General features: G+C 39.0%; 6 protein-coding genes across 7 annotated transcripts in view; 4 read left to right on the top strand and 2 right to left on the bottom strand.

The window, feature by feature from the left end:
* Positions 1–4, top strand: part of stx6 (syntaxin 6) — a 12562-nt gene extending 12558 nt beyond the window's left edge. Inside the window, exon 8 of the mRNA XM_061978295.2 lies at positions 1–4. This exon is cut by the window's left edge and continues 457 nt beyond it. The gene's annotated coding sequence lies outside the window, so the exon portion shown is untranslated.
* A 47-nt stretch (positions 5–51) lies between these two features.
* kiaa1614 (KIAA1614 ortholog) lies at positions 52–9262 on the bottom strand. Its single transcript, XM_061978294.2, has 4 exons — positions 8819–9262; positions 5125–5702; positions 4934–5012; positions 52–184 (listed from the first exon to the last, which is right to left on the bottom strand). Exons 1-4 carry the CDS (start codon positions 8881–8883, stop codon positions 61–63), a joined length of 846 nt encoding a protein of 281 aa, XP_061834278.2. The 5' UTR covers positions 8884–9262; the 3' UTR covers positions 52–60.
* Positions 9263–13631: 4369 nt separating this feature from the next.
* wdr18 (WD repeat domain 18) lies at positions 13632–46664 on the top strand. The gene is made up of 10 exons (XM_061978297.2): positions 13632–13883; positions 14090–14200; positions 35221–35354; positions 35422–35563; positions 39923–40066; positions 40129–40193; positions 40268–40392; positions 44311–44489; positions 44577–44645; positions 46456–46664. The coding sequence occupies exons 1-10, from the start codon at positions 13674–13676 to the stop codon at positions 46582–46584; spliced, it is 1308 nt and encodes a 435-aa protein (XP_061834281.2). The 5' UTR covers positions 13632–13673; the 3' UTR covers positions 46585–46664.
* med16 (mediator complex subunit 16) lies at positions 46608–80490 on the bottom strand. Its single transcript, XM_061978296.2, has 16 exons — positions 80312–80490; positions 77173–77359; positions 76971–77078; positions 72553–72722; positions 72203–72484; positions 71981–72130; positions 70268–70373; positions 65521–65661; positions 65222–65445; positions 62469–62675; positions 62189–62399; positions 61979–62112; positions 53500–53692; positions 50538–50733; positions 50392–50475; positions 46608–46834 (listed from the first exon to the last, which is right to left on the bottom strand). The coding sequence occupies exons 2-16, from the start codon at positions 77312–77314 to the stop codon at positions 46708–46710; spliced, it is 2475 nt and encodes an 824-aa protein (XP_061834280.2). The 5' UTR covers positions 77315–77359; positions 80312–80490; the 3' UTR covers positions 46608–46707.
* Positions 80491–82885: 2395 nt separating this feature from the next.
* Positions 82886–103042, top strand: tmem259 (transmembrane protein 259). Of its 2 annotated transcripts, XM_061978300.2 has the most exons (12): positions 82886–83207; positions 83502–83811; positions 83907–84191; positions 89875–89998; positions 90068–90178; positions 90252–90374; positions 90449–90549; positions 90638–90695; positions 93410–93493; positions 98112–98244; positions 98351–98450; positions 101776–103042. In XM_061978300.2, exons 2-12 carry the CDS (start codon positions 83599–83601, stop codon positions 102454–102456), a joined length of 2013 nt encoding a protein of 670 aa, XP_061834284.2. In that variant the 5' UTR covers positions 82886–83207; positions 83502–83598; the 3' UTR covers positions 102457–103042. The 2 variants fall into 2 exon arrangements, with proteins under 2 accessions (XP_061834284.2, XP_061834283.2); XM_061978299.2 differs by having other exon boundaries at positions 89875–90178.
* A 47-nt stretch (positions 103043–103089) lies between these two features.
* On the top strand, positions 103090–117571 carry plppr3b (phospholipid phosphatase related 3b). Its single transcript, XM_061978298.2, has 8 exons — positions 103090–103411; positions 103682–103769; positions 108700–108885; positions 108966–109092; positions 111860–112049; positions 112116–112173; positions 112266–112439; positions 114241–117571. Exons 1-8 carry the CDS (start codon positions 103221–103223, stop codon positions 115522–115524), a joined length of 2298 nt encoding a protein of 765 aa, XP_061834282.2. The 5' UTR covers positions 103090–103220; the 3' UTR covers positions 115525–117571.
* Positions 117572–144179: the final 26608 nt, after the last annotated feature.

Below are 144179 nucleotides of genomic sequence, written 5' to 3' on the forward strand. Positions count from 1 at the left end.
ACGATGGCGGACTCGCGTCAATGAGTTAGCAGCATTAGAATGAGAAGTCCGGGGACCGGCTCAGGAGCGGGGCGGGGACCGGGCGGTGACGCGGTCCAGGCTGCCGGTTCGGGTGCCGCGTGAAACTACGCTGGAGACGAGGCGACGCAGGGAGAGACGAGACGCTTGACGTCTGCAGCCGAATCTGCAGGAAACACAATGTACAAGCCTGGGGTCAGAGGTCATTCATTAATTGACACACAGCAGAGGTGTCCAAATTGTCGGGGGGGGGGGAAGCTGACATTTTTAAACTAATAATTAGTAATAACATACAGTACAGGACAAAAGTTTGGACACACCTTCTCATTCAATGCAATGTTTTCTTTATTTTCATGACTATTTACATTGTAGATTGTCACATCAAAACTATGAATGAACACATGTGGAGTTATGTACTTAACAAAAAAAAGGTGAAATAACTGAAAACCTGGTTTGTATTCTAGTTTCTTCAAAATAGCCACCCTTTGCTCTGATTACTGCTTTGCACACTCTTGGCATTCTCTCCATGAGCTTCAAGAGGTAGTCACCTGAAATGGTTGTCACTTGTGCTTGACCACTTTAAATAGATTTAACTGGCCAAATAAATGATGTGGCGGACCACATTAAAATGACGTATCGGACCACAATAAATGACGTGGCAGACCTTGTTAAAATTATTTGGAGGGCCACATAAATTACATGAAGGACCACATTAAATGATGTGGCGGACCGGATTTGGAGGGCCATTTTAAAACGATTTGGCTGGCCATATAAATGACGTGGTGGAACAGACCACATGAAAAACAATTTTTGGAGGGCCAATTTAAAAAGATTTGGCTGGCCAAACAAATGATGTGGCGTACCAAATTAAGATGATTGATAGGGCCACTTTAAAAATATTTGGGTGCGCAAATAAATTATGTGGTCGACCACATTAAAATTATATAGCAGACCACATTAAAATGATTTGGAGTTCCACATTAAAAAGATTTGGCTGGCCAAACAAATGATGTGGCGGACCACATTAAAATAATATGGCAGACAACATTAAAATGATTTGGAGGGCCACTTTAAAAAGATTTGGCTAGCCATATAAATGATGTGGTGGACCACATTAAAATGATATGGCAGATCGCATAAAAAGTAAAAAAAATGATTTGGAGGGCCACACTTAAAAAAGATTTGGCCGGCCACATAATTCTGTGGCGTGCCAATTTAAATTGTGGGACGGGCCACATTAAAATGAAGTGGTGATCCGCTGTAAAATAATGTGGCGGACATTAAATGACATGGCGGGCTTAAAATGACATGGCGGACCACATTTAAATGATTTGGAGGGCCACATTAACATGACCTGGCAGACAACATTAAAATTATTTGGCTGGCCAAATAAATGATGTGGCGGACCACATTAAAATGACGTATCGGACCACAATAAATGACGTGGCGGACCTTGTTAAAATGATTTGGAGGGCCACATAAATTACGTGAAGGACCACATTAAATTATGTGGCGGACCGGATTTGGAGGGCCATTTTAAAAAGATTTGGCTGGCCATATAAATGACGTGGTGGACCAGACCACGTTAAAATGATTTGGGGGGCCACATTAAAAAAAGCTGACATTTTTAAACTAACAATTAGTAATAATACACAGTACAGGCCAAAGGTTTGGACACACCTTCTCCTCATTCAATGCAATGTTGTCTTTATTTTCATGACTATTTACATTGTAGATTGTCACATCAAAACTATGAATGAACACATGTGGAGTTATGTACTTAACAAAAAAAGGTGAAATAACTGAAAACAGGTTTTATATTCTAGTTTCTTCAAAATAGCCACCCTTTGCTCTGATTACTTTTTTGCACACTCTTGGCATTCTCTCCATGAGCTTCAAGAGGTAGTCACCTGAAATGGTTTTCACTTCACAGGTGTGCTTGACCACTTTAAATGATTTGGCTGGCCAAACAAATGATGTGGTGGACCATTTTAAAATGATTTTGAGGGCTATTAAAATTATTTGGCTGGCCAAATAAATGATGTGGCATTAAAATGTTTTAGAGGGTGACATTGATGTTGCAGACCACATTAAAATGATTTGGCGGGCCAGATGAATTATGTGGCAGACTACATTTACATGAAATGGCAGATCACATTAATATGATTTGGAGAGCTGGCCAAATAAATGATGTGGCTGACCACATTAAAATGACGTATCGGACCACAATGAATGACGTGGCAGACCTTGTTAAAATGATTTGGAGGGCCACATAAATTGCGTGAAGGACCACATTAAATTATGTAGCGTACCGGATTTGGAGGACCATTTTAAAAAGATTTGGTTGGCCATATAAATGACGTGGTGGACCAGACCACGTTAAAATGATTTGGCTGGCCAAACAAATGATGTGGCGGACCAAATTAAAATGATTGATAGGGCCACTTTGAAAATATTTGGGTGCTCAAATAAATTATGTGGTCGACCACGTTAAAATGATTTGGAGGGCCACACTTAAAAGATTTAGCTGGCAACATAAATGACGTGGCGGACCACATTGAAATTATATGGCAGACAACATTAAAATTACATAGCAGACCACATTATAATGATTTGGAGGGCCACACTTAAAAGATTTGGCTGGCAACATAAATGATGTGGTGGACCACATTGAAATTATATGGCAGACAACATTAAAATTACATAGCAAACCACATTATAATGAATTGGAGGGCCACACTTAAAAGATTTGGCTGGCAACATAAATGATGTGGCGGACCACATTGAAATTATATGGCAGACAACATTAAAATTACATAGCAGACCACATTATAATGAATTGGAGGGCCACACTTAAAAGATTTGGCTGGCAACAGAATTCTGTGGCGTGCCAATTTAAAATTATGGGACGGGCCACATTAAAATGAAGTGTGTAAAATAATGTGGTGGACATTAAATGATATGGTGGGCTTAAAATGAGATGTCGGACAACATTAAAATGATTTGGAGGGCCATATAAATGACTTGGCGGACCACATTAAAATGATTTGGAGGGCGACTTTAAAAAGATTTGGCTGGCCATATAAATGATGTGGTGGACCAAATTAAAATGATTGATAGGGCCACTTTGAAAATATTTCGGTGCTCAAATAAATTATGTGGTCGACCACATTAAAATTACATAGCAGACCACATTAAAATGATTTGGAGGGCCACACTTAAAATATTTGGCTAGCAACATAAATGATGTGGCGGGCTTAAAATGATATGGCGGTTAATAAAAATAATATGGCAGACACCATTAAAATTATTTGGAGGGCCAGTTTAAAAAGATTTGGCTAGCCATATAAATGATGTGGTGGACCACATTAAAAACATGGCAGATCACATTAAAATTATTCAGAGGGCCACACTAAAAAGATTTGGCTGGCAACAGAATTCTGTGGTGTGCCAATTTAAAATCATGGGACGGGTCACATTAAAATGAAGTGGTGATCCGCTGTAAAATAATGTGGCGGACATTAAATGACATGGTGGGCTTAAAATTACATGGCGGACCACTTTAAAATGATTTGGAGGGTCACATTAACATGATATGGCAGACAACATTAAAATGATTTAGAGTGCCATTATAAAAAGACTTGGCTGGCCATATAAATGACTTGGCGGACCACATTAAAATTATTTGGAGGGCCACTTTAAAAATATTTGGGTGCTCAAATAAATTATGTGGTCGACCACATTAAAATTACATAGCAGACCACGTTAAAATTATTTGGAGGGTCACACTTAAAAGATTTGGCTGGCAACATAAATGATGTGGCGGACCACGTTAAAATAATATGGCAGAGAATATTTAAATGATTTGGAGGGCCACTTTAAAAAAAATTGGCTAGCCATATAAAGGATGTGGTGAACCACATTAAAATGATATGGCAGATCACATAAAAATTATTCAGAGGGCCACACTTAAAAAAGATTTGGCTGGCGACAGAATTCTGTGGCGTGCCAATTTAAAATTAATGGACGGGCCACATTAAAATGAAGTGGTGATCCGCTGTATAATATCGTGGCGGACATTAAATGACATGGTGGACCACATTAAAATAATTTGGAGGGCCACATTAACATGATATGGCAGACAACATTAAAATGATTTGGAGGGCCACTTTCCAAAAATTTGGCTGGCCATATAAATGACTTGGTGGACCACATTTAAAATGACTTGGAGGGCCAGTTTAAAAAAGATTTGGCTGGCCAAACAAATGATGTGGCGGACCAAAATAAAATGACTGATAGGGACACTTTGAAAATATTTAGGTGCTCAAATAAATTATGTGGTCGACCACATAAAATAATATGGCAGACAACATTAAAATGATTTGGAGGGTCACATTAAAAAGATTTGGCTAGCCATATAAATGATGTGGTGGACCACATTAAAATAATATGGCAGATCACATTAAAATTATTCAGAGAAAAGATTTGGCTGGTAACAGAATTCTGTGGCGTGCCAATTTAAAATTATGGGACGGGCCACATTAAATGAAGTGGCGGACATTAAATTACATGATGGGCTTAAAATGATTTGGAGGGCCACATTAACATTATATGGCAGACAACATTAAAATGATTTGGAGGGCCACATTCAAAAGATTTGGCTGGCCATATAAATGACTTGGCGGACCACATTAAAATTATTTGGAGGGCCACTTTAAAAAGATTTGGCTGGCCATATAAATGATGTAGCGGACTACATTAGAATTCTGTGGCGTGGCAAAATTATGGGACGGGCCACATTAAAATGAAGTGGTGATCTGCTGTAAAATAATGTGGCGGGTCACGTTATAATGATGTGGCGGGCCAGATTTGGCCCCCAGGTTTGAGTGTGAAGCCCATGTCATACAGTACTCACGGCTGAGAAGATTGGAGGTCTTCTCCTATTGGCTCTCTGACATTGTTATTCCCCGAGGGAGGCGGGCTTTGTTTGTTGACTGTAAGAAAAAGGCAGGAGAATATAAGACAAATTAAACCTTGTTAAGAAATAAAATACTGTTTTGGAAAAACCTTCAGAATGATTGAATGAACCATAGCAAAGATTTTGACCTGCTAGTTGAGATGACTTGTGGCGTTTAGGATCAAAAGAAGGATTCTTCTCCCTACGCTCCTCGTGGTCCTGGTTCTGACTTTGTTCTGAAGGGGAATAAGGATTTACAGGCAGTCCTTTGATGGGCGGGGGCTTAAAAAGGACTCGGTTTCCACTCGCAATTTCTCTCCTGCAGGTGTCAGGAGGCGTGACCTGACCAATGTGAGTTTCTTTGATGGGTTCGGTCCACAGGTCCAGTCTATACTGGCTCTGAACCTGCTTCTTAGTGACCACGGGACTCGGCGGTTTCACCGCCCTCGCACCCGTGGCTCCGTCTGCCTGGTGTCCCGCCTCCGGCCTCACGCCGCTGACGTACAGGCTGAGTTTGGGCTTGCAGACCAGGACGCGCGCCACTCGATGGCTCGTCCGCCGTCTCTGCCGGTCCAGGTAGCGGGAGTCCACCTCGGCCTCGGTCTCGTCCTCAAAACGTAGACGCCGACTTGTCGGACTCGATCTTGTCGACACGGACGGCTCACCTGACGCCACGGCCACGCCCCCTGACCTCCGCTGGAGGACTGGACAGAGCTTGGCACTGGACCTGTGGAAACAAGAAGGAATAGGAGGAGGAGCCCCTATCAACTGGATTGATCCAAATATCGATGTCAGTATCATCTTAAAACTCATTTGTATACACTAGCCTTTAAATAGACCCCCTTTTAAACCAGTTGATCTGCCGTCTCTTTTCTGCTCTGCCTCCCTCTCCTGCGTGGAGAGGTTATCAGGTGACCACAGATGACGTGCTAGCTGTTCAAAGTCCAGACCCAGGGTGGACCACTCATCTGTGCATCAGTTGGGGACGTCTCTGACTTGTCTCCACTCAAGATAATCTCCTGCTGGCCCCACTATGGACTGGACTCACACTATTAACTAGATCCACTATGGACTGGACTCTCACACTATTAACTAGATCCACTATGGACTGGACTCTCCCACTATTAACTAGATCCACTATGGACTGGACTCTCACACTATTAACTAGATCCACTATGGACTGGAGTCTCACACTATTAACTAGATCCACTATGGACTGGACTCTCACACTATTAACCAGATCCACTATGGACTGGACTCTCACACTATTAACCAGATCCACTATGGACTGGACTCACACTATTGACTAGATCCACTATGGACTGCACTCACACACTATTAACTAGATCCACTATGGACTGGACTCTCACACTATTATGTTAGATCCACTATGGACTGGACTCTCACACTATTATGTTAGATCCACTATGGACTGGACTCACACTATTAACTAGATCCACTATGGACTGGACTCTCACACTATTATGTTAGATCCACTATGGACTGGACTCTCACACTATAATGTTAGATCCACTATGGACTGGACTCTCACACTATTATGTTAGATCCACTATGGACTGGACTCTCACACTATTATGTTAGATCCACTATGGACTGGACTCTCACAGTATTATGTTAGATCCACTATGGACTGGACTCTCACACTATTATGTTAGATCCACTATGGACTGGACTCTCACACTATTATGTTAGATCCACTATGGACTGGACTCTCACTATTATGTTAGATCCACTATGGACTGGACTCGCACACTATTAACTAGATCCACTATGGACTGGACTCTCACTATTAACTAGATCCACTATGGACTGGACTCTCACACTATTATGCTAGATCCACTATGGACTGGACTCTCACACTATTATGTTAGATCCACTATGGACTAGACTCTCACACTATTAACTAGATCCACTATGGACTGGACTCTCACACTATTAACTAGATCCACTATGGACTGGACTCTCACACTATTAACTAGATCCACTATGGACTGGACTCGCACACTATTATGTTAGATCCACTATGGACTGGACTCTCACACTATAATGTTAGATCCACTATGGACTGGACTCTCACACTATTATGTTAGATCCACTATGGACTGGACTCTCACACTATTAACTAGATCCACTATGGACTGGACTCTCACACTATTATGTTAGATCCACTATGGACTGGACTCTCACACTATTAACTAGATCCACTATGGACTGGACCCTCACACTATTAACCAGATCCACTATGGACTGGACTCACACTATTAACTAGATCCACTATGGACTGGACTCACACACTATTAACTAGATCCACTATGGACTGGACTCTCACACTATTAACTAGATCCACTATGGACTGGACTCTCACACTATTAACCAGATCCACTATGGACTGGACTCTCACACTATTAACTAGATCCACTATGGACTGGACTCACACTATTAACTAGATCCACTATGGACTGGACTTACTATTAACTAGATCCACTATGGACTGGACTCTCACACTATTAACTAGATCCACTATGGACTGGACTCTCACACTATTAACTAGATCCACTATGGACTGGACTCTCACACTATTAACTAGATCCACTATGGACTGGACTCTCACACTACTAACTAGATCCACTATGGACTGGACTCTCACACTATTAACTAGATCCACTATGGACTGGACTCTCACACTATTAACTAGATCCACTTCAGACTGGAGTCTCACACTATTAACTAGATCCACTATGGACTGGACTCTCACACTATTAACTGGATCCACTATGGACTGGACTCTCACACTATTAACTAGATCCACTATGGACTGGACTCTCACAATATTAACTAGATCCACTATGGACTGGACTCACACTATTAACTAGATCCACTATGGACTGGACTCACACTATTAACTAGATCCACTATGGACTGGACTCACACTATTAACTAGATCCACTATGGACTGGACTCACTATTAACTAGATCCACTATGGACTGGACTCTCACACTATGAACTGGATCCACTATGGACTGGACTCTCACACTATTAACTAGATCCACTCAACGTCCATTGCACCGGTGGCCCAGGGGGGGTTCCCCACATCTGTGGTCCCCTCCAAGGTTTCTCATTGTCATCCCATTGGGTTTGAGTTTTTCCTTGCCCTGATGTGGGATCTGTACCGAGGATGTCGTTGTGGCTTGTGCAGCCCTTTGAGACACTCATGATTTAGGGCTATATAAATACACTTTGATTGGTTTCTCATGCTCGGTTGGTAGAGTGGGCGTGCCAGCAACTTGAGGGTTCCAGGTTCGATCCCCGCTTCCGCCATCCTAGTCACTGCCGTTGTGTCCTTGGGCAAGACACTTTACCCACCTTCTCCCAGTGCCACCCACACTGGTTTAAATGTAACTTAGATATTGGGTCACTAGAGAAAAGCGCTATATAAATATAATTCACTTCACTTTTGTTGTGTTGTTCATATTGTTGCTGTTTATGCATTATTATATTGTTTACAATTTTAGGAAAGAGGTTTTTGGATACAAAGTAAAATTTGAATCGTTCACAAATAGTTTTGTGGATAACAAATATTGATATTTTTCAATATAATATAATATTTGATAGTTGTTGTTTGCCTAATTGTGACAATAATCATGATCAATAAATGAGAAGGAATGTGGCCCTGCATATAGGCCTCCACGGTAGAAAATGGATGGATGGATGGATATCGGATCTCTGCGGTATTGAGCTCATTGTGGGGGGGTTACCTTAAAACTGACGACCTGTCAATCAAAACACTGACATATTTTTTTTGTGTGTGTGTGTGCACTTACCATGCGCGTGCGTCCGGGGTCAGCAGGTCATGGTCGGCTCTCAGCGGGACGCGGCCTTGCTTCATCTGAGCGTCGTCCTCGCACTGCCAACCAGCCTTCACACACTCAGGACACACACACCGACCTGGGGGAAGGGAGGCAGTGGCATCATCCTAAAAAGTGATTGGTTGACAAAAAGAAGGATTAAAAGCGAGCGGCTTAATCACGCGACCACGTGACTGATTTGTTATGGCTTGCCAAAAAAACAATGAAAATTAAATAATGTGTATTTTATTTTATTTAATTAAAAAATAATTAATTAAACAACAATTAATTAAACAAGACAGTTAAATCAAGAAGCGCTTGAGCCCAACCCCCGGACCGGAAGTGACTTCACAAATCCTCGGTAGTTTCCGCTAAGGTTGGACGATACTGCCAATTTTAGCAAACCGATATCAAATGAATACAGGGTCGGTATTGACGATACAGACTACTGTCTTGGACACTTTTCAACACCCTTGAATGACTTTTGCTTTCGATTTGTTGATCATGATTAAGAGCTTAGTAAAAACCCAGGGTTGTTAAGATTTTAGGCATCAAGAAATTGTATCAACAAATTTATTTGTGAACAATTTCACAGTATGATACAATGTAGCAATATCAACAAAATAATACAATTAGGTTCGCACAAAATAAGGTCAATAGCATGGAGGGTAATTTATGTCTGTGTTACGAAACTTTTTTTTTTTTTTTACACTGACATGATGTCATTGAAATTTTTGCGTCGGACTATGTCATTGAACAAAATGTGTTTAAAAAAATGTTTTAAAACTAATTGTGTAAAAAATCAGAGTAGTTAAATCACTGTATAAAAAATATATGTAAAAAAAATTCTGTGCTGAAACATTCGTTGCTTCAAAGCTCCAAGAATCACTTCCGGTAAAGGTGATTTAGGCTTAAAAAACCGGAAATACTTCTACCCTGAATTTATATACACTGAATTTTTTTTACACTAAATTTCTATATGCTGGTTTTTATTCAATGAATTCATAAGCATAGTTCGATGTAAAAAAAAAATGACTTCACAAAATTCAAACGTAAAAATTCAGTTTCCGAAAAAAGCTTTCGTAAAGAAGACACAAATTGACCTCGCACCATAGTGCATAATAAGTGAACAACAGACAAATATACGGTCAATGTTATAAACTACGAAACGATTCCCTTGGTCTTGTAACCGAGGGTTTATACATGTCGCCTATACTGTATAAAACTACAAAATAACAAACACGGAGGCTCCAGTTTTACACGAGGACCACTTTATTTCCTTTCTTTCAAAAACCTCCGCTCCACTACAACGTGTCACCACTTCCGCTCTTAGCGCCTTCAAAGTAAGAGCTCAAGGCATAGTTTCCACCAAAATATGTCAAAGTAGTTTATTGAATGTGAGGTAGTTGGAGTCTTGAGTAGGTCAATAAGTCATAACATTATTTTTTGATAAAGGTCTTGTGGTTCCAAAAGGACCCACTGATAGAAATGTTAAAAATAAGTCATATAATGAAATTTTTTTTAAATTTTCGACACTTAAATTTCTGAATTAACTTCAGGTCTATCCGTCGATTTGAAGTTAATATTTTTAAATGTTATTTTTTGTTTGTTTTATGTCCTTTCTGTTGAAGAAAATGTTTTTATATGGCAAAAAGACAAAATATCTAATATTTTCCACCAAAATATGTCAAAGTAGAATATTGAATGTGAGGTAGTTGGAGTCTTGAGTAGATCAATAAGTCATAACATTATTTTTTTGATAAATGTCTTGGGGTTCCAAAAGGACCCAGTGATAGAAATGTTAAAAATAAGTCATATAATGAAATGTTTTTTTTAACTTTCGACACTTAAATCTCGGAATAAACTTCAGGTCTATCCGTTGATTTGAAGTTAATATATATTTAAATGTTATTTTTTGTTTGTTTTATGCCCTTTTTGTCCAAAAAAATGTTTTTATATGGCAAAAACACAAAATATCTAATATTTTCCACCAAAATATGTCAAAGTAGAATATTGAATGTGAGGTAGTTGGAGTCTTGAGTAGGTCAATAAGTCATAACATTATTTTTTGATAAAGGTCTTGTGGATCCAAAAGGACCCACTGATAGAAATGTTAAAAATAAGTCATATAATGAATTTATTTTTACTTTCGACTCTTAAATCTTGGAATAAACTTCAGGTCTATCCGTCGATTTGAAGTTAACATTTTTAAATGTTATTTATTTTTGTTTTATGCCCTTTTTGTCGAAGAAAATGTTTTTATATGGCAAAAACACAAAATATCGAATATTTTCCAACAAAATGTCAAAATAGAATATTGAATGTGAGGTAGTTGGAGTCTTGAGTAGGTCAATAAGTCATAACATTATTTTTTGATAAATGTCTTGTGGATCCAAAAGGACCCACTGATAGAAATAAGTCATATAATGAAATGTGGGTTTTTTTTTTTTTACTTTCGACGCTTAAATCTCGGAATAAACTTCAGTTTTATCAGTCGATTTGAAGTTAACATTTTTAAATGTTATTTATTTTTGTTTTATGCTTTTTTTTGTCAAAGAAAATGTTTTATATGGCAAAAACACAAAATATCTAATTACTTTTCCACCAAAATGTCAAAATAGAATATTTAATGTGAGGTAGAATAACATTATTAACATTATTTTTTTATCAAGGTCTTTTTTTTACTTTCAACGCTTAAATCTCTGAATAAACTTCAGTTTTTTCCGTCGATTTGAAGTTGATGTATATTTAAATGTTATTTTTTGTTTGTTTTATGTCCTTTCCGTCAAAGAAAATGTTTTTATATGGCAAAAAGACAAAATATCTAATATTTTCCACCAAAATATGTTAAAGTAGAATATTGAATGTGAGGTAGTTGGAGTCTTGAGTAGGTCAATAAGTCATAACATTATTTGTTTGATAAATGTCTTGTGGTTCCAAAAGGACCCACTGATAGAAATGTTAAAAATAAGTCATATAATGAAATGTTTTTTTTACTTTCGACACTTTAATCTCTGAATAAACTTCAGGTCTATCCGTCGATTTGAAGTTAATATTTTTAAAAGTTATTTTTTGTTTGTTTTATGTCCTTTCTGTTGAAGAAAAAATGTTTTTATATGGCAAAAACACAAAGTATCTAATATTTTCCACCAAAATATGTCAAAATAGAATATTGAATGTGAGGTAGTTGGAGTCTTGAGTAGGTCAATAAGTCATAACATTATTTTTTTGATAAATGTCTTGTGGATCCAAAAGGACCCACTGATAGAAATAAGTCATATAATGAAATGTGTGTTTTTTTTTTTTTTACTTTCGACGCTTAAATCTCGGAATAAACTTCAGTTTTATCCGTCAATTTGAAGTTAATATTTTTAAATGTTATTTATTTTAGTTTTATGCTTTTTTTTGTCAAAGAAAATGTTTTATATGGCAAAAACACAAAATATCTAATTACTTTTCCACCAAAATGTCAAAATAGAATATTTAATGTGAGGTAGAATAACATTATTAACATTATTTTTTGATAAAGGTCTTGTGGATCCAAAAGGACCCACTGATAGAAATGTTAAAAATAAGTCATATAATGAAATGTGTTTTTTTTTTTTTTACTTTCAACGCTTAAATCTCTGAATAAACTTCAGTTTTATCCGTCGATTTGAAGTTGATATATATTTAAATTCTATTTTTTGTTTGTTTTATGTCCTTTCTGTCGAAGAAAATGTTTTTATATGGCAAAAACACAAAATATCTCATATTTTCCACCAAAATATGTCAAAATAGAATATTGAATGTGAGGTAGTTGGAGTCTTGAGTAGGTCAATAAGTCATAACATTATTTTTTTTATAAATGTCTTGGGGTTCCAAAAGGACCCACTGATAGAAATGTTAAAAATAAGTCATTTAATGAAATGTATTTTTTACTTTCGACACTTAAATCTATTTATTTATTTTTTATGCCCTGTTTGTCGAAGAAAATGTTTTTATATGGCAAAAACACAAAGTATCTAATATTTTCCACCAAAATATGTCAAAAGAGAATATTTAATGTGAGGTAGTTGGAGTCTTGAGTAGGTCAATAAGTCATAACATTATTTTTTGATAAATGTCTTGTGGATCCAAAAGGACCCACTGATAGAAATGTTAAAATAAGTCATATAATGAAATGTGTTTTTTTTTTTTTACTTTCGACGCTTAAATCTCGCAATAAACTTCAGTTTTATCAGTCGATTTGAAGTTAACATTTTTAAATGTTATTCATTTTTATTTTATGCTTTTTTTTGTCAAAAAATATGTTTTTATATGGCAAAAACACAAAATATCTAATTACTTTTCCACCAAAATGTCAAAATAGAATATTTAATGTGAGGTAGGATAACATTATTAACATTATTTTTTTTATAAAGGTCTTGTGGATCCAAAAGGACCCACTGATAGAAATGTTAAAAATAAGTCATATAATGAAATGTGTGTTGTTGTTTTTTTACTTTCAACGCTTAAATCTCTGAATAAACTTCAGTTTTATCCGTCGATTTGAAGTTGATATATATTTAAATTCTATTTTTTGTTTGTTTTATGTCCTTTCTGTCGAAGAAAATGTTTTTATATGGCAAAAACAAAAAAATATCTGGAACTTAACATCATAAAGAGGCAAGCCCATAAAAATAGGTTAGTCTTTTCGCCTGAAAATGACTTTGTAAGCATTATAACCATATATAAATATAACAGTATGAACCATACAACAACTTCCGGTGAAAAACAAATATCGACCTCCACCTCGCTACATCGACATTATGTATCCGCCCACCCCTGCTTGTTGTGAAGCAAGGCAAAGATGGCGGCGCCGCTGGAAGTGGTCGTGAGTAGCGACTCCAACTCGCAGCTGTGGAACAGCACCGTGTTCGACGTCCACAGCGGCTCCAGCCTGCTGTCCTACCGCGGGGGGAACAGCTCGGCCCGGACGTTGTGCGTGTTGAACGGGGAGTACTTGCTGTCCGCCCAGCTGGGCAAGAACTTCATCAACGTGTGGGAGATCCAGAGGAAGGTATCGGTCAACACGACACAATCGAACTGTATCCTAATTCCTCAGTGAGGTTTACTGCGCATGACCAAATATTTGTTTACCTCGTGTTCATTTACAGTTTTTTGTATTATTTGAACTAACAACGTAAAGCAGTGTGAAATGCACGACTTCCGGTCTGCTGCGTGTGACTTCCGGTCTGGTGTTTTTTTTTTTTTTTTCGCGCGCAGGACCAGATGCAACAGAAGATCGTGTGTCCAGGTGTGGTCACGTGTGTCAGCGCCTCCGCGGATGGACTCTTTTTGGCCGCCGGCGTCGCCGAAGCGGTCTACTTGTGGGAGGTGAGGACGCCGTCTTGGCGGAGAGTTGAGTCATGTGACCTAACTTTTTTTTCCATTGAGGGCCGCACACTAAAAACATCAATATTATATACATATGTTTCAAAAGAGAAAAAAATAACAGCAAAAAAATAGCTCCCCCTGACCACCTGAGGGCACCACAGACTGTGAATGCTTTTAAAAAAGGGTTAAAAACCCTTCTTTTTTTTATAAAAACAAACTTTTTTTATATATATATGCGTGATAGTTCTAGCTATTAGGCTGTTCTAGTTTTTATTTTTATTATCTTTTTATTTTTTTAATACACTGTAGCACTTTGAGGTTGTTTGCTCAATGTAAAGTGCTTTCACAAATAAAATCCATTATTATTATTATTATTGTTATTAGCTTTAATGAGGCGAGATGACCTGTGTTTTTAAAGCCAATATTATATACATATGTTTTAAAAGATAAAAATAACAGCAAAAAAATAGCTCCGCCGCTCCCAGTCTGTGGAACGCTCCCCCTGACCACCTTAGGGCACCACAGACTGTGAATGCTTTTAAAAAAAGAGTTAAAAACCCTTCTTTTAAAAAAAAAAAAAAAAAAAAGCCTTTTTTTTTTTTTATATATATATATGCGTGCTAGTTCTAGCTATTAGGCTGTTCTAGTTTTTATTTTTATTATCTTTTTATTTATTTAATACACTGTAGCACTTTGAGGTTGTTTGCTCAATGTAAAGTGCTTTTACAAATAAAATCCATTATTATTATTTTTATTAGCTTTAATGAGGCGAGATTACCCGTGTTTTTAAAGCCAATATTATATACATATATTTTAAAAGATAAAAATAACAGCAAAAAATAGCTCCGCCGCTCCCAGACTGTGGTACGCTCTCCCTGACCACCTGAGGGCAGCACAGACTGTGAATGCTTTTAAAAAAGGGTTAAAAACCCTTCTTTTAAAAAAAGAAAAAAAAAAAGGCTTTTTTTTTTTTTTATATGTATGCGTGCTAGTTCTAGCTATTAGGCTGTTTTATTTTTTATTTTTATTATCTTTTTATTTTTTAATACACTGTAGCACTTTGAGGTTGTTTGCGCAATGTAAAGTGCTTTCACAAATAAAATCCATTATTATTAGCTTTAATGAGGCGAGATTACCCGTGTTTTTAAAGCCAATATTATATACGGGTACATATGTTTTAAAAGATGAAAATAACAGCAAAAAAATAGCTCCGCCGCTCCCAGTCTGTGGAACGCTCTCCCTGACCACCTGAGGGCACCACAGACTGTGAATGTTTTTAAAAAAAAAGGGTTAAAAACCCTTCTTTTTTAAAAAAGCCTTTTTTTTAGATGTATGCCTGCTAGTGCTAGCTATTAGGCTAGGTTTTTATTTTTATTTATTTTTATTATCTTTTTATTTTTTATATACACTGTAGCACTTTGAGGTTGTTTGCTCAATGTAAAGTGCTTTTACAAATAAAATCCATTATTATTATTATTATTAGCTTTAATGAGGCGAGATGACCCGTGTTTTTAAAGCCAATATTATAGACATATGTTTTAAAAGATAAAAAAATAACAGCAAAAAAATAGCTCCGCCGCTCCCAGTCTGTGGAACGCTCCCCCTGACCACCTTAGGGCACCACAGACTGTGAATGCTTTTAAAAAAGGGTTAAAAACCCTTCTTTAAAAAAAAAAAGAGAAAAAAAAGCCTTTTTTTATATATATATGCGTGCTAGTTCTAGCTATTAGGCTGTTCTAATTTTTATTTTTATTATCTTTTTATTTTTCTAATACACGGTAGTACTTTGAGGTTGTTTGCTCAATGTAAAGTGCTTCAACAAATAAAATCCATTATTATTATTATTATTATTATTATTATTAGCTTTAATGAGGCGAGATTACCCGCGTTTTAAAGCCAATATTTTACACACATGTTTTAAAAGATAAAAATAACAGCAAAAAAATAGCTCCGCCGCTTCCAGTCTGTGGAACGCTCTCCCTGACCACCTGAGGGCACCGCAGACTGTGAATGTTTTTAAAAAAAAGGGTTAAAAACCCTTCTTTTTTTAAAAAGCCTTTTTTTTTAGATGTATGCCTGCTAGTGCTAGCTATTAGGCTAGGTTTTTATTTTTATTTATTTTTATTATCTTTTTATTTTTTATATACACTGTAGCACTTTGAGGTTGTTTGCTCAATGTAAAGTGCTTTTACAAATAAAATCCATTATTATTATTATTATTAGCTTTAATGAGGCGAGATGACCCGTGTTTTTAAAGCCAATATTATAGACATATGTTTTAAAAGATAAAAAAATAACAGCAAAAAAATAGCTCCGCCGCTCCCAGTCTGTGGAACGCTCCCCCTGACCACCTTAGGGCACCACAGACTGTGAATGCTTTTAAAAAAGGGTTAAAAACCCTTCTTTTTTTTAAAAAAAAGCCTTTTTTTTAAATATATGCATGCTAGTTCTAGCTATTAGGCTGTTCTAGTTTTTATTTTTATTATCTTTTTATTTCTTTAATACACTGTAGCACTTTGAGGTTGTTTGCTCAATGTAAAGTGCTTTCACAAATAACATCCATTATTATTAGCTTTAATGAGGCGAGATTACCCGTGTTTTTAAAGCCAATATTATATACATATGTTTTAAAAGATGAAAATAACAGCAAAAAAATAGCTCCGCCGCTCCCAGTCTGTGGAACGCTCCCCCTGACCACCTGAGGGCACCACAGACTGTGAATGCTTTTAAAAAAGGGTTAAAAACCCTTCTTTTTTTAAAAAAAGAGCCTTTTTTTAGATATATGCGTGCTAGTTCTCGCTATTAGGCTGTTCTAGTTTTTATTTTTATTATCTTTTTATTTTTTTAATACACTGTAGCACTTTGAGATTGTTTGCTCAATGTAAAGTGCTTCAACAAATAAAATCCATTATTATTAGCTTTAATGAGGCGAGATGACCCGTGTTTTTAAAGCCAATATTATAGACATATGTTTTAAAAGATGAAAATAACAGCAAAAAAATAGCTCCGCCGCTCCCAGTCTGTGGAACGCTCTCCCTGACCACCTGAGGGCACCACAGACTGTGAATGCTTTTAAAAAAGGGTTAAAAACCCTTCTTTAAAAAAAAAGAAAAAAAAAAAAGCCTTTTTTTATATATATATATATATGCGTGCTAGTTCTAGCTATTAGGCTGTTCTAATTTTTATTTTTATTCTCTTTTTATTTTTTTAATACACTGTAGCACTTTGAGGTTGTTTGCTCAATGTAAAGTGCTTCAACAAATAAAATCCATTATTATTATTATTATTATTAGCTTTAATGAGGCGAGATTACCCGCGTTTTAAAGCCAATATTTTACACACATGTTTTAAAAGATAAAAATAACAGCAAAAAAATAGCTCCGCCGCTCCCAGTCTGTGGAACGCTCTCCCCGACCACCTGAGGGCACCACAGACTGTGAATGTTTTTTAAAAAAGGGTTAAAAACTCTTCTTTTTTGAAAAAGCCTTTTTTTTTAGATGTATGCCTGCTAGTGCTAGCTACTAGGCTAGGTTTTTATTTTTATTTATTTTTATTATCTTTTTATTTTTTTAATACACTGTAGCACTTTGAGGTTGTTTGCTCAATGTAAAGTGCTTTTACAAATAAAATCCATTATTATTATTATTATTATTAGCTTTAATGAGGCGAGATTAGCCGCGTTTTAAAGCCAATATTTTACACACATGTTTTAAAAGATAAAAATAACAGCAAAAAAATAGCTCCACCGCTCCCAGTCTGTGGAACGCTCTCCCTGACCACCTGAGGGCACCACAGACTGTGAATGCTTTTAAAAAAGGGTTAAAAACCCTTCTTTAAAAAAAAAAAAAAAAAGTATTTTTTATATATATATATGCGTGCTAGTTCTAGCTATTAGGCTGTTCTAGTTTTTATTTTTATTATCTTTTTATTTTTGTAATACACTGTAGCACTTTGAGGTTGTTTGCTTAACGTAAAGTGCTTTCACAAATAAAATCCATTATTATTATTATTATTATTATTAGCTTCAATGAGGCGAGATCACCCGTGTTATAAAGCCAATATTATACACACATGTTTTAAAAGATAAAAATAACAGCAAAAAAATAGCTCCGCCGCTCCCAGTCTGTGGAACGCTCCCCCTGACCACCTGAGGGCACCACAGACTGTGAATGCTTTTTAAAAAAGGGTTAAAAACCCTTCTTTTTAAAAAGAGCCTTTTTTTTTTTTAGATATATCCGTGCTAGTTCTAGCTATTAGGCTGTTCTAGTTTTTATTTTTATTATCTTTGTATTTTTTTAATACACTGTAGCACTTTGAGGTTGTTTGCTCAATGTAAAGTGCTTTCACAAATAAAATCCATTATTATTAGCTTTAATGAGGCGAGATTACCCGTGTTTTAAAGCCAATATTATACACACATGTTTTAAAAGATACAAATAACAGCAAAAAAATAGCTCCGCCGCTCCCAGTCTGTGGAACGCTCTCCCTGACCACCTGAGGGCACCGCAGACTGTGAATGCTTTTTACAAAAGGGTTAAAAACCCTTCTTTTTTTAAAAAGAGCCTTTTTTTTAATAAATATGCGTGCTAGTTCTAGCTATTAGGCTGTTCTAGTTTTTATTTTTATTATCTTTGTATTTTTTTAATACACTGTAGCACTTTGAGGTTGTTTGCTCAATGTAAAGTGCTTTCACAAATAAAATCCATTATTATTAGCTTTAATGAGGCGTGATTACCCGTGTTTTTAAAGCCAATATTATATACATATGTTTTAAAAGATAAAAATAACAGCAAAAAATAGCTCCGCCGCTCCCAGTCTGTGGAACGCTCTCCCTGACCACCTGAGGGCACCACAGACTGTGAATGCTTTTAAAAAAGGGTTAAAAACCCTTCTTTTTTTTTTTAAAGAGCCTTTTTTTTTAGATATATGCGTGCTAGTTCTCGCTATTAGGCTGTTCTAGTTTTTATTTTTATTATCTTTTTATTTTTTTAATACACTGTAGCACTTTGAGGTTGTTTGCTCAATGTAAAGTGCTTTCACAAATAAAATCCATTATTATTATTATTATTAGCTTTAATGAGGCGAGATTACCCGTGTTTTTAAAGCCAATATTATATACATATGTTTTAAAAGATAAAAAATAACAGCAAAAAAATAGCTCCGCCGCTCCCAGTCTGTGGAACGCTCTCCCTGACCACCTGAGGGCACCACAGACTGTGAATGCTTTTAAAAAAGGGTTAAAAACCCTTTAAAAAAAAAAAAAAAAAAAAGCCTTTTTTTTATATATATGCGTGCTAGTTCTAGCTGTTAGGCTGTTCTAGTTTTTATTTTTATTATCTTTTTATTTTTTTAGTACACTGTAGCACTTTGAGGTTGTTTGCGCAATGTAAAGTGCTTTCACAAATAAAATCCATTATTATTAGCTTTAATGAGGCGAGATTACCCGTGTTTTTAAAGCCAATATTATATACATATGTTTTAAAAGATGAAAATAACAGCAAAAAAATAGCTCCGCCGCTCCCAGTCTGTGGAACGCTCTCCCTGACCACCTGAGGGCACCGCAGACTGTGAATGCTTTTAAAAAAAGGGTTAAAAACCCTTCTTCTTAAAAAAAAAGAGCCTTTTTCTTATATATATGCGTGCTAGTTCTAGCTATTAGGCTGTTCTAGTTTTTATTTTTATTATCTTTTTATTTTTTTAATACACTGTAGCACTTTGAGGTTGTTTGCTCAATGTAAAGTGCTTTTACAATTAAAATCCATTATTATTATTATTATTATTATTAGCTTTAATGAGGCGAGGTTACCCGTGTTTTTAAAGCCAATATTATATACACATGTTTTAAAAGATAAAAATAACAGCAAAAAAATAGCTCCGCCGCTCCCAGTCTGTGGAACGCTCTCCCTGACCACCTGAGGGCACCACAGACTGTAAATGATTTTAAAAAAGGGTTTAAAAAGCCTTTTTTTATATATATGCGTGCTAGTTCTAGCTATTAGGCTGTTCTAGTTTTTATTTTTATTATCTTTTTATTTTTTTAATACACTGTAGTACTTTGAGGTTGTTTGCTCAATGTAAAGTGCTTTCACAAACAAAATCCATTATCATTATTATTATTAGCTTTAATGAGGCGAGATTACCCGTGTTTTTAAAGCCAATACTATATACATATGTTTTAAAAGATAAAAATAACAGCAAAAAAATAGCTCCGCCGCTCCCAGTCTGTGGAACGCTCTCCCTGACCACCTGAGGGCACCACAGACTGTGAATGCTTTTAAAAAAGGGTTAAAAACCCTTCTTTAAAAAAAAAAAAAAAAAAAGCCTTTTTTTATATATATATATATATGCGTGCTAGTTCTAGCTATTAGGCTGTTCTAGTTTTTATTTTTATTATCTTTTTATTTTTTTAATACACTGTAGCACTGTTTGCTCAATGTAAAGTGCTTCAACAAATAAAATCCATTATTATTATTATTATTATTAGCTTTAATGAGGCGAGATTACCCGCGTTTTAAAGCCAATATTATACACACATGTTTTAAAAGATAAAAATAACAGCAAAAAAATAGCTCCGCCGCTCCCAGTCTGTGGAACGCTCTCCCTGACCACCTGAGGGCACCACAGACTGTGAATGTTTTAAAAAAAAGGGTTAAAAACCCTTCTTTTTAAAAAAAAGCCTTTTTTTTAGATGTATGCCTGCTAGTGCTAGCTAGCTATTAAACTAGGTTTTTATTTTTATTTATTTTTATTATCTTTTTATTTTTTTAATACACTGTAGCACTGTTTGCTCAATGTAAAGTGCTTTCACAAATAAAATCCATTATTATTATTATTATTAGCTTTAATGAGGCGAGATTACCCGTGTTTTTAAAGCCAATATTATATACATATGTTTTATAAGATAAAAATGACAGCAAAAAAATAGCTTCGCCGCTCCCAGTCTGTGAAATGCTCTCCCTGACCACCTGAGGGCACCACAGACTGTGAATGCTTTTAAAAAAAGGGTTAAAAACCCTTCTTTTTAAAAAAAAAGCATTTTTTTTTTTTAGATGTATGCCTGCTAGTGCTAGGGGCTATTAGGCTAGGTTTTTATTTTTATTTATTTTTATTATCTTTTTATTTTTTTAATACACTGTAGCACTTTGACGTTCTTTGCTCAATGTAAAGTGCTTTTACAAATAAAATCCATTATTATTATTATTATTATTAGCTTTAATGAGGCGAGATTACCTGTGTTTTTAAAGCCAATATTATATACATATGTTTTAAAAGATAAAAAATAACAGCAAAAAAATAGCTCCGCCGCTCCCAGTCTGTGGAACGCTCTCCCTGACCACCTGAGGGCACCACAGACTGTGAATGCTTTTAAAAAAGGGTTAAAAACCCTTCTTTAAAAAAAAAGAAAAAAAAAAAAGCCTTTTTTTATATATATATATATATATATGCGTGCTAGTTCTAGCTATTAGGCTGTTCTAATTTTTATTTTTATTCTCTTTTTATTTTTTTAATACACTGTAGCACTTTGAGGTTGTTTGCTCAATGTAAAGTGCTTCAACAAATAAAATCCATTATTATTATTATTATTATTAGCTTTAATGAGGCGAGATTACCCGCGTTTTAAAGCCAATATTTTACACACATGTTTTAAAAGATAAAAATAACAGCAAAAAAATAGCTCCGCCGCTCCCAGTCTGTGGAACGCTCTCCCCGACCACCTGAGGGCACCACAGACTGTGAATGTTTTTTAAAAAAGGGTTAAAAACTCTTCTTTTTTGAAAAAGCCTTTTTTTTTAGATGTATGCCTGCTAGTGCTAGCTATTAGGCTAGGTTTTTATTTTTATTTATTTTTATTATCTTTTTATTTTTTTAATACACTGTAGCACTTTGAGGTTGTTTGCTCAATGTAAAGTGCTTTTACAAATAAAATCCATTATTATTATTATTATTATTAGCTTTAATGAGGCGAGATTAGCCGCGTTTTAAAGCCAATATTTTACACACATGTTTTAAAAGATAAAAATAACAGCAAAAAAATAGCTCCACCGCTCCCAGTCTGTGGAACGCTCTCCCTGACCACCTGAGGGCACCACAGACTGTGAATGCTTTTAAAAAAGGGTTAAAAACCCTTCTTTAAAAAAAAAAAAAAAAGTATTTTTTATATATATATATGCGTGCTAGTTCTAGCTATTAGGCTGTTCTAGTTTTTATTTTTATTATCTTTTTATTTTTGTAATACACTGTAGCACTTTGAGGTTGTTTGCTTAATGTAAAGTGCTTTCACAAATAAAATCCATTATTATTATTATTATTATTATTAGCTTCAATGAGGCGAGATCACCCGTGTTATAAAGCCAATATTATACACACATGTTTTAAAAGATAAAAATAACAGCAAAAAAATAGCTCCGCCGCTCCCAGTCTGTGGAACGCTCCCCCTGACCACCTGAGGGCACCACAGACTGTGAATGCTTTTTAAAAAAGGGTTAAAAACCCTTCTTTTTAAAAAGAGCCTTTTTTTTTTTTAGATATATCCGTGCTAGTTCTAGCTATTAGGCTGTTCTAGTTTTTATTTTTATTATCTTTGTATTTTTTTAATACACTGTAGCACTTTGAGGTTGTTTGCTCAATGTAAAGTGCTTTCACAAATAAAATCCATTATTATTAGCTTTAATGAGGCGAGATTACCCGTGTTTTAAAGCCAATATTATACACACATGTTTTAAAAGATACAAATAACAGCAAAAAAATAGCTCCGCCGCTCCCAGTCTGTGGAACGCTCTCCCTGACCACCTGAGGGCACCGCAGACTGTGAATGCTTTTTACAAAAGGGTTAAAAACCCTTCTTTTTTAAAAAAGAGCCTTTTTTTTAATAAATATGCGTGCTAGTTCTAGCTATTAGGCTGTTCTAGTTTTTATTTTTATTATCTTTGTATTTTTTTAATACACTGTAGCACTTTGAGGTTGTTTGCTCAATGTAAAGTGCTTTCACAAATAAAATCCATTATTATTAGCTTTAATGAGGCGTGATTACCCGTGTTTTTAAAGCCAATATTATATACATATGTTTTAAAAGATAAAAATAACAGCAAAAAATAGCTCCGCCGCTCCCAGTCTGTGGAACGCTCTCCCTGACCACCTGAGGGCACCACAGACTGTGAATGCTTTTAAAAAAGGGTTAAAAACCCTTCTTTTTTTTTTAAAAGAGCCTTTTTTTTTAGATATATGCGTGCTAGTTCTCGCTATTAGGCTGTTCTAGTTTTTATTTTTATTATCTTTTTATTTTTTTAATACACTGTAGCACTTTGAGGTTGTTTGCTCAATGTAAAGTGCTTTCACAAATAAAATCCATTATTATTATTATTATTAGCTTTAATGAGGCGAGATTACCCGTGTTTTTAAAGCCAATATTATATACATATGTTTTAAAAGATAAAAAATAACAGCAAAAAAATAGCTCCGCCGCTCCCAGTCTGTGGAACGCTCTCCCTGACCACCTGAGGGCACCACAGACTGTGAATGCTTTTAAAAAAGGGTTAAAAACCCTTTAAAAAAAAAAAAAAAAAAAAGCCTTTTTTTTATATATATGCGTGCTAGTTCTAGCTGTTAGGCTGTTCTAGTTTTTATTTTTATTATCTTTTTATTTTTTTAGTACACTGTAGCACTTTGAGGTTGTTTGCGCAATGTAAAGTGCTTTCACAAATAAAATCCATTATTATTAGCTTTAATGAGGCGAGATTACCCGTGTTTTTAAAGCCAATATTATATACATATGTTTTAAAAGATGAAAATAACAGCAAAAAAATAGCTCCGCCGCTCCCAGTCTGTGGAACGCTCTCCCTGACCACCTGAGGGCACCGCAGACTGTGAATGCTTTTAAAAAAAGGGTTAAAAACCCTTCTTCTTAAAAAAAAAGAGCCTTTTTCTTATATATATGCGTGCTAGTTCTAGCTATTAGGCTGTTCTAGTTTTTATTTTTATTATCTTTTTATTTTTTTAATACACTGTAGCACTTTGAGGTTGTTTGCTCAATGTAAAGTGCTTTTACAATTAAAATCCATTATTATTATTATTATTATTATTAGCTTTAATGAGGCGAGGTTACCCGTGTTTTTAAAGCCAATATTATATACACATGTTTTAAAAGATAAAAATAACAGCAAAAAAATAGCTCCGCCGCTCCCAGTCTGTGGAACGCTCTCCCTGACCACCTGAGGGCACCACAGACTGTAAATGATTTTAAAAAAGGGTTTAAAAAGCCTTTTTTTATATATATGCGTGCTAGTTCTAGCTATTAGGCTGTTCTAGTTTTTATTTTTATTATCTTTTTATTTTTTTAATACACTGTAGTACTTTGAGGTTGTTTGCTCAATGTAAAGTGCTTTCACAAACAAAATCCATTATCATTATTATTATTAGCTTTAATGAGGCGAGATTACCCGTGTTTTTAAAGCCAATACTATATACATATGTTTTAAAAGATAAAAATAACAGCAAAAAAATAGCTCCGCCGCTCCCAGTCTGTGGAACGCTCTCCCTGACCACCTGAGGGCACCACAGACTGTGAATGCTTTTAAAAAAGGGTTAAAAACCCTTCTTTAAAAAAAAAAAAAAAAGCCTTTTTTTATATATATATATATATGCGTGCTAGTTCTAGCTATTAGGCTGTTCTAGTTTTTATTTTTATTATCTTTTTATTTTTTTAATACACTGTAGCACTGTTTGCTCAATGTAAAGTGCTTCAACAAATAAAATCCATTATTATTATTATTATTATTAGCTTTAATGAGGCGAGATTACCCGCGTTTTAAAGCCAATATTATACACACATGTTTTAAAAGATAAAAATAACAGCAAAAAAATAGCTCCGCCGCTCCCAGTCTGTGGAACGCTCTCCCTGACCACCTGAGGGCACCACAGACTGTGAATGTTTTAAAAAAAAGGGTTAAAAACCCTTCTTTTTAAAAAAAGCCTTTTTTTTAGATGTATGCCTGCTAGTGCTAGCTAGCTATTAAACTAGGTTTTTATTTTTATTTATTTTTATTATCTTTTTATTTTTTTAATACACTGTAGCACTGTTTGCTCAATGTAAAGTGCTTTCACAAATAAAATCCATTATTATTATTATTATTAGCTTTAATGAGGCGAGATTACCCGTGTTTTTAAAGCCAATATTATATACATATGTTTTATAAGATAAAAATGACAGCAAAAAAATAGCTTCGCCGCTCCCAGTCTGTGAAATGCTCTCCCTGACCACCTGAGGGCACCACAGACTGTGAATGCTTTTAAAAAAAGGGTTAAAAACCCTTCTTTTTAAAAAAAAAAGCATTTTTTTTTTTTAGATGTATGCCTGCTAGTGCTAGGGGCTATTAGGCTAGGTTTTTATTTTTATTTATTTTTATTATCTTTTTATTTTTTTAATACACTGTAGCACTTTGACGTTCTTTGCTCAATGTAAAGTGCTTTTACAAATAAAATCCATTATTATTATTATTATTATTAGCTTTAATGAGGCGAGATTACCTGTGTTTTTAAAGCCAATATTATATACATATGTTTTAAAAGATAAAAAATAACAGCAAAAAAATAGCTCCGCCGCTCCCAGTCTGTGGAACGCTCTCCCTGACCACCTGAGGGCACCACAGACTGTGAATGCTTTTAAAAAAGGGTTAAAAACCCTTCTTTAAAAAAAAGAGGAAAAAAAAGCCTTTTTTATATATATATATATGCGTGCTAGTTCTAGCTATTAGGCTGTTCTAATTTTTATTTTTATTATTTTTTTATTTTTTTAATACACTGTAGCACTTTGAGGTTGTTTGCTCAATGTAAAGTGCTTTTACAATTAAAATCTATTAATATTATTATTAGCTTTAATGAGGCGAGATTACCCGTGTTTTTAAAGCCAATATTATATACATATGTTTTAAAAGATAAAATAACAGCAAAAAAATAGTTCCCCCGCTCCCAGTCTGTGGAACGCTCTCCCTGACCACCTGAGGACACCACAGACTGTGAATGCTTTTAAAAAAGGGTTAAAAACCCTTCTTTTTAGGGATGTTCGATATTGGCTTTTTTGCCGATATACGATATTCCGATATTGTCCATATGTTAATTACCGATACCGATATCAACCGATACCGATATATACAGTCGTGGAATTAACACATTATTATGCCTAATTTGGACAACCAGGTATGGTGAAGATAAGGTACTTTAAAAAAAATAAAAATAATAATAAGATGAATAAATAAAAATCATATTCTTGAATAAAAAAGAAAGTAAAACAATATAAAAACAGTTACATAGAAACTAGTAATGAATGAAAATGAGTAAAATTAAGTGTTAAAGGTTAGTACTATTAGTGGACCAGCAATCATGTGTGCTTACGGACTGTATCCCTTGCAGACTGTATTGATATATATTGATATATAATGTAGGAACCAGAATATTAATAACAGAAAGAAACAACCCTTTTGTGTGAATGAGTGTAAATGGGGGAGGGATGTTTTTTGGGTTGGTGCACTAACTGTAAGTGTATCTTGTGTTTTTTATGTTGATTTAATTAAAAAAACAAAAAAAACGATATCGATAATAAAAAAAACGATACCGATAATTTCTGATATTACATTTTAAAGCATTTATCGGCATCTCTACTTTTTTTTTTAAAAAAGCCTCTTTTTTTTTTTTTTTTAGATATGTGTGCTAGTTCTAGCTATTAGGCTGTTCTAGTTTTTATTTTTATTATCTTTTTATTTTTTTAATACACTGTAGCACTTTGAGGTTGTTTGCTTAATGTAAAGTGCTTTTACAAATAAAATCCATTATTATTATTATTATTATTATTAGCTTTAATGAGGCGAGATTACCCGTGTTTTAAAGCCAATATTATATACATATGTTTTAAAAGATAAAAATAACAGCAAAAAATTTGCTCCGCCGCTCCCAGTCTGTGGAACGCTCTCCCTGACCACATGAGGGCACCACAGATTGTGAATGCTTTTAAAAAAGGGTTAAAAACCCTTCTTTTTTTTTTTTAAATATATGCGTGCTAGTTCTAGCTATTAGGCTGTTCTAGTTTTTATTTTTATTATCTTTTTATTTTTTTAATACACTATAGCACTCGAGATTACCCGTGTTTTAAAGCCAATATTATACACACATGTTTTAAAAGATAAAAAATAACAGCAAAAAAATAGCTCCGCCGCTCCCAGTCTGTGGAACGCTCTCCCTGACCACCTGAGGGCACCACAAACTTTTAATGCTTTTTAAAAAGGGTTAAAAACCCCCCTTTTTAAAAAAGCCTTTTTTAGATATATGCGTGCTAGTTCTAGCTATTAGGCTGTTCTAGTTTTTATTTTTATTTTTATTATCTTTTTATTTTTTTAATACACTGTAGCACTTTGAGGTTGTTTGCTCAATGTAAAGTGCTTTTACAAATACAATACATTATTATTATTATTATAATTATTATTATTAGCTTTAATGAGGCGAGATTACCCGCACTGTGCTGGAGGTGGGTCAAGGTGAGCAAATCTAGCGCTCCTTTACACTGACTCATGTTGTAAACGTTACTTGGCTCAATGTAAACAAACATGGTGACAGTCGTTTGGGACTTTCTCATTGGTTCAGAGGAAGACATTTGGCGTGCTATTTGCGTCGAACATTTCGCGAGAAAAAAAAAAGACATCACGCTTCAACACATCGAACCTTATCAGCCACCTGAACTGTTAGCGTCGCTGTGTGCGGTGTTTTGAAAGCCCATGTGGCCCTATGCTAAAGGAGCTGCAAAAACTACATTCAAATCTACATCTAAAAAGTTTTTAGTGTCAACATTTCAAACTTTTTCTCGTTACTTTAACCACGGGGGTCCACACTTTTTTCACTGAGGGCCGCACACTGAAAAAACCCAAAACATCCAATATACCAATTTTTTTTGGTGTATTTTATGCCCTTTTTGTAAAAGAAAACTTACATTTTTCTTAATGGCAAACACACAAAATATGCAATCTTTTCCCCACAAAATACTTTAAAGTGGAATATTTGACGTTAAGTCATTGGAGTGTAAAATAGGTCAATAATTCATAAGCATATCGATTTTGATTCATTATTATTTTTTGAGCAATGACAGTTTAAAAAAAAAAAATTCCGCTAAAACTCTTAGGGACCCAAAATGGCCCCAATCATAAAAGTATTTTAAATAAGTTATACTTTTTTTACACTTAAGTCTTTAGATCAACTTCAGATCTATCCGTTGATTATAAGTTTGTATCATTTTTATATTATTTTTTGGTCTATTTTTTGCCCTTTTTGTCAAAGAAAACTTTACATTTTTCTTAATGGCAAACACACAAAATATGCAATCTTTTCCCCCCAAAATACTTTAAAGTGGAACATTTGATGTTAAGTAATTGGAGCCATGAATAGGTCAATAATTCATAAGCATATCGATTTTGATTCATTATTATTTTTTGAGCAATGACAGTTTAAAAAAAAAATTCCGCTAAAACTCTTGGGACCCAAAATGGCCCCAATCATAAAAGTCTTTTAAATAAGTTATACTTTTTTACACTTAAGTCTTTAGATCAACTTCAGATCCATGTGTCGATTTTAAGTTTGGATCATTTTTATATAATTTTTTTGTGTATTTTATGCCCTTTTTGTCAAAGAAAACTTAAATTTTTCTTAATGGCAAACACACAAAATATGCAATTTCCCCCCTCCAAAATACTTTAAAGTGGAATATTTGATGTTAAGTAATTGGAGCCATGAATAGGTCAATAATTCATAACCATATAGATTTTGATTCATTATTATTTTTTGCGCTATGACAGTTTTAAAGAAAAAAAAAATCCCGCCAAAACTCTTGGGACCCAAAATGACCCAACTTCAGATCTGTCGATTATAAGTTTGTATCATTTTTATATTATTTTTTTGTTTTTTTTATGCCTTTTTTGTCATTTTTCTTAATGGCAAACACACAAAATATGCAATCTTTTCCCCTCAAAATATTTTAAAGTGGAACATTTGATGTTAAGTAATTGGAGTGTAAAATAGGTCAATAATTCATAACCATATCGATTTTGATTCATTATTATTTTTTGAGCAATGACAGTTTAAAAAAAAATCTTGCTAAAACTCTTAGGGACCCAAAATGGCCCCAATCATAAAAGTCTTTTAAATAAGTTATACTTTTTTACACTTAAGTCTTTAGATCAACTTCAGATCTATGTGTTGATTATAAGTTTGTATCATTTTTATATAATTTTTTTGTTTATTTTATGCCCTTTTTGTCATTTTTCTTAATGGCAAACACACAAAATATGCGACATTTTCCCCAAAATATATTTTAAAGTGGAACATTTGACATTAAGTAATTGGAGCCATGAATAAGTCAATAATTCATAACCATATCAATTTTGATTCATTATTATTAATTGAGCAATGACAGTTTAAAAAAAAAAATTCCGCTAAAACTCTTAGGGACCCGAAATGGCCCAAATCATAAAAGTCTTTTAAATTAGTTATACTTTTTTACACTTAAGTCTTTCGATCAACTTCCAATCTATCCGTCGATTTTAAGTTTGTATCATTTTTATATTATTTTTTTGTCTATTTTATGCCCTTTTTGTCAAAGAAAACTTGCCTTTTTCTTAATGGCAAAAACACAAAATATGCAATCTTTCCCCCCCAAAATACTTTAAAGTGGAACATTTGATGTTAAGTAATTGGAGCCATGAATAAGTCAATAATTCATAAGCATATCGATTTTGATTCATTATTATTTTTTGAGCAATGACAGTTTAAAAAAAAATCTTGCTACAACTCTTAGGGACCCAAAATGGCCCCAATCATAAAAGTCTTTTAAGAAAGTTTTTTTTTTTTTTACACTTAAGTCTTTAGATCAACTTCAGATCTATCCGTCGATTATAAGTTTGTATCATTTTTATATAATCTTTTTGTTTATTTTATGCCCTTTTTGTAATTTTTCTTAATGGCAAACACACAAAATATGCAATCTTTTCCCCTCAAAATACTTTAAAGTGGAACATTTGATGTTAAGTAATGGGAGCCACGAATAAGTCAATAATTCATAACCATATCGATTTTGATTCATTATTATTTTTTGAGCAATGACAGTTTAAAAAAAAATCTTGCTACAACTCTTAGTGACCCAAAATGGCCCCAATCATAAAAGTATTTTAAATAAGTTATACTTTTTTACACTTAAGTCTTTAGATCAACTTCAGATCTATCTGTCGATTATAAGTTTTTATCATTTTTATATTATTTTTTGTTTATTTTATGCCCTTTTTGTCATTTTTTTTAATGGCAAACACACAAAATATGCAATCTTTTCTCCCCAAAATACTTTAAAGTGGAATATATGATGTTAAGTAATTGGAGCCATGAACAGGTCAATAATTCGTAAGCATATCGATTTTGATTCATTATTATTTTTTGAGCAATGACAGTTTAAAACAATTTTTTTTCGCTAAAACTCACAGGGACCCAAAATGGCCCCAATCATAAAAGTATTTTAAATAAGTTATACTTTTTTTACACTTAAGTCTTTAGATCAACTTCAGATCTATCCGTCGATTTTAAGTTTGTATCATTTTTATATAATTTTTTTGTGTATTTTATGCCCTTTTTGTCAAAGAAAACTTAAATTTTTATTAATGGCAAACACACAAAATATGCAATTTCCCCCCACCAAATTATTTTAAAGTGGAACATTTGATGTTAAGTAATTGGAGCCATGAATAGGTCAATAATTCATAAGCATATTGATTTTGATTCATTATTATTTTTTGAGCTATGACAGTTTTAAAGAAAAAGAAAAATCTCGCTAAAACTCTTGGGACCCAAAATGGCCCAACTTCAGATCTGTCGATTATAAGTTTGTATCATTTTTATATTATTTTTTTGTTTTTTTTATGCCTTTTTTGTCATTTTTCTTAATGGCAAACACACAAAATATGCAATCTTTTCCCCTCAAAATACTTTAAAGTGGAACATTTGATGTTAAGTAATTGGAGTGTAAAATAGGTCAATAATTCATAAGCATATCGATTTTGATTCATTATTATTTTTTGAGCAATGACAGTTTAAAAAAAAAAAACTCCGCTAAAACTCTTAGGGACCCAAAATGGCCCCAATCATAAAAGTATTTTAAATAAGTTATACTTTTTTACACTTAAGTCTTTAGATCAACTTCAGATCTATCCGTCGATTATAAGTTTGTATCATTTTTATATAATCTTTTTGTTTATTTTATGCCCTTTTTGTCATTTTTTTAATGGCAAACACAGAAAATATGCAATCTTTCCCCCCCAAAATACTTTAAAGTGGAATATTTGACATTAAGTAATTGGAGCCATGAATAGGTCAATAATTCATAAGCATATCGATTTTGATTCATTATTATTTTTTGAGCAATGACAGTTTAAAAAAAAATCTTGCTACAACTCTTAGTGACCCAAAATGGCCCCAATCATGAAAGTATTTTAAATAAGTTATACTTTTTTTACACTTAAGTCTTTAGATCAACTTCAGATCTATCCGTAGATTTTAAGTTTGTATTATTTTTATATTATTTTTTTGTCTATTTTATGCCCTTTTTGTCAAAGAAAACTTGCCTTTTTCTTAATGGCAAAAACACAAAATATGCAATCTTTCCCCCCCAAAATACTTTAAAGTGGAACATTTGATGTTAAGTAATTGGAGCTATGAATAAGTCAATAATTCATAAGCATATCGATTTTCCATCCATTTTCTACCGCTTATTCCCTTTTGGGGTCGCGGGGGGCGCTGGAGCCTATCTCAGCTACAATCGGGCGGAAGGCGGGGTACACCCTGGACAAGTCGCCACCTCATCGCAGGGCCACCTCATCGCAGGGTCATCGATTTTGATTCATTATTATTTTTGAGCAATGACAGTTTAAAAAAAATCACGCTAAAACTCTTAGGGACCCAAAATGGCCCCAATCATAAAAGTATTTAAATAAGTTATACTTTTTTACACTTAAGTCTTTAGATCAACTTCAGATCTATGTGTTCATTATAAGTTTGTATCATTTGTATATATTTTTTTGTTTATTTTATGCCCTTTTTGTCATTTTTTTTAATGGCAAACACACAAAATATGCAACATTTTCCCAAAAATATATTTTAAAGTGGAACATTTGACATTAAGTAATTGTAGCCATGAATAGGTCAATAATTCATAACCATATCGATTTTGATTCATTATTATTTTTTGAGCAATGACAGTTTAAAAAAAAATCCCGCTACAACTCTTAGGGACCCAAAATGGCCCCAATCATGAAAGTATTTTAAATAAGTTATACTTTTTTTACACTTAAGTCTTTAGATCAACTTCAGATCTATCTGTCGATTTTAAGTTTGTATCATTTTTATATAATTTTTTTGTGTAATTTATGTCCTTTTTGTCAAAGAAAACTTAAAATTTTTCTTAATGGCAAACACACAAAATATGCAATCTTTTCCCCCCAAAATACTTTACAGTGGAATATATGATGTTAAGTAATTGGAGCCATGAATAGGTCAATAATTCATAAGCATATCGATTTTGATTCATTATTATTTTTTGAGCAATGACTGTTTAAAGAAAAATCTTGCTACAACTCTTAGGGACCCAAAATGGCCCCAATCATAAAAGTATTTTAAATAAGTTATACTTTTTTACACTTAAGTCTTTAGATCAACTTCAGATCTATCCGTCGATTTTAAGTTTGTATCATTTTTATATATTTTTTTGTTTATTTTATGCCCTTTTTGTCATTTTTTTTAATGGCAAACACACAAAATATGCAATCTTTTCCCCTCAAAATACTTTAAAGTGGAACATTTGACATTAAGTAATTGGAGCCATGAATAAGTCAATAATTCATAACCATATCGATTTTGATTCATTATTATTTTTTGAGCAATGACAGTTTAAAGAAAAATCTTGCTACAACTCTTAGGGACCCAAAATGGCCCCAATCATGAAAGTATTTTAAATAAGTTATACTTTTTTTACACTTAAGTCTTTAGATCAACTTCAGATCTGTGTTGATTATAAGTTTGTATCATTTTTATATTATTTTTTTGTTTATTTTATGCCTTTTTTGTCATTTTTCTTAATGGCAAACACACAAAATATGCAATCTTTTCCCCTCAAAATACTTTAAAGTGGAACATTTGATGTTACGTAATTGGAGCCACGAATAGGTCAATAATTCATAAGCATATCGATTTTGATTCATTATTATTTTTTGAGCTATGACAGTTTAAAAAAAAAAATCTTGCTACAACTCTTAGGGACCCAAAATGATCCCAATCATGAAAGTATTTTAAATAAGTTATACTTTTTTTTACACTTAAGTCTTTAGATCAACTTCAGATCTATGTGTCGATTTTAAGTTTGTATCATTTTTATATAATCTTTTTGTTTATTTTATGCCCTTTTTGTCATTTTTCTTAATGGCAAACGCACAAAATATGCAATCTTTCCCCCCCAAAATACTTTAAAGTGGAACATTTGATGTTAAGTAATTGGAGCCATGAATAGGTCAATAATTCATAAGCATATCGATTTTGATTCATTATTATTTTTGAGCAATGACAGTTTAAAAAAAATCACGCTAAAACTCTTAGGGACCCAAAATGGCCCCAATCATAAAAGTATTTAAATAAGTTATACTTTTTTACACTTAAGTCTTTAGATCAACTTCAGATCTATGTGTTGATTATAAGTTTGTACAATTTTTATATTATTATTTTGTTCATTTTATGCCCTTTTTGTAATTTTTCTTAATTCAAAATACTTTAAAGTGGAACATTTGATGTTAAGTAATTTGAGTGTAAAATAGGTCAATAATTCATAACCATATCGATTTTGATTCATTATTATTTTTTGAGTAATGACAGTTTAAAAAAAAAATCATGCTACAACTCTTAGGGACCAAAATGGTCCCAATCATAAAAGTCTTTTAAATAAGTTATACTTTTTCATACTTAAGTCTTTAGATCAACTTCAGATCTATCCGTCGATTTTAAGTTTGTATCATTTTTATATAATTTTTTTGTGTATTTTATGCCCTTTTTGTCAAAGAAAACTTAAATTTTTCTTAATGGCAAACACACAAAATATGCAATTTCCCCCCACCAAAATACTTTAAAGTGGAATATATGATGTTAAGTAATTGGAGCCATGAATAGGTCAATAATTCATAAGCATATCGATTTTGATTCATTATTATTTTTTGAGCTATGACAGTTTTAAAGAAAAAAAAAATCCCGCTAAAACTCTCGGGACCCAAAATGGCCCAACTTCAGATCTGTCGATTATAAGTTTGTATCATTTTTATATTATTTTTTTGTTTGTTTTATGCTCTTTTGTCATTTTTCTTAATGGCAAACACACAAAATATGCAATCTTTTCCCCTCAAAATACTTTAAAGTGGAACATTTGATGTTACGTAATTGGAGCCACGAATAAGTCAATAATTCATGAGCATATCGATTTTGATTCATCATTATTTTTGAGCAATGACAGTTTAAAAAAAATCACGCTAAAACTCTTAGGGACCCAAAATGGCCCCAATCATAAAAGTATTTTAAATAAGTTATACTTTTTTACACTTAAGTCTTTAGATCAACTTCAGATCTATGTGTCGATTATAAGTTTGTATCATTTTTATATTATTTATTTGTTTATTTTATGCCCTTTTTGTCATTTTTTTAAATGGCAAACACACAAAATATGCAATCTTTTCCCCCCAAAATACTTTAAAGTGGAACAATTGATGTTAAGTAATTGGAGCCATGAATAGATCAATAATTCATAACCATATCGATTTTGATTCATTATTATTTTTTGAGCTATGACAGTTTTAAAGAAAAAAAACAGCGTGTGTGTTCTTAGTCAACCTGTTTGCTCTTTTATGTCACTTTTGTAGGTGTTTTAAAAAAAATAGCTTTTGGCCGCACTAAGTTGACATGCCACTGCTCAGGTGTCCACAGGCAAGCTGCTGTCCGTCGTCAACCGCCACTATCAGGACGTCACCTGTGTCAAGTTCACGGACGAGAGCAGCCATTTTGTGTCTGGAGGAAAGGACAGTGTTGTTCTGGTGTGGAGTCTGAGCAGGTATTTTATTATTATTATTTTTTTTAATGTCTTACTACCAGAATCTACATTTTTGCATGCGTTGCAGCGTGGTCCAGGTGGACTTGAGCCACTCCCCCGAGCCTCGCCACGTCCTGTCTCGACACTCTCTGCCAATCACAGACCTCCACTGTGGCATGATGGGAGCTCAGGCCCGAGTCGCCACGGCGTCTTTGGACCAGACCGTCAAGGTACGACTTAGCAGTGTTGGCGCTGGGAATTCTCAAAAGGGACCCCATGAAGTCATAAAAATGGGGTCCCACGGTAACTTTTTGGGGTGCCACTTTTTTGTAAGCGTTTTGAAAACAAATGATAAATGTATGTGTAGTTTCCTAATGAAGCCTTAGCTTGACGCTCCTTTACTTTCTCCTGCTGCGACAACAACAAACACAACTTATATCGTTTACTTGTCAACTTAATCATTCAAAAACATAAAACAATAACGATTTGGGAACAAATGAATGGCAAAATAAAGCGAGTTTGTTACAGTAAGTGTCGGGTTCCAACACTGATGACATCTATTAAACAAGACAAGAAGCAAGGAATCAAACAGCGACAGAATTAAATTTGGCTCAATGAGGAGAAACGCGTGCACCTGTACCCTTGTACGGTGTCACCACGCTCTGACGAAAGATTGTACGCCTCTTTTATTTGGACTTTCTCTGATCACATGGCAACAGCTGTTTTTAAAGGGACGGGGGTCATAAACAGCCATCGCCTTTGATTACAAAACAGTTCAAATAAAAGGTCGGTTCAAAGAAAAGGTCGTAAAAGAGTTCAAAGAAGAGGTGCCTGGAGCTGCTTCCTCTCCGCTTTGTATATCTCGGGTCAAGACAGAGTCTTTCTGTGGATTACAATAGAAGAAAGAAACCGACGCCTTCATGTCGCTTCCCGTCATACACAGTGGAGTTCTACAAGCCTTTTGCTTGGTAGGATCAAAGACAGTTTTTTTGTCCTCTTGCAGGGCGAGCTGAACTCAATGTAACACAACGTTTTGTGATAACTTGGATATAATTATTCTAACAATAAGAAAGAGTTAGAAAAAGTAAGAGTAAGGTCAAAAAACTGTGTGGCTCGATTCCACCATACCTGACTGCATTTACCCATAATACCTTGTGTCCAAACCTTATTACCACACAGATCCTTCCGCCATATATGCAATTAAACAGTTACATAATCTTCACTGTATTAAAGCAGTATAACATAGTACGTCATCAAATTATTCAGACAAATGTAATAACTACAAATAAAGTGTGTGATGCCCCGCTGGATGCATGAAACAATGTAACAAGGTTTTCCAAAATAAATCAACTCAAGTTATGGGAAAAAAATGCCAACATGGCACTGCCATATTTATTATTGAAGTCACAAAGTGCATTATTTTTTTTTAACATGCCTCAAAACAGCAGCTTGGAATTTGGGACATGCTCTCCCTGAGAGAGCATGTGGAGGTTGAGGTTTGGGGGGGTGTATATTGTAGCGTCCCGGAATAGTTAGTGCTGCAAGGGATTCTGGGTATTTGTTCCGTTGTGTTTATGTTGTGTTACGGTGCGGATGTTCTCCCGGAATGTGTTTGTCATTCTTGTTTGGTGTGGGTTCACAGTGTGGCGCATATTTGTAACAGTGTTAAAGTTGTTTACACGGCCACCCTCAGTGTGACCTGTATGGCTGTTCATCAAGTATGTCTTGCATTCAATTGTGCGTGTGAAAAGCCGTAGATATTATGTGATTGGGCCGGCACGCAATTGCAGTGCCTTTTAAGGCACGCCCCCAATATTGTTGTCTGGGTGGAAATCGGGAGAAATTCGGGAGAATGGTTGCCCTGGGAGATTTTCGGGAGAGGCACTGAAATTCGAGATTCTCCCGGGAAAATGGGGAGGGTTGGCAAGTATGCTCTGTACTTCTCCCTACGTCCGTGTACCAAACGGTACAGCGGCGCGTTTTAAAAAGTCATACATTTTACTTTTTGAAACCGATAATTTCCGATATTACATTTTAAAGCATTTATCGGCCGATAATATCGGCCATCTCTAGTAATTATGTAAAGAATATTAACAATTGACTTCAGGACAACACATAAACAAAACAAAACGTTGGCGGAAAGCATACTTGCCAACCTTGAGACCTCCGAGTTCGGGAGATGGGGGGCAGGGTTTGTTGGTAGCAGGGGGGTGTATATTGTAGTGTCCCGGAAGAGTTAGTGCTGCAAGGGTTTCTGGGTATTTGTTCTGTCGTGTTTATGTTGTGTTACGGTGCGGATGTTCTCCCGAAATGTTCTTGTTTGGTGTGGGTTCACAGTGTGGCGCATATTTGTGACAGTGTTAAAGTTGTTTATACGGCCACCCTCAGTGTGACCTGTATGGCTGTTGACCAAGTATGGCCTTGCATTCACTTGTGTGTGTGAAAAGTCGTAGATATGTGATTGGGCCGGCACCTTTAAGGTTTATTGGCGCTCTGTACTTCTCCCTACGTCCGTGTACACAGCGGCCTTTGAAAAAGTCATACATTTTACTTTTTGAAACCGATACCGATCATTTCCGATATTACATTTTAAAGCATTTATCGGCCGATAATATCAGCAGTCCGATATTATCGGACATCTCTAATATTAACAGTTGACTTCAGGACAACTCCTAAACCAGGGGTCGGCAACCCAAAATGTTGAAAGAGCCATATTGGACCAAAAATACAAAAACAAATCTGTCTGGAGCCGCAAAAAATTAAAAGCCATATTACATACAGATAGTGTGTCATGAGATATAAATTGAATTAAGAGGACTTAAAGGAAACTAAATGACCTCAAATATAGCTACAAGTGAGGCATTATGATGCAATATGTACATATAGCTAGCCTAAATAGCATGTTAGCATCGATTAGCTTGCAGTCATGCAGTGACCAAATATGTCTGATTAGCACTCCACACAAGTCAATAACATCAACAAAACTCACCTTTCATGCACAACCTTAAAAGTTTGGTGGACAAAATGAGACAGAAAAAGAAGTGGCATAAAACACGTCCTAGAAAGTTATACATGTAAACCAGGGGTGCTCATTACGTCGATCGCGAGCTACCGGTCGATCTCGGAGGGTGTGTCAGTCGATCACCAGCCAGGCATTAAAAAAATAGTCCTAAAAATGAGCGATTATAAATCTTCACTATGACGTCACTTTTGTCACTTGATTGACATTCACGGCACCCGAGGGTCTTCTGAGATGACGCTGGCTGCCGCCAGCTCATTAAAATTACCGACTGGAAGGCGAGAAACACTTTATTTCAACAGACTCTGGCGCCGTACCTGTCGTCAAAACTCCAAAGACCGACTGCACAGTTGCACAATAAAAGCTCTGCTTCATCCTGCCTGCGCTACCAAAATAAGAGTCTCAGAAAGCTGGTGTGCACAAGCTAGCAAGCTACGGAGTTTGCCGACAATGTATTTCTTGTAAAGTGTATACAAAGGAGTACGGAAGCTGGACAAATAAGATGCCAAAAACCAACCACTTTCATGTGGTATTGGACAGAAAGGAGGACTTTTTTTCTCCTCCATTCGAAAATGCGGACATTATCAGCACCACTGTCTGATTACAATCAATGCAAGTCATCAGAATCAGGTAATACACCAACTTATATTCTTGTCTTCATGAAAGAAAGGAATCTATATGTCTTAAACATGCTTGTATTATCTTTAAACACCTTTAACTTGTTAACAATATTAACTATGTGTTAAACATGCTTGTATTATCTTTAACCACCTTTAAGTTGTTAACAATATTAACTATATGTGTTAAACATGCTTGTATTATCTTTAAACACCTTTAACTTATTAACAATATTAACTATATGTGTTAAACATGCTTGTATTATCATTAAACACCTTTAATTTTTTAACAATATTAACTATATGTGTTAAACATGCTTGTATTATCATTAAACACCTTTAATTTTTTAACAATATTAACTATATGTGTTAAACATGCTTGCATTATCATTAAACACCTTTAACTCGTTAACAAAAACATATATTTCATAAATAAGTAAATATAAATCATATATATGAATGAGGTAGATCCCCACCACTTGATCAATTGAAAAGTAGCTCGCCTGCAGAAAAAGTGTGAGCACCCCTGAGCTAAACAAACTACGGTGAGTTCAAGGACCGCCAAAATTAGTAGGACAAAACGGCGCTCGCCAAATACTCGAATCAGTGAAGCATGTTTAATATAAACAGTGTGCTTTATAACAATTAGGGAGGTTTGTGTCATGTTTGTCCTACAGAAACCATAATAAAACAAAAAATAGATTGTTTTCCCCTCATCTTTTTCCATTTTTCATACATTTCTGAAAAAGCTCCAGAGAGCCACTAGGGCGGCGCTAAACAAAACAAAACACCGGCGGAAAACGATAATCGATAAAAAAGAACCCAAGCAAACAGGAGTTTTCACCCGAAGAAGGCAGTGTGTTAACGCCAACATTGACTTAAGTGGGTTGGTCTACATGAGCTGTGTGTGTGTGTGTGTGTGTGTGTGTGTGTGTGTGTGTGTGTGTGTGCAGCTGTGGGAGGTGTCTTCAGGCGAGCTGCTCCTCTCCGTCCTCTTTGACGTGGAAGTCATGTCCGTGACCCTTGACCCGTGCGAGTACTTCCTGTTCTGTGGCGGCAGCGACGGCAACATCTTCCAGGTGTCCCTGTGCACGCAGGTGAGTTGTTTCCATGGCGAGCGCGTGGGGAATGACGGCCAACACCTGCCGCTGTTTGGCAGGGCGTGACGCGCGACAAGATGTTCCAGGGCGACGCCGACGGGAACCGGACGTTCAAAGGACACAGGTGAAGTCTTCACCATTGGTTGAGAGTCACACGGTGGACGTGGAGCTTGGTTCTGATTGGTGGTTTCACTCCAGGGGCGTGGTCACCTGCCTGTCCGTGTCCATGGACGGAACCCTCCTGGTGTCGGGGTCACATGACGAGTCGGTGCGACTGTGGGACGTTCAAAGTAAACAATGCGTGCGCTGCTTCGCCCACAAAGGTAAGTGGCGCTCTGACTCACCATGATAGAAGGAGTGGGTACCAAATACCACTCTGACTCACCGTGATAGAAGGAGTGGGTACCAAATACCACTCTGACTCACCGTGATAGAAGGAGCGGGTACCAAATACCACTCTGACTCACCGTGATAGAAGGAGCGGGTACTAAATACCACTCTGACTCACCGTGATAGAAGGAGTGGGTACCAAATGCCACTCTGACTCACCGTGATAGAAGGAGTGGGTACCAAATACCACTCTGACTCACCGTGATAGAAGGAGTGGGTACCAAATACCACTCTGACTCACCGTGATAGAAGGAGTGGGTACCAAATACCACTCTGACTCACCGTGATAGAAGGAGTGGGTACCAAATGCCACTCTGACTCACCGTGATAGAAGGAGTGGGTACCAAATACCACTCTGACTCACCGTGATAGAAGGAGTGGGTACCAAATACCACTCTGACTCACCGTGATAGAAGGAGTGGGTACCAAATACCACTCTGACTCACCGTGATAGAAGGAGTGAGTCCCAAATACCACTCTGACTCACCGTGATAGAAGGAGTGGGTACTAAATACCACTCTGACTCACCGTGATAGAAGGAGTGGGTACTAAATACCACTCTGACTCACCGTGATAGAAGGAGTGGGTACCCAATACCACTCTGACTCACCGTGATAGAAAGAGTGGGTACCAAATACCACTCTGACTCACCGTGATAGAAGGAGTGGGTACCCAATATCACTCCGACTCACCGTGATAGAAGGAGTGAGTCCCAAATACCACTCTGACTCACCGTGATAGAAGGAGTGGGTACCAAATACCACTCTGACTCACCGTGATAGAAGGAGTGGGTACCAAATACCACTCTGACTCACCGTGATAGAAGGAGTGGGTACCAAATAATAATAATAATAATAATAACTGGGATTTATATAGCGCTTTTCTAAGTACCCAAAGTCGCTTTACATGTAGAACCCATCAATCATACCACTCTGACTCACCGTGATAGAAGGAGTGGGTACCAAATATCGCTCCGACTCACTGTGATAGGAGTGGGTACAAAATACCACTCTGACTCACCATGATAGAAGGAGTGCGTACCAAATACCACTCTGACTTAGTGTGATAGAAGGAGTGGGTACCCAATACCACTCTGACTCACCGTGATAGAAGGAGTGGGTACCAAATACCACTCTGACTCACCGTGATAGAAGGAGTGGGTACCAAATATCGCTCCGACTCACTGTGATAGGAGTGGGTACAAAATACCACTCTGACTCACCATGATAGAAGGAGTGTGTACCAAATACCACTCTGACTTAGTGTGATAGAAGGAGTGGGTACCCAATACCACTCTGACTCACCGTGATAAAAGGAGTGGGTACCAAATACCACTCCGACTCACCGTGATAGAAGGAGTGGGTACCAAATACCACTCTGACTCATCGTAAATAGAAGGAGTGGGTACCAAATACCACTCTGACTCACCGTGATAGGAGTGGGTACCAAATACCACTCTGACTCACCGTGATAGAAGGAGTGGGTACCAAATACCACTCTGACTCACCGTGATAGGAGTGGGTACCAAATACCACTCTGACTCACCGTGATAGAAGGAGTGGGTACCAAATACCACTCTGACTCACCGTGATAGAAGGAGTGGGTACCAAATACCACTCTGACTCACCGTGATAGAAGGAGTGGGTACCCAATACCACTCTGACTCACCGTGATAGAAGGAGTGGGTACCAAATACCACTCTGACTCACCGTGATAGAAGGAGTGGGTACCAAATACCACTCTGACTCACCGTGATAGAAGGAGTGGGTACCAAATGCCACTCTGATAGAAGGAGTGGGTACCAAATACCACTCCGACTCACCGTGATAGAAGGAGTGGGTCCCAAATACCACTCTGACTCACCGTGATAGAAGGAGTGGGTACCAAATACCACTCTGACTCACCGTGATAGAAGGAGTGGGTACCCAATACCGCTCTGACTCACCGTGATAGAAGGAGTGCGTACCAAATACCACTCTGACTCATCGTGATAGAAGGAGTGGGTACCAAATACCACTCTGACTCACCGTGATAGAAGGAGTGCGTACCAAATACCACTCTGACTCATCGTGATAGAAGGAGTGGGTACCAAATACCACTCTGACTCACCGTGATAGAAGGAGTGCGTACCAAATACCACTCTGACTCATCGTGATAGAAGGAGTGGGTACCCAATACCGCTCTGACTCACCGTGATAGAAGGAGTGGGTACTAAATACCACTCTGACTCACCGTGATAGAAGGAGTGCGTACCAAATACCACTCTGACTCATCGTGATAGAAGGAGTGGGTACCCAATACCGCTCTGACTCACCGTGATAGAAGGAGTGGGTACCCAATACCACTCTGACTCACCGTGATAGAAGGAGTGAGTACCAAATACCACTCTGACTCACCGTGATAGAAGGAGTGGGTACCCAAATACCACTCTGACTCACCGTGATAGAAGGAGTGGGTACCAAATACCACTCTGACTCACCGTGATAGAAGGAGTGGGTACTAAATACCACTCTGACTCACCGTGATAGAAGGAGTGGGTACCAAATGCCACTCTGATAGAAGGAGTGGGTACCAAATACCACTCCGACTCACCGTGATAGAAGGAGTGGGTCCCAAATACCACTCTGACTCACCGTGATAGAAGGAGTGGGTACCAAATACCACTCTGACTCACCGTGATAGAAGGAGTGGGTACTAAATACCACTCTGACTCACCGTGATAGACGGAGTGGGTACCAAATACCACTCTGACTCACCGTGATAGAAGGAGTGGGTACCAAATACCACTCTGACTCACCGTGATAGAAGGAGTGGGTACTAAATACCACTCTGACTCACCGTGATAGAAGGAGTGGGTACCAAATACCACTCTGACTCACCGTGATAGAAGGAGTGGGTACTAAATACCACTCTGACTCACCGTGATAGAAGGAGTGGGTACTAAATACCACTCTGACTCACCGTGATAGAAGGAGTGGGTACCAAATACCACTCTGACTCACCGTGATAGGAGTGGGTACCAAATACCAATTTTTTTTTTATTACCTTTTTTTTTTAATACACTGTAGCACTTTGAGATTGTTTACTCAATATAAAGTGTTTTTTAAAATTAAATCTATTATTATTATTACAGAAAATGAGTATCGGTATCTGAACCGTATCAGATCAAATATGAACGGTATCCAACCTCAGCCCGGACACTTGTCGACTGTTTAGTAGCTTGTTAGCATCCATCCATTTTCTACCGCTTGTCCCTTTTGGGGTCGCGGGGGTGGTGCTGGAGCCTATCTCAGCTGCATTCGGGCGGAAGGCGGGGTACACCCTGAACAAGTCGCCACCTTTGTTGGCAAATAAAGAGAGAAGTGGAGTGTTGTTGCGGCTGGAACCGACTAAATGGGTCTGCAAATTGAAACGTGGCCACAGTTTACAGAACACGAAGGCGGGGTACACCTTGGACAAGTCGCCACCTTTGTTGGCAAATAAAGAGAGAAGTGGAGTGTTGTTGCGGCTGGAACTGACTAAATGGGTCTGCAAATTGAAACGTGGCCACAGTTTACAGAACACGAAGGCTGCGTACACCCTGGACAAGTCGCCACCTTTGTTGGCAAATAAAGAGAGAAGTGGAGTGTTGTTGCGGCTGGAACCGACTAAATGGGTCTGCAAATTGAAACGTAGCCACAGTTTACAGAACACAAAGGCTGGGTACACCTTGGACAAGTCGCCACCTTTGTTGGCAAATAAAGAGAGAAGTGGAGTGTTGTTGCGGCTGGAACCGACTAAATGGGTCTGCAAATTGAAACGTGGCCACAGTTTACAGAACAAAAAGCGATGTAAAACAAATTGGTGTTCAGGTCCGGTGACAAACGCCGACATCATGGTGGCGCCGGCCAACATGTTCCTGCCGGACTCAAGACCCTCCGTGCCCTTGCCGCGCTTCAGCCGCCACCTGCTGGAGAGCGACGGCAGTGGCGGCGGCGGCGGCGACGACAAGTCCGGGGACGTGTGCGTCCGCCTCGGACTCCACACTCAGGTAAGGTTGCTTGTAAACAAGGCGTGTTGCCATAGCAACAGGAGCACTTTAGCAGCCGGTTGGTTAAAAGGGAACTTTTACTTCCAGGAGGAGGAGGAGACGTACGTGCAAAAGGCGGAAAGGCTCAAGTTATTAATGAACGCCGTGACCGACAAGGTGAGATGGGGGGGCGGGGCTAGAGGGTCTGTCAGAACCATACTTGCCAACCTTGAGACCTCCGAATTCGGGAGATGGGGCGGGGGCGGCGGGCAGAATTGGTGGGGGTGGGGGTGTATATTGTAGCGTCCCGGAAGAGTTAGTGCTGCAAGGGGTTCTGGGTATTTGTTCTGTTGTGTTTATGTTGTGTTACGGTGCGGATGTTCTCCCGAAATGTGTTGTCATTCTTGTTTGGTGTGGGTTCACAGCGTGGCGCATATTTGTAACAGTGTTAAAGTTGTTTATACGGCCACCCTCAGTGTGACCTGTATGGCTGTTGACCAAGTATGCATGGCATTCACTTGTGTATAGGGATGATGTTTGATAAGAAATTATCGAGTTCGAGACCATTATCGAATCCTCTTATCGAATCCAGATAGTTTGTTGTATATGGAAAAAAAACACAATATTTGGTTTAACAAAAGCTCACTTTTATTTTATAAGAACAAACTAAAATAAATAAAATAAAAATCCATGGATGGATGGATGGATGGAAACTAAAATAAAATTAAATAAATAGACTGTTACCCACCTAAAAAAATAAAATAAATAAATATTGACTGTTGTTACCCAAAGTATATTAAGTGGGATTTTTCAGAAAAACAAATATATACAGTAACACAAAAACAACCTGTCTCTGTGATCACTATAGGTGTATAAATAATAATATAGTGTTAAATAAAATCAGTCCCTTGGGCACAAAACTGAAAAAAATACCGCTCTCCAAAAAGTGCACTTCTGCTGCTATTGGAACATACTAACTACACACACAGGCAGACAGCTAACAAACAATCCAAGACGTTTAATAAAGTTCCAAAGCAGATGAATCCATTTAGGCTCTTTATTGTTGTTGATCTTGCTTTGTCTTTTCCTATCTTTACTTTTGTCTTGCACTGGACTGTTATTTTTTTAAATACACACAATGACAAATGTATAAACTATGTGATTCAAATAACATACTGAAATGTAATACACAATATGTAAATATTAGCTTTACACAAATAAACCGTACAAATACTTCTGAGTGTTGAAACTAATTTGATGGTAGAAATATACGACTGGCAGCCATTTTAAGTCCTCAAAAACATCCATTAAAACAGTGTACAGAAATCGTTTTTCAATAAACATCTTAGTATCAAATTGAACCACTTTCCACCTTAATATTGAGTTATATAAACAAGTTAAACAGTTTACTTGGACTTATCTTTACCAAGGCTTGTAAGAGCTAACACAACTTGTCTACTTCTCAATTGTCTCATTAACTGAACTGACATCGTCAACCCGGAAGTGCCCAAACAAATGAAGCGTAGTATTTTCATATCGCCACAAGGTGTCAGTAAGAGTCTACAATCAAATGGGCATAAAATTGCCCATTTGGGATTCGAATAAAGAACCAACTCTTTTTCTTTACTATAGTGGCCTCGATAACGGGAACCGGTTCTCAAAAAGGGATTCGAGTCCATGGAATCGGTTCATTTCTTATCGAAGAACCGGGAGAATCGGTTTCGAACATCATCCCTACTTGTTATTAAGTGATTGGGCTGGCATGCTGTTTGTATGGAGGGAAAGCGGACGTTAGGACAGGTTGTAGAGGACGCTAAAGGCAGTGCCTTTAAAGGCACGCCCCCAATATTGTTGTCCGGGTGGAAATCGGGAGAATGGTTGCCCCGGGAGATTTTGGGGAGGGGCACTGAAATTCGGGAGGGTTGGCAAGTATGGCCGGAACAGGAAGTGGAATCTTGTGTCTGACGTGTCCGTTTCACGTCCCAAGTCGCTGTTTGGAGACGGCGAGAACACGAAAGTGCGAGTGGCCGAGCTGGAGGAGGAAGTTCAAACTCTGAAGAAAATCAACAAAGATTTGTACGACTTTTCCAGTCAGCTGCTGACAAAATCCACGTAAACACACAAGATTGTTTTTTTTTGTTTGTTTTTTTATTGAAAAAGTCTTTCAGCAACTGACAGTAAAACACAGATGGAAAAAAAAAAGGCATTTGTGTTTCCTACATAAGCGGGGACAGGAATTTCAGGTGTGCGTGGGCGGGATGCGCCGCCACAGACCGCCACACAAACAGTTTTTGATCCAGCGCTGCTCCCACTGCTTCATGGCGTTGCTCTTGTTGGGCGAGCGAAGCATCGTCACACAGCCGCACCTCCAAACACACAATTAGCACACTCCTGACACCCTTTTATATACACACTGCGGGGGCTATTTGGTACTTTTCACCTTTAAAACCGGTAATATATTCAGTTTTTTCCCCCCCAAAAAACTAGGAAATGCTATTTCGGTTGAAATTTCGTGTGAATGCTAACAGTTAGCATGCTGGCCAGATAGCATCAAGTAACAAAAATATGAGACAAATGAGCTAAGAAAGCTAGCATGCTAACATATATAGTGAACAATGACATACCAAAATATGACACTGAGGTGTATACCAGTAAAATTAAAAAAGCTAACATGCTAATGTCAGCATGCTCAAATGCTAAATTTACCAAAATATATTACTCTGGAGTGTGCACCTCAATTTTTTAATGCTAACATGCATCAAGTACCAAAATATGGTATACCGGAGGTGTATGCTTACAAATAGTTAAAGAAAAACAGCTAGCATGCTAACTTGGTCAAGTAAAAATATTTGACACAAAAGCTACCATTCTAGTAGTACTATCCTAACTATATAGTTAACAATGGAATACCAAAATATGACACTGAGGTGTATACCAGTAAAATTAAAAAAGCTAACATGCTAATGTAAGCATGCTGAAATGCTAAATGTACCAAAATATATTACTCTGGAGTGTTCATTTGAATTTTTTAAAAATGCTAACATGCTATTGGTAGCATGCATCAAGTACCAAAATATGACAGAGGTGTATACTTACAAATAGTTAAAAAAAACAGCTAGCATGCTAACATTAGCATGCTAACTTCGTCGGGTAAAAATATTTGACACAAAAGCGACCATTCTTGTAGTACTATGCTAACAATATAGTGAACAATGGAATACCAAAATATGACACTGAGGTGTATACCAGTAAAATTAAAAAAGCTAACATGCTAATGTTAGCATGCTGAAATGCTAAATGTACTAAAATATATTACTCTGGAGTGTTCATTTGAATTTTTTTTAAATGCTCGCATGCTAATGGTAGCATGCATCAAGTACCAAAATATGACAGAGGTGTATACTTATAGTTTAAAAAAAACAGCTACATGCTAACATTAGCATGCTAACTTAGTAGAGTAAAAATATTTGACACAAAAGCGACCATTCTTGTAGTACTATGCTAACAATATAGTTAACAATGGAATACCAAAATATGACACTGAGGTGTATACCAGTAAAATTAAAAAAGCTAACATGCTAATGTTAGCATGCTGAAATGCTAAATGTACTAAAATATATTACTCTGGAGTGTTCATTTGAATTTTTTTTAAATGCTCGCATGCTAATGGTAGCATGCATCAAGTACCAAAATATGACAGAGGTGTATACTTATAGTTTAAAAAAAACAGCTACATGCTAACATTAGCATGCTAACTTAGTAGAGTAAAAATATTTGACACAAAAGCGACCATTCTTGTAGTACTATGCTAACAATATAGTTAACAATGGAATACCAAAATATGACACTGAGGTGTATACCAGTTAAATTAAAAAATATAACATGCTAATGTTAGTGTGGTCAAATTCTAAATGTACCAAAATATATTACTGCACCTGAAATATTTATTTTTTTAATGCTGGCATGCTAATGTTAGCATGCACCAAGTACCAAAATATGACAGAGGTGTATACTTAAATAGTTAAAAAAAACAGCTAGCATGCTAACAGGTATCATTCGTCGAGTAAACATTTGACACAAAAAAGCTACCATTCTAGTAGTACTATGCTAACAATATAGTGAACAATGACATACCAAAATATGACACTGAGGTGCATACCAGTAAAATTAAAAAAGCTAACATGCTAATGTTAGCCTGGTCAAATGCTAAATGTACCAAAATATATTACTTTGGAGTGTGCACTTAAATTATTTTTTTAATGTTAGCATGCATCAAGTACCAAAATATGGCATACTTGAGGTGTATACTTACAAATAGTTTTTTAAAAACAGCTAGCATGCTAACAGGTATCATTCGTCGAGTAAAAATATTTGACACAAAAAAGCTACCATTCTAATAGTACTATGCTAACAATATAGTGAACAATGACATACCAAAATATGACACTGAGGTGTATACCAGTAAAATTAAAAAAGCTAACATGCTAAAGTTAGCGTGGTCAAATGCTAAATGTACCACAATATATTACTTTGGAGTGTGCACTTAAATTATTTTTTTAATGCTAGCATGCTAATGTTAGCATGCATCAAGTACCAAAACATGACAGAGGTGTATACTTACAAATAGTTTTTAAAAAACAGTTAGCATGCTAACAGGTATCATTCATCGAGTAAAAATATTTGACACAAAAAAGCTACCATTCTAATAGTACTATGCTAACAATATAGTGAACAATGACATACCAAAATATGACACTGAGGTGTATACCAGTAAAATTAAAAAAGCTAACATGCTAATGTCAGTATCAAAATATATTACTCTGCAGTGTGCACCTGAATTTTTTTTTTTTTTTTTTAATGCTAGCATGCTAACTGGTATCATTCGTCGAGTAAAAATATTTGACACAAAAATACCATTCTTGTAGTACTATGCTAACTATATAGTTAACAATGAAATACCAAAATATGACACTGAGGTGTATACCAGTTAAATTAAAAAAGCTAACATGCTAATGTTAGCATGCTGAAATGCTAAATGTACCAAAATATATTACTCTGGAGTGTGCATTTGAATTTTTTTTTTAATGCCAGCATGCTAATGGTAGCATGCATCAAGTACCAAAATATGGTATACTGGAGGTGTATACTTACAAATTGTTAAAAAAAACAGTTAGCATGCTAACTGGTATCATTCGACACACAAAAAAGCTACCGTTCTAGTAGTACTATACTAACAGTATAGTTAACAATGGAATACCAAAATATGACACAGAGGTGTATACCAGTAAAACTAAAAAAGCTAACATGCTAATGTTAGCATGCTGAAATGCTAAATGTACCAAAATAGATTACTCTGGAGTGTGCACTTGAATTTTTTTTTCAATGCTAGCATGCTAATGTTAGCATGCATCAAGTACCAAAATATGGCATACTGGAGGTGTATACTTAAAATAGTTTTAAAAAACAGCTATCATGCTAACAGGTATCATTCGTCGAGTAAAAATATTTGACACAAAAAAGCTACCATTCTAGTAGTACTATGCTAACAATATAGTGAACAATGACATACCAAAATATGACACTGAGGTGTATACCAGTAAAATTAAAAAAGCTAACATGCGGAAATGCTAAATGTACCAAAATATATTACTGCACGTGAATTAAAAAAAAAAAAATGCTAGCATGCTAATGTTAGCATGCAACAAGTACCAAAATATGACCGAGGTGTATACTTACAAATAGTTAAAACATGCTAACAGGTATCATTCGTCGAGTAAAAAGATTTGACACAAAAAAAAGCTACCATTTTAATATTAAAAATGCTAAGAAAATTAGGCTGCTGGCCGCAAATGTCCCCCCGGGCCGCACTTTGGACACCCCTGCCCGGTCTAAACCACAACAACGTCACTTCCTGTGGACTCACCTGGTGCAGGCCTTGCTCTCCTCAGTGGGACACACGCCCATGTGGACACATCGCAGGTTGTCTGTCCTCTGACTGCTCACACTCCTACACACGGATGTCAATTCAGGCATAATGTAAAACTTTGGCCCAAGGTGGGCGTGTCTTACCTGCTGGCGTCAATGGATGCAAACGCGGAGTTTTTCCCAAACTGCAACCTGATTGGCTGCTTGCCCTGCAGCAGAACTATGATGCCATCATTAACAGGCAGCCAGTCCATGCTGGGAACCAGCAGCTGACTGGGCAGCAGGCAGCACTCGTCTATCAGGCTCTCATCGGGGTCCTGGGGGGGGGCGTCGTCCAGGGCTGTCACACACACACACACACACACACACACACACACACACTTTTCACAATCCAATCTCTATTCTTTTGGAATTCATCCTTGTGGAATAAAAGAGAAAACTCATGAAACGTAACGCAAAAAAGTTGCAATGTCGACTGACACAAATCTGCCATGCAGGCTGTTTTTGTTGTTGTTGTTTTTTTAAAGCTATCACTGCTCAAAAAATAATAATCAATGTCAAGGCTCCAATTACTTCACTTCAAATATTCTTATATTTTGTGTGTGTCATATGAAAAACAAACTTTTCTTTGACAAAAAAAGGCCATAAAAACATCCATAAAAAAATGATAGACACTTGGAATCGACGGATGGATCAGAAGTTGATCTAGAGACTTTAATGTTCAAATATATGACTTATATTTTGGGGGACTTTTTTCTTTTTCTAAGCGGTCATTGCTAAAAAAATATAATGAATGTAAGTTGTAGATTCCTAATGAAGCCTTTAGCTTGACGCTCCTCTACTTTCTCCTGCTCCGCTTGCTGCGGCAACAACAAACAAACTCCAGACGCTCCTCTTCGTTTTGTATCGTTTACTTGTCACTTAATTATTCAAAAACGCAAAACAATAACGATGTTGGAGCAAATGAATGGCAAAATAAAAGGAGTTTGTTACAGTAGGTGTCAGAAAAAGCAAGACTAAGAAAAAGTAAGAGTGAGGTCAAAAAACTGTGTGGCTCAATTCCCCCGCACCTGGCTGCCATTACCCATAATGCACTCTGTCCAAAAACCAACCAACCACACAGATCCTTCCGCCATACATGCAATCAAACAGTTACGTCATCAAATTATTTAGACAAATGTAATAATTATTCTAAGCATGCAAATAAAGTAAATAGTCCCATTTTGGCTGAATAAACAAAGCACCTTCCATAAAAATGTAAACTAACTTAAACAGCATTTAGGCTCCTACATAAGTAATTATTAACCTATTCAAGGCTCCGGTAACTTCACATAAACTTTTCCACTTTGAAATATTTTTAGGGAAAATATTTTGCATATTTTGTATTTGCCAAATTTTAAAAAAAAATCGACAAAAAGGGCAGAAAAACAAATTATAAACATTTATAATTGATGGATAGATCTGAAGTTGATCTTGAGACTTAAGTGAGAAAGTAAAAAAACTAAATGTATGACTTATTTTTAACACTTATGAGTAGGGGTCCTTTTTTTTTCTTTTCTTTTTTAAACAGTCATTGCTGAAAAAAATATTGAATTAAAATCAGCGGTGTTATGAATAACTGAACTGTTATAGGCTCAAATGACTTTGCATCAAACATGTTATTTGACAAAAGGCATAAAACAAACTAAAAATTAAAAAAAACATAATCGATGGATGGATCTGAAGTTAATCTAAAGATTTGAGTGTTGAAAGTAAAAAAAAATAAAAATGGATGAATTATTTTTACCACTTATGAGTTTTTGTATCCCCAAGAATTTTAGTGGGATTTTTTTTACAGTCTTTGCTAAAAAAAAAAAAAAAAGACTTAAAATCAATGGTGTTGTGAATTATTGACCTATTTAGGCTCCAATTACTTTAATGATCAAATATTCCACTTTGAAATATTTTTTGGGGAAAATATTTTGCATATATATAAATCCAAACAGTTTACTTTGACAAAAAAATTGTATACATACGCACATGCATACATATATTCATACACACACACACATATATACACATAAATATATATATATGTCTTAATAAGGTTATCCAAAAAATAGTGCTCGATACCGTAGTAGAGCGCAATATATGTATGTGTGGGAAAAAAATCACAAGACTATTTCATCTCTACAGGCCTGTTTCATGAGGGGGGGTACCCTCAATCATCAGGAGATTTCTGAATCTCCTGATGATTGAGGGTACCCCCCCTCATGAAACAGGCCTGTAGAGATGAAATAGTCTTGTGATTTTTTTCCCACACATACATATATATATATATATATATATATACACACATACATATATATACACATATACATACATATATATACACATATACATACATTGATATATATATACACACACATATATATATATATATACACATACATATATATACACATATACATACATATATATATATATGTATATACAGTATATATGTGTATATATATATATATATATATATATGACCAGATTTGATGACCTACATTGAGTAAAACATGCTTGAAACTAGAATATCAACTGATGCAAAGCTGTGTCATCAACACTCACAAGTATAAAACTACTTTTTTAAAGTAATCATTTCTTACTTCAAGCATGAAAAAAAAAAATCATGATGCCGAGTGTCAAGATAATGGCACTAGCATTTACTTACGGTAATTTAAGAATATTTTTCAACATATTGATTAAAAAGGTCTCTTTTTTTTCTACCAAGAAAAGTGCATTTGTTATTAGTGAGAATATACTTGTTTTAAGGTATATTTGGGGTTCATTTAGGTTAGCTCATTTTACTTGTTTTGGAAAGTCTTGACAAGCCAAATTTTCTTGTTCTATTGGCAGATAATTTTGCTTAGTTCAAATAAAATACCCCTCATTTTTGTATTTATTTTTCTTGTTTTTGAATACTGACTTTTCGCAGTGCAATTTCTCTGGTGGGAGGAGCTACAACACACATTTATGCTGTGATGGATCATCTACCACACAAAGTTAGCTTACTGCATGTTTTTTTTATCTGCAGCTACGTTAGCCGTCCTGTAAACACGCTTACAAACACAAAACTTACAGCACAGCCAGAGCTTGGTGAGCAGGCGGAAGAGCAGCTGCAAGCTGTCCTGGCTGTCCGACGTGGCCGTGAAGGTGGGAAGGCAGCCGGACTTCAGCAGACCCCATATCCGGATCATCACCAGCATCTCCCGTAACATTCCCAAAGACGCTCCGTCACGCATGAAGCCGAACCCGGGCCTTGCCATAGAGCCCTGTGGAACACAACACGTTTGAACTTGCACTTATCACTAGGGATGTCCGATTAATGGCTTTTTGATGATATCCGATATTGTCCAACTCTTTAATTACCGATACCGATATCAACCGATATATGCAGTCGTGGAATTAACACATTATTATGCCTAATTTGGACAACCAGGTATGGTGAAGATAAGGTACTTTTTAAAAAATTTTTAATAAAATAAGATAAATAAATAAATAAAAAATTCTTGAATAAAAAAGAAAGTAAAACAATATAAAAACAGTTACATAGAAACTAGTAATGAATGAAAATGAGTCAAATTAAGTGTTAAAGGTTAGTACTATTAGTGGACCAGCAGCATGTGTGCTTACGGACTGTATCCCTTGCAGACTGTATTGATATATATTGATATATAATGTAGGAACCAGAATATTAATAACAGAAAGAAGTGTGTATATTGTGTTTTTTATGTTGATTTAATTAAAAAAACAACAACAACAAAAAAAAAAACGATACCGATAATAAAAAAAACTATACCGATAATTTCCAATATTACATTTTAACGCATTTATCGGCCGATAACATCTCTACTTATCACCTGTTCAACTGTTTGTGGCCCCATTCTGGTCTTTAATATTATCCATTGTTATTATCAGGCCCCCCTCACCTTACTCTAAAGCAGTGGTTCTTAACCTGGGTTGGATGGAACCCTAGGGGTTCGGTGAGTCGGCCTCAGGGGTTCGGCGGAGGTCAAGGCACACCCGACTCATCGTGTAAATACAAACTTCTCCGTATCGGCGTATTACGGATACAGCAACAGCTGACTGGTTTGCAGGTGTGTAATTTGTTGTGAGTTTATGCACTGTGTTGGTTGTGTTCTTTGAACAAGGTGATGTTCATGCACGGTTCATTTTGTGCACCAGTAATAAAACATGGTAACACTTTAGTATGGGGAACATATTCACCATTAATTAGTTGCTTATTAACATGCAAATTAGTAATATATTGGCTCTTAACTACACTGCAAAAAGTCAGTGTTCAAGAACAAGAAAAAGAAAATACAAAAATGAGGGTTATTTTATTTGAACTAAGCCAGGGGTCGGCAACCTTTACCAGTCAAAGAGCCATTTTGACCAGTTTCGCAAATTATAGAAAACAACGGGAGCCGTAAAATCTTTCTGAAATTTTAAATGAAATAACACTGCATACAATGTTTTCTTTTTGAGCGCCATGCGCGCCGCGATGGTACAGCATATAGCACCCACTACAGCCAGCGTGCCTGATCAGCCACACGTCGTATGGTGTTTCCGCTTGCTCACGTAAGTTACAGCAAGGCATACTTTGTCAACAACCACACAGGTTACACTGACGGTGGCGGTATAAAAAAAACTATAACACTCTTACTAATAATGCGCCACACTGTGAACCCACACCAAACAAGAATGACAAACACATTTCAGGAGAACATCTGCACAGTAACACAACATAAACACAACAGGACAAATACCCAGAATCCCATGCAGCCCTAACTCTTCCGGGATACATTATACACCCCCGCTACCAAACCCCGCCCACCTCAACCGACGCACAGAGGGGGTGGGGGGAATGACAAAATGTGTTTGTCATTCTTGTTTGGTTTTGGTTCAAAGTGTGGCGCATTATTAGTAAGAGTGTTAAAGTTGTTTTATATGGTCACCGTCAGTGTAACCTGTGTGGCTGTTGACAAAGTATGCCTTGCTGTCACGTACGTGTGCAAGCAGAAGATGTATATTGTATAACAAGTGTTAGGCTGGCACGCTGTTAATACAGATTGTAGAGGGCGCCAAATGTTGTACCATCATGGCACGCCCTTTTTATAGCTGAAAGGGTGAAAATCGGTGAATATTAATCCCGGGAGTTTTCTGCGAGAGGCACTGAAATCCGGAAGTCTCGCGGGAAAATTGGGGGGTTCAGCAAGTAAGCTGCTGAGCCGCATCAGAGTGATCAAAGAGCCGCATGCGGCTCCGAAGCCGCGGGTTGTCGACCCCAGCACTAAGCAAAATTATCTACCAATAGAACAAGAAAATTTGGCTTGTCAAGACTTTCCAAAACAAATAAAATTAGCTAACCTCAATGAACCCAAAAATACCTTAAAATAAGTATATTCTCACTAATAACAAGTGTACTACTATATGAGTACGTATTTTCTATTGTTTCATTGAAAATAAAACAGCAAAAGTCCATTTGGCTGTCGTCTGTTTTAATTATGAGACACAATTGTGTCAAAAGTCATTATTTATTTTTTTGCATGCTTAACATAAGAAATTATTACTTTAAAAAAGTAGTTTTATACTTGTTAGTGTTGATGACACAGCTTTGCAACACTTGATATTGTAGTTTCAAGCATGTTTTACTCAATATAGGTCATCAAATCTCAGCAACAAGCTGTAATATCTTACTGAGATCATTTAGGACCAAAACCCTTAAAACAAGTAAAACACTCTAACATAAAATCTGCTTAGTGAGAAGAATGATCTTATCAGACAGAAAATAAGCAAATATCACCCTTATTTGAGATATTTAATCTTACTTAGATTTCACTTTTTGCAGTGTAGTCATTATTAAGTACTTATTAATGCCTTATTCGGCATGGCCTTATTATAACCCTAACCCTCTAACCCTGGCCCTAACCCTCTAACCCAGGGGTGCTCATTACGTCGATCGCGATCTACCGGTCGATCTCGGAGGGTGTGTCAGTCGATCACCAGCCAGGCATTAAAAAAATAGTCCTAAAAATGAGCGATCATAAATCTTCACTATGACGTCACTTTCGTCACTTGATTGACATTCACGGCACCCGAGGGTCTTCTGAGATGACGCTGGCTGCTGCCAGCTCATTAAAATTACCAACTGGAAGGCGAGAAACACTTTATTTCAACAGACTCTGGCGCCGTACCTGTCGTCAAAACTCCAAAGACCGACTGCACAGTTGCACAATAAAAACTGCTTCATCCTGCCTGCGCTACCAAAATAAGAGTCTCAGAAAGCTGGCGTGCACAAGCTAGCAAGCTACGGAGTTTGCCGACAATGTATTTCTTGTAAAGTGTATACAAAGGAGTACGCAAGCTGGACAAATAAGATGCCAAAAACCAACCACTTTCATGTGGTATTGGACAGAAAGGAGGACTTTTTTTCTCCTCCATTCGAAAATGCGGATGTTATCATCACCACTGTCTGATTCCAATCAATGCAAGTCATCAGAATCAGGTAATACACCAACTTATATTATTGTCTTCATGAAAGAAAGGACTCTATATGTGTTAAAAATGCTTGTATTATCTTTAACCACCTTTAACTTATTAACAATATTAACTATATGTGTTAAACATGCTTGTATTATTTTTAACCACCTTTAAGTTGTTAACAATATTAACTATTTGTGTTAAACATGCTTGTATTATTTTTAACCACCTTTAACTTGTTAACAATATTAACTATATGTGTTAAACATGCTTGCATTATCTTTAAACACCTTTAACTTGTTAACAATATTAACTATATGTATTAAACATACTTGTGTTATCATTAAACACCTTTAATGTATTAACAATATTAACTATATGTGTTAAACATGCTTGCATTATCATTAAACACCTTTAACTTGTTAACAAAAACATATATTTCATAAATAAGTAAATATAAATTATATATATGAATGAGGTAGATCCCCACGACTTGATCAATTGAAAAGTAGCTCGCCTGCAGAAAAAGTGTGAGCACCCCTGCTCTAACCTTAACTAAATAACTCTGAATTAAGTCTTTATTACTTAGAATATGTTCCCCTAGTGTCCAAATAACTCTAAATTAAGTCTTTGTTACTTAGAATATGTTCCCCATACTAAAGTGTTACCAAAAACATATAACTTTGTCTTGAATATGAAAAAAAAAAACATTTTATTTTTCACTAAAGAAGGGTTGGGTGAATGCGCATATGAAACTGGTGGGGTTTGTTAACTCCAACAAGGTTAAGAACCATACTTGCCAACCTTGAGACCTCCGATTTCAGGAGGTGGGGGGTGGGGGGCGTGGTCGGGGTGGGGCGAGGGCGTGGTTGGGGGCGGGGCTAAGAGGGGAGGAGTATATTTACAGCTAGAATTCACCAAGTCAAGTATTTCTTATATATACATATATATATATATATACATATACATATATATATATATATATATATATATATATAAGAAATACTTGAATTTCAGTGAATTCTAGCTGTATATATATATATATATACATACACAATATATACCGGTATATATATATAAATAAAAGAAATACTTGAATTTCAGTGTTCATTTATTTACACATATACACACACATAACACTCATCTACTCATTGTTGAGTTAAGGGTTGAATTGTCCATCCTTGTTCTATTCTCTGTCACTATTTTTCTAACCATGCTGAACACCCTTTCGCAGGTACCCAGAAAGGTTTCGAGTACCACCAAAAAAAATGAATCTCTGAAGACAGTATAAAAATCTGTGTTAAAGGTGTACAAATACTGTTTGTATAATAAGCATGTTATTTTTTTTACAAATGAGGGTTAAGAGTTCAGTACTAAAAAAAAAAAAAAAAAGAATGTGGCTTAAGTACAGTTTTTTAATTGAGCTGCTGCATTTTTTGGTTGGGTTGTTTATTTATTTTGAGTAACTTCTATACATTTCTAAAAGGGGAATAATGTAATAGAGTTATCTATGTTTGTCTGTTGCCATCTCCTGGTGAATGTTGGCTATAGCGTACTGGGGTTACTTTTTGGTTGGCCAACGATTTACGTGGTGTTGCGCACCTGACGTCACTCAGGTCCGCATGGAGCTGGAGGGGGCGTGGCTTCCAGCTCCGCCTGAATTTCGGGAGATTTTCGGGAGAAAATGTGTCCCGGGAGGTTTTCGGGAGAGGCGCTGAATTTCGGGAGTCTCCCGGAAAATCCGGGAGTGTTGGCAAGTATGTTAAGAACCACTGCTCTAAACCTACAAGTCACCAATTTGCCGCCAGTGCTACTGATTTTCAAGACGTGAATGTCCATTTGTAGTCGGAGAAAAGTTGCATGTTTTCCTGCAACCACAGTCATTTCCATTATTCAGGTGAAACTCGTAAAATGTTCGTGTGAAAGTCCATTCATGGCAGCAGTAACTTCAAATGTGAAACTTATATGCGATATAACCTCATTCATTACATGCATCATTCCATATGTCAAGCTTGTATTTATTATAAGTTTGATGATCATGGCTTATAACAAATACAAGCTTGACATATCTAATAATTAAGGGTGTAACGGTACGTGTATTTGTATTGAACCGTTTCGGTACGGGGGTTCCGGAGGTGTACCGAACGAGTTTCCACACGGACATATTAAGTAGCGTAAAGCACGTTGTGTAAACGACAACAAAGCGAAAGCGGTTTGCCGACATTGTTCAGCAGCGGTAAGGTATGCTTCTGGCAACAGGTCTAACATGCTAACCCGTTTGAAGCAGCACCACCCCCAAGTGAACATCGCTTCAACGACGAGAAAGACGAGCGTGGTGCAAACACCGCATTCAAGCAGCCTCTCCTCGGCGAGTCAGGCAGGGCTAAAGCAATAACAAATGTTTTTATAGCAGTAGATTTAAGACCATATTGCATTAAAAGCTAGATTTTGACCCACTTCTTCTTTCTGCAGACAATGTGGATAAACTGATTTTTCTGGCAAAAAACATGAAGATTGAGTGAAAGTCACCAGGGTTAAAGGCTGGGGGGGGGGGAATTAAAGTTAATCTGAGGCTGAGTTGACATGAAACTGTTTATGTGTAGAAGAAAAGTTTTGTCATTTTATTTAATCTGAGCAACAACTTGAGGCAGTTTAATGTTGATTAACGTGGACCCCGACTTAAACAAGTTGAAAAACTTATTGGGGTGTTACCATTTAGTGGTCAATTGTACGGAATATGTACTGTACTGTGCAATCTACTAATAAAAGTCTCAATCTATCAATCACAAAAAGCACTTTATATGTAGAAAGGTTTTGTTAAGAAACCATTCTGAGCCTTATCTTATTTATACACACAAGGCGAATCAGTAAAGAATCTGGGTATTATCTTCGACCGAACTCTCTCGTTTGAATCACACATTAAGAGTGTTACTAAAACGGCCTTCTTTCATCTCCGTAATATCGCTAAAATTAATTCTATTTTATCCACTAGCGACGCTGAGATCATTATTCATGCGTTCGTTACGTCTCGTCTCGACTACTGTAACGTATTATTTTCGGATCTCCCTATGTCTAGCATTAAAAGATTACAATTGGTACAAAATGCAGCTGCTAGACTTTTGACAAGAACAAGAAAGTTTGATCATATTACGCCTATATTGGCTCACCTGCACTGGCTTCCTGTGCACTTTAAGGTTTTACTACTTACGTATAAAATACTACACGGTCTAGCTCCGTCCTATCTTGTCGATTGTATTGTACCATATGTCCCGGCAAGAAATCTGCGTTCAAAGAACTCCGGCTTATTAGTGATTCCCAGAGCCCAAAAAAAGTCTGCGGGCTATAGAGCGTTTTCTATTCGGGCTCCAGTACTATGGAATGCCCTCCCGGTAACGGTAACAGTTAGAGATGCTACCTCAGTAGAAGCATTTAAGTCCCATCTTAAAACTCATTTGTATACTCTAGCCTTTAAATAGACCCCCTTTTAGACCAGTTGATCTGCCGTCTCTTTTCTTTTCTCCTCTGCTCCCCTCTTCCTTGTGGAGGGGGGGGGGTGGGGGGGGGGTTACCCACATATGCGGTCCTCTCCAAGGTTTCTCATAGTCATTCACATCGACGTCCCACTGGGGTGAGTTTTTCCTTGCCCTTATGTGGGCTTTGTACCGAGGATGTCGTTGTGGCTTGTGCAGCCCTTTGAGACACTTGTGATTTAGGGCTATATAAATAAACATTGATTGATTGATTGATATATGTTATTTTATATATGTTGACCACATTAACCCTGGCAATGGACCTTGTGTGTATTTGTATGTTATTATCCTTATCATTCATGACTGCCTGCTGTTGCACTCATCAGCGTAGTGGTGGCTCACATCCATCACACACACAGCTATTTCTATTTTTGGGCAGAATCATTATAGTGTTCCCAATGTTAAAAGGATAAAGCCCTTGTTTACAAATTTGGTAAATAAATAACCAAAAAATTTATATTTTGCTGTTTTCTTACTGTACCGAAAATGAACCGAACCGTGACCTCTAAACCGAGGTACGTACCGAACCGAAATTTTTGTGTACCGTCACACCCTTACTAATAATTCATACAAGTTTGATGATCATGGCGGGCAGCACGGTGGAACAGGGGTTAATGCATGTGCCTCACAATACGAAGGTCCTGAGGTCAATCCCAGTGTCAGAATAATTGTATCTAAGTTATCACAAAACTTTGTGTTGCCATGAGTTCCCGGCGAGAGGACAAAAGCTGTCTTTGATCCTACCAAGAAGAAGGCTTGTAAAACTCCACTGTGTAGGATGGGAAGCGACATGAAGGTGTTCTGTCTCTTTGATGTATTGTAATCCACAGAAAGATTTTGTCTTGACCCGAGAACTACAAAGCGGAGAGGGAGCAGGACCAGACTCCCCTCCAGGCGAACTTTTCTTTGAACTCTTTTACGACCTTTTCTTTGAACTTTTAAATCAAAGGCGATGGCTGTTTACGACCCCCGTCCCTTAGAAACAGCTGTTGCCATGTAATCAGGGAAAGTCCAAATAAAAGAGGAGGCGTGCAATCTTTCGTCAAGAGCGTGGTGAGACTGTGCAAAGAGCACAGTCCAGACGTTTCTCCTCATTGAGCCAAATTGAATTCTGTCTGTTTAATTCCTTGCTTCTTGTCTTGTTTAATAGATGTCATCAGTGTTTGAACCTGACACCCAGGCTCGGGATCTTTCTGTGTGGAGTTTGCATGTTCTACCTGTGACTGCGTGGGTTCCCTCCGAGTACTCCGGCTTCCTCCCACCTCCAAAGACATGCACCTGGTGATAGGTTGATTGGCAACAATAAATGGTCCCTAGTGTGTGAATGTGAGCGTGAATGTTTATCTATATGTGTTGGCCCTGCGATGAGGTGGCGACTTGTCTATTTTTAAACAAAGAAAACAATCTGATGTTGTCTTTATTTTTAAGTTATTTTTACCAGTGATTTTACCAGTCCGGCCCACTTGGGAGTAGATTTTTCTCCATGTGGCCCCTTATCTAAACTTAGTTTGACACCCCTGCCCTAAAGTGTTTATGCTCGCTCACCTGGTTTGGCAGGTCGGCCAGCAGGTACAGGACAAAGTCGCCCACCCACTGGATGAGCTGCTGCAGGGACTGCAGCGGCGGACCGTCCAGCACAAACTCCTGCGTCTTCAGGTTGAGCATCACCTTGTCAATATCTGCCAACACAAGTCCCGGGTGTTGAGTCACAGTAGAGTCCGAGTCTCACCCGTGTCAACGTAGTGCGAGCCACACCTGTGTCCATGTTCTTGGCACAGATCTCACTCAGGCGGTCTCCCGGACTTTTGTCGGGTGTATTAAGGACGTGAGGTCTGAGTAAGGATTTTAGAGTGGAGCTGATGGCGATCAGCAGCAGTTTGGCGTGGAAGTCGCAGGCTCGCGCCGCAGTGGCCTTGGACAGTTTACACAGGGACGCCTTGACCGCCACGATCCGCGTCGCCAGAACCTGCAGCACAACGTTTTTTATGTGACAAGATAAAAGCACGATGACGGCTTTAGAACGGGAGCGCACTACCTGCTGCAGGGCCTGGTTCTGCCTCATGTACTCCTCGTGAAGTTTGTCCACCAAGTTGGGGACCATAGTGGGCTGCACGTGCAGAAGGACGTCCCACCAGTCGTAGCCCGTCACCATGCAGTACTCCAGCAGGAACAGCAGGTGGCGCAGCGTGGTGTTCATCTCCAGCACTTGACCCATAGAGGGCGACACTCGCAGCATGTGGAGCTGAGGAAGAGTCACATGATTTGTTTAGAACAGAAGTCGTTTTCACCGAGGGCCACATCGCAGTTTTGTTTGGCCCCAGAGGGCCACTTTTAACAAAGAACACTATTACACAATTTTTAATGCATTTTATTAGTAGATTTAAAAAAAAACTAAAATGTAAGTTTCAATAATTTCACCTCAAAATGTAGTGTATATTACTGTAAATGGAAAACCAGTACTGCTGTTTTTATGGTTAAAAAAAGGCAGCTCAGTTGCCAGAATTTTACCAGAAAATTTACATTTGTTTTTTTTACAGTAAATTTAAAAAACTGCAATTTTACAGTACAATTTTGGCACCTGAGCTGCAAGTTTGTTAGTTTTTTTTAACAGCAAATCAACAACTGTGGATTTTTTCTGTATATTACTGTAAATGCCAAAAAGGCAGCACAGTTTATTACCGTTGGCAGAATAATTGTATCTAAGTTATCGCAAAACGTTGTGTTTCAATGAGTTCCCGGCGAGCAGACAAAAGCTGTCTTTGATCTTACCAATCAAAAGGCTCGTAAAACTCCACTGTGTAGGATGGGAAGCGACATGAAGGTGTCGGTTTCTTTGATGTATTGTAATCCACAGGAAGATTTTGTCTTGGCTCGAGATCTACAAAGTGGAGAGGAAGCAGGACCTGACCCCCCTCCAGGCACCTTTTCTTTGAACTGTTTTGTAACCAAAGGCTACAGCTGTTTACGACCCCCTTCCTTTAGAAAACAGCTGTTGCCATGTAATCAGGGAAAGTCCAAATAAAAGAGGAGGCGTACAATCTTTCGTCAGAGCGTGGTGGGACACTGTACAAAGAGTACAGCCCAGACGTTTCTCCTCAATTGAGCTAAATTGAATTCTGTCTCTGTTTAATTCCTTGCTCTTGTCTGTTTAATAGATGTCATCAGTGTTTGAACCTGACACAGTAAAAAAAGTACTGTTTTTTTCATTTATAGAAAAATGCTGTAAAAATACACAGTAAATGTCACAATTTGCTACTTTTACATTGCACAATTTGATGGATAACTTGCTTTGAAATCCTTAATATTAGTATTTATTTCTATTTAAAAAATGGTTTGAATGTTTGATCATATATTTTTGCATAATTAGACAATATTTAAGTTAACATAATTTGCGATTACATTGAGTAAATTTTTTTTCTCCCAAAATAGAAAGAAAGAATACATTTAGTAAGAAAAGTTACAGTACTTTGATACATATTATTTCCAGGCTTTCGAGGGCCAAATAAAATAAAGTGGCGGGCCACATCTGGCCCCCCCGGACCTCGAGTTTGACACCTATGGTTTATAAGGCGCAGAAATGATGACAAAATTAGGGAAATCTCCACACAGTGGGATATAAATCCAATTTGCATTTTTTTTGTCAACATTTTGTTACTGAAGCATTTCGCACAGAAGACTGAGAAAGCAGGGGCCAAACATTTTGGCTCCAGCAGTTTGTGGGGCATTTGCTTCAAGAAGAGCGCGTGAGCAAGCAGTCTGAGCTACGAGTGCTGCGACAGCTTTAAAGCCGTGTTTCTTAACCCATTGATATATTCTCGGCTGTGGTCCGTACTCAGTTGTAATGCACTTTTCCACCACTTGTGGCAGTAATGACAATCTCAAACCGAAGAAGTCTGCAGCTAAAGTAATAGAGTTTCTTAAACTCAAAAATTATGACTAATGTGTTGAAGCTGTCAGAATTATTCTATCTAAATTATCACAATACTTTGTGTTGAAATGAGTTCCTAGCAAGAAGACAAAAGCTGTATTTGAAACCTACCAAAAAGAAGGCTCGTAAAACTCCACTGTGTAAGGGGGAAAGCCACATGAAGGGTTTTCTGTTTTCTCTCATGTATGGTAATCAACAGAAAGATATTGTTCTAACCCAAGGACTTCAAAGCAGACAGATGGCAGGATCTGCCCAATTTCCAGACGAACTCTTTTTGAACTATTTAATGGACCTCTTTTTGAAGTATTTTACGAACTCTTTTTCAACTATTTTATGGAACTCTTTTTGAACTGACCTTTTCTGTGAATTGTTTACGAGCTTTTCTGTGAACTTTTTGCGACCTTTGTCCTTTGGAAACAGCGGTGGCCAGGTGGTCGGGGAGGGTCCAAAATAAAAGAAGGAGGCGTGCAATCTTTTGGCAGAGCGTGCTGAGATACTGTACAAGGGTACAGTGTAAAGGCGACTCTCCTCAATATTGAGTCCAAATTGAATTCTGTCTCTGTTTGATTCTTTGCTTCTTATCTCGTTTAATAGATGTCATCAGTGTTTGAACCTGACAGAAGCTGTATTTTCAATTTCACTTGAATTTTTTTATTTATTTTTATTTATTTATTTTTATATAGACATTTTTATATTGTTATATCCCTAATGCCGCCTTATACTAGCACTTTTTAGTAACTAGAATGCAAAGAGAAGGGAAAGACGTGTGTTCTTGTCTCATGTAAGGATTGTGGATGATGGGCAAGATAAAAAAGCACAGATTTCCTAGAATGAAATTAAATGGGTGTGTGTGTTGTTACCTTGCCCTGATTGTCGACACCAGCCAGGGCCAGCGACGTCCAGGAGAACTGCAACGCCTTGAAATGGAGGGTGGAGGCTCCCGCTCTTTGTCGCTTGATGGCAGACTCGTCCCCGGAGCGCTGGCCCGGTCCGGTGGATCCAGAGCCGTAGAAAACGCCCAAAGTGTGGAGGGTCAGACGGTGGAGGATTTGGATGGTGCCGTCATTGAAGGCCAGAGCCAGTCCTGAAGACGCAGACCACAAATGAGTCCTGGCCGCAACATGTTTGGACCTGATGACGCCGTGTTGGCAGTTCTCACCCAATCCGGGGCAGAATTTGGTATCTGACGTGTTGGAGGTGGAAATCGGCAATTTGGGAAGAGCGATGGCAGAAACTCGCTCCAGGTCGATGGCGGTGGTCAGGATACGCCACTTCAAGATGGTGGGCTGCTTTTCGCCGACTAGATCAGAGATTAGTTCGGGTCAGCTGTGGTCAACAGTACTAAAAAAGTCTTGATCTCATGATTGGAATATTTGTCTTTATTAAAGGGGAACATTATCACCAGACCTATGTAAGCGTCAATATATACCTTGATGTTGCAGAAAAAAAGACCATATATTTTTTTAACCGATTTCCGAACTCTAAATGGGTGAATTTTGGCAAATTAAACGCCTTTCTAATATTCGCTCTCGGAGCGATGACGTCACAACGTGACGTCACATCGGGAAGCAATCTGCCATTTTCTCAAACACCGAGTCAAAACAGCTCTGTTATTTTCCGTTTTTTCGACTGTTTTCCATACCTTGGAGACATCATGCCTCGTCGGTGTGTTGTCGGAGGGTGTAACAACACGAACAGGGACGGATTCAAGTTGCACCAGTGGCCCAAAGATGCGAAAGTGGCAAGAAATTGGACGTTTGTTCCGCACACTTTACCGACGAAAGCTATGCTACGACAGAGATGGCAAGAATGTGTGGATATCCTGCGACACTCAAAGCAGATGCATTTCCAACGATAAAGTCAAAGAAATCTGCCGCCAGACCCCCATTGAATCTGCCGGAGTGTGTGAGCAATTCAGGGACAAAGGACCTTGGTAGCACGGCAAGCAATGGCGGCAGTTTGTTCCCGCAGACGAGCGAGCTAAACCCCCTGGATGTCTTGGCTCACACCGTCCCTTATGCCACCGAAGATGATCAAGAAAAGAATATCGACCCTGGCTTCCCTGGCCTGCTGACATCAACTCCAAAACTGGACAGATCAGCTTTCAGGAAAAGAGCGCGGATGAGGGTATGTCTACAGAATATATTAATTGATGAAAATTGGGCTGTCTGCACTCTCAAAGTGCATGTTGTTGCCAAATGTATTTCATATGCTGTAAACCTAGTTCATAGTTGTTAGTTTCCTTTAATGCCAAACAAACACATACCAATCGTTGGTTAGAAGGCGATCGCCGAATTCGTCCTCGCTTTCTCCCGTGTCGCTGGCTGTCGTGTCGTTTTCGTCGGTTTCGCTTGCATACGGTTCAAACCGATATGGCTCAATAGCTTCAGTTTCTTCTTCAATTTCGTTTTCGCTACCTGCCTCCACACTACAACCATCCGTTTCAATACATGCGTAATCTGTTGAATAGCTTAAGCCGCTGAAATCCGAGTCTGAATCCGAGCTAATGTCGCTATAGCTTGCTTTTCTATGCGCCATGTTTGTTTGAGTTGGCTTCACTATGTGACGTCACAGGAAAATGGACGGGTGTTTATAACGATGGTTAAAATCAGGCACTTTGAAGCTTTTTTTTAGGGATATTGCGTAATGGGTAAAATTTGGAAAAAAACTTCGAAAAATAAAATAAGCCACTGGGAACTGATTTTTAATGGTTTTAACCCTTCTGAAATTGTGATAATGTTCCCCTTTAAATGATCTTACAACAGCCGTGTCCCCGTGTTTACATGGTTAAAGACTGTGCCTACTAGAGATTGACCGACATGTTTTTTTAAGGACCGATACTGATACCGATTATTAGTAGTAAGCGCTGCAGTAAAAAAAAAAAAAAAGGCAACTCTTCACAAGCAGGGCAAACAGACTGGTGCTTCAGCAGTTTTTATAACTATCTACCTGACAATGTTTTTATTTTTTTAAATACTAAATACTGGTATAATATGTGTATATACTAGGTCTGCCGATGTAGTTCTATTAAAGTTGTAAAAAAAAAAAAAAATTTAAAGAGGCTGATACCGATATACAGTACAGGCCAAATGTTTGGACATGCCTTCTCCTCATTCAATGGGTTTTCTTAATTTTCATGACTATTTACATTGTAGATTGTCACTGAAGGCATCAAAACTATGAATGAACACATGTGGAGTTATGTACTTAACAAAAAAAGGTGAAATAACTGAAAACATGTTTTATAGTCTAGTTTCTTCAAAATAGCTCTTTTTGCTCTGATTACTGCTTTGCACACTCTTGGCATTCTCTCGAAGACGTTCAAGAGGTAGTCACCTGAAATGGCTTTCACTTCACAAGTGTGCTTGAAGCTCATCGAGAGAATGCTAAGAGTGTACATAACTCCACATGTGTTCATTCATCGTTTTGATGCCTTCAGTGACAATCTACAATGTAAATAGTCATGAAAATAAAGAAACCACATTGAATGAGGAGAAGGTGTGTTCAAACTTTTGGCCTGTACTGTATGTTAAAATGCCAAATATTACCGCAGATCTCTCGATCTCTAGTACAATTGGTACGTGAAAGATTCCTTCAAAAGTGCCACGCGACCTGATGTATGTTTGCTTGGTTCCTTTTTGAAAGAAACACTTAAGACATGAGGCGCTTTTTGTGCATTTAAGAAAAAAATCCTAAAATTCCGTTAAAACAAATTAAAGCTGATCACACAATAACAAAACTCACACAGTGACTGATGAAATGCTAAAAACATGACAGACCACGTAAAAAAACAGAATGGAATTTTTTACAGTCTTTACTGAATAAAACTCCCAGAATGTACATGAAAATAAAGAATGTGGGGTTTACAATACAGAACTTTGTTGTAGAAATGTGCTTCCCTGTCTGCCCCTGACGCTCTGAAAATAAACCCCGCCCACTCTGCTTCATGCCTTGTCTGTCTGAAGCTGCTTTGACGTAGATTACCGTAATAACCCGTATACCGCTCAAAAGCACATATTCCAACCATTGGAATACTTTCTATTAGGGTTGGGCCGATAAAACAATATAAACATATATATCGCGATAGACATGTAATTGATGTCATTAAAATAATGCATTTAATAAAACATTAAAAATATATACCGGTATCTTTTTTTGGTCGGAAGAAATCGGAAGTTACGAAGCTCTGTTAACATAGAAAACAGGAAGCAATCACTGAGCAATGGTTGCGCCATTTTGCTGTCTCGCTGTTGATTCTCTGCATGGAGTGAGAAGAGAAAGTAAAAATGAGTGCTGCAGAGAGCAAAGAATTTGGTGATAGGAACTAAAGTGCAGGACTGTATAAATAAAATAAATTACAACATATTACAAATGTGCTACTTTAAAATAATAGTAAATTTGTCTAATAATGTTTAAATAATAATTGTTGCATAACAGTAATTCCTTTCCATACTAAATAGGAATAATAAACCAAATTAAACTTCCTGGCGCTAAACTTGAAAAATAAAATCAGGTTTCTTTGTTTACATTTTCACACTTTGCACTATTTTGTTACACTTTAGTAGGCATTTCCTACACATTCCTTATTTTTGAAATGTAATTTTAAGAGGTTATTCTTAAGTGTTCTATGTGATTTTAGAATTTTGTTTACATGGTTTGAATGTTTTTCATGCTTTTGTTGACATTTCCTTTCCTTTCTGCCTTGATAGCTGAGGGGATTATAATCAGAGGAAGATTATATTTGAAACAAAAATTATAACTTTAATTATATTTTTCTCCTGGTCCTCATTTTCAATAGGTCATAAAAAATATCAATAATTATCGATATCGAAGGATATAAAGCACTGATAATTTTCAGTCATATAGCCCAGCCTTACTCTTTATAGTCCAAGATTTATAGTCATTTGAAAACGGTACCACACACCATATTGGTAGTTCCGATGTTAAAAGGTTTTAAAAAATTATTTGGAGACGTCGGCACTCAAAATTGAATTGGATCTGAGGATAATACAAAATCGGATCGAAGGCAAAGAAAATGGGATTAAAGGCGGAAAAGTTTGACTGGTACCCTAAGCATGTGATTTGAACTTAATGAAAAAGACTGAAAATAATATATATATATGTATATATATATATATATATATATATATATATATATATATATATATATATATAAATAAAAGAAATACTTGAATTTCAGTGTTCATTTATTTACACATATACACACACACATAACACTCATCTACTCATTGTTGAGTTAAGGGTTGAATTGTCCATCCTTGTTCTATTCTCTGTCACTATCTTTCTAACCATGCTGAACACCCTCTCTGACTATGCATTGCTGTGTGGCACGCACAAAAGTGCTTTCATCAAATGCACTAGATGGCAGTTTTGTCCTGTTTAAGAGTGTCACAACATTGCTGTTTACGGCAGACGGATTGCTTTACTGTAGACGTTCTTTATATTGTGGGAAAGCGGACTCAGGTCCGCATGGAGCTGGAGGGGTCGTGGCCTCCAGCTCCGCCTGAATTTCGGGAGATTTTCGGGAGAAAATTTGTCCCGGGAGGTTTTCGGGAGAGGCGCTGAATTTCGGGAGTCTCCCGGAAAATCCGGGAGGGTTGGCAAGTATGCATTACGGGAAAACTGTACCGTATTTTTCGGACTATAAGTCGCAGTTTTTTTCATAGTTTGGCCGTGCTTCAGTGCGACTTATATATGTTTTTTTCTTTCTTTATTATGCATTTTCGGCAGGTGCGACTTATACTCCGAAAAATACGGTAGTTATTGGCAGGAATGGCAAATAGACGGATCAAGATTTTAACACACATTGCAGATCGGAAAAAACGAAGAAAACGGAAGACGGAAAAATCACATGGCTGCAAGACTCAAACGTTTTCACCACTCACCGACGGGCGATCGATGCTGAAAGATGTTGTTGACCGGAAGCCCCTCCTTCCTCAGAGACCAACACTCGACAATACTGCCATTTTGATTGGACACACACAGCAGAACCTGAAAACACATGCTGTGTCAATGCCTTGCTGATGGGTCGTAGCAGGTCGAGAGACGCCTCCGCAATCCTTAAAGGGGAACATTATCACCAGACCTATGTAAGCGTCAATATATACCTTGATGTTGCAGAAAAAAGACCATATATTTTTTTTAACCGATTTCCGAACTCTAAATGGGTGAATTTTGGCGAATTAAACGCCTTTTTATTATTCGCTCTCGGAGCGAATAATCGGGAAGCAATCCTCCATTTTCTCACTTTCGTCGGTGTGTTGTCGGAGAGTGTAACAACAAGAACAGGGACGGATTCAAGTTGCACCAGTGGTCCAAAGATGCGAAAGTGGCAAGAAATTGGACGAAATGTGTTCAAAATACGAGGGTGTGGGGAAAGCCGACGAAATGGTCAGTCGTTTGTTCCGCACACTTTACTGACGAAAGCTATGCTACGACAGAGATGGCAAGAATGTGTGGATATCCTGCGACACTCAAAGCAGATGCATTTCCAACGATAAAGTCAAAGAAATCTGCCGCCAGACCCCCATTGAATCTGCCAGAGTGTGTGAGCAATTCAGGGACAAAGGGCCTCGGTAGCACGGCAAGCAATGGCGGCAGTTTGTTCCCGCAGACGAGCGAGCTAAACCGCCTGGATGTCTTGGCTCACACCGTCCCTTAAGCCACCGAAGATGATCAAGAGAAGAATATCGACCCTAGCTTCCCTGGCCTGATGACATCAACTACAAAACTGGACAGATCAGCTTTCAGGAAAAGAGAGCAGATGAGGGTATGTCTACAGAATATATTAATTGATGAAAACTTTATTCATTACTCGCGGTTTTACTTAAATTATTATACATAAACTGTGTTTACCAATAATTTAGCTTAAAAACATTAATTTTTTTCAATCATTCGAGTACATTCGGGTAGTCTTTTGTGTCTATTTAGGTATGGTTAACCTGAGTGTTGAAATCGTGGAAAAATATATGTTCTTAGCGCGCCTGAAATGGGCTGTCTACACTCTCAAAGTGCATGTTGTTGCCAAATGTATTTCATACGCTGTAAACCTAGTTCATAGTTGTTAGTTTCCTTTAATGCCAAACAAACACATACCAATCGTTGGTTAGAAGGCGATCGCCGAATTCGTCCTCGCTTTCTCCCGTGTCGCTGGCTGTCATGTCGTTTTCGTCGCTTTCGCTTGCATACGGTTCAAACCGATATGGCTCAATAGCTTCAGTTTCTTCTTCAATTTCGTTTTTGCTACCTGCCTCCACACTACAACCATCCGTTTAAATACATTCGTAATCTGTTGAATCGCTTAAGCCGCTGAAATCCGAGTCTGAATCCGAGCCAATGTCGCTATACCTTGCTGTTCTATCCGCCACGTTTGTTTGTATTGGCATCACTGTGTGACGTCACAGGAAAATGGACGGGTTGTATATAACGAATCAGGCACTTTGAAGCTTTTTTTAGGGATATTGAGTGATGGGTAAAATTTTGAAAAAATCTTCGAAAAATAAAATAAGCCACTGGGAACTGATTTTTAATGGTTTTAACCCTTCTGAAATTGTGATAATGTTCCCCTTTAAGTCAAGAAAGCTATTATTTGTCATTACCTGCTCTGAGTTCTCCCTGGTCAGGAACTTGAGATGCGTGACGGCGGGGTACTTGTCCCTCCTCTGCGGGTCAGTGGTGCAGCGCAGGAACAAGGAGGGTAAAAGTTCCGTGTCGATACGACACTTTTCGCTCACGACACTCACCACCACCTGAACACAGACACACACCAGATGCAGTCAAACTCCTGTCCGATTCACCGAGGCCATCTTCTTGCTTCCGACCTTGTAGAACTGGACCGGAGAAGAGCTGCTGCCGTCCGTCGCGGCCACCACGATGTTCCCGCCGCCGGTGAAGGCGATGTCCGCCAGCGCCACGCGTCCTCGCAGTCGACAGAGACTCTCGCTGGCCGTCAGCAGAGTTCCGCCCGGCTTCAGGAGCGACACGGTGACCAGGCCGCTCACCGTCACTGCCAGCCAGCCCTCCATCGGCTTCCCGCCAAAAAGAGTCAGGGACGGGGAGAACTTGACCCGGGAGAACTTCTCACCAAAGTTTGTGGAACTGGACTAAAAGCGAAAGTAAAGGCGTGTCAGTGACCAGGTAAGAAGAAGTGGAAGGCGTATGCGGCAGATACCATCTCCACATGCAGAGCCAGTTTGACGCCGTTATGCAGCCAACTCAGCGCCACGATCGGATCTCCTTCCAGAGAACTGGACAGAAGACTTTCCCAACTGTTGACCAAGTGCTCAGACATTGACCAACACTTGATGTGACCGTCACCGTCTGCGGACAGTAACCTGGACCCTACACACACAAACATGTCAGGACTTACCCCGTGGGGACCAATACACACACTGTATTTGACCACTTGTTATACACACTTCACACACCTAAATCATGAAAACTGACCTTCAGGGGACCATTTTAAAAGAAAATAAAAAATGCATAGGCCCTAATAAGAGGCCATTTTCTATTGATTCCAATGCTTTGGACCCCGGGTTGAGCTGGACCCCACAGACTGAGTGAAATGTCAGGTTTTTGGTCTGACGTGTTTTAAGTTATTTTGAGGTAGGAAATTATTAAGGATTTAAACTGTGGAAATGCTGCGATTAACAGGAAAAAAGGGTACATAAACATATAAAAAAATTATTAAAAAACATCCGCTCGTTCTTGTTTTTCCAATATAGTCTGGGCATCTGCAGTACCTATTTATTTTTACTCTAGCTTTTTGTCTAAATATATAATATATATATTTTATTCATCGGTCAGAATGTTTTTAGGGACATTCGAATGGTCAGGACTTACTTCGATGCTGGCTCAATGGCTCCCTGTCGTTTTTGCCGGAATCGAAACACATCAGTTTCATCAGAAACATAAAAAACTTGTCATGCTTAAAGTTGGCGGTATGAAAACATGACAATAATGTTTAAAAAAAATAACATTTGACGCTCATTTAGACACGAGAGTACTCGAATCAGGACCCCAAGATATACCGGTGCCCTTTAATGTGCCTGACTATTTTTTGTTAATACCTATTTTTTGGTCAATTTGTCGTAAGGTCGGTGTAAAAGTCCATTTTATTTTGTGAAAACATGAAATAAATCATCCTCCAAATGGCAAACACTACAACAAAAGTTCAAGATTCAATAATCCACATACTGGTGTCCTTTAATGTGCCTGACTGTATTTTGTATTTATTTTTTTAATCTTTTGGGGTTAATTTGTTGTAAAGCTGGTGCAAAATTACATTTTATTTTGTGCAAACATGAAAAAAATAATACTGCAAATGGCAAACATTATAATAAAATATTAAAATGCAATACCTTCGTACAGCAGGTTTTCTTCACCATTCACGGAGGAGCTAAACTATTTTTTTTATTTATTGTAAACGAGAACAAATAAACCATAGACATGATTAAGTATTACAATCAAAACAATAAATATGGAGGCCCGTTTCTGGAACTGAAGAAAAATACTACAATGACAAATCCTAATTATGAAATAAAAAGTGATAATTATTAGATTAAAAAATCGAAATTATGAAATAGAATGTCAAAATTATAAGATAAAAAGTCATAACCGCACATGGGCAGTTTGTATCTCATAATTTCAACTTTCTATAATTGCAGAAATACTTTTTATGTCATAATTACGACTTTCTTGTCTCATAAATTTTGAAATTTTATCTCATGATTTCGACTTTTTTACTTTATAATTTTGATTTTTAATCTCATAATTTCGAGTTTCTTATCTCATAATTTCGATAGAAATAACAAACACACACACACACACACGATGATAACGGTCCAGAGAATCAGAATCAGAATAGTTTTTATTGCCATTGTTTGAGAACGGGCTCACAAACTAGGAATTTTTCTTGGCGCAATCGCGCAACATAAAACACATAACACAGAAAAGGTAATACAATGAGCTGTAACTGAGCTATCAGATCTTGATATTCAATGTAGGAGGGTATTCAATGTAGGACGTTCAACAAACTCTGAGTTTAAACCTGAAATCTGAGTTGATTTACTCTGAGATGGGACACTTGGCGTGTTCCAAAACATTTAGTCCAATCAATCCTGAGTATGTTGACGCAGAGTTAAAACCACATTAAAAAGTCACGATCAATGGAGCACCGATTCTGCGATTCAACATAGCAACACAGAAAAGTCGTCTTTCTTTAACCAACAGGAAATGAAAGTGTTATTGTGCGTTTGTGGTGATAAGAACACTTTTTAGAAAGAAAACTAATACAATAAAATAATGTCAATTCATAACATGTATATGTGAATACATTAGTTCAGTGGTGCTCAAACCTTTTCTTTTTTTTGAACCAAGTACAACCTAGGAAAAAACTTGGCTGTCCAAGTACCATCATAATGACTAACATTGAAATACAATAGGCCTAATTATTCATTAAAAATAAGGCAGAGGTTTTATTTAACAAGTATATTTGTTATTTTTGGCCACTGTAACATTACACACAGTTTGAACAGCAACACTGTGTTGGCATATATAGGAAAATAAAACACTGCACTTTGAGTGATTTTTTTTTTTTGGCGTACCACTAGAAGAAGCCCACATACCACAGTTTGAGAATCACTGCATTAGTTTATTGATTTAACATTTTAACAGTTTTTTTTAACACTTAACAGTTATCCTACAAGTATTTTTTATTTATTTATAAAATACCATTTTAACTGCAATCCCACCCATAAAACACGCACAGGCAACTGTAAATAATCTCTCTTTTTTACTATATTTTACATCTAAAGTCCATGCAATGCAAATTATTGAAATATCAAGTCCTTTTTTTCCTGTTAGATCAATTTACTTATCATAAACATTATTAAGTTAAAGTTAAAGTGCCAATGATTGTCACACACACACTAGGTGTGGCGAAATTATTCTCTGCATTTGACCCATCACCCTTGATATGTACTAATATCTGAGATATACTTCTTGAAATAAAAATACTCTACACTTTCAGCTGTTGTCGGAAGTTTATTTTGCTTATTGTATGTATTTTAGCTCATATATTAGTTGTATTTACAATTATGAAAAACCAAACAAATCTACTTTTTAATAAGAAAACAGCAATTTAGAATTGTATTATTACCAAGACGAAATAAATATCTGAAATTAAGCTAAAGAAAATATATTATTTCTTTATTTTTGCAAACGCTAACACGATTTAGTACATATTTTAGTTATATTTACAATAATGAAAAACTAAATAGTGCACGTTTCTCCTTATTTTTTTAATCCTGACAAATCTAATTATTATATATCTAAATTTAAATATGTTTTAATTGACTAACAATATGTTTGTTTTTCTTAACAGTCTTATAATAATAATAATAATAATAATAATAATAATAATAATAATAATAATGGATTAGATTTTATATCGCGCTTTTCTATTATTAGATACTCAAAGCGCTCACAGAGAAGTGGGAACCCATCATTCATTCACACCTGGTGGTGGTAAGCTACATTGCATTTAGTTCCCATTAAAACATTCACATGTTGCACAATGAGATGTAAGCAGGGGATCATGTGTACATTCCTGCAACTTCCTGTTTGTAAAAAATATATTTTTATTAGTATTTATTTAATATACTAACAGCATTTCATGATTAATATTTATAAATTAAGATTCCTAATAAATGACACGAGAATAAGCACACATTTGATTGTTAAATCATAGTGTAACGACCTGGAATGACACTTTATGTGTGGTGTTGGAGTTGCCCGACTTTTTGTGTGGCTGTAAACGCATCAGTGGCTAAGTGCTATATGTGCATGTATTGGCGCAAGTGAGAAAGAGTGAGCGGCTGCTGTTGATATAACAAAGTTGCTTTTGGTCTGGTTCGTACTGCAGAAAATTACCAGTTTTGCTAGATATCATTTTTTTTACTAATGTTTTGGTGATGTGTTTATGGACGACAATAAAGAGTTTTGCTCAGTAAAGTGATCGATGGAATTCATGTCCTCAAAGCGTCTCGACAGACGTTACAATATTTGAACAATGATGACGAAAACTGTTTTCTCAGTCGTGTCCGTGTGTCGAAAATTGTTATGCGCTTATTTTTTGATTTGATTTTGGGCGTGGCATAGATTTGCCGTGCGCAGAGGAACCTTTGAGCAGTGCGCAATTGCACAGACGCGCACCTTAGAGGGAACGTTGCCTGCAACCCTCGGGTTTCTGGCACGGCCTCTCTACCCACTACGCCTTATTGTTATACAACATAAGTATATTTAACTAACCATGACCTCAAAATCCTCTACCGACATAAATCTTCAGGAATTGTTTTAACGTCTACAAGTAACAAATGAGCAAACATGTCATGTCTGACAACTTGTTTCACATTTATCAGGAGGGAGGAGGCATGAAAAAAAAAAACAGGTTTTGTTCAAGAAACCCTACCAGCGAGCAGGTTAGGTTTACAAAGTAATTTACCATGGTTACTAACTCACAGTTTGACTTATCTCTCTTTTTCTGGAATGTATACCCCACCAATGAGTTAGATTTGTTTTTAAACTCACCTGATTGGTCCCACTCAAGACAGGAAATGACCTCAGAATGTCCAGAGTTGATAGAGTACACATCCCAGGGATGCTCCGTGTCCATTATGTGGATCATGTGACTGACATCTGCCAAAAGCAACATGTCAATCAAACGTTGCATTCAAACTATTAAACAACTGCGGCGTGCGGACTCCTTCTGAGTCACGATCATGATCAGCACCTCTGTCGTTGTCGTCATCATTCTTCAGGTCTGTAGTGAAGGCCACTAGGTTTCTGCAGGACCACGAGCACACAAGAGGGATGGAGGGGCAGTGGTTGCTCTTTGGGCGCTTCTCCCACTCACAAACATACGCCAGCTCCATCTTGCTAACCTCAACGCAAAAATCCAGGTGCCAGGGATCCCTACCCTGTAAAAAATAAGACAAAGTTACAGCATGTTTCCATTAAATTGGGAGGAATGCTCAAATCAGGGGTTGGCTTGTCGAGTGGTTTGTTTGGCCCTTCATAAGGTGGCTTCGCAAAGTTAATACATACGTTTACTGATCTCTTTTCAAGCTCAGTAGGGCAGTGTTTTTCAACCTTTTCGGAGACAAGGCACATTTTTTTCATTGAATAAATGCAGAAAACATTAAAAGATTAAACTCAGCAGGCGATATTGACGGTAAAAAGTCGTTGGATATGACTTTAAACCATAACCAAGCATGCATCACTATAGCTCTTGTCTCAAAGTAGGTGTACTCTCACGACCTGTCACATCACGCCATGATTTATTTTGAGTTTTTTGCTGTTTTTCTGTGTGTAGTGTTTTAGTTCTTGTCTTGCACTCCTATTTTGGTGTTGATTGTCATGGCATGTACGGATGTCATACTTGCCAACCTTGAGACCTCCGATTTCGGGAGAGGGGCGTGGTCGGGGGTGGGACGGGGGCGTGGTTGTTGGCGGGGGCGTGGTTAAGAGGGGAGGAGTATATTGACAGCTAGAATTCACCAAGTCAAGTATTTCATACATATATATATATATATATACACATACATATATATATATATATATATATATATATATATATATATATATATATATATATATATATATATATATATATATATATATATATATATATATATATATATATATATATACATCCTGAAAATATGCAAACAAAACTGTTTACATAATTGATACTTCAAACTTGCATAAATAAATCTTAAGGAATATAACATAACTTGGCTTCTGAGAGCTTCAAAATGTAATGAATAAAATGCTAAAGTTGTTGATGAACAAGCAATTATTTTAATAATTAGATATGGTCATTTTAAATGAATTATTATGATCATTTAAAATTAATTATTTCCAATATGTTTATTTTCATGTATTTCTATGGCTGGATGTAATAAGGAGTCAGAAAAAATACAAATAAAAATACAATTAATTTTGATGTTTTTAGCAAAATATAGTAAAAATGTATTTAGTTTTTTTTTTTTTAAATTAATTGATACATTTATTTTTAGGTAAGATAAACATAATACAATGTATCTCTAGTCTGGATGATTTAGTTCTTGTCACCCTGTTGTCCTCCCGTCATAAAAAAAAGGCTGTCCTCACTCAGGTCCGCATGGAGCTGGAGGGGGCGTGGCCTCCAGCCCCGGCTGAAAATCGGGAGATTTCTGGGAGAATATTTGTCCCGGGAGGTTTTCGGGAGAGGCGCTGAATTTCGGGAGTCTCCCGGAAAATTCGGGAGGGTTGGCAAGTATGACGGATGTACTTTGTGGACGCCGTCTGCTCCACACGCTGTAAGTCTTTGCTGTCGTCCAGCATTCTGTTTTTGTTTACTTTGCAGCCAGTTCAGTTTTAGCTTCGTTCTGCAAAGCCATCCCTAAGCTTCGATGAAGAGTATTACACGGTTACTCTGCCGAGCTCTAGACAGCACAGACACTCAACAACGGCACATTTGCGGATTATAATTACCGGTTTGCAAAAATTAACCCATTTAGGTGAAATTACATAATCTCCCACGGCACACCAAACAATATCTCACGATACACTAGTGTGCCGCGGCACAGTGGTTGAAAAAACACTGCATTAGGGGGTGTCCCAATCTGACATTGATATAGGATATATCAGTCCGATAACCGTAAAAAAAATATGCCCGGGATTATATTGGCTTCCATTTAAATTATCAATATAACGCCAATGCATGCAGTCTACTTGGACACCCAGTTAACATCTATAAGTCCTCCAAGAAGCACACATGGTTGGTCTTTTCTTTTATTCTATTTTAGTGAAGTCCTTACAAATGCTAATAATAATGATAAGAAAATGGCTACTAGGGGCTAACAGCTACACAACAGGTGAGCACACAAAAGCACAGAAGCTCGACACGTCTCTTTTATAAACAACGCTGCAGTTTAAAACACAATATTTGTCAATATAGACAAGTATCAAACAATTATAGTTGCACATTACTTACAGATACAAAGTCTCCAGCACAGAAACATATTAGAAAGCCTACAGTCACAAATGTGTTTGCATCATTTAAACTATTATTTGTAGACACTTGAAGTCACCAAAAAACAATTACCACTCCACTTCAACTTAAAGACAGCATGTGTCCGTTCCAGAATGCTAATAATAAACAGCATAATGTTTTTTTTTATACCTACCCTTGTTCTCTGTTTGATTCTTTTCACTTGATCGACAACATATTAAAGATACGTACGATTCCTGCTGATATTTTATCAGATTAATATCGTTATCGGCCAATACTCAAGTACATCGGTTTTGTATCAGATTCAGAACACCCATAAAAGTTCTACACAATCATTGATTGCATCGTTGCTTGCATTAATTACACTAGTTTGTTATTCAAATTTAGGCTCTTTGTAGGTGGCGACTTGTCCAGGGTGTACACCGCCTTCCGCCCGAATGCAGCTGAGATAGGCTCCAGCAAAAGGGACAAGCGGTAGGAAATGGATGGATGGATGTATTTAACACTTAAAATCACTGTTTCGGCACATTTTCACGAATAATTTCCTTAGTTCTGGTAAAGACATACAAAGCCATTGTTTGAGTTTATCTGCTTAACTTTATTACTTAGTTGTGAGAAAATAAGATTGTGTTTTAGGTTATTTTGTGGTAGGAAATTGAGGATTTAAACTGTGGAAATGCTGCGATTAACAGAAAAAAGGATTAAATAAACATATAACATTTTTTTATTGTTCTTGTTTTTCCAATATAGTTTGGACATCTGCAGTACCTATTTATGTTTACTCTAGCTATCTGTCTAAATATAATATATATATATATATATTTTATTCATCGGTCAGAATGTTTTTAGGGACATTCGAATGCTCAGGACTTACTTCGATGCTGGCTCAATGGCTCCCCGTAGTTTTTGCGAAAATCGAAACACATCAGTTTAATCAGAAACATAAAAAACTTGTCATGCTTAAAGTTGGCGGTATGAAAACATGACAATAATGTTTAAAAAAAAAAAAACATTTGACGCTCATTTAGACACCAGAGTACTCGAATCAGGACCCCAAGATATACATACCGGTGCCCTTTAATGTGCCTGACTTTTTTTTGTTAATACCTGTTTTTTGGTCAATTTGTCATAAGGTCGGTGCAAAAGTCCATTTTATTTTGTGAAAACATGAAATAAATCATCCTCCGAATGGCAAACACTACAACAAAAGTTCAAGATTCAATAATCCACATACTGGTGCCCTTTAATGTGCCTGACTTTTTTTTGTTAATACCTGTTTTTTGGTCAATTTGTCATAAGGTCTGTGCAAAAGTCCATTTTATTTTGTGAAAACATGAAATAAATCATCCTCCGAATGGCAAACACTACAACAAAAGTTCAAGATTCAATAATCCACATACTGGTGCCCTTTAATGTGCCTGACTTTTTTTTGTTAATACCTGTTTTTTGGTCAATTTGTCATAAGGTCTGTGCAAAAGTCCATTTTATTTTGTGAAAACATGAAATAAATCATCCTCCGAATGGCAAACACTACAACAAAAGTTCAAGATTCAATAATCCACATACTGGTGTCCTTTAATGTGCCTGACTGTATTTTGTATTTATTTTTTCAATCTTTTGGGGTTAATTTGTTGTAAAGCTGGTGCAAAATTACATTTTATTTTGTGCAAACGTGAAAAAATGATACTGCAAATGAGAAACATTATAATAAAATATTAAAATGCAATACCTTCGTACAGCAGGTTTTCTTCGGAGGAGCTAAACTATTTTTTTATTTATTGTAAACGAGAACAAATAAACCATAGACATGATTAAGTATTACAATCAAAACAATAAATATGGAGGCCCGTTTCTGGAACTGAAGAAAAATACTAAATCCTAATTATTAAATAAAACGTGATAATTATAAGATTTAAAAAAAAAAATCGAAATTATGAAATAGAATGTCAAAATTATAAGATAAAAAGTCATAATCGCACATGGGCAGTTTGTATCTCATAATTTCAACTTTCTATAATTGCAGAAATACTTTTTATCTCATAATTACGACTTGTCTCATAATTTTGAAATTTTATCTCATGATTTCGACTTTTTTACTTTATAATTTGGATTTTTAATCTCATAATTTCGAGTTTCTTATCTCATAATTTCGATTTTTTTAATTTCATAATTTTGAATTTATATTTTACGATTATGAATTGATCTCATTTTGACTTCTTATCTCAAAATGTTGACTTTTTATCCTCATATTTATCTCCCAATTTCTACTTTTTATATCATGATTATAATAATAGTAATAATAATGGATTCGATTTTGATACAGCGCTTTTCTATTATTAGATACTCAAATATGACTTTTAATCTCAAAATTTCGACTTTCTCATCTCATAATTTCGATTTTTTTTATTTCATAATTTTGAATTTATATCTTTAATTGTTCGCAGCTGAGTGTGAAGCGACTGGGATGAGAATTAGTACCTCCAAGTCCGAGTCCATGGTCTCGCCCGGAAAAGGGTGGCGTGCCATCTCCGGGTTGGGGAAGAGATCTTGCCCCAAGTGGAGGAGTTCAAGTACCTCGGAGTCTTGTTCACGAGTGAGGGAAGAGTGGATCGTGAGATTGACAGGCGGATCGGTGCGGCGTCTTCAGTAATGCGGACGCTGTATCGATCCGTTGTGGTGAAGAAGGAGCTGAGCCGGAAGGCAAAGCTCTCAATTTACCGGTCGATCTACGTTCCCATCCTCACCTATGGTCATGAGCTTTGGGTTATGACCGAAAGGACAAGATCACGGGTACAAGCGGCCGAAATGAGTTTCCTCCGCCGGGTGGCGGGGCTCTCCCTTAGAGATAGGGTGAGAAGCTCTGCCATCCGGGAGGAGCTCAAAGTAAAGCCGCTGCTCCTCCACATGGAGAGGAGCCAGATGAGGTGGTTCGGGCATCTGGTCAGGATGCCACCCGAACGCCTCCCTAGGGAGGTGTTTAGGGCACGTCCGACTGGTAGGAGGCCGCGGGGAAGACCCAGGACACGTTGGGAAGACTATGTCTCCCGGCTGGCCTGGGAACGCCTCGGGGTCCCACAGGAAGAGCTGGACGAAGTGGCTGGGGAGAGGGAAGTCTGGGCTTCCCTGCTTAGGCTGCTTCCCCCGCGACCCGACCTCGGATAAGCGGAAGAAGATGGATGGATGGATGGATGATTATGAATTTAGCTCATTTCGACTTTTTATCTCAAAATGTTGACTTTTTATCTCATAATTGTGACTTTCTTTTCTCACAATTTCTACTTTTTCCCTATTTACTATGAATTTTTGTCTCATGTTTCGGATTCACCATTGAGGTATTTTTTTATTGGCGCAAACGGGCTTCAATAAACAAAAGATGAGAAGCATATTTAAAAAAAATTAAACCTCTGACGCGGAACGTTTTTGAGGACCTGTGCTCGTTTCCGGTGTTTTCGTACTTCCGGTTAGTATCTGCAGCAGCCGTCGGTTCGCTTAACGGACTTTGTCGTGAAAGAATCAAACTTTGTGCCACGGATAAAATTCAAATATATTTAAAAAGTAACCACTGCTAATTGTTATGGATTCTGCGTAGCTAACTTTAGCATAGAAGTCCTTTAGTTTGCTGCGTGTGGCTAACGGGGACAGCTAATAGTGCTAACTAACGAGCTATCTCTCTTTTTTTTCCGGAATCCGATCGTCTGTTTTCGTCTTTTTGGTGAAAACAGCGAAAATAAGTCGTCAGCATGGACATAACGCCGCGGCGTCAATAACAGGTACGTAAACTAGTCTTGTTGACATTAAGGAGTTCGACTTTTAACAGCTGGAGGATGTTTTGGTCCGGAGTTTGGAGGCCGTAACATTCACTACAAGACGTCATTTGTAGCGCGGAGTGGGCTTCCGAAACGTGTCACGTGATTAATTTAGCCTACATCAGCAATATTATTCCACCAAACTCCACAGTGAAGTGTTCACATATGTGTGGACGTGTTTGAGTTGATCGTGCGAGACGAAATACTTAGTGAGAATTATAGTGACGTTACCTCAACCATCATTGCTGTGTGTTGCAGACAGAAGGTCAGGCCACCATCAACATCAAGATGCTAACCTAGAAGCAGCTTGCTGCAGTGACCTCTCAGTCCAGTTGCCAGCCGTCATTTAGAGACCATGTCGGAGAACCAGAACAACAACAACATCCCCTTCAACAACAACAACCACATGGGGCCCAACAGGATCCGCAACCCCAACATCAACCAGAACCCGCTCATCAACGTCCGGGATCGCCTCTTCCATGCGCTTTTCTTCAAGATGGCCGTCACCTACGCGCGCCTCTTTCCGCCGTCGTTCAGGAGGGTGTTTGAGTTCTTCGTCCTTCTTAAGGTCACTTCAGTATTCTTTTATCCTCATTTCTGATCTCATCATATTGACTTTGGCTGGTGTGCATGAACTACTCTTCATCCCCTCTTCGTCATCAGGCGCTCTTTGTCCTCTTCATCCTCGCCTATATCCACATCGCCTTTTCCCGCTCGCCCATCAACTGTCTGGAGGCGGTGAGGGAGCGTTGGCCCCGTGACGGCATCCTGCGCGTCGAGATCCAGAGGAACTCCAGCCGGGCCCCGGTCTTCCTGCAGTACTATGACTCAGAGGAGGGGGGCACGGGCGGAGGCATCGCTGGACTCAGTCTGGCAGCGCTGCAAGAGGAAGAGGAGGAGGAAGAGGACGAGATGATGGTGGAGATGTTTGACAACAGCTCAGTGCAGGTGAGAGAGAAAGGCGGGCTTTAAGACAGTGTAAGGCTGGGCAATATGGACGAAAAAGTCTCGATGTATTTTTGCTTAAACTTGATATTCGATATACCGTATTTTCCGCACTATAAGGCGCACCTAAAAACCACAAATTTTCTCAAAAGCTGACAGCGCGCCTTATAACCCGGTGCGCTTTATATATGGATTAATATTAAGATTCATTTTCATAAAGTTTCGGTCTCGCAACTACGGTAAACAGCCGCCATCTTTTTTCCCCGTAGAAGAGGAAGTGCTTCTTCTTCTACGCAAGCAACCGCCAAGGTAAGCACCCGCCCCCATAGAACAGGAAGCGCTTCTTCTTCTACTGTAAGCAACCACCCGCCCGCGTAGAAGAAGAAGAAGCGCGCGAATATTACGTTTCATTTCCTTTGTGTGTTTACATCTGTAAAGACCACAAAATGGCTCCTACTAAGCGACAGGGATCCGGTTCATGAAAAGACGCAATCTCTCCATCCGCACACGGATTACTATTTCACAGCAACTGCCTAAAGACTTTCAAGAAAAGCTGGCTACTTTCCGTGCATATTGTAAAAACAAGATAGCTGAAAAAAAGATCCGGCCAGAGAACATTATCAACATGGACGAGGTTCCACTGACTTTTGATATTCCTGTGAACCGCACTGTGGATACAACGGGAGCACGTACGGTGAATATTCGCACCACAGGGAATGAGAAGTCATCCTTCACTGTGGTTCTAGCTTGCCATGCTAATGGCCAGAAACTTCCACCCATGGTGATATTCAAAAGGAAGACCTTGCCAAAAGAGACCTTTCCAGCCGGCGTCATTATAAAAGCTAACTCGAAGGGATGGATGAAGAAAAGATGAGCGAGTGGTTAAGGTAAGTTTACGCGAAGAGGCCGGGTGGCTTTTTTCACGCAGCTCCGTCCATGTTGATATACGACTCCGTGCGCGCCCACATCACGCTGGTTTTTAATATATTATTAAAGTTTGACTGACCTATCTGACTGTTTTTTTGACATTCCTTTAGCGCAGTTAGATGCGGCTTATAACACGGGGCGTCTTATAGGTGGACAAAGTTTTGAAATATGCCGTTCATTGAAGGCTCGGCTTATAACCCAGGGCGCCTTATGGTGCGGAAAATACGGTATATCCATCCGTCCATTTTCTACCGCTTGTGCCTTTTGGGGTCGCGGGGGGTGCTGGAGCCTATCTCAGCTGCATTCGGGCGGAAGGCGGGGTACACCCTGGACAAGTCGCCACCTCATCACAGCATTCGATATATATGTCTCGATATATTTTTGGTAGAAGTATACATATAAAGATATTCATTTTTGAGGGAGATTCAGTGAAATTGAAGTGAATGACAACTGTACTGTAAACAGTCAGTGGCACTTTTATTAAGCCAGTTAGTCAAGATGGGTATTAACTAGAGATGTCCGATAATGGCTTTTTTGCCGATATTCCGATATTGTCCAACTCTTAACTACAGATACCGATATCCACTGATACCGATATATACAGTTGTGGAATTAACACATTATTATGCCTAATTTTGTTGTGATGCCCCGCTGGATGCATTAAACAATGTAACAAGGTTTTCCAAAATAAATCAACTCAACTTATGGAAAAAAATGCCAACATGGCACTGCCATATTTATTATTGAAGTCACAAAGTGCATTATTTTTTTTAACATGCCTCAAAACAATAACTTTTTCATAACATGGTCACTAGTGCCTAGTTTCTCTTGTTATATTCTTATTTTACTGTTATAATTTTATTCTCATTGTTTATTTTTATTTGTATTCTTATTGTAATATTTTTCTATTCTGTTTCCATTTATACCCCCATTATTTACTTTTTACTTTTTAAATTCGATCTCAATTCTGTACTCTGCTGCTGGAATTTTAATTTTCCTGAGGTAACTCTCCTGAAGGAATCAATAAAGTACTATCTATCTATCTATCTATCTATCTATCTATCTATCTATCTATCTATCTATCTATCTATCTATCCAAACAACAGCTTGGAATTTAATAATAATAATAATAATAACTGGGATTTATATAGCGCTTTTCTAAGTACCCAAAGTCGCTTTACATGTAGAACCAATCAATCATTCACACCTGGTGGTGGTAAGCTACATTCATAGCCACAGCTGCCCTGGGGTAGACTGACAGAAGCGTGGCTGCAATTTGCAAATCATTGTATTCTGTTTTTATTTACCATTTACACAAAGTGGCAACTTCTCTGGGTTTGAGTTTTGTATTTAAACGTTGAACATAAAAGGTTTGTGTGAACGTGTTAGCGATGAATGAGTGGACTACGCAACCTAACAGATTATCTGTATCCGATCCTTCAAAGGTGGCAGAGTGTTGTCAGCTGATTTTAAAGGAACTACAATGATGACAAATGACAATAAATTAAGGTGATATCATTTTTTTGGGACATGCTCTCCCTGAGAGAGACTATGAGAGGTTGAGGTGAGCGAGGTTGAGGTGGGGGGGTAGGGGTTAGCGGGGGGTTTGTATTGTAGCGTCCCGGAAGAGTTAGTACTACAGGGGATTCTGGGTATTTGTTCTGTTGTGTTTATGTTGTATTACGGTGCAGATGTCCTCCCAAAATGTGTTTTGTCATTCTTGTTTGGTGTGGGTTCACAGTGTGGCGCATATTTGTAACAGTGTTAAAGTTGTTTATACGGCCACCCTCAGTGTGACCTGTATGGCTGTTGAACAAGTATGGCTTGCATCAATTCGTAATGAGTAAAGCCGATAGATATTATGTGACTGGGATGGCATGCATGTAAAGGAAGTGCCTTAAAAGGGTTATTGTCTCTCTGTACCTCTCCCTACGTCCGTGTACACAGCGGCGTTTAAAAACGTCATACATTTTACTTCTAAAAACCGACACCGATCATTTCCGATATTACATTTTAAAGCATTTATCGGCCGATAATATCGGCAGCCCGATATTATCGGACATCCTTAGTATTAACAGCACAGAAAATAAACTGTTTAAGTAGTGCAGAGTTACATAACATAAATAACATTTAAAAATATTCTTTCTACATAAAATAAATAACGAAGCTGTGCAAATAATACGACATAGAACCTTTATTTAACCAGATAAGAAACCCATTGAGATCAAGATCTCTTTCACAAGGGTGACCTGGCCAAGAGGTCAACAGCACATGTCACAGAGCAGTTTCAAAAAAGTAATACATTAAGACACACATTTTTAAAATACTTAAAAGAGAACTGTAAAACAATAAAGATTTACACCTTTTAAAACCACAGGCACTGTGTCAAACTCAGATAAAACATACATTTGCAGGCAGGCAGGCACTTTTTAATTCCCAGTCGACGATGTAATGGACACAAGCGTACGGTTCTGTGGTCCTACTAGAAGTGGTCAGCGCCAAGTAAGTGACTTTACTTCATTGTGCGGCTATGATCCTCATCACTTTGTCGTACATTTCGCTTGAAAATTCTCTTTTCTCTTCCCTGACTCTCGTCGTCGTTTGGAATGTATGTTGTGATTTCTCTTCCTGGTTCCATGACCCGCCCTATCTTTAGACATGTCCGATAATATCGGCCGATAAATGCTTTAAAATGTAATATCGGAAATTATCGGTATCGGTTTCAAAAAGTAAAATTTCTGACTTTTTAAAACGCCGCTGTACGGAGTGGTACACGGACGTAGGGAGAAGTACAGAGCGCCAATAAACCTTAAAGCACTGCCTTTGCGTGCCGGCCCAGTCGCATAATATCTACGGCTTTTCACACACACAAGTGAATGCATAGCATACTTGGTCAACAGCCATACAGGTCACACTGAGGGTGGCCATATAAACAACTTTAACACTGTTACAAATATGCGCCACACTGTGAACCCACACCAAACAAGAATGACAAACACATTTCGGGAGAACATCCGCACCGTAACACAACATAAACACAACAGAACAAATACCCAGAACCTCTTGCAGCACTAACTCTTCCGGGACGCTACAATATACACCCCCCGCTAACCCCCAACCCCGATCGCCTCAACCTCCTCATGCTCTCTCAGGGAAAGCATGTCCCAAATTCCAAGCTGCTGTTTTGAGGCATGTTAAAAAAAATAATGCACTTTGTGACTTCAATAATAAATATGGCAGTGCCATGTTGGCATTTTTTTTCCCATAAATTGAGTTGATTTATTTTGGAAAACTTGTTACATTGTTTAATGCATCCAGCGGGGCATCACAACAAAATTAGGCATAATAATGTGTTAATTCCACGACTGTATATATTGGTATCGGTTGATATCGGAATCGGTAATTAAAAGATGGACAATATCGGATATCAGCAAAAAAGCCATTATCGGACATCTCTACCTATCTTGCCTCTGATTGGCCTGTCCCTAATGTTTTGCCCTACTCTTCACCAATCGTGAGTCGTGACTCATAGTAAACAACCAATCATGGATGTTCTTATACGTAAACCAACCAATCCTTGATCTTTCCCGTATATGTTGTCCCCTACCCGTGGAGTTGCACTAGTCCAGTTCTCTCTTTCTCTTCTCCCTCTCGTTTCTTTTGTACCATGGGTCTAAAAATAGCTAAGCAACGGAAATCGCTACTTTCCCGAGCGCGGCGCACGCTGCTGTTCACTGCTCCCCTCGAAGCTGCTGCCAATCTACTGGGAAATGTAGCTGAGCTACGTAGCTGGAGGTGTCACAGTCAGGCTCCATATTTGCTTGTGTTGTTGTTGTTGTTGTTGTGGGACAGTGCAGTGGGGGGGGGGGGGGAGACAACAAGCACCGTTTGGAAGGGGAAGAGGGGCTTAGTAGCCCAAGGAACACAACAAATAAGCGATGTTTGGTCATTTTAACGCGGAAAAAATTATATCGATACTACGATATTTTCTTAATACATATCGTGTTTAAAAATATTGTAATATTTGCTGACCGGGCTTTCTGCTCCACCGCTCCCAGTCTGTGGAACGCTCTCCCTGACCACCTGAAGGCACCACAGACTGTGGATGGTTTTTTAAAAAGCTTTTTTTATATAGATATATGCATACTAGTTTTAGCTATTTGGCTGTTCTAGTTTTTATTTTTATTTTTATTTTTTTAATACACTGTAGCACTTTGAGGTTGTTTAATAATAATAATACCTGGGATTTATATAGCGCTTTTCTAAGTACCCAACGTCGCTTTACATGTAGAACCCATCATTCATTCCCACCTGGTGGTGGTAAGCTACTTTCATAGCCACAGCTGCCCTGGGGTAGACTGACGGAAGCGTGGCTGCAATTTGCGCCAACGGCCCCTCCGACCACCACCTATCATTCATCATTCAATTCACCGGTGTGAGTGGCACCGGGGGCAAAGGGTGAAGTGTCCCGCCCAAGGACACAACGGCAGGGATATTTTGATGGTAAGAGGCAGGGAGCGAACCTGCAACCCTCAGGTTTCTGGCACGGTTGCTCTACCCACTACGCCATGCCGCCCCACTTTACTCAATGTAAAGTGCTTTTTACAAATAAAATCTATTATTATTAATACATATTACAAACTCGATATATCGCCCAGCCCTAAGAAAATGTATAAGTAATTCCCTAAATAAAAATTAATTAAATGTAAGGTCAGATGTAATCCATGTGTAAGTCCTAATCCAAGTCCAAATGGCCCAGTTTGAGCTGGACTTGGAGCCTCGTCTGAAGCCGTCCCTGAGGAGGCGAGTGGGAACAGTCGACGAAGGAGCGGCAGGAGGGGCGAACACCAGCCAGGACGTCTCCTTTAGTCATGGCACAAAAGGTACGCCGCGCCAGGATCGTGGGGCACCACCTTCCTGCTCATCCTCACAGAGCTGCTTTGTTGTTCCAGCGTGGCCTCTGGAGGAGTACATGGTGGAGTATTCCCTGGAGTACGGCTTCCTGCGTCTGTCTCAGAGCACGCGGCAGAAGCTCAACATCCCCGTCATGGTCGTCACGCTGGGTGAGACGCGGCGGTAGGGCGGTCAATTACTCGCACTGGCAGGGTTGTGACCGCAGCCCCTTCTGTGTTTTAGATCCGACGAAGGACGAGTGTTTTGGCGACGGCTTCAGTCGCTTCCTGCTGGATGAGTTTCTAGGCTACGACGACATTCTGATGTCCAGCGTGAAGGCGCTGGCGGAGAACGACGAGAACAAAGGTGATGAAGGGACCCCTGGCGCCCATCTGAGGACAAAGCTCATAAAGATGACGTAACTATATGCTTCTACGCAGGCTTCCTCAGGAACGTGGTGTCTGGAGAACATTACCGATTCGTGAGCATGTGGATGGCCAGAACCGCCTACTTGGCTGCCTTTGTAATCATGGTCATCTTTGTAAGCCATTCTAGTCCAAGTCAGCCGAGTGAACACAACCAGAAGCACAGAGAGCCAATGTTTCTTTTTTGTGTGTTACTTTTCTCAGACTCTGTCAGTGTCCATGCTGCTCAGATACTCTCATCACCAGATCTTCGTCTTCATCGGTTAGTATGCTCCTCACACACTTGTGAACCTTATTGCTTCTCAATCAGGGATATTCAACTACCGTATTTTCCGGACCACAGGGCGCACCGAATTATAAGGCGCACTGCTGATGAGCGGGTCTATTTTCATATAAAAGGCGTATTAAAGGGGTCATGTTATTTTATTTTTTTCTAAATGTAAAACACTTTCTTGTGGTCTACATCAGTGGTCCCCAACCACCGGTCCAGGGACCGGTACCAGTCCGTGACACATTTGCTTCCGGGCCGCGGAGAAATATTAAATAATTTATAAACTACTGCATTTTCTCCTACTTAACTTTCGCCTGTCCCACGAGACACACCAACAAGCTTGTTTATAGATGTACAATAAAACTCCTAATAGGAATTTTCCCTTTGTTATATTTTTTATAACTTTGTGACATGATACAATGCACATTAATGAACATCCATTTTCCATTTTCTACCGCTTAATCCCTTCGGGGTCGCGGGGGGCGCTGGAGCCTATCTCAGCTACAATCGGGCGGAAGGCAGGGTACACCCTGGACAAGTCGCCACCTCATCACAGGGCCAACACAGATAGACAGACAACATTCACACTCACATTCACACACTAGGGCCAATTTTAGTGTTGCCAATCAACCTATCCCCAGGTGCATGTCTTTGGAGGTGGGAACCCACGCAGTCACGGGGAGAACATGCAAACTCCACTCAGAAAGATCCCGAGCCCGGGATTGAACCCAGGACTATTCAGGACCTTCGTATTGTGAGGCAGACGCACTAACCCCTCTTCCACCGTGCTGCCACATTAATGAACATATAAAATATAAATGTGACAGACTGTAGCCTAAAGCTGATTTCCATCTACATCTCATTGCAAAGAAACAAGCCCAGGCCTCCCACTAATTCAGCGTTATAGTGAGTTGTATTTCTCATGCACTTATTTTTGCTGTGTTTATCTGGCACAAGTGGAAAGCCGGTCCGTGAAAGTAATTCCTACATTAAACCGGTCCGTGGTGCAAAAAAGGTTGGGGACCACTGGTCTACATAACATGTAATGGTGGTTCTTTGGTCAAAATGTTGCATAGATGATGTTTTACAGATCATCTTCAAGTTTTCTGACAGTCGCTTCAAGATGCGCCGTTTTGTGGGCGGTCTTATTTACGTGGCTCACCTTCGACAGCGTCTTCTCCCCGTCATCTTTGTTGTAGCGGTGTAGTGTGCAAGGACAGGAGTGGAAGAAGTGTCAAAATTTGGAGCTAACTGTTTTAATGACATTCAGACTTTACTTCAATGAATATCCGTGACTCACTAGTGCAACAACAATGTATCCCGTGAAAAAGCGTCCGACCGGAACTCTCTAATAACTAAAGTTTTGGTGTTGTTGTTTACTTGTGTCTAGAGATGTCCGATAATATCGGCCGATAAATGCTTTAAAATGTAATATCGGAAATAATCGGTATCAAAAAGTACAATTTATGACTTTAAAACGCCGCTGTACGGAGTGGTACACGGACGTAGGGAGAAGTGCAGAGCAGTTGCGTCTCCCAGTCATACTTGCCAACCCTCCCGATTTTCCCGGGAGACTCCCGAATTTCAGTGCCCCTCCCGAAAATCTCCCGGGGCAACCATTCTCCCGAATCTCTCCCGATTTCACCCAGACAACAATATTATAAGGAACTGTCTTTGAGTGCCGGCCCAATCACATAATATCTACGGATTTTCACACACACAATTGAATGCAATACATACTTGGTCAACAGCCATACAGGTCACACTGAGGGTGGCCGTATAAACAACTTTAACACTGTTACAAATATGCGCCACACTGTGAAGCCACACCAAACAAGAATGACAAACACATTTCGGGAGAACATCCGCACCGTAACACAACAGAACAAATACCCAGAACCCCTTGCAGCACTAACTCTTCCGGGACGATACAATTACCCCCCACCTCAACCTCCTCATGCTCTCTCAGTGAGAGCATGTCCCAAATTCCAAGCTGCTGTTTTGAGGCATGTTTTTAAAAAAAAATGCACTTTGTGACTTCAATAATAAAAATGGCAGTGCCATGTTGGCATTTTTTTCCATAACTTGAGTTGATTTATTTTGGAAAACCTTGTTACATTGTTTAATGCATCCAGCGGGGCATCACAACAAAATTAGGCATAATAATGTGTTAATGCCACGACTGTATATATCGGTATCGGTTGATATCGGAATCTGTAATTAAGAGTTGGACAATATCGGAATATCGACAAAAAAGCCATTATCGGACATCTCTACTTGTGTCATATTGCAGTCTTCACGTATCTCGTATGTGTGACTGCCATCTACCGGTCACACTTATCATTACACCATGTAAAATAGCTTCAAGGTCGGTAAGCACAACCAAAATGATTCCGTACATTAGGCGCACCGGGTTATAAGGCGCACTGCACAAAAATGCAACTGCCAAAAAGGAGAGGACTTAAGGTGGTGCCTTGAGGAACGCCTCAGTTTTGTGAATACCAGGTTTGGAGCTCAGAGTTCAATGGGCCACTCTAGTGTTTTTAGGACTTTGCTGCAAAAATGTGCCTCCCAGGTTTTGAACTGAGGTTGGGGGAAGATATTGTGTCATCACACGTTATAGAGCCCTGCTTTGAATAGTATAAAATAAATTACGAGCCGCACTTTTGACCTGGTGCTTGTTTCTTCTGCTCCATCGCCTACAGTGGACCTCTTGCAGATGTTGGAGATGAACATGACCATCGCCTTCCCAGCAGCCCCTCTGCTCACAGTCATCCTTGCCCTCGTCGGTGAGTTCCCTTCTGTTACCGTGCCTTTAATCAGGGGTGTCCAAAGTGAGTCCCGGGAGCCATTTATGGCCCACAGCTAGTTTTTTGGCCCGCAATACATTTAAAGATTCTGTTTGTAACTTGTTCTGAGAACATAATTACAAACATTGATACCTTAAATTAGTTATCCAATCGCTATCATTAGCTAAGAACACGCAAAGGTAATATGCGTGCACATGTTGCGTAGTGTACTGGTAGGTCATTACATCCTACATGCGGTAAATAGCTAGAATATCATGCTTAAAATACATTGAAAAGTCAGCACTCTTTAGGCTTCTGCTTAAGGGTTGCCAATAATTATAATATTGATGATAATACATAATAATTATGGCAAAATGTAATGAGAAAGCTACAAAAACAACAGTAACAGAGGTTGGTAAAAATGTATTATGTATTGAGAAAACATTTTAATGTTAAAAGGGTAATAGCAAGCATGATGTGCTGCATGTGTCATGATCAATACTATAGTGACTTACTGGACAGATAGTTGTCTGTTTGGTTCAGCTGGCCAGGGACGGTTTTTTTGTGTTGTTTTTGGGTAGGTGGAAAAGGGTGGAGTGCCATCTCCAGGTTGGGGAGGAGACCCTGCCCCAAGTGGAGGAGTTCAAGTACTTAGGAGTCTTGTTCACGAGTGGGGGAAGAGTGGATCGTGAGATCGACAGGCGGATCGGTGCGGCATCTTCAGTAATGCGGACGCTGTATCGATCCGTTGTGGTGAAGAAGGAGCTGAGCCAGAAGGCAAAGCTCTCAATTTACCGGTCGATCTACGTTCCCATCCTCACCTATGGTCATGAGCTTTGGGTTATGACCGAAAGGACAAGATCACGGGTACAAGCGGCCGAAATGAGTTTCCTCCGCCGGGTGGCGGGGCTCTCCCTTAGAGATAGGGTGAGAAGCTCTGTCATCCGCGGGGAGCTCAAAGTAAAGCCGCTGCTCCTCCACATTGAGAGGAGCCAGATGAGGTGGTTCGGGCATCTGGTCAGGATGCCACCCGAACGCCTCCCTAGGGAGGTGTTTAGGGCACGTCCAACCGGTAGGAGGCCACGGGGAAGACCCAGGACACGTTGGGAAGACTATGTCTCCCGGCTGGCCTGGGAACGCCTCGGGATCCCCCGGGAAGAGCTGGACGAAGTGGCTGGGGAGAGGAAAGTCTGGGCTTCCCTGCTTAGGCTGCTTCCCCCGCGACCCGACCTCGGATAAGCGGAAGAAGATGGATGGACGGATGGAATTTTTGTTTTGCGACTGCAGGGTTTGTTGGCGCAAACAGTTTGTCTTTTGTTGTGATGCAGTTTCTTTGAGCAGTGTCCTCTTCGCCAGATACAGCAAGTATTTCCATTGATGATTACATTGTCTTCCTCTCAGCACAGCAGAAGCACTCCATTTCTGTCGGCATAGCTTGGCACCAGGTTCCCCCTAGGCATGCCGGTCTTGACTCTCTCAGCTTTTGTCTGCTCCAATGTTTTACCCTTTTTGTGCTCGTTAAGCTTCTACAACCAGCAGTTCATCCTCTGTATATTCAGGTTCAGAAAGATAAGGTTGGGAATCCTCGTTTGTTCAAAAAGTCGTCTTAGTTGTCGAAACACTAATAATAACATGCTAGGGATAATTGTCTCCTCATTGTGTTGTTTTGCTTTAGAGAAACTTTCAATGTTTTTTTATTTCATGGGAGGTCCCAGAAGGACAGTTGATGGGGGGATTTTTAAATATACTTAAATAGAACGACAAAATAATTTGTCAAATTGTCAAAAACATGGCACGCTCGCTAAAGGCTAAAATATGCTTGCTCGTCACATAGCCTGTGTGGGACTGACACCGGTTGGTTCCTGCCCTTCTGAAGCCTTCGGCGTACCTTTTACATGTACCTTGCTTCAGCTGCGACGCCGACCGCTGAGCTGTGATTAGTCTGCTTTTTTAGTACATCATTTACGGGTTTCGGTTTCTGACCATCCTCTGCTTCGACCCGTTCACTCCGGTAACAATGTGAAGGTTGCTTAAGTCGCCATTGTTTACTACACGGACTACACACAGGAAGGTAAGAAGCTAAGCAAGAAGAGTTGTGGTTGCTCACTCAGAAAAACACTGCCCCCTGGCGTTGTGGAAGAGACTTACAAGTCTAAGAGACTTAAACTTACCGTAGACTTCCTTTTATTGTCATTCAAATTCGAACTTTACAGGACAGATAAGAACAACATTTTGTTGCATTAGCTCATGGTAGTGCAGGATAAAAGAGCAATAAGGTGCAGATATACCGTATTTTTCGGAGTATAAGTCGCACCTGCCGAAAATGCATAATAAAGAAGGAAAAAAACATATAAGTCGCACTGGAGCCCGGCCAAACTATGAAAAAAACTGCGACTTATAGTCCGAAAAATACGGTAAATAAATAGATTACTGTACAGATAAATATATTGCACTTTTGCATATGCATCCACGTTTATGGATGTATGTTATATTGTCTTTATATTCCAGCAAGTTTATCCATTTTGGGGGGAATTGAGGGGATTATTATGATGCGTTCAAGAGTCTTACGGCCTGAGGGAAGAAGCTGTTACATAACCTGGAGGTTCTGCTACAGAGGCTGCGGAACCTCTTTCTAGGGTCCAGCAGTGAAAACAGTCCTTGGTGGGGGTGGAAGGAGTCTCTGCAGATTTTCTGAATCCCCGGTCAGGCAGCGGCTTTTTGCCATCTCCTGAATAGGAGGAAGAGGAGTCCTGATGATCTTTTCCGCCGTTCTCACCACTCTCTGCAGAGACTTCCAGTCTGAGGCACTGCAGGCTCCAGTCAAGACAGAGATGCAGTTGGTCAGTAGGCTCTCTATAGTGCAGGGGTCGGCAACCTTTACCACTCAAAGAGCCATTTTGACCCGTTTCACAAATTAAAGAAAACAATGGGAGCCACAAAACTGTTTTGAAATTTAAAATGAAATAAACACTGCATACAAAGTTTTTTTTTGCTTTGTGCTATGTAATAAACCAGAGGTCTCAGACACGCGGCCCGCACCTTAATATGAAAATTTAATGTTAGTGCGGCCGAGTTTTATATGAATGGCGCTTGACAGCGTCATACTTGCCAACCCTCCCAATTTTTCCCGGGAGACTCCCGAATTTTGTGGCAACTATTCTCTCGAATGCCTGCTGATTTTCACCCAAACAACAATAATAAGGGCGTGCCAAGATGGCACTGCCTTTAGCGCCCTCTACAACTTGTACCAACAGCGTGCCAGCCCAGTTACATGTCATATGAGGCTTCTGCAAACACACATGAGTGACTGCAAGGCATACTTGGTCAACAGCCATACAGGTCACACTGAGGGTGGCCGTATAAACAACTTTTAACACTCTTACTAATATGCGCCACACTGTGAACCCACACCAAACAAGAATGACAAACACATTTCGGGAGAACATCCGCCCACGTCCGTGCGTCGGTTGAGGTGGGCGGGGTTTGGTGGTAAAGTTAAAAGTTAAAGTTAAAGTACCAATGATTGTCACACACACACTAGGTGTGGCGAAATTATTCTCTGCATTTAACCCATCACCCTTGATCACCCCCTGGGAGGTGAGGGGAGCAGTGGGCAGCAGCGGTGGCCGCGCCCGGGAATCATTTTTGGTGATTTAACCCCCAATTCCAACCCTTGATACTGAGTGCCAAGCAGGGAGGTAATGGGTCCCATTTTTATAGTCTTTGGTATGACTCGGCCGGGGTTTGAACCCACAACCTACCGATCTCAGGGCGGACACTCTAACCACTAGGCCACTGAGTAGGTGGGGGTGTATAATGTAGCCCGGAAGAGTTAGTGCTGCAAGGGGTTCTGGGTATTTGTTCTGTTGTGTTACGGTGCGGATGTTCTCCCGAAATGTGTTTGTCATTCTTGTTTGGTGTGGGTTCACAGTGTGGTGCATATTAGTAAGAGTGTTAAAGTTGTTTATACGGCCACCCTCAGTGTGACCTGTATGGCTGTTGACCAAGTATGCGTTGCATTCACTTGTGTGTGTGAAAAGCCGTAGATATTATGTGATTGGGCCGGCACGCAGATAGTATGGTGAAAAAGCGGACGCGACGACAGGTTGTAGAGGATGCTAAAGGCAGTGCCATCAGGGCACGCCCTCAATATTGGTGTCCGGGTGAAAATCGGAGAATGTTTGCCCCGGGAGAGGCACTGAAATCCGCAAGTCTCCCGGAAAAATCGGGACGGTCGGCAAGTATGCAGCTGAGCCGCATCAGAGTGATCAAAGAGCCGCATGCGGCTCCGGAGCCGCGGGTTGCAGACCCCTGCTATAGTGCCTCTGTAGAATGTGCTGAGAATGGGGGGAGGGAGCTGTGCTCTTTTCATCCAACGCAAAAAGTGCATGCGCTGCTGAGCTCTTTTTACAAGAGCTCAGGTGTGTAGGGACCAGGTTATATTGTCAGTTATCTGCACTGCCAGGAACTTGGTGCTCATGCGTCATCCCAACGCTGTCATTGGGATGCAAGCCTTTACTCCACAACACGTTCATGCACATCATGAAAAAGAGTCACTTCTGTCATGGCTTTTATGCGGGGGTCAAAGTTCAATCCAAAGATTCTTTGTTTCATTCAGGTATGGAGGCCATCATGTCTGAGTTCTTCAACGACACGACGACAGCCTTCTACATCATCCTCATCGTGTGGTTGGCGGATCAGTACGACGCCATCTGCTGCCACACCAACACCAGCAAACGCCACTGGCTGAGGTGGGTCACGTGACCCCCAAAGAGCTTCTCATTGGCGGCTGGCAGAAGCCGCTGCGACAGAATGTTCCTAATTCTTTATACCACTAATTTCCTGTTGGTTTTTCAGGTTCTTCTATTTGTATCACTTTGCCTTCTACGCATATCATTATCGCTTCAATGGTCAGTACAGCAGCCTGACGCTGGTCACTTCCTGGCTCTTCATCCAGGTCAGTTGCACACACACACACACACACACACACAAACACACACACACACACACACACACACACACACACACACACACACACACACACACACACACACACACACTATTGGACTCGTCTTGTCACATGGTTACACACTTGTGAACTTGATGCAGTTTACTCAATTACCGTATTTTTCGGACTATAAGTCGCAGTTTTTCCGGGTTCCGGGCTACATTATACACCCCCACCTACTCAGTGGCCTAGTGGTTAGAGTGTCCGCCCTGAGATCGGTAGGTTGTGGGTTCAAACCCCGGCCGAGTCATACCAAAGACTATAAAAATGGGACCCATTACCTCCCTGCTTGGCACTCAGTATCAAGGGTTGGAATTGGGGGTTAAATCACCAAAAATGATTCCTGGGCGCGGCCATTGCTGCTGCCCACTGCTCCCCTCACCTCCCAGGGGGTGATCAAGGGTGATGGGTTAAATGCAGAGAATAATTTCGCCACACCTAGTGTGTGTGTGACAATCATTGGTACCAGTGCGATTTATATATGTTTTTTTCCTTCTTTATTATGCATTTTCGGCAGGTGCGACTTATACTCCGAAAAATACGGTATTCAAATGTGAGCCAACTAGGGACGTGCCGATCAGTATCGGACGATTTTCTTGATAGTCATTTCTGATTAATGCCGATCACAATCACTGATCCCATGTCTGGCTGACAATATTTATTTATTTATTTATTTATTTATTTATTTTCAGCAGCTAATTTTGTCCATACAGAGTGTGGAGCCACTCTCCAAAGCTAATAATAATAATTTACATTACAGCAACTAACTGCATTTTTTAATATTTTATGTAACATTATCACTGGAGGATGAGGATAAACATGTTACACACAGAGTAAGGACGGCGTGGCGCAGTGGAAGAGTGGCCGTGCGCGACCCGAGGGTCCCTGGTTCAATCCCCACCTAGTACCAACCTCGTCATGTCCGTTGTGTCCTGAGCAAGACACTTCACCCTTGCTCCTGATGGGTGCTGGTAGCGCCTTGCATGGCAGCTCCCTCCATCAGTGTGTGAATGTGTGTGTGAATGGGTAAATGTGGAAGTAGTGTCAAAGCGCTTTGAGTACCTTGAAGGTAGAAAAGCGCTATACAAGTACAACCCATTTATCATTTATTTATTTAAGCCAGCATGCTAATAACTAAGTAAACAACACCAAGTAATAAGTGTTTAATAAAGTTTAAGAAGCGTAGATCAGTGTTTCTTAACCATACGGCCCAGCGAGCGCCCGCTATAGGGCCGCCAAAAAATATCACTCAGTTGTAATACACTTTTCCACCACTTGTGGCAGTAATGACAAGATCCAACAAACAGAAGAAGTCAGGAGGTAAAGTCATACAGAAGTTTCTTAAGCGCAAAAATGATGACTAATGTGGTAAAGTTTTATTTTCATTTGCACTTTAATTTTGTTGAAATGTTATTTAGTAAAACATGTTTTATTATTATTTATTATTAAATAGAATGTATTTATTTTAGCACTGTGTAATTGTAATGTTTTTTCGAGTCCATCTTCTGACAAATACCCATGTCAAACATTGGTTGTCCAAGAGGAACTTGGAAAGGCCGAAATCAATTATATTACTTTGAGCAACACTATGAATTTCCAGAATAACAAAAGCTTTATCTATCACTCATCTAACACCCTTGATAATCAGCATGCTTTTGTAACACTCCACTTCTGTATTAATATCCTGAAGTTTACCATATTAAAACAATTTTACTAATGAGCTGGAGCTACCGGAAGTGAACCTGGAAATGTTCTGTTCATATTCTAGTCAGTGACAGAGCCCGCCCTCGCCGAACTCGATCGGTAAGTCCAAAGAAAGCTAAGAGCCGGAGATTCAAGAATTAGATGGGTTAGTGTGGCTGACACAGGGCTTATTTAGGCAAAATAATTATTCCTTTAAGGAGTTATCCGGCTTAATGTAGACACGGTAACTGCTATTATAGTCTTGAAAATATACAAACAATATGTAAAAATAAACCCACACTGTCTAGCTTTTAATGCAATTACAAGTACATAATGGCTTGTTTTAATAAAGTTACAAGTATGTGCACCAATACATAGTTTTGTGATAATGTGATGGCAGTTCAGTTTCTTCAAATGTGACAAACTGTAAAAAAAAAAATGTATGCTGTGTTTTGGTTTGTTCAGTATTAAAAGAAATTTAAAAAGTATGCCAATTACGTCATGAAATGAACAAAGTGTTAGGGTTAGGGGGAAAAAATAGTTGATGGTAAGGTTTCGTGTTAATGGTTTTACCATTCAGAAAGAATATACCGTATTGTTCGGAGTATAAGTTGCACCGGAGTATAAGGCGCACCTGCTGAAAATGCATAATAAAGAAGGAAAAAAACATATACAGTGTAAGTCGCACTGGAGTATAAGTCGCATTTTTTGGGGAAATGTATTTGATAAAAGCCAACACCAAGAATAGACATTTGAAAGGCAATTTAAAATAAATAAAGAATAGTGAACAACAGGCTGAATAAGTGTACGTTATATGAGGCATAAATAACCAACTGGTATGTTAACGTAACATATTATGGTAAGAGTCATTCAAATAACTAAAACATATAGAACATGCTATACGTTTACCAAACAATCTGTCACTCCTAATCGCTAAATCCCATGAAATCTTATACGTCTTGTCTCTTACGTGAATGAGATAAATAATATTATTTGATACTTTACAGTAATGTGTTAATAATTTCACACATAAGTCGCTCCTGAGTATAAGTCGCACCCCCGGCCAAACTATGAAAAAAACTGCGACTTATAGTCCGAAAAATACGGTATTTACATTTGAAATAAAATAAAACGTCAGAAAAAAACAAAAATGGTTAAGTTTTAACATTTATGATCTAGATCCACTCGAAGTCCATTGCACTGGTCGCCCAGGGGGGGGCCCCACATCTGCGGTCCCCTCCAAGGTTTCTCATTGTATCCCTTTGGGTTGAGTTTTTCCTTGCCCTGATGTGGGATCTGAGCCGAGGATGTGGTTGTGGCTTGTGCAGCCCTTTGAGACACTCGTGATTTAGGGCTATATAAATAAACTTTGATTGATTGATACTAATGAGCTGGAGCTACCGGAAGTAAACCTGGGAATGTTCTGTTCATATTCTAGTCCGTGACAGAGCAGGCCGTGGCCAGCATACGTTGGGGGTCAAATGTTATATGAAGCGCCTTGTCATTAAACAGTAATTTACATTTTTAAGTTCTTGTGGGTCAGAACATGATTATATTGAGTTTGACCGGCATCTTCTTTGTCTGCGTTCAGCACTCCATGATCTACTTCTTCCACCACTACGAGCTGCCCGCCATCCTTCAGCAGATCCGCATCCAGGAGATGCTCCTGCACAACCAGCAGGCGGGTCAGGCCAACCAGACGGCGTTGCAGGACAGCCTCAACAACAACAACGCTGCCGCCGGGCCGCCGGAACCCTCTGCCGCGCCCCAAACCGGACCCGCCTCTGTCGTCCAGCCCCAGCCTGAGGCTCCGCCCTCCTCCGCAGCCTCCCCTCCAGCGCCGGGCGGCGGCGAGGTGCGCTCGGAGCTCAACTGGGTGGCGCAGACAGCCGCCATCATCACCGAGGCGCTGTCCTCCTCTCGCCAGGAGGGGGCAGCCACGTTGGACGCCATCCATCGCCAGGACCCTCCGCGTCCAACCGCCGAGATCAGTGTGGTGGCAGAGTTCTGGATGGGAAGTGCAGCAGTTGGAGGGGGAGGAGCCTGCGTGGAGGGAGGAGGAGCTACAGGAGAAGGCGAATCAAGCGCCGAAGGAAGAGCAGCGGATGCAAACGTCTCCATAGAAACAAAACCCTCGGTAGGAGCTCCTCCAGCTGGAGTGGCAGACAGTGTCGGGGCTCAGGAGGAGGGCACCCCACAGACAGACTGCCCCCCCTCGCAGGCGGCTGATACAGACTGCACAGCGCAGCAGAGCTCCTCCCACGCGTCCTGAGGTATCGTCATGGCGATGATATCCCCCTCGGAGCATCACATGATGCATGCGTGCTGAACAGGAAGTAAAAGCAAAACACTCTCCAGCTGCCATGAGCACGTGAATAATCAATAATCAATTTGTGGTGGAGGTGGTCATCTGTTCCGATAACGACACTCTTTTAATGATTAAATATTGACTGATTGCTCTAGAAATATGAGATAAAGCAAGATCACTATTGATACTTTTTCCAATAAACAGAGGAAAGAAAATATCTCGGATGAGTTTAAAAGATCTAAACATTTGGGAAAATGTTTAGAAAAGATGTATGGAAAATCCACACAGGACGTTATTGACTTTTGTCAGCTTTGTATGTGGGTCCACATGCTTTTATTTTGAATAGAACAGGAAGTTGCTATATCACTTAAAAAGAATGAATGCCTTAATATGCCTCAGTCGTGATTTAAGGGCGGCTGCGTCACACCTTAAGCCCCGCCCACCAACGTCACCAACAAGGTGGTGCGAATGGAGGGGGCGGAGTCAGTCATTGTCATGCATTCAATGTATTTCAAATATCTCAGCAGTAAAACTTGTTTTTTTTGGCTTTTGTGTGTAAATTCATACCTTTTTTTTCCCTAATATGTTTCACATGACGTCACGAGACGCCTTCCATCTCATCACGCGGGCAGTGACGTCACGTGTTTTTCTCACGGCCACACTTGTCGTGAGTCGTGGCGCCGCGTGTCCGTGACGTCACGAGACAGAACCGGACATCGGCGACCTGAATGCCGCGACGCGCACGCGCACACCTCGACGCTGCAGTGCGCGGGAGCGTGCATCATCACCGCCTGCTTACTTGCACACGCACGCCGCAGAGCCGACGCGGAGCGACCGAGCGGACGCGGGGAGGCAAGCAGCCGGTGGCCGACGGGAAGCTGCGGTTGAAGGTGACTGGGGGATCGAAGCATCTGATCAGGTGAGGCGCGTGCGTGACCACACTTGCACAAAAGACCGCCCAAACCTCACTGCAACGTGAACGCGCGTGCGTGCCACCAAAACGATGTATTAGTAATAATCGATTTTTTAGATTTTTTATTGATGAATCGCTTACGTGCCCAATTCCATGCATGGGAGTAACTCATTATTACCTTTTGTGGTAAGACACGCCCCCTCTGCGAGGTGCGCATATATGCAGGTGTATATGGCCACATGGCACGTGACGTCACACATGTGCAATTTGCTGCAGGATGATGATGAGCTCGCCGTCAGACAAGATGAAGAAAAAGTGGTCGAAGGACAGTCTCACGCTGCTGCCATGTTTTTACTTTGTGGAGGTACACACACACACACACACACACATTCTTGTATTTGTTACCTTCTTGAGACCTCCGAATAATGCCTACCTCTATAGGACCAGCCTTTCTAGATATATAAAGAAGTGTATTTACAACATGAATAATATATACATACTATGCAAATATAAAAAAAACTTGTTGTGAAAAATGAGTTGGAATTTCACAAGAAAAAGGTCACAATTTCACAAGAAAAACTTAGAATTTTGGCAGTATTGTAATTTTACTCGACGCAAGTCAAAATGTTACAGGAAAAACTGAACATTTGTGCAATATTATGAAAAAAGTTGGCATTTTACTCAATAACAGTCGCAGTTTTACAAGAAAAGCTTAACATTTTGGCGATTTTATGAAAAGGGTCGTAATTTTACTCGACAAAAGTCACAATTGTATAAGAAAACTTAAAAATGTTGACAATGTTATAATAACAATCAGAATTTTTACTTGGCAAAATTATGACAAAAGTCATAATGTTACTTAAAAAAATGTCACTATTTTACAAGAACAACAAAAAAATTGGCAATATTGTGATACAAGTCAGAATTTTATATGACAAATGTCGCCATTTTGCATTAACATTTACATAAAAAAGTAATAATTTTACGAGAAAATATTGCAATATTAAAGAAACGGAGAGATTTTGAGAAATCGTTCCCAATTTTATAAGAAAAAAGTCGACACATTGTGAGAAAGACTGCTTTTAGTTAATAATAAAAAATAAAAAAATTGGTTGTAATTGGTTTTCAATCTTTATTATTTACTTCAAGCTTTTACAGTATGTCTTTATATACATATATACTTATTTTTGTAATTAATTTTGGCCAAAGGGGGCGCATTTAAATTTTTTACACACACTTGTTATTTCATATGTTGACCAGAGGGGGAGCACTTTTAAAAGCGACACACAGTCCATTAGAAAAATCCCTCCTTTTTGGGACCACCCTAATGTTGATAGATGTCACCACACATGAGACATTCTCTATTAGATGCAATGTTATTGATTTATGTCATCACTTGTTCACACCTCCTCATATGGAAGATACTTTTCCTTCTTCATGTCTCAAGAAGGCTAGAAATACAAACACACACATACACCTACACCACGCACATGTTCTTGTATTTGTTACCTTCTTGAGATAAGTAAATAATGCCTACCTCTTTAGGACCAGCCTTTCTAGATATATAAAGAAGTGTATTTACAACATGAATAATATATACATACTATGCAAATATAAAAAAAACTTCTTGTGAAAAATGAGTTGGAATTTCACAAGAAAAAGGTCACAATTTCACAAGAAAAACTTAGAATTTTGGCAGTATTATAATAAAAGTCGTAATTTTACTCGACGCAAGTCAAAATGTTACAAGAAAAACTGAACATTTGTGCAATATTATGAAAAAAGTTGGCATTTTACTCAATAACAGTCGCAGTTTTACAAGAAAAGCTTAACATTTTGGCGATTTTATGAAAAGGGTCGAAATTTTACTCAACAAAAGTCACAATTGTATAAGAAAACTTAAAAATGTTGGCAATGTTATAATAACAATCAGAATTTTTACTTGGCAAAATTATGACAAAAGTCATAATGTTACTTTAAAAACTATTTTACAAGAACAACAAAAAAATGGCAATATTGTGATACAAGTCAAAAAATTTTATGACAAATGTCACCATTTTGCATTAACATTTACATAAAAAAGTAATAATTTTACGAGAAAATATTGCAATATTAAAGAAACAGAGAGATTTTGAGAAATCGTTCCCAATTTTATAAGAAAAAAGTCGACACATTGTGAGAAAGACTGCTTTTAGTTAATAATTGTTTTAAATTGGTTTTCAATCTTCATTATTTACTTCAAGTTATTACAGTATGTCTTTATATACATATATATTTATTTTTGTAATTTTGGCCAAAGGGGGCGCATTTAAATTTTTTTACACACACTTGTTATTTCATATGTTGACCAGAGGGGGAGCACTTTTAAAAGCGACACACAGTCCATTAGAAAAATCCCTCCTTTTTGGGAACACCCTAATGTTGATAGATGTCACCACAAATGAGACATTCTCTATTCGATGCAATGTTATTGGGACCATGATTTATGTCATCACTTGTTCACACCTCCTCATATGGAAGATGTCTCAAGAAGGCTAGAAATACAAACACACATACACATGCACACACACACACATGTTCTTGTATTTGTTACCTTCTTGAGATAAGTAAATAATGCCTACCTCTTTAGGACCAGCCTTTCTAGATATATAAAGAAGTGTATTTACAACATGAATAATATATACATACTATGCAAATATTTTAAAAAAGCTCGTTGTGAAAAATGAGACGGAATTTCACAAGAAAAAGGTCACAATTTCACAAGAAAGTATTATAATAAAAGTCGTAATTTTACTCAATAACAGTCGCAGTTTCACAAGAAAAGCTTAACATTTTGGCGATTTTATGAATAGAGTCGTAATTTTACTCGACAAAAGTCACAATTTTATAAGAAAAGTTTAAACATTTTGGCAATATTATAATAATAATCTGAATTTTTACTCCAAAAATGTCACTATTTTACAAGAACAAAAAAATGGGCAATATTGTGATAAGTCATTTTGCGTTAACATTTACATAAAGTAATACTTTTAGAAGAAAATATTGCAATATTAAAGTAACAGAAACATTTTGAGAAATCGTTCGATTTTATGAAAATAGTCGTAATTGTACTCGACAAGTCACAATTTTATAAGAAAAGTTAAAAAAAAATTGGGCAATAGTATAATAATAATCGGAATTTTTACTTGACAAAATTATGACAAAAGTCATAATGTTACTTTAAAAATGTCACTATTTTACAAGAACAACAAAAAAATTGGCAATATTGCGATACAAGTCAGAATTTTATATGACAAACGTCGTAATTTTGCATTAACATTTACATAAAAAAGTAGTCATTTTATGAGAAAATATTGCAATATTACAGAAACATTTTGAGAAATCGCTCCCACTTTTATGAGAAAAAAGTCGACACATTGTGAGAAAAAGGACTGCTTTTAGTTAATTCATTTTTTTATTTTTTGTTTGTAATTGGTTTTCAACCTTCATTATTTACTTCAAGTTATTACAGTATGTCTCTATATACATATATATTTATTTTTGTAATTCATTTTGGCCAAAGGGGGCGCATTTAAATTTTTTACACACACTTGTTATTTCATATGTTGACCAGAGGGGGAGCACTTCAAAAAAATTTTACACACACTTGTTATTTCATATATTGACCAGAGGGGGAGCACTTTTAAAAGCGACACACAGTCCATTAGAAAAATCCCTCCTTTTTGGGAACACCCTCATTTTGATAGATGTCACCAGCAGGGGTGCAAATGAGACATTCTCTATTAGATGCAATGTTATTGGGACCATGATTTATGTCATCACTTGTTCACACCTCCTCATATGGAAGATACTTTTCCTTCTTCATGTCTCAAGAAGGGTAGAAATACAAGAACACACACACACGCGCGCGCACACACACACACACACACACACACACACACACACACACACACACACACACACACATTTTCGTGTATTTGTTACCTTCTTGAGACCTCTGAAAAATGCCTCCCTCTTTAGGACCACCCTTTCTAGATATATAAGGATGTGTTTTTACAACATGAATAATATATACATACTATGCTACTTGTTGTGAAAAATGAGATGGAATTTCACAAGAAAAAGGTCACACTATCACAAGAAATTGTAATAAGTATTATAATAAAAGTCGTAATTTTACTCAACGCAAGTCAAAGAAAAACTGAAAATTTGTGCAATGTTATGATAAAAGTTGGAATTATACTCAAAAACAGTCGCAGTTTCACAAGAAAAGCTTAACATTTTGGCGATTTTATGAAAAGAGTCGTAATTTTACTCGAATAAAGTCACAATTTTATTAGAAAACTTTAAAATGTTGGCAATATTACAGTAATAATCAGAATTTTACTCCAAAAATTGATTAACTGGCTAGAATATAAAGAAAATATAACATACATCCATAAACGTGCAATATATTTATCTGTACAGTAATCTATTTATTTATATCTGCACCTCATTGCTCTTTTAACCTGCACTACCATGAGTTAATGCAACAAAATTTTGTTCTTATCTTTACTGTAAAGTTCAAATTTGATTGACAATAAAAGGAAGTCTAAGTCTAAGTCTAAAAATGTCACTATTTTTACGAGAACAAAAAAATTGGCAAGATTGTGATACAAGTCAGATTTTTATGTCGCAATTTTGCGTTAACATTTACATAAAGTAATAATTTTACAAGAAAATATTGCAATATTACAGAAAGAGAAATATTTTGAGAAATCGTTCCCAATTTTATAAGAAAAAAGTCGACACTGTGAGAAAAAGACTGCTTTTAGTTAATTTTTTGTTGTTGAATTTTTTTGTTTGTAACTGGTTTTCAATCTTTATTATTTACTTCAGGTTATTACAGCATGTCTCTCTATATATATTTTTTTTTTATTTTTTATTTTATTTATTTTATTTTAAATAAATAATGGGGGCACATTTAAATTTCTTACACACACTTGTTATTACATATGTTGGCCAGAGGGGGAGCACTTTTAAAAGCAACACACAATCAATTTGAAAAATCCCTCCTTTTTGGGACCACCCTCATTTTGATAGATTTGCAAATGAGACATTGTCTATTAGATGCAATGTTATTGAGACCATGATTTATGTCATCACTTGTTCACACCTCCTCTTATGGAAGATACTTTTCCTTCTTGATGTCTCAAGAAGGGTAGAAATACAAGAACACACACACACACACACACACACACACACACACAGTTCATATTAGTGGATGTAACATGACTGTGGCGTGCCGCTCGCAGCTGCCCATCGTGGCCTCCTCCATGGTGTCGCTGTACTTCCTGGAGTTGACGGACGTCGTGCGGCCGCCGCAAGTCGGCTTCCGTTGCCACGACCGCGAGCTCAGCAAGCCGTACGTGGACGGCGGGGACGAGATGATCCCGCTGCTCATGCTGCTGAGCCTCGCCTTCGCCGGCCCGGCCGCCTCGGTAATTGTCGGGGCCGGCGTCTGGGGGCGGGGGGGTCACGGCGGGGGTTGTGTTTCCTGACTGATTGGTTGTGGCGGCAGATCATGCTGGTGGAGGCTTTCGTTTACTTCCTGCAGACCCGGACCAAAGTGCGGCGGGCGGAAGGGAGCATTAACGCCGGAGGCTGCAACTTCAACTCCTTCCTGAGGAGGACCGTGCGCTTTGTGGGTACGGCGCCCTCCACACACTTGCCGGACGCGTCCTAAACTTTTTTTGTACCACCGGAATAACCAGCAATAAAATACAGTAGCACAGTAGGCCTAAGTATTCATTAAAAACAAGGCTGATGTCTTTTTTATACTAAAACCCAAAAGCGGTGAAGTTGTCACGTTGTGTAAATGGTAAATAAAAAGAATACAATGATTTGCATATAATTGAATAGATTGCAAAGACAAGATATTTAACGTTCGAACTGGTAAACTTTGTTATTTTTTGCAAATATCAGCTCATTTGAAATTTGATTGATTGATTGATTGAGACTTTTATTAGTAGATTGCACAGTACAGTACATATTCCCTACAATTGACCACTAAATGGTAACACCCGAATGCGTTTTTCAACTTGTTTAAGTCGGGGTCCACTTAAATTGATTCATGGTAGAACCATGCCTGCAACATGGCTCAAAAAAACTGGCACAAGTGGCAAAAAAGAGTGAGAAAGTTGAAGGAATGCTCATCAAACACTTATTTGGAACATCCCACAGGTGAACAGGCTAATTGGGAACAGGTGGGTGCCATGATTGGGTATAAAAGCAGCCCACGTGAAATGCTCAGTCATTCACAAACAAGGACGGGGCGAGGGTCACCACTTTGTGAACAAATGCGTGAGCAAATTGTTTAAGAACAACATTTCTCAACCAGCTATTGCAAGGAATTTGGGGATTTCACCATCTACGGTCTGTAATATCATCAAAAGGTTCAGAGAATCTGGAGAAATCACCGCACGTAAGCGATGTTATTACGGACCTTGGATCCCTCAGGCGGTACTGCATCAAAAAGCGACGTTAGTGTGTAAAGGATATCATCACATGGGCTCAGGAACTCTTCAGAAAACCACTGTGAGTAACTACAGTTGGTCGCTACATCTATAAGTGCGAGTTAAAACTCTACTACGCAAAGCCAAAGCCATTTATCAACAACACCCAGAAACACCGTCTGCTTCCGCTGGGCCCGAGCTCATCTAAGATGGACTGATGCAAAGTAGAAAAAATGTTCTGTGGTCTGATTAGTCCACATTTCTATTTTTTTTGGAAACTGTGGACCAAAGAGGAAAAGAATCATCCGGATTGTTCTAGGCGCAGAGTTGAAAAGCCAGCATCTGTGATGGTATGGGGGTGTATTAGTGGCCAAGGCATGGGTAACTTACACATCTCTGAAGGCACCATTAATGCTGAAAGGTACATACCAGGGCTGCCCTTTGTCACCGATTCTGTTCATAACTTTTATGGACAGAATTTCTAGGCGCAGTCAAGGCGTTGAGGGGATCCGGTTTGGTGGCTGCAGGATTAGGTCTCTGCTTTTTGCAGATGATGTGGTCCTGATGGCTTCATCTGGCCAGGATCTTCAGCTCTCACTGGATTGGTTCGCAGCCGAGTGTGAAGCGACTGGGATGAGAATCAGCACCTCCAAATCCGAGTCCATGGTTCTCGCCCGGAAAAGGGTGGAGTGCCATCTCCGGGTTGGGGAGGAGACCCTGCTCCAAGTGGAGGAGTTCAAGTACCTCGGAGTCTTGTTCACGAGTGAGGGAAAAGTGGATCGTGAGATCGCCAGGCGGATCGGTGCGGCATCTTCAGTAATGCGGACGCTGTATCGATCCGTTGTGGTGAAGAAGGAGCTGAGCCGGAAGGCAAAGCTCTCAATTTACCGGTCGATCTACGTTCCCATCCTTACCTATGGTCATGAGCTTTGGGTTATGACCGAAAGGACAAGATCACGGGTACAAGCGGCCGAAATGAGTTTCCTCCGCCGGGTGGGGGGGCTCTCCCTTAGAGATAGGGTGAGAAGCTCTGTCATTCGGGGGGAGCTCAAAGTAAAGCCACTGCTCCTCCACATCGAGAGGAGCCAGATGAGGTGGTTCGGGCATCTGGTCAGGATGCCACCCGAACGCCTCCCTCGGGAGGTGTTTAGTGCACGTCCAACCGGTAGGAGGCCACGGGGAAGACCCAGGACACGTTGGGAAGACTATGTCTCCCGGCTGGCCTGGGAACGCCTCGGGATCCCCCGGGAGGAGCTGGACAAAGTGGCTGGGGAGAGGAAAGTCTGGGCTTCCCTGCTTAGGCTGCTGCCCCCGCGACCCGACCTCGGATAAGCGGAAGAAGATGGATGGATGGATGGATGGTACATACAGGTTTTGGAGCAACATATGTTGCCATCCAAACAACATTATCATGGACGCCCCTGCTTATTTCAACAAGAAAATGCCAAGCCACGTGTTACAACAGCGTGGCTTCATAGTAAAAGAGTGCGGGTACTAGACTGGCCTGCCTGTAGTCCAGACCTGTCTCCCATTGAAAATAGCAGAAGGGAGACTGTTGAACAACTTGAGCTGTACATCAAGCAAGAATGGTAAAGAATTCCACTTCAAAAATGTGTCTCCTCAGTTCCCAAACCTTTACTGAGTGTTGTTAAAAGGAAAGACCATGTAACACAGTGGTAAAAATGCCTTTTTTGCAATGTGTTGCTGCCATTAAATTCTAAGTTCATGATTATTTGCAAAAAAAAGAACTTTCTCAGTGTGAACATGAAATATCTTGTCTTTGCAGTCTATTCAATTGAATATAAGTTGAAAAGGATTCATTGTATTCTCTTTTTATTTACCATTTACACAACGTGACAACTTCACTGCTTTTGGCGTTTGTAATTAAGGGATTTTTTTGGGGGAGTACCCACTAGATGAAGTTTGAGAATCCCTGGTCCAGAGTGATGTGTGTGCGCAGGTGTGCACGTGTTTGGTCTTTGCGCCACGGCGCTGGTCACCGACGTCATCCAGCTGTCCACGGGCTACCACGCTCCGTTCTTCCTCACCGTGTGCAAACCCAACTACACGCACGTCGCCTGCGACACCAACGCTTACATCACCAAAGACATCTGCTCCGGACACGACCACCACGCCATCACGGCCGCCAGGTGAGCCGTTTTCCGTCATCCCACCGTTTTTTTTTTTTGTTTCCTAACACTCTTCCGCCTCCACAGGAAGACGTTCCCATCCCAGCATGCGACTCTGTCGGCTTTTGCCGCCGTGTACGTCTCTGTAAGTTGGACCGCAACCCCGATCGGAGAGTAGTCGGGTCCCCGAGAACCGCACCGGTCCTGTGGAACACTTCTCTTTCCGCCCCTTTGCAGATGTATTTCAACTCCACCATCTCGAACAGCACCAAGCTGCTGAAGCCCGTGCTGGTGTTCTTCTTCGCCATCGCCGCCGCGCTGACGGGCCTCACCCAGATCACGCAGCACCGCAGCCACCCGGTCGACATCTACGTGGGCTTCCTGATCGGAGCTTTCATCGCCGCCTACCTGGTGAGCTCACCTTTTGTTGCCAATAGGGAGAACAAGTTAAAGTTAAAGTACCACTGATAGTCACACACACACTAGGTGTGGTGAAATTATCCTCTGCATTTGACCCAACCCCTTGTCACACCCCCTGGGAGGTGAGGGGAGCAATGAGCAGCAGCGGTGGCCGCGCTCTGGAACCATTTTTGGTGATTTAACCCCCAATTCCAACCCTTGATGCTGAGTGCCAAGCAGGGGGGTAATGGGTCCCATTTTTATAGTCTTTGGTATGACTAGGGAGAACAAGTTAAAGTACCACTAGGTGTGGTGAAATTATCCTCTGCATTTGAACCGTCCCCTTGTTCACCCCCTGGGAGGTGAGAGGAGCAGTGGGCAGCAGCGGTGGCCGCGCTCGGGAATCATTTTTGGTGATTTAACCCCCAATTCCAACCCTTGATGCTGAGTGCCAAGCAGGGAGGTAATGGGTCCCATTTTTATAGTCTTTGGTATGACTAGGGAGAACAAGTTAAAGTACCACTAGGTGTGGTGAAATTATCTTCTGCATTTGACCCATCCCCTTGTTACACCCCCTGGGAGGTGAGGGGAGCAGTGGGCAGCAGCGGTGGCTGCGCTCGGGAATCATTTTTGGTGATTTAACCCCCAATTCCAACCCTTGATGCTGAGTGCCAAGCAGGGGGGTAATGCGTCCCATTTTTATAGTCTTTGGTATGACTAGAGAGAACAAGTTAAAGTACCACTAGGTGTGGTGAAATTATCTTCTGCATTTGACCCATCCCCTTGTCACACCCCCTGGGAGGTGAGGGGAGCAGTGAGCAGCAGCGGTGGCCGCGCTCTGGAACCATTTTTGGTGGTTTAACCCCCCAATTCCAACCCTTGATGCTGAGTCCCAAGCAGGGAGGTAACAGGTCCCATTTTTATAGGCTTTGGTATGACTCGGCCGGGGTTCGAACTCACGACCTTCCAGTCTCAGGGCGGACACTCTAACCACTGAGCTGAACAAGCGAGAGTCGGTTTGAATTGAGAATGGATTCTGGATCTTGTCGCCCAGACAACCTTTAAAGCTCTTATGCCCAAGCTGTTTGTTTACATGCTTTTGTTAATTTATATTTGCTATTTGGGCTTATTGGACCCTAATTAGAATAAAAAACTAAGAATCATCTTTTGATATGATATACTTAGTCCATAAGTACACAAACGTGTACTTCATGTTTAGTGACATGCTCATTCTTATTTTTAACACTTTTTTTTCCAAATTCCATTGTATGTTATCCTCTTCTGACACCACCAGATGGCAGTATAAGTGTCCACATAAGTGGCCATAAGACCCCAATTCAGTAGTGTACACAATTTTGGAAATAAGAGCTAAAAGGTGCTGTCCACGTATGTGGCCACTAAGCCTTTAGAGCAGTGGTTCTTAACCTTGTTGGAGGTACCGAACCCCACCAGTTTCATATGCGCATTCACCGAACCCTTTTTTAGTGAAAAAAATATATATATATTTTTTAAATTCAAGACAAAGTTATACGTTTTTCTTACCGGTGCACAAAATGAATCATGCGCAAACATCACCTTGTTCAAAGAACTCACAACAAATTACACACCTGCAAATCAGTGTGACTTCTGCTGTTGCCGTATCCATAATACGCCGATTCGGGAGAAGTTTTTATTTACACGATGAGTCGGGTGTGTCTTGACCTCCGCGGCGGAGGCTCCGCCTGAGGCCGACTCGCCGAACCCCTAGGGTTCGATCGAACCCAGGTTAAGAACCACTGCTTTAGAGGTTAAACCAAGTTGTATCCTCCTGTAGGCTTTTCACGCGGTGGCCAACTTCAAGTCCTCGGACATCGCCCTGGCTCCGCCCCCTCCACCCGTCTTGACGGACCCCTTGCGAGCGCTGACCGAGCGAGGACACGAGTCGGTGTACCAAAAAGGCCCCGCCTCGGCCTCCGAGAGCAACGACGAGATAGCGGCGGCGCCGGCTCCGCTGGAGTGCCGGGACGGCGCCGGGCCCCTGCAGAGAGAGGTCGCGTCCATGGGGTCCCTGAAGAGGGCCAGCGTGGACGTGGAGCTGCTGGCCCCTCGCAGCCCCATGGCCAAGGAGACCATGCTGACCTTCAGCAACACTTTGCCGCGAGCCAGCATCAACGTGGGCGAGGGGGCGCCCGGTCCGGTCCAGCAGATCCAGCCGGTCCAATTGCGTCTCAAGGCGGTCCACGTACCGATGGACCCGGTCTCTTCGCAGCGTCTTTTGACCGAATGGAAGCAGAAGTCCATGGAGATGCGAAGCCAGAGCACGCGGGACGAGAACGAGACCAGCGAGGACGGCTCGGAGGCGGACGACCGAGGATCCCAGGTCCCCATCTGCTTGTCCGGCAAGACCTCTGCCTCCAGTCGCAACCGCACTCCCCCTCCGAGTGGCGCCAAAGCGGTAGCGACCCCAAGACCGCCTCAGATCCCCGAAGCAGGGCCGCCGCCGGTGTCACCAAAGAGCTCTGTGGCCCGCGCCAAGTGGCAAGCCATCCGAGAGAAGACGGGCGGGGACACTTCAGGCCGCGTCGCCGCCAACCAGCCGCGCCTGATGCAGGTGGTCGCCATGTCCAAGCAGCAGGGCTTGCTGGGGTCCTCGTCTTCGGCGGAGAAATCCTCAGAAACGGACTCCACCTGCTCCGGAGCCTCCTCCTCCGCCGCCGCCGCCTCTCCGCGATACCGACCGACGCCCGAGAAGCAGCGGGAGGGAATCGTCACCGTGGACGCCCACGCTTCCCACCACCCTCTCGCCCAAGCGCCGCCCTCCGAGCGAAACGGCCGTCCCTGGGAGTGGGGCGGCGGCGACCTGCGCGACACCTACGACCTCAACAGCCTCCAGCGAGGAGACTCCGCCGCCTGCGGCAGCAGCTTCCGGCCACACCGCTCCCCCGGCGCGCCGCACTCGGCTTCGCCCCAGCCACAGTTCGAGGTGCTGACGGACGCTCAAAGGAAGGAAATGGCGATGAGACGCAAGACGGCGCTGGTTCTCCTGGAGCGAGATGGGCATCACGCCGACGAGGACAACCACTTCAAGAGTTTCCAAAGCCGCAGGATGAAGGATTAGGCTTTCAAAATAAAAGGGATTATCGGAAGCTTCCACCGCTTGGAGTGACACACAGTGGGCGTGGCCTGCGAAGGACCGCCCACCGATTGTACAATGGCTGTTTTACCTGTGTTGTGATCGCTCCGTTGCCTTGGTGATGCTCAGCATGTTTGTGTGTGCGCCTGCTGCTCTCTGATTGGTGGAGGTGAATATCGTGCAGTTTTTTGTGACATCATTGTTGACGGCGAGTGAGTGGGCGGGGCTATGACTAAAAGGAGACAGATACAGGAAAAAGCAGTGGAATTTTTGTGTGAAAATGAACTTTGTGTCGCTCATGTTGACTTTCTGACCGGCGGTTAAAATGTGTTAATTTAAAATTTCAACACATTTTTAAAAAAAGAGACACTTGTCTCTTTAGCTTTTTAGCTTAGCTCCGTGACAAACTTCGGACTTATCATGCAGTTTAAGATCTTCGGCGGCTTCATGAGATTCTGTTGGCGAGATTACGAGACAGGATCTTGCGACACATGTTTGGGCGGAAAAAACATGTTCTAGGCGCACATTTATCAACAACACCCAGAAACTCAGCCGGCTTCGCTGGGCCCGAGCTCATCTACGATGGACTGATGCAAAGTGGAAAAGTGTTCTGTGGTCTGACGAGTCCACATTTCAAATTGTTTTTGGAAACTGTGGACGTCGTCTTTGCTCCGCAGTAAGTCTTTGCTGTCGTCCAGCATTCTGTTTTTGTTTACTTTGTTGCCAGTTCAGTCTTGCATAGCCTTCCGTAATCAATCAATCAATCAATGTTTATTTATATAGCCTTAAATCACAAGTGTCTCAAAGGGCTGCACAAGCCACAACGACATCCTCGGTACAGAGCCCACATAAGGGCAAGGAAAAACTCACCCCAGTGGGACGTCGATGTGAATGACCATGAGAAACCTTGGAGAGGACCGCATATGTGGGTAACCCCCTCCCTCTAGGGGAGACCGAATGCAATGGATGTCGAGTGGGTCTGACATAATTTTGTGAGTTTCCAGTCCATAGTAGATCTAACATAATAGTAAGAGTCCAGTCCATAGTGGGGCCAGCAGGACACCATCCCGAGCGGAGACGAGTCAGCAGCGCAGAGATGTTCCCAACCGATGCACAGGCGAGCGGTCCACCCCGGGTCCCGACTAAGCTTCAATGCCTTTTCTTAGGGGCACTCACCTTTTGTTATTTTTGGTTTAAGCATTAGATACCTTTTTACCTGAACGCTGCCTCCCGCTGTTTCCATTTATCAACAACACCCAGAAACGCAGCCGGCTTCGCTGGGCCCGAGCTCATCTAAGATGGACTGATACAAAGTGGAAAAGTGTTCTGTGGTCTGACGAGTCCACATTTCAAATTGTTTTTGGAAACTGTGGACCAAAGAGGAAAAAACCATCCGGACTGGTCTAGGCGCAAAGTGTAAAAGTCAGCATGTGTGATGGTATGGGGGTGTATTAGTGGCCAAGGCATGGGTAACTTACACATCTGTGAAGGTGCCATTAATGCTGAAAGGTACATACAGGTTTTGGAGCAACATATGTTGCCATCCAAGCAATGTTATCATGGACGCCCCTGCTTATTTCAGCAAGACAATGCCAAGCCACGTGTTACAACAGCGTGGCTTCGTAGTAAAAGAGTGCGGGTACTAAACTGGCCTGCCTGTAGTCCAGACCTGTCTCCCATTGAAAATGTGTGGCGCATTATGAAGCCTAAAATACCACAACGGAGACCCCGGGACTGTTGAACAACTTAAACTGTACATCAAGCAAGAATGGGAAAGAATTCCACCTGAAAAGCGCCAAAAATGTGTCTTCTCAGTTCCTAAATGTTTACGGAGTGTTGTTAAAAGGAAAGGCCATGTAATACAGTGGTAAAAATGCCCCTGTGACAACTTTTTTGCAATGTGTTGCTGCCATTAAATTCTAAGTTAATGATTATTTGCAAAAAAAAAACAAAAAACATTTGTTGACGTTAAAAGACAAAGCAAACAAAGTTTCAATGTGAAAAACTTTATTGAATGTAAACATGCTGCATGTCACCGTCAAATATCAAATAAAATGTCTTCTTTTGCTTTGCAGTACAATTCTTCATTTGGATTTCTCTTCAAAACTCCTTTTAGCTCAGGGGCCACATGGAGGGAAATGTATTGCCAAGTGGGCCGGACTCGTAAAATAATGTCATGATAACTTAAAAATAAAGACAACTTCAGATTGTTTTCTCCACCTGAGGGCACCACAGACTGTGGATGCTTTTAAAAAAGGCTTAAAAACCCTTTCTTTTCTTTTTTTTTTTAAAAAGCCTTTTTTTTTTTTTTTTAGATATATGCGTACTAGTTTTAGCTATTTGGCTGTTCTAGTTTTTATTTTTGTATTTATTTTTTATTATCTTTTTATTTTAATTTTATTTTTAATACACTGTAGCACTTTGAGGTTGTTTACTCAATGTAAAGTGCTTTTTACAAATAAAATCTATTATTAATATTGTTATTATTATTGTTTTCTTTGTATAAAAATAGAACAAGGACAATCTGAAAACATACAAATCATAATGTATCGATTTTTTTTTTTTTACACTTACAGTCGTGGTCAAAAGTTGACATACACTTGTAAAGAACATGATGTCATGGCTGTCTTGAGTTTCCAATAATTTCGACAACTCTTATTTTTTTGTGATAGAGTGATTGGAGCACATACTTGTTGGTCACAAAAAACATTCATGAAGTTTGCTTCTTTTAGGAATTTATTATGAAAATGTGAGCAAATGTGCTGGGTCAAAAGTATACATACAGCAATGTTAATATTTGCTTACATGTCCCTTGGCAAGTTTCACTGCAATAAGGCGCTTTTGGTAGCCATCCACAAGCTTCTGCTTGAATTGTTGACCACTCCTCTTGACAAAATTGGTGCAGTTCAGCATGGTTTTCTGACATGGACTTGTTTCTTCAGCATTGTCCACACGTTTAAGTCGGGACTTTGGGAAGGCCATTCTAAAACCTTCATTCTAGCCTGATTTAGCCATTCCTTTATGTGTATATATATACATATATATATATATATATATATATGTATACACTATGTATATATATATATATATATATATATATATATAATTTTTTTTTAAATCTATTTTATTTTTTTTTAACTTGGGGCTTCCTGTGGGCCGGATTTTGGATGCTGGCGGGCAGTATTCGGCCCGCGGGCCGTAGTTTGGGGACCCCTGTTCTAGATCAGGGGTGTCCAAACCTTTTGACTTGGGGGCTGGGAGCCGGGCTATATATATATATATATATATATATATATATATATATATATATATATATATATATATATTTGCCTGAGCAGCTAGGAGGCCCCCGGGAGTAACAAGCGGTAGAAAATGGATTTAAAAAAATGTATAATAAAAAAAATATATATATATACATATATATATATATATATATATATATATATATATATATATATATATATATATATATTTTTTTTTTTTTTTACTTGGGGCTTCCTGTGGGCCGGATTGTGGACGCTGGCGGGCAGTATTCGGCCCGCGGGCCGTAGTTTGGGGACCCCTGTTCTAGATCAGGGGTGTCCAAACCTTTTGACTTGGGGGCCGAAAGCTGACTGCATGTTAAGTAACAATATAATAATATTAATCTAAAGGATATATAATTCAAGATTAATGTAGTTGGATATTAAGATTATGTAATAGTTTGACTTGTTTACTTCTATGTCGACCTTAACATTTTGCATTTTCCCATCATGCATTGCAGTGACTTTAAAAATGGGTGTGATTTTGAATTACGTTTCGTGTTTGGACATTTAAAAAAATAATAATATCCACAAAGTTGAGTGAGCAGGTTGCGTTATGTGTGAACGTGTGTGTTGACTTTGGGTCATATAGGTAAATGCTGTGATGGGTGTACTTCTATGTAGAATTCATGGTCGTTGACAGGGGCGTCACTAGCTTTTAAGGACAGGGGGGGCTTAGCCCCCAGGAGATGCACAGGATGCGAGCGAACGTAGCGCACGAGCACAACACTTCACAAACGACTAACAAAGACTTAGAAATGATTCATTGTTATTATTATTATTTCAGTGGGTTTATTTTCAATCTGTGTTCAGTACAACAACACACATGGGTTTGCACAGTCACATTTTGTTTACAGCATCAACAAGAAACAATTACTTGCATGATCCTTCAAGATACACTGAAACACAATGAAAGTCATGGCATTAGCCTCTATGTTATTACTTCACAACATAGAGGATAATGCCACGACTTTCGCTCACAGTACAATAATTGTTTGTTCCCAAATATTTTGAAGTTGCACAGATTACATTTTGGGCACATATGTGACTAAACTGGTTGTAAATTCAAGCCCTGGAAATATTACTTAATTACTTGAATTAAAGTAATATCTGGATCGGGATAATTTGGCTTATATATAATATATTTATATATATATATTATGGCCAGTCGTTAAGGAAATTAACTATATATGGAAGTCTGAATAGAAATGAGAAACGTTTATATATACTGTAAATAAGAAAGACTTAGAGTCCGTCTGCTGATCTGAAAACTGCAATAAACAGAGCAATTGAGAGGAGACACAAACACGACAGAGCAAACCAAAAGTAGTGAAACAAAAATGAATATTATCAACAACAGTATCAATATTAGTTACAATTTCAACATAGCAGTGATTAAAAATCCCTCACATTTATAAAAAAAAGAACAATAGTGTCACAGTGGCTTACACTTGCATCACATCTCATAAGCTTGACAACACACTGTGTCCAATATTTTCACAAAGATAAAATAAGTCATATTTTTGGTTCATTTAATAGTTAAAACAAATTGACATTATTGCAATCAGTTGATAAAACATCGTCCTTTACAATTATAAAAGCTTTTTACAAAACTCTACTACTCTGCTTGCATGTCAGCAGACTGGGGTAGATCCTGCTGAAATCCTATGTTTTGAATGAATAGACAATCCTTTTGAATCGGGAAAATATCGTTTTTGAATCCAGAATCACGTTGAATCGAAAAAAATCGATTTTGAATCGAATCGTGACCCCAAGAATCGATATTGAATCGAATCGTGGGACACTCAAAGATTCGCAGCCCTAATATGTATGTATGTATATATATATATATATATATATATATATATGTATATATATATATATACTGTATATTTATATATATATATATATATATATATATATATATATATATATATATATATATATATATATATATATATATATATATATTAGGGCTGTCAAACGATTAAAATAATTTTCCGCGATCAGTTAACTCAAAGTGAATCGCAGATAGGTATAATTTTTCATCATTAATAAGTGTACCCAAGACAGATCATTTTCACTGGGGGTTGGCTTCATTCGTGACAATGTTTTAACCTTCTCTATTAAATAATAAAATGTAATATTGAGCCTGCTAATCATTCTGAAATTGACAACTCGACCAGAACATATTGTAAAATAATTTACAGATTATTTCAGCCAGCCGGAACGCTACAATACATTATATTACATTATTTTGTTAGGTTTGGTGGCTAACACGAAGCCGTACATCAAGGAGAAACCCTAAATGTAGTTTAACTAGATGTAAAGCCTAGCGCTTCTATTTTGAAGTGTGCGATTGGTTTGAGAAAGTGTCATGACAAGTTTTAATGTTGGATCAACTGTTTGCAATAAAAAAAAAAGTCTCCTTTCGACATCCTGCCGACTGTCTTTCATTTCTGTTGAACTTTTATGTCATCTTACTTACAAAATCAGTCACAGTAACAATCTACTACAAATGTTATGTTATCACTGCCACTTAACTGCAAACCTGAACACTGAAGTGAAGCACCACCCACATCGAGAATGACGCGCTCAGCAGATGTTTGCTGCAGGGATGTCACCTCTTCTCACGGTGAAAAATAGTTGGTTCTATGTTTTTGTATCACCTCAATCGTAGGTTACTAGTTTACTAGTTCACCATTACATCAGTGAAGAAAACCCAGGATAGAACAGTGGTTAAGACTGCTACCTCTGAGTCTGTAGTACTGAGTTCAAATCCTTGACTTTTAAAGTTGAGGAATTTGTTTTACCTCTATCATATATCACTGATTGCATTTGTAAATAAACAAAAATCATGAATCAACAAGATTCTGGATAGTTTAATAGTCAACACTGTGGGCTCCCCAGAATCCGAACTCAGCAAGACCCTTGATAGCATAGTAGTTAAGACTGCTGCATCTCAGTTAGTAGTGGTGGGTTCAAATCTCTTACTTTGAAAGTTTAGTTGTTTTGTTTTACCTCTAGAATAGTTCACTGATTGCATTTGTATATGAACAAAAATGTAGTTATACCAAGACCCTGCATAGCATGGTGGTTAAGACTGCTACCTCTCAGCCAGTCGTATGAGGTTCAAATCCATGACTAAGAAAAGGTATGTTTTTGTTTCATTTCTATCATAGTCCACTGATTGCATTTGTATATGAGCGAAAATGAAGTTATACCAAGAACCTGCATGGCATGGTGGATAAGACTGCTACCTCTCAGTCAGTCGTATGAGGTTCAAATCCTTGACTAGGAAAATTTATGTTTTTGTTTCATTTCTATCATAGTCCACTGATTGCATTTGTATATGAGCGAAAATCAGCATATGATGGGATCCAGGATAGCTCAATGGTCAACACTGTGGGCTCCCAATACAGGGGTACTTGGTTCAAACCCCAGACAAGTAATCATTAATTTGGCTGAATCTCGTCAAAAGGACATAAATTGAGTAATGTTATGTGCTCGTTGCTTGAATAAAGTGGCCTAGTGGTTAGAGTGTCCGCCCTGAGATCGGTAGGTTGTGGGTACAAACCCCGGCCCAGTCATACCAAAGACTATAAAAATGGGACCCATTACCTCCCTGCTTGGCACTCAGTATCAAGGGTTGGAATTGGGGGTTAAATCACCAAAAATGATTCCCGGGCGCGGCCACCGCTGCTGCCCACTGCTCCCCTCACCTCCCAGGGGGTGATCAAGGGTGATGGGTTAAATGCAGAGAATAATTTCGCCACACCTAGTGTGTGTGTGACAATCATTGGTACTTTAACTTTTTAACTTTAACTTTAAAATAAAGTTAAAAAATAAAGTCAATGCTAAAGATAATAATAATTGTCAAATAGTCAATGAATACACCTCAGGGGTTACCTGTGTGTGTGTGTGTGTGTGTGTGTGTGTGTGTGTGTGTGTGTGTGTGTGTGTGTGTGTGTGTGTGTGTGTGTATGAGTATGTGCGAGTGAGCGTGTGAGTGTAATTCCTGAGGTGGGGGGACTAGGAGTAAAACTTAATAATAGAGAGCGTTGACCAATGAGCTCTCCTGGGTACAATTAAAAAAAAAGTTAATTGAAACAGTTAAAAAAATAATTAAATAAGTTAACTATTATGTTTTCATTACACATGGAGGTGAAATATATGATCTGACACCTCCAATCAAAGCTTCAGAAGATGCAAGTCAATTTACTGGATTTGAACCCAGCACCCTTTATTCCATGTCAACAGTCCTACCCACTGTGTTATCCTGGGTCCTGAGAACTCTTGTATCCGGCTTGTATAGAAAGCTGATCAGAGACTTGTTGCTGGGTAAACTTCACTATAAACCAGTGGAATAAAATACTGTCAACCCAACTGGTATTGAACCCAGGACTGTTTAATCCTAATCAAGAGTCTTAACCACTGGGCCATCCTGGCACTGGTATGCCGTGTTTTCCGGCTCATATAAAAAGCTAATCAGAGACTTAAGGTGGAACAAAAATACTACCAACTTACCTAGGATTGAACCCAGCACCCTTCATTCCAAGGCAACAGTCTTACCCACTGTGCTATCCTGGGTCCTGAGAACTCTTGTATCCGGCTTGTATAGAAAGCTGATCAGAGACTTGTTGCTGGGTAAACTACACTAAACCAGTGGAATAAAATACTGTCAACCCAACTGGTATTGAACCCAGGACTGTTAAATCCCAATCAAGAGTCTTAACCACTGGTCCATCCTGGCACTGTTAAGCCGCGTTTTCCGGCTCATATAAAAAGCCAATCAGAGACATAAGTTGGAACAAAAATACTACCGACTTACCTAGGATTGAACCCAGCACCCTTCTTTCCAAGGCAACAGTCTTACCCACTGTGCTATCCTGGATCTTTGAAAGTCCTGTATCCGGCTTGTATAGAAATCAAATCAGGGACTCTTTGCTGGGTAAAATACACAAGAGGTGGACCAAATTACTGTCAACCAGACAGGTATCGAACTCATGACTGTTTATTGCATGTCAAGTATCTTAACCACTGGGCCATCCTGGGTCATGTGAAGATGTTTTTCTGGCTCATATAGAAAGGTATTCAGGGACTTGTTGCTGGGTAAACTACACTATAAAATAGTGGAATAAAATACTGTCAAACCATCTGGTATTGAACCCAGGACTGTTTAATCCTAATCAAGAGTCTTAACCACTGGGCCATCCTGGCACCACCCACATCGAGAATGACGCGCTCAGCAGATGTTTGCTGCAGGGATGTCCCCTCTTCTCATGGCGAAAAATAGTTGGTTCTATGTTTTTGTATCACCTCAATCGTAGGTTACTAGTTTACTAGTTCACCATTACATCAGTGAAGAAAACCCAGGATAGAACAGTGGTTAAGACTGCTGCCTCTGAGTCTGTAGTACTGAGTTCAAATCCTTGACTTTTAAAGTTGAGGAATTTGTTTGACCTCTATCATATATCACTGATTGCATTTGTAAATAAACAAAAATCACGAATCACCAAGATTCTGGATAGTTTAATAGTCAACACTGTGGGCTCCCCAGAATCCCAACTCAGCAAGACCCATGATAGCATAGTTGTTAAGACTGCTGCATCTCAGTTAGTAGTGGTGGCTTCAAATCTCTTACTTTGAAAGTTCAGTTGTTTTGTTTTACCTCTAGAATAGTTCACTGATTACATTTGTATATGAACAATAATGAGGCCATAACAAGACCCTGCATAGCATGGTGGCTAAGACTGCTACCTCCCAGTCGGGCGTATGAGGTTCAAATCCACGACTAGGAAAATGTAGGTTTTTGTTTCATTTCTATAATAGTCCACTGATTGCATTTGTATATGAGTGAAAATCAGCTTATGATGGGACCCAGGATAGCTCAATGGTCAACACTGTGGGCTCCCAATACAGGGGTACTTGGTTCAAACCCCACACAAGTAATCATTAATTTGGCTGAATGTCGTCAAAACGACATAAATTGAGTAATGTTATGTGCTCGTTGCTTGAATAAAATAAAGTTAAAAAATAAAGTCAATGCTAAAGATAATAATAATTGTCAAATAGTCAATGAATACACCTCAGGGGTTACCTGTGTGTGTGAGAGAGAGTGTGTGTGAGCGTGTGAGTGTAATTCCTGAGGTGGGGGTAATAGGAGTAAAACTTAATAATAGAGAGCGTTGACCAATGAGCTCTCCTGGGTACAATTTAAAAAAAAGTTAATTGGAACAGTTAAAAAAATAATTAAATTAGTTAGTTATTATGTTCTCATTACACATGGAGGTGAAATATATCATCTGACACCTCCAATCAAAGCTTCAGAAGATGCAAGTCAATTTACTGGATTTGAACCCAGCACCCTTTATTCCAAGTCAACAGTCCTACCCACTGTGCTATCCTGGGTCCTGAGAACTCTTGTAGCCGGCTTGTATAGAAAGCTGATCAGAGACTTGTTGCTGGGTAAACTACACTAAACCAGTGGAATAAAATACTGTCAACCCAACTGGTATTGAACCCAGGACTGTTTAATCCTAAGCAAGAGTCTTAACCACTGGGCCATCCTGGCACTGGTGAGCCGTGTTTTCCGGCTCATATAAAAAGCTAATCAAAGACTTAAGGTGGAACAAAAATACTACCAACTTACCTAGGATTGAACCCAGCACCCTTCATTCCAAGGTAACAGTCTTACCCACTGTGCTATCCTGGGTCCTGAGAACTCTTGTATCCGGCTTGTATAGAAAGCTGATCAGAGACTTGTTGCTGGGTAAACTACACTAAACCAGTGGAATAAAATACTGTCAAACCATCTGGTATTGAACCCAGGACTGTTTAATCCTAATCAAGAGTCTTAACCACTGGGCCATCCTGGCACCACCCACATCGAGAATGACGCGCTCAGCAGATGTTTGCTGCAGGGATGTCCCCTCTTCTCATGGTGAAAAATAGTTGGTTCTATGTTTTTGTATCACCTCAATCGTAGGTTACTAGTTTACTAGTTCACCATTACATCAGTGAAGAAAACCCAGGATAGAACAGTGGTTAAGACTGCTGCCTCTGAGTCTGTAGTACTGAGTTCAAATCCTTGACTTTTAAAGTTGAGGAATTTGTTTGACCTCTATCATTTATCACTGATTGCATTTGTAAATAAACAAAAATCACGAATCACCAAGATTCTGGATAGTTTAATAGTCAACACTGTGGGCTCCCCAGAATCCCAACTCAGCAAGACCCATGATAGCATAGTTGTTAAGACTGCTGCATCTCAGTTAGTAGTGGTGGCTTCAAATCTCTTACTTTGAAAGTTCAGTTGTTTTGTTTTACCTCTAGAATAGTTCACTGATTACATTTGTATATGAACAATAATGAGGCCATAACAAGACCCTGCATAGCATGGTGGCTAAGACTGCTACCTCCCAGTCGGGCGTATGAGGTTCAAATCCACGACTAGGAAAATGTAGGTTTTTGTTTCATTTCTATAATAGTCCACTGATTGCATTTGTATATGAGTGAAAATCAGCTTATGATGGGACCCAGGATAGCTCAATGGTCAACACTGTGGGCTCCCAATACAGGGGTACTTGGTTCAAACCCCACACAAGTAATCATTAATTTGGCTGAATGTCGTCAAAACGACATAAATTGAGTAATGTTATGTGCTCGTTGCTTGAATAAAATAAAGTTAAAAAATAAAGTCAATGCTAAAGATAATAATAATTGTCAAATAGTCAATGAATACACCTCAGGGGTTACCTGTGTGTGTGAGAGAGAGTGTGTGTGAGCGTGTGAGTGTAATTCCTGAGGTGGGGGTAATAGGAGTAAAACTTAATAATAGAGAGCGTTGACCAATGAGCTCTCCTGGGTACAATTTAAAAAGAAGTTAATTGGAACAGTTAAAAAAATAATTAAGTTAGTTATTATGTTCTCATTACACATGGAGGTGAAATATATCATCTGACACCTCCAATCAAAGCTTCAGAAGATGCAAGTCAATTTACTGGATTTGAACCCAGCACCCTTTATTCCAAGTCAACAGTCCTACCCACTGTGCTATCCTGGGTCCTGAGAACTCTTGTAGCCGGCTTGTATAGAAAGCTGATCAGAGACTTGTTGCTGGGTAAACTACACTAAACCAGTGGAATAAAATACTGTCAACCCAACTGGTATTGAACCCAGGACTGTTTAATCCTAAGCAAGAGTCTTAACCACTGGGCCATCCTGGCACTGGTGAGCCGTGTTTTCCGGCTCATATAAAAAGCTAATCAAAGACTTAAGGTGGAACAAAAATACTACCAACTTACCTAGGATTGAACCCAGCACCCTTCATTCCAAGGTAACAGTCTGACCCACTGTGCTATCCTGGGTCCTGAGAACTCTTGTATCCGGCTTGTATAGAAAGCTGATCAGAGACTTGTTGCTGGGTAAACTACACTAAACCAGTGGAATAAAATACTGTCAAACCATCTGGTATTGAACCCAGGACTGTTTAATCCTAATCAAGAGTCTTAACCACTGGGCCATCCTGGCACCACCCACATCGAGAATGACGCGCTCAGCAGATGTTTGCTGCAGGGATGTCCCCTCTTCTCATGGCGAAAAATAGTTGGTTCTATGTTTTTGTATCACCTCAATCGTAGGTTACTAGTTTACTAGTTCACCATTACATCAGTGAAGAAAACCCAGGATAGAACAGTGGTTAAGACTGCTGCCTCTGAGTCTGTAGTACTGAGTTCAAATCCTTGACTTTTAAAGTTGAGGAATTTGTTTGACCTCTATCATATATCACTGATTGCATTTGTAAATAAACAAAAATCACGAATCACCAAGATTCTGGATAGTTTAATAGTCAACACTGTGGGCTCCCCAGAATCCCAACTCAGCAAGACCCATGATAGCATAGTTGTTAAGACTGCTGCATCTCAGTTAGTAGTGGTGGCTTCAAATCTCTTACTTTGAAAGTTCAGTTGTTTTGTTTTACCTCTAGAATAGTTCACTGATTACATTTGTATATGAACAATAATGAGGCCATAACAAGACCCTGCATAGCATGGTGGCTAAGACTGCTACCTCCCAGTCGGGCGTATGAGGTTCAAATCCACGACTAGGAAAATGTAGGTTTTTGTTTCATTTCTATAATAGTCCACTGATTGCATTTGTATATGAGTGAAAATCAGCTTATGATGGGACCCAGGATAGCTCAATGGTCAACACTGTGGGCTCCCAATACAGGGGTACTTGGTTCAAACCCCACACAAGTAATCATTAATTTGGCTGAATGTCGTCAAAACGACATAAATTGAGTAATGTTATGTGCTCGTTGCTTGAATAAAATAAAGTTAAAAAATAAAGTCAATGCTAAAGATAATAATAATTGTCAAATAGTCAATGAATACACCTCAGGGGTTACCTGTGTGTGTGAGAGAGAGTGTGTGTGTGAGCGTGTGAGTGTAATTCCTGAGGTGGGGGTAATAGGAGTAAAACTTAATAATAGAGAGCGTTGACCAATGAGCTCTCCTGGGTACAATTTAAAAAAAAGTTAATTGGAACAGTTAAAAAAATAATTAAATTAGTTAGTTATTATGTTCTCATTACACATGGAGGTGAAATATATCATCTGACACCTCCAATCAAAGCTTCAGAAGATGCAAGTCAATTTACTGGATTTGAACCCAGCACCCTTTATTCCAAGTCAACAGTCCTACCCACTGTGCTATCCTGGGTCCTGAGAACTCTTGTAGCCGGCTTGTATAGAAAGCTGATCAGAGACTTGTTGCTGGGTAAACTACACTAAACCAGTGGAATAAAATACTGTCAACCCAACTGGTATTGAACCCAGGACTGTTTAATCCTAAGCAAGAGTCTTAACCACTGGGCCATCCTGGCACTGGTGAGCCGTGTTTTCCGGCTCATATAAAAAGCTAATCAAAGACTTAAGGTGGAACAAAAATACTACCAACTTACCTAGGATTGAACCCAGCACCCTTCATTCCAAGGTAACAGTCTTACCCACTGTGCTATCCTGGGTCCTGAGAACTCTTGTATCCGGCTTGTATAGAAAGCTGATCAGAGACTTGTTGCTGGGTAAACTACACTAAACCAGTGGAATAAAATACTGTCAAACCATCTGGTATTGAACCCAGGACTGTTTAATCCTAATCAAGAGTCTTAACCACTGGGCCATCCTGGCACCACCCACATCGAGAATGACGCGCTCAGCAGATGTTTGCTGCAGGGATGTCCCCTCTTCTCATGGCAAAAAATAGTTGGTTCTGTGTTTTTGTATCACCTCAATCGTAGGTTACGAGTTTACTAGTTCACCATTACATCAGTGAAGAAAACCCAGGATAGAACAGTGGTTAAGACTGCTGCCTCTGAGTCTGTAGTACTGAGTTCAAATCCTTGACTTTTAAAGTTGAGGAATTTGTTTGACCTCTATCATATATCACTGATTGCATTTGTAAATAAACAAAAATCACGAATCACCAAGATTCTGGATAGTTTAATAGTCAACACTGTGGGCTCCCCAGAAACCCAACTCAGCAAGACCCATGATAGCATAGTGGTTAAGACTGCTGTATCTCAGTTAGTAGTGGTGGCTTCAAATCTCTTACTTTGAAAGTTCAGTTGTTTTGTTTTACCTCTAGAATAGTTCACTGATTACATTTGTATATGAACAATAATGAAGCCATAACAAGACCCTGCATAGCATGGTGGCTAAGACTGCTACCTCTCAGTCGGGCGTATGAGGTTCAAATCCACGACTAGGAAAATGTAGGTTTTTGTTTCATTTCTATAATAGTCCACTGATTGCTTTTGTATATGAGTGAAAATCAGCTTATGATGGGACCCAGGATAGCTCAATGGTCAACACTGTGGGCTCCCAATACAGGGGTACTTGGTTCAAACACCACACAAGTAATCATTAATTTGGCTGAATGTCGTCAAAACGACATAAATTGAGTAATGTTATGTGCTCGTTGCTTGAATAAAATAAAGTTAAAAAATAAAGTCAATGCTAAAGATAATAATAATTGTCAAATAGTCAATGAATACACCTCAGGGGTTACCTGTGTGTGTGAGAGAGAGTGTGTATGAGTGTGAGCGTGTGAGTGTAATTCCTGAGGTGGGGGTAATAGGAGTAAAACTTAATAATAGAGAGCGTTGACCAATGAGCTCTCCTGGGTACAATTTAAAAAAAAATTAATTGGAACAGTTAAAAAAATAATTAAATTAGTTAGATTTATTATGTTCTCATTACACATGGAGGTGAAATATATCATCTGACACCTCCAATCAAAGCTTCAGAAGATGCAAGTCAATTTACTGGATTTGAACCCAGCACCCTTTATTCCAAGTCAACAGTCCTACCCACTGTGCTATCCTGGGTCCTGAGACCTCTTGTATCCGGCTTGTATAGAAAGCTGATCAGAGACTTGTTGCTGGGTAAACTACACTAAACCAGTGGAATAAAATACTGTCAACCCAACTGGTATTGAACCCAGGACTGTTTAATCCTAAGCAAGAGTCTTAACCACTGGGCCATCCTGGCACTGGTAAGCCCAGTTTTCCGGCTCATATAAAAAGCTAATCAGAGACTTAAGGTGGAACAAAAATACTACCAACTTACCTAGGATTGAACCCAGCACCCTTCATTCCAAGGTAACAGTCTTACCCACTGTGCTATCCGGGGTCCTGAGAACTCTTGTATCCGGCTTGTATAGAAAGCTGATCAGAGACTTGTTGCTGGGTAAACTACACTAAACCAGTGGAATAAAATACTGTCAACCCAACTGGTATTGAACCCAGGACTGTTTAATCCTAAGCAAGAGTCTTAACCACTGGGCCATCCTGGCACTGGTGAGCCGTGTTTTCCGGCTCATATAAAAAGCTAATCAAAGACTTAAGGTGGAACAAAAATACTACCAACTTACCTAGGATTGAACCCAGCACCCTTCATTCCAAGGTAACAGTCTTACCCACTGTGCTATCCTGGGTCCTGAGAACTCTTGTATCCGGCTTGTATAGAAAGCTGATCAGAGACTTGTTGCTGGGTAAACTACACTAAACCAGTGGAATAAAATACTGTCAACCCAACTGGTATTGAACCCAGGACTGTTTAATCCTAATCAAGAGTCTTAACCACTTGACAATCCTGGCACCACCCACATCGAGAGTGACGCGCTCAGCAGATGTTTGCTGCAGGGATGTCACCTCTTCTCACGGCGAAAAATTGTTGGTTCTATGTTTTTGTATCACCTCAATCGTAGGTTACTAGTTTACTAGTTCACCATTACATCAGTGAAGAAAACCCAGGATAGAACAGTGGTTAAGACTGCTACCTTTGAGTCTGTAGTACTGAGTTCAAATCCTTGACTTTTAAAGTTGAGGAATTTGTTTTACCTCTATCATATATCACTGATTGCATTTGTAAATAAACAAAAATCACGAATCACCAAGATTCTGGATAGTTTAATAGTCAACACTGTGGGCTCCCCAGAAACCCAACTCAGCAAGACCCATGATAGCATAGTGGTTAAGACTGCTGCATCTCAGTTAGTAGTGGTGGCTTCAAATCTCTTACTTTGAAAGTTCAGTTGTTTTGTTTTACCTCTAGAATAGTTCACTGATTACATTTGTATATGAACAATAATGAAGCCATAACAAGACCCTGCATAGCATGGTGGCTAAGACTGCTACCTCTCAGTCGGGCGTATGAGGTTCAAATCCACGACTAAGAAAATGTAGGTTTTTGTTTCATTTCTATAATAGTCCACTGATTGCATTTGTATATGAGTGAAAATCAGCTTATGATGGGACCCAGGATAGCTCAATGGTCATCACTGTGGGCTCCCAATACAGGGGTACTTGGTTAAAACCCCACATAAGTAATCATTAATTTGGCTGAATGTTGTCAAAAGGACATAAATTGAGTAATGTTATGTGCTCGTTGCTTGAATAAAATAAAGTTAAAAAATAAAGTCAATGCTAAAGATAATAATAATTGTCAAATAGTCAATGAATACACCTCAGGGGTTACCTGTGTGTGTGAGAGAGAGAGTGTGTGTGTGTGTGTGTGTGTATGAGTGTGAGCGTGTGAGTGTAATTCCTGAGGTGGGGGTAATAGGAGTAAAACTTAATAATAGAGAGCGTTGACCAATGAGCTCTCCTGGGTACAATTAAAAAAAAAGTTAATTGGAACAGTTAAAAAAATAATTAAATTAGTTAATTTTTATGTTCTCATTACAAATGGAGGTGAAATATATCATCTGACACCTCCAATCAAAGCTTCAGAAGATGCAAGTACAATTTACTGGATTTGAACCCAGCACCCTTTATTCCAAGTCAACAGTCCTACCCACTGTGCTATCCTGGGTCCTGAGACCTCTTGTATCCGGCTTGTATAGAAAGCTGATCAGAGACTTGTTACTGGGTAAACTACACTAAACCAGTGGAATAAAATACTGTCAACCCAACTGGTATTGAACCCAGGACTGTTTAATCCTAAGCAAGAGTCTTAACCACTGGGCCATCCTGGCACTGGTAAGCCCAGTTTTCCGGCTCACATAAAAAGCTAATCAGAGACTTAAGGTGGAACAAAAATACTACCAACTTACCTAGGATTGAACCCAGCACCCTTCATTCCAAGGCAACAGTCTTACCCACTGTGCTATCCGGGGTCCTGAGAACTCTTGTATCCGGCTTGTATAGAAAGCTGATCAGAGACTTGTTGCTGGGTAAACTACACTAAACCAGTGGAATAAAACACTGTCAACCCAACTGGTATTGAACCCAGGACTGTTTAATCCTAAGAAAGAGTCTTAACCACTGGGCCATCCTGGCACTGGTGAGCCGTGTTTTCCGGCTCATATAAAAAGCTAATCAGAGACTTAAGGTGGAACAAAAATACTACCAACTTACCTAGGATTGAACCCAGCACCCTTCATTCCAAGGCAACAGTCTTACCCACTGTGCTATCCGGGGTCCTGAGAACTCTTGTATCCGGCTTGTATAGAAAGCTGATCAGAGACTTGTTGCTGGGTAAACTACACTAAACCAGTGGAATAAAATACTGTCAACCCAACTGGTATTGAACCCAAGACTGTTTAATCCTAAGCAAGAGTCTTAACCACTGGGCCATCCTGGCACTGGTGAGCCGTGTTTTCCGGCTCATATAAAAAGCTAATCAAAGACTTAAGGTGGAACAAAAATACTACCAACTTACCTAGGATTGAACCCAGCACCCTTCATTCCAAGGTAACAGTCTTACCCACTGTGCTATCCTGGGTCCTGAGAACTCTTGTATCCGGCTTGTATAGAAAGCTGATCAGAGACTTGTTGCTGGGTAAACTACACTAAACCAGTGGAATAAAATACTGTCAACCCAACTGGTATTGAACCCAGGACTGTTTAATCCTAATCAAGAGTCTTAACCACTTGACAATCCTGGCACCACCCACATCGAGAGTGACGCGCTCAGCAGATGTTTGCTGCAGGGATGTCACCTCTTCTCACGGCGAAAAATTGTTGGTTCTATGTTTTTGTATCACCTCAATCGTAGGTTACTAGTTTACTAGTTCACCATTACATCAGTGAAGAAAACCCAGGATAGAACAGTGGTTAAGACTGCTACCTTTGAGTCTGTAGTACTGAGTTCAAATCCTTGACTTTTAAAGTTGAGGAATTTGTTTTACCTCTATCATATATCACTGATTGCATTTGTAAATAAACAAAAATCACGAATCACCAAGATTCTGGATAGTTTAATAGTCAACACTGTGGGCTCCCCAGAAACCCAACTCAGCAAGACCCATGATAGCATAGTGGTTAAGACTGCTGCATCTCAGTTAGTAGTGGTGGCTTCAAATCTCTTACTTTGAAAGTTCAGTTGTTTTGTTTTACCTCTAGAATAGTTCACTGATTACATTTGTATATGAACAATAATGAAGCCATAACAAGACCCTGCATAGCATGGTGGCTAAGACTGCTACCTCTCAGTCGGGCGTATGAGGTTCAAATCCACGACTAGGAAAATGTAGGTTTTTGTTTCATTTCTATAATAGTCCACTGATTGCATTTGTATATGAGTGAAAATCAGCTTATGATGGGACCCAGGATAGCTCAATGGTCATCACTGTGGGCTCCCAATACAGGGGTACTTGGTTAAAACCCCACACAAGTAATCATTAATTTGGCTGAATGTTGTCAAAAGGACATAAATTGAGTAATGTTATGTGCTCGTTGCTTGAATAAAATAAAGTTAAAAAATAAAGTCAATGCTAAAGATAATAATAATTGTCAAATAGTCAATGAATACACCTCAGGGGTTACCTGTGTGTGTGAGAGAGAGTGTGTGTGTGTATGAGTGTGAGCGTGTGAGTGTAATTCCTGAGGTGGGGGTAATAGGAGTAAAGCTTAATAATAGAGAGCGTTGACCAATGAGCTCTCCTGGGTACAATTAAAAAAAAAGTTAATTGGAACAGTTAAAAAAATAATTAAATTAGTTAATTATTATGTTCTCATTACAAATGGAGGTGAAATATATCATCTGACACCTCCAATCAAAGCTTCAGAAGATGCAAGTCAATTTACTGGATTTGAACCCAGCACCCTTTATTCCAAGTCAACAGTCCTACCCACTGTGCTATCCTGGGTCCTGAGACCTCTTGTATCCGGCTTGTATAGAAAGCTGATCAGAGACTTGTTACTGGGTAAACTACACTAAACCAGTGGAATAAAATACTGTCAACCCAACTGGTATTGAACCCAGGACTGTTTAATCCTAAGCAAGAGTCTTAACCACTGGGCCATCCTGGCACTGGTAAGCCCAGTTTTCCGGCTCACATAAAAAGCTAATCAGAGACTTAAGGTGGAACAAAAATACTACCAACTTACCTAGGATTGAACCCAGCACCCTTCATTCCAAGGCAACAGTCTTACCCACTGTGCTATCCGGGGTCCTGAGAACTCTTGTATCCGGCTTGTATAGAAAGCTGATCAGAGACTTGTTGCTGGGTAAACTACACTAAACCAGTGGAATAAAACACTGTCAACCCAACTGGTATTGAACCCAGGACTGTTTAATCCTAAGAAAGAGTCTTAACCACTGGGCTATCCTGGCACTGGTATGCCGTGTTTTCCGGCTCATATAAAAAGCTAATCAAAGACTTAAGGTGGAACAAAAATACTACCAACTTACCTAGGATTGAACACAGCACCCTTCATCCCAAGGTAACAGTCTTACCCACTGTGCTATCCTGGGTCCTGAGAACTCTTGTATCCGGCTTGTATAGAAGCTGATCAGAGACTTGTTGCTGGGTAAACTACACTAAACCAGTGGAATAAAATACTGTCAACCCAACTGGTATTGAACCCAGGACTGTTTAATCCTAATCAAGAGTCTTAACCACTTGACAATCCTGGCACCACCCACATCGAGAATGATGCACTCAGCAGATGTTTGCTGCAGGGATGTCACCTCTTCTCACGGCGAAAAATAGTTGGTTCTATGTTTTTGTATCACCTCAATCGTAGGTTACTAGTTTACTAGTTCACCATTACATCAGTGAAGAAAACCCAGGATAGAACAGTGGTTAAGACTGCTACCTCTGAGTCTGTAGTACTGAGTTCAAATCCTTGACTTTTAAAGTTGAGGAATTTGTTTTACCTCTATCATATATCACTGATTGCATTTGTAAATAAACAAAAATCACGAATCACCAAGATTCTGGATAGTTTAATAGTCAACACTGTGGGCTCCCCAGAAACCCAACTCAGCAAGACCCATGATAGCATAGTGGTTAAGACTGCTGCATCTCAGTTAGTAGTGGTGGCTTCAAATCTCTTACTTTGAAAGTTCAGTTGTTTTGTTTTACCTCTAGAATAGTTCACTGATTACATTTGTATATGAACAAAAATGAAGCCATAACAAGACCCTGCATAGCATGGTGGCTAAGACTGCTACCTCTCAGTCAGTCGTATGAGGTTCAAATCCATGACTAGGAAAATGTAGGTTTTTGTTTTGTTTCTATCATAGTCCACAGATTGCATTTGTATATGAGCGAAAATCAGGTCATGATGGGACCCAGGATAGGTCAATGGTCAACACTGTGGGCTCCCAATACAGGGGTACTTGGTTCAAACCCCAGACAAGTAATCATTAATTTGGCTGAATGTCGTCAAAACGACATAAATTGAGTAAAGTTATGTGCTCGTTGCTTGAATAAAATAAAGTTAAAAAATGAAGTCAATGCTAAAGATAATAATAATTGTCAAATAGTCAATGAATATACCTCAGGGGTTACCTGTGTGTGTGAGAGAGAGAGTGTGTGTATGAGTATGTGCGTGTGAGTGTAATTCCTGAGGTGGGGGGAATAGGAGTAAAACTTAATAATAGAGAGCGTTGACCAATGAGCTCTCCTGGGTACAATTAAAAAAAAAGTTAATTGGAACAGTTAAAAAAATAATTAAATAAGTTAATTATTATGTTTTCATTACACATGGAGGTGAAATATATCATCTGATACCTCCAATCAAAGCTTCAGAAGATGCAAGTCAATTTACTGGATTTGAACCCAGCACCCTTTATTCCAAGTCAACAGTCCTACCCACTGCGCTATCCTGGGTCCTGAGAACTTTTGTATCCGGCTTGTATAGAAAGCTAATCAGAGACCTGTTGCTGGGTAAACTACACTAAACCAGTGGAATAAAATACTGTCAAGCCAACTGGTATTGAACCCAGGACTGTTTAATCCTAATCAAGAGTCTTAACCACTGGGCCATCCTGGCACTGGTAAACTGTGTTTTCCAGCTCATATAAAAAGCTAATCAGAGACATAAGGTGGAACTAAATACTACCAACTTACCTGGGATTGAACCTAGCACCCTTCATTCCAAGTCAACAGTCTTACCCACCGTGCTATCCTGGATCTTTTGAAATACTGTATCCGGCTTGTATAGAAATCTAATCAGGGACTCTTTGCTGGGTAAAATACACAAGAGGTGGACCAAAATGCTGTGAACCAGACAGGTATCGAACTCAGGACTGTTTATTGCATGTCAAGAATCTTAACCACTGGGCCATCCTGGGGCTTGTGAAGATGTTTTTCTGGCTCATATAGAAAGGTAATCAGGGACTTGTTGCTGGGTAAACTACACTATAAAATAGTGGAATAAAATACTGTCAAACCGTCTGGTATTGAACCCAGGACTGTTTAATCCTAATCAAAAGTCTTAACCACCGGGCCATCCTAGCACTGGTATATCCTTCTTTCCGGCTCATATAAAAAGCTAATTGGAGTCTTAAGGTGGAACAAAATGCTACCAACATACAGGGGCGTCACTAGCTTTTAAGGACAGGGGGGGCTTATTCTCCAGGAGAAGCACAGGATGTGAGCGAACGTAGCACACGAGCACAACACTTCACAAACGGCTAACAAAGACTTAGAAATTATTCATTGTTATTATTATTATTATTTCAGTCGGTTTATTTTCAATCTGTGTTCAGTACAACAACACACATGGGTTTGCACAGTGACATTTTGTTTACAGCATCAACAAGAAACAATTACTTGCATGATCCTTCAAGATACACTGAAACACAATGAAAGTCATGGCATTAGCCTCTATGTTATTACTTCACAACATAGAGGATAATGCCACGACTTTCGCTCACAGTACAATAATTGTTTGTTCCCAAATATTTTGAAGTTGCACAGATTACATTTTGGGCACATATGTGACTAAACTGGTTGTAAATTCAAGCCCTGGAAATATTACTTAATTACTTGAATTAAAGTAATATCTGGATTGGGATAATTTGGCTTATATATTATATATATATATATATATATATATATATATATATATATATATATATATATATATATATATATATATATATATATATATATATATATTATGGCAAGCCGTTAAGGAAATTAAATATATATGGAAGTCTGAATAGAAATGAGAAACGTTTATATATACTGTAAATAAGAAAGACTTTGTCTGCTGATCTGAAAAAGAGCCAAAGCTGTCAAAGAGCTGAGGGACCATCTTCAAAGTGCAATGCTGAAACAAATAATGCAAACAATAAAATGTAACTTCCAGGGCCTGAGATCAATGTAGTCCCGTCGTCACGGGGACAGTAAAAAAAAATGCACGGGACGAAATTAAATGCTCCCCAGGACGATGGCTTTTAACCATTTTTTTTTCTTTTTATGTATTTATTCATTTTACATTTTATATTAAATGTCTTGGTTTTTCCTCCCTCTGAAAATCCTATGAAATGTTTAACAAGCCATCCTATAATAATACAACAGCTATTAATGTAACAATACAATAAAACAAATATATTTAATGATGTTTTTTTCATTATTTTAACAATAGGCTAATGTATATTACTTTATATAGATTCTACAAGAAACACAAAACTTAAAAACTACATTATTTACAATTGCAGACACAAGGTTTCGTGCAGCTTCACTCATTGTAAAGGAAGACTGAAGTCCACGCAGGAGAAAAATGACTACAAAGATGGTGTCTAGGTTTTTCTTATATATATATATATATATATATATATATATATATATATATACACATATATACATATTAAGTCTTTCATACATAGACTTAAAGGTATACTAGAGGATGTTGTGGATCATGTTGACTATTGGTCCTCCTAATTGTCAATCATTCTGGTGATGTTACGTAAGGACATATACATACATATATATATATATATATATATATATATATATATATATATATATCAAATAAAACAAATGGCTTAACGATAAGCCATTTTTATTTTATTTATTTATTACAACGCCAAAATAGGCCTAACAACTCCAATGGTTGTAATTCTGTAGCACTTTGAGATTTGGAATCAAATGTAAAGTTGATTACAAATACAATCTATTATGTAAATAAATTATATATATATATATATATATATATATATATATATATATATATATATATATATATATATATATATATATATATATATATATATATATATATATATATATATATATATATAAAGATTGTTGGAATTACATATTTTCTGAATGATTCATTTTATACTTTTTGTTTTCTATGGTGGAATGATTATATGTGGAACATCAGGGATTTTTTTTTAAGTATCGACTGCACACTTTTTTAATGTAGAGTATTTTGTGTGTGCTGTAGTTTACACGTTGTTAAAATGATACATGCAAGTTCAAATGTCATCCCTCATGGTTCAACAACATTGTCATGCATTTTTTTGTTCTACATATTTTTAGCCAAAAATTAAGTTTTATGAATGTCTTATATGTATTACAATGCAGTGTTTGTCTTATTTTTTTTTATATTGTTGCGATCGATCAAAGTATTCACCAGGTTTCTAATTTAGAAGGAATCAACCAGAATGTGACGAAGTAGTGGACGCGTTGTGGTGGCCGGGTGACTGCTACAAGTGAATACTGTAATCCACAGTAGAATGGCTGTTAGTTCATGTTTAATTATATTAAACAACTTATTCAAAAGGCTATGAAAAGTTTGTTATGCTACCAAATTGGCGGTGATAAAGGAGGGACGACTGTATACATTTCCCGTTTTGATTCAATGTCTCTTAGCACGTTTCACCTCGACCAGACGCCATTGGTAGCCACCAACAAGCCTGTGGAATAATCCTGGGTGGATATGTGATTACAATTTTGGCACGGTCTCAGCTTTTACGCGTAGTCCACCCAGAAATCATGATCATAACTAAAGATAAAAGTCATTGTCAGGTTCAAACACCAAACTATCTATTAAACAGGACAAGAAGCAAGGAATCAAACAGAGACAGGATTCAATTTAGCTCATGTGGAGAGCGCGTGGAACTGCACCCTCATACAGTACCACGCTCTGAGGAAAAAGTTCCCGTGCTTCCCCCATTTATTTGGGCATTCCCTGATTACATCATAATAATAATAATACGTTTTATTTGGTATAGCGCTTTTTAGAGTACTCAAAGGCGCTTTACAGGATAAAAAAATATAAAACAGTTCAAAGTAATAACATAAAATACAGGAAATATAAAAACAGTACATTGCAAAATACATAATAATACAGGACAATTACAAGACGGGACATTACAGGACACAGAACACTAACCACTGGTTAAAAGCAGATCTGAGTAGGTGTGTTTTGAGAAGGCTTTTGAAAAGCTGCAGCTGCTTCGAAGGGGAGTGGGTCACATTATGCAGCAGCCTAGCACTGGTTCATAAACAGTTAAAACAAAATGTGCTTGGAGCGGTGTCAGGTTTGCCCCGTCTCTGCTCGTCCGCCTTATCTTCTTGGAGACTTTCGGGTCCTGATAAGGCCCGTCCCGTGGCTGTCCAGATCTGAAAAACAGACACTTCTACGGCGAGGCGCATTCCAGACACACAGTGGAGATGTACAAGCTGTCCGCCTTTGCGTGATAAAACAAGGACAGCTTTGTGGATAGTAACCAGATAACTTATATACAATTATTCTGACAGTCATTCTTTATTTACTTTCTCTAAAATATCTAAACGCATTCATATTCTCTTCATGTCATATTATGCTCCTTCCAATGCTGTTGTTTTTAGGTTATAGAGTTTTTATCCAATCAGAATTCAGCTCGTTTATGTTGCCACGCTGTACCAAATCTGCCTCCAGAATCAACAATGTAAGTGAACGGGCACATACAGTTGATAGACAATTGCGATAGCCAATCAGATCACGGGTTGTCGTCAGAGGCCTTCCAGCTGGCCTCATGCTGTGATTGGATACTCACTTGTCACTCCAAAGTGAGTATCCAATCACAAGTTGCAATTGAGCAGGAAGCAGGAAGCGTTGCGCCGCATGGAAGTCACCTTTGTAGCCCACAAAGAAGGAGAACAAAGCGTTGATTAGGTGGCAGATATATATTTGCAAGGCCCTTTTCAAGGAAGATATTTAAAGAGAAACTACATCTTGTGAGACCGTGTCGGCGATGAAATGGGTAAATGCCCGCCACTCGACGTCCACTGGCTTATACGCCGTCGAATGGGTGCTACAAATTGTGAGTTCAAATATTTCATTTCTTCATTTTTTTTCCACATTTAATGTTTTTTGCCATTTTAATTTTGACAGCACCACATAAGATGTGTTTTAATCGCCGATGCGAGTTAATTGATGTTTAAATGCGGCAGAAAATAACCCGTTTTGTACACTGTTGATGTGATTCAATGTTCAGTAGTGCGTACATGTGTTCCTGTATAGCATTTCTCCAGCAATGGTCATGTGGGGACATAAACCAGTGTTTTTCAACCTTTTTTGAGCCAAGGCACATTTTTTTGCGTTGAAAAAATGCGGAGGCACACCACCAGCAGACATCATTAAAAAAACGAAACTAAGTTGACAGTAAAAAGTTGTCGTCGCAATTGTTGGATATGACTTTAAACCATAACCAAGCATGCATCAATATAGCTCTTGTCTCAAAGTAGGTGTACTGTCACGACCTGTCACATCACGCCCTGACTTATTTGGACTTTTTTGCTGTTTTCTTGTGTGCAGTGTTTTAGTTCTTGTCTTGCGCTCCTATTTTGGTGGCTTTTTCTCTGTTTTTAGTATTTTCCCGGAGCAGTTTCATGTCTTCCTTTGAGCGTCATTTCCCACATTTACTTTGTTTTAGCAATCAAGAATATTTCAGTTTTTATCTTTCTTTGTGGGGACATTGTTTATTGTCATGTCATGTTCGGGTGTACATTGTGGACGCCGTCTCTGCTCCACAGTAAGTCTTTGCTGTCGTCCAGAATTCTGTTTTTGTTTACTTTGTAGCCAGTTCAGTCTTAGTTTCTTTCTGCAAAGCCTTCCCTAAGCTTCAATGCCTTTTCTTAGGGGCACTCACCTTTTGCTTATTTTTGGTTTAAGCATTAGATACCTTTTTACCTGCACCCTGCCTCCCGCTGTTTACGACATCTACCAAGCAATTAGCTACTGGCTGCCACCTACTGATATGGAAGAGTATTACACGGTTACTCTGCCGAGCTCTAGACAGCACCGACACTCAACAACAACACATCATTTGCAGACTATAATTACTGGTTTGCAAAAAATATTTTCAACCCAAATAGGTGAAATTAGATCATCTCCCATGGCACACCAGACTGTATGTCACGGCACACTAGTGCCGTGACATAAATGATGGTATTTTGAGAGGTAATCATTGAAGTGGGACATCACTGAAGCCTAGGTGGGCTACTGTGTGTTAGGAATCATTGTTTTCATTCGTGTCCACCTTTCAACTGCCTTGCTGAAGTGGACGTGAAGGGTTAGGGTTAGGGTCTTTCTTCTTCATCGTTCTAATGGCAGCAGTAGAGTCCCAGAGCAGGAACTTAACCATGACAACATATTTCTTGTCAATGTCTTTTGTGTCATCTGGTCACCACTTTTGTACAGAAGGAAGAAATACAGTTTCAGTCGATTGACCTTGGTCTTCCAGCTGTTTGTCTGATGCTCTTAACCAACTTCCTTCCATCTGAGAGTGATGGCATGCATTTTTTGGGGCGGGAGGCAAAGTGGTGATTTAGTACAGACATGACTTGTCCAACTTTTGCAAATGAACATAATTCCTGGCAATCAAATAATTTCCTGCGACCAGAGGGACGTTATCAGCTCCAGTCAATCATGATCACTACTAAGGTGTTAGGGCTCGTTGGGTTAAAAGTTAAAAGTTCATTGGCTGCAATCAAGTCGCTGTGTTGTGGACGACGTGAGTCAATCGGGTCAACGACCATTGGCGTTGCTAGGCATATTTTAGGGGGATATTCTTAAGCCCCCCTAAATAATCTGGTGTTAAAAAAAAAATATATATATATATATATATATATATATATATATATATATATATATATATATATATATATATATATATCAGAGGTGGGACCAAGTCATTGTTTTGCAAGTCACAAGTAAGTCTCAAGTCTTTGCCCTCAAGTCCGAGTCAAGTCCCGAGTCAAGACAGGCAAGCCCCGAGTCAAGTCCAAAGTCAAGACTGGAAAGTCTCAAGTCAAGTCCTAAGTCCTGCATTTTGAGTTTCGAGTCCTTTCAAGTCCTTTTAACCACAGACTAATATATTAACACAGATTGTGTATGCTTTTCAAATGCTGTATTTATTTATTAAAACAAGTACATTTTAAATTGCAGGAAAGAAAATTGTGCTGACATTGCACTTTATAATAGCACTATTAACCAGTCATTTTAAACATTAACTCATTCCTTTACAGAACAAACACATTGAAAAATAAAGTGCAAATGTACTTATTTGTACAAAAGTGTTAACATTGAAAAAACATGACATATACGTGAACATAACAAAAAAGTTGTACTTTTTATATGTCAGGGCCCTATGCTGCATTGCATTTGCAAAAGACCAAATTAGCCAAGAGTCTGTCAGTCATTTGTGCACGATGGGGGCGTAGTATGATGCCACCATGGCTGAAAACTCGCTCCACTGGAGCACTGGAGGCAGGCACTGCCAAGACTCTCATGGCCACTCGGAACAGTGAAGGAAGAGTCTTCATGTTCAATGCCCAGAACAAAAGGGGGAGAGAGTTTTTTTGGGTTGGTGCACTACTTGTAAGTGTATCTTGTGTTTTTTATGTTGATTTAATTAAAAAATATATATATATATATTCCTTGTGCGGCCCGATACCAATCGATCCACGGACCAGTACCGGGCCGCGGCCCGGTGGTTGGGGACCACTGAGGTAAACAACCAACAGTATGTCAGAAAGCTAGCTAAAACGGTACACATATTCATAATATAGTATACATTTTAACTGACCTTTATTTTACTATTTTTGTCCTTTTTTTAGGTGGCTAAAATACGCGGTGCTGCTGACCGCCGTCTAACGTTACGTGTGATATATTGACTAACGTAACCCTGCTTAAAAAAAAATCACTGAACAAAAAGTATGAATAAGGTAGTGAACTGCAACAGATTCCCGTGTTTGCAATAACGTTATAACGTTAGCAGTGAGTTTACAGCCTCACTGATTTAACTACACAGCAAATAAAAGTCACGTTACTTAGCCAATAAACGTTATCTTACATTCAAAACTTACCGTTCTTTGTGCAACTTCAAATGCCAGACGAAGTTGGAAGTTGTTGCCTCTCCATCAGTAATTTTCGAATCGCATGTGTTGCATACTGCAAACTGTTTTGTGTTGACCACCTCGTAATTTTTATACCCAAACGAAAGTATTTTAGGCATCATTTTTTGTTCACTGGCGTGTGGTTTGGACATGTCTTCTTCGTTGGTTGTCCTGAAATTTGATTGGATGAATGCTGTGTGAT

Source organism: Nerophis lumbriciformis, linkage group LG18 (genome assembly GCF_033978685.3).
Source record: "Nerophis lumbriciformis linkage group LG18, RoL_Nlum_v2.1, whole genome shotgun sequence".
Classification (NCBI taxonomy): Eukaryota; Metazoa; Chordata; class Actinopteri; order Syngnathiformes; family Syngnathidae; genus Nerophis; species Nerophis lumbriciformis.

Coding starts and splice junctions, on each gene's coding strand:
- kiaa1614 (XM_061978294.2), bottom strand. CDS start 8,883: ATGAAGCAAGGCCGCGTCCCGCTGAGAGCCGACCATGACCTGCTGACC. Junction 5,703..8,818: donor ACCCCGGACGCACGCGCATG/GTAAGTGCACAC, acceptor TTGTTTCCACAG/GTCCAGTGCCAAGCTCTGTC. Junction 185..4,933: donor GACCTCCAATCTTCTCAGCC/GTGAGTACTGTA, acceptor TGTTTCCTGCAG/ATTCGGCTGCAGACGTCAAG.
- wdr18 (XM_061978297.2), top strand. CDS start 13,674: ATGGCGGCGCCGCTGGAAGTGGTCGTGAGTAGCGACTCCAACTCGCAG. Junction 40,393..44,310: donor GCGCTGCTTCGCCCACAAAG/GTAAGTGGCGCT, acceptor ATTGGTGTTCAG/GTCCGGTGACAAACGCCGAC. Junction 44,490..44,576: donor GCCTCGGACTCCACACTCAG/GTAAGGTTGCTT, acceptor TTTTACTTCCAG/GAGGAGGAGGAGACGTACGT.
- med16 (XM_061978296.2), bottom strand. CDS start 77,314: ATGGAGCTGGCGTATGTTTGTGAGTGGGAGAAGCGCCCAAAGAGCAAC. Junction 77,079..77,172: donor TGATGACGACAACGACAGAG/GTGCTGATCATG, acceptor TGCTTTTGGCAG/ATGTCAGTCACATGATCCAC. Junction 72,131..72,202: donor CTCCGGTCCAGTTCTACAAG/GTCGGAAGCAAG, acceptor GTCTGTGTTCAG/GTGGTGGTGAGTGTCGTGAG.
- tmem259 (XM_061978299.2), top strand. CDS start 83,599: ATGTCGGAGAACCAGAACAACAACAACATCCCCTTCAACAACAACAAC. Junction 83,812..83,906: donor AGTTCTTCGTCCTTCTTAAG/GTCACTTCAGTA, acceptor CTTCGTCATCAG/GCGCTCTTTGTCCTCTTCAT. Junction 98,245..98,350: donor AGCAAACGCCACTGGCTGAG/GTGGGTCACGTG, acceptor TTGGTTTTTCAG/GTTCTTCTATTTGTATCACT.
- plppr3b (XM_061978298.2), top strand. CDS start 103,221: ATGCCGCGACGCGCACGCGCACACCTCGACGCTGCAGTGCGCGGGAGC. Junction 108,886..108,965: donor TCGCCGGCCCGGCCGCCTCG/GTAATTGTCGGG, acceptor TTGTGGCGGCAG/ATCATGCTGGTGGAGGCTTT. Junction 109,093..111,859: donor GAGGACCGTGCGCTTTGTGG/GTACGGCGCCCT, acceptor GTGTGTGCGCAG/GTGTGCACGTGTTTGGTCTT.